We start from the raw sequence: 101801 nt of genomic DNA, 5'->3' as shown, positions 1-101801 counted from the left end.
TGCTTCTGGGTGTCCCCGGAACAAACTCTTTTCAGACGGGGGTCCGTGGCCAAATACATATCAATTTGGGTGGGGGTCCTTGACACGAAAAAGTTTGAGAACTACTGCATTAGAATTTCTATATATCTATATATATATAGGCCTAAAACGGACTGGTCAAAGACCTGATTTAAGAACACCTTACAATGAAACCATGTTTCCTTCACCTGCAGACCACGTTGTTAAGCGAGCCTAACCGCGTGACATTAATTCAATTAAAAAGGTTTTATACATTTCTCATTCATTCACATCCTGGGACCATCTAACCTTGATGTGGGAAACGCCTGGGCGTAAATTGGTGTCACTTTCATTTACATACTACCATGCGTTAAGGTCCAGTTTGACATTCAATTAAAACGTTTACATTTCAGCTTAATTAATTCGGCGGATGGCGGAAGGAAAGACGAATGGACGACCCGCTTTGACAGGAGCCCGATAACGGATCCCAACAAGCTCTCCGCATGCCCCCTTCAGCCATGGTGTGTGTGTGTGTGTGTGTATGTGTGTGTGTGCGTGTGTGTGCGTGTGTGCGTGCGCGTGCGTGTGTGTGCGCACGCGCGTGCGTGTGTGTCCCGGGCTCCTGGCCATGGCGTTAAGGTCACGGCATGCTGACTATTATAATTCATTTCTATAGACATGTATTCATCAGGGAACACGAAGGGGCTTCAGACGCCGCGCGCCTGCCTTCTCTTTTTCAACTTATTCTAAAAAGCCAAAGTGGGTTTTCAAAATGCATGCAGCCAGAAAAACGTTGGTGTGTGTAATAAATGACTGTTTAATAAAGGATATGGGCTTAATTATCCGGCGGTTATTGTAAATGCACGGGCTGTATTGATCGGCGCGTTATAGCATGGTGGAAAACACATTTGTTTGTCAATCAAGAAAAATACACAGACCTCATTAGCCACCATAGCCGGGTTGGGATTATTATTTATTTTTTCGCGTTGTGAGCTCTGACAAGGAGCCTCATGGAGACTTGCGAAGGGAAACGGATATGATATAGACTTTATATAGTCTTTAAGTTCATGTGACACGTTTAATTTTAGGCAAATAGATAGGATATTGTTCTCATACAGAATGGGATATAGAAAATGATACGATTAGTGTGAACTGCAGCCAGGCATGGCAACCCTGCAGCGTTGGGGGGGGGGGACATTCTGTTGAAATTTTAACCTAAAAAGGCGAATACCAAAACGCTCGCCCCAAAACACAGTCGCCCCGGGGCAAATCCGGCGGTATTCACCTGGTATTCGTAACGTAACCTCAGCAAACTGCCTATACTAAACCTAACCTTATTCCTAAACGTAACCTCAGTAAAACTGTGCCTAATGTAACCCTAAACTTATTTCTAACCTTATCCTCAGTAAACCAAATACAAGAATAAAAGAACCGCTGGTCCGTGTTTTGGGGCGAGTTTTCCGGTTACCAAACAGAAACAGGAATAGGGAATCAGACCTGTCAACCCCCCTGAGTTAAATTTGGACAAATGGTCCAATAAAAGGTGTAAATTCAGGGAAAACGGAGCGTCCAGTCCAGGTCAGGGGGGTGGGGTTGAGCCACTATAAAGGCAAACGGCAACTACATAATGCGTGTTTGGACAGGTCAAAGGTTAGTTAGGGGTGAGGTTTCGATGTTTATCCGATGAAATAGGCCCTGGCCTATAGAATAAATAATTGCACTGTAGGGTAGGGTTCTGTACCAACAACAATATTATTTTGCTGCTCTTCTTCTTCGGCAATAGGCTACTGTAGCTACTGATGATGTTTGGCTTTGCAGGACATCAGAGGAACTGTTGGAGCGCAGCTGGGGCAGTCACGGTGAGTGAGATGTAGTGCAGTTGACTTCAGTGTTGACAGAGGGAGCTGTTGTTCAAAAACAGTTGTCACAAAAACATGAAGCACAGCGCAACACCCATCAATATTATATGATATAAACCTGTGCTACATAGCATCAATACACTTCTGTGGAAGATCTAGCGTTCTTTAACCTTCATTCATCAAGATAGTGTACTCTAATTAGCTTTAATAGCAGGTAAAACTGACCCAATCAATAGTGGGGAAAGACTGATTGGCTGATGATGCTCTGATGTATTGACCATACCAAATTAGTAGGGAAAAAACGGTGATCTTTCTCTTCAAGGAAGGAATCAGTGGTTTACTACAGTTTGGACTATTTGTCAAACAGAGCTTAACAAGTCATCATGTGTTGCTTTCTACATTATGTTATCAGCCTGTAGGCCCACTGACATCACTGCAGAAAAAAATAAAGTAACAGTTTAAAGGCACATGTGTGTATGCTAGTACACACATGTGCCTTTAAATTGTTAATTGCACAGTGCTGCATGTCATAGCCTACATAATGTCATACAAAGTTTATCTCAAAAACAGTTTGGTTTGCAGGTTTTCTGGGTGTGAAATTCCAGTCAGTCAACTAATCTGAATCTAGTATCTTAATTATTTGTTGTGTTAATTCAAATTTAATAATGTGATGTAGTAGGCTAGGTGAATAATAACGGCATCTCTAGTCCCAGTGAGCCTACTAGTATAATTGGCTATTGTTTTGGGGGGACCTAAACATTGGCAAGTGTTTACTGAGGAGATATTTTTCAGCATGCACAACCCTCAAACCCTGCTTCACAGCCATATGTGTCATGTCACCTCCTGTACCGCACAGTCTTCTGGTCCACAACTGATCATCAGCTCTGGAACAGTTGAAGATGAAGTGCCTTGCTTAAGGGCACTATACAAGTAGGCCTAGTTTTTTAAGGATGTAAAGTGTGTTATCAACTTTAATTAAGACTGAGTCTGCAAGCCTGCTTCTTCTATTCACATTCATTGGCATATCAACTACAGTTGATTATGCTTTTGTGGTTGCCGTGTCAAGGGATGCATAATTTATAATCTATTACAAAATTAGACTTGTCATGACTAAATAATACAAATTGAACATGACAGATGTCTTGGGGCATGCACCTGGAACTGTCTATTTACATATTTTTTATTCATGAATATAAAAAATTACTAATTTCAAATCTTAAAAACATATTGCCTTCAGTCTGACGAATGAATGTGTTGTGTTACACAGTACACTCACATGATCTCTCTTGGTTGTTTTGTTTTGTTTTGCTTGTTGTGCCTGTTTTTAATAATTTGTGTCTGTATTGTGGAGAGAGATAGGCCCATAAATAAAAAATACCCATAGTTTGCAATGCTTTCCAATTTCCTGCCCTTTTCATGTTTTTGTTGTTTTGAGGTGAGAAGTTTTTATCAGCCGTTTATTTATCTCCATGCACTTCACAAACTTTCAACAGCTTATGTTTCTTATATGATTCTCATATTTATTTTATAGTCACCGCAGTTTTTGTGTGACTTTACTTCTTTGATTTATTAATGTGCAAACTGCAAACTAAACTGCCTATAAAACGTGAACAAACCAAAGCAACCATGCAGCCAACAGCACTCATTTAGAAAATCTACCTTTAATAAATAATCCAGACCCCCACCCACTGTGTGCAATATAACAGCATCTTCTCTCCTCTCTCCTCCTCTCCTCTCGGAGGCAGGGCTTGGTATCCAGACTCTGCCCATGGGGGGAGGGTCTATGATGTAGGCTAGTTGGGATCAGTGTTGCCAAGTCTGCTTATTATAAGCGACTTTGGGCTTGTTTTTCTGTAAAGTTGCTTGTAAATATTGGTTTCTTAAGTGTAGTTGCTTATTTGGGCTTGTTTCCCAATGTTGCGTAAAACCACTGGTTCTCAAACATTTTCAAAACAAGGACCCCAAATGAATGTCTTATTCGTCCACGGACCCCCTATCTGAAAATATTTTGTAAGATTTGTGTTAAAATATTTCAAAAAAATATTCAAAATATTTAACCTTTTTTCCAAGATTTTTTTTTGGGGGAAATAGCAGATCTACAAGCTCACAACGTGTTGCATGATCTCGCATCGTGAGTCTCGCCACGCGTAGAGCTTGTAGATCTATATTTTCGAAATATCCGATGAATAGGCCTATAGGTTTAAAGTGCTCATGTGGCCTATAGTCGCTTATTTTGGGCTCCATCAATCTGGGAAGCCATCGGCAAAAATAAGGGGGGAAAATAATAAAAATTCAGTTGTGGAGCTCGGAATCTGTTCTTGAGAGATTAGGGCTTCATAGATCTGGTTGCTTATTTCTCTCAATCTGGCAACACTGGTCGGGACGCCAGATCGCTTCCCCGCTCCGCACAGCTGTGCCTTGCCGTGATTTCCCCTCCACTACAGAAGGGTGTCTGCGGGGAATAGTATTGCTGCGTAAAGATGATGGCGCTCCAAACATTACTGTCCGCTTTCGTTCTCCTAGCTGTGGTGTCTCCGCAGAACGTGGCGTGTTCGAAAGGCCGAACGGGACCCAAAGTGACCGAGAAGGTTGGTTGTCTATCGGATCATCTTGACGGCTGTGCTGATTTGTACGTACAGCTCTCTGGAGCGTAGATAGCCCTGAAACATGACTGTCATATATTATGTGACAGTCATGGATGAACTTCAACCTGGTGTTTGCACTTTCTCCCTTTTTGGCCCGTACATCTACGTAAAAGTTCAGCTTTCAAATATAAAGTGCTTACCCCATGGCCATGGATGTTACAATTATGTTCGGGCCCTCAGAAGTACCCGTATCTTCCGTATTGTTCAATAAAAAGCATTTTAATCCGACTGGTGGCCATTTTATCCGTATTTTCTCCATATGCTTTCAACTACGCGACCCTATCGGTTGGGAAGTATATTGCACTCTGATACATTATAACTCTATGAGAAAATGGCCACCGATTGGATTAAATGCTTTTTATTGAACAATACGGAAGATACGGGTACTTCTGAGGGCCCGAACATAATTTGACCATCCTTGGTCATGGAGTAAGAACTTTATATTTGAAATCTGAACCTTTATGTAGATGTACGGACCAAAAGGGGAGACAGTGCAAACACCAGGTTGACGTTCATCCATGACGGTCGTGACAGACGACCGTCGTGTGATCCATGTCTAGAGCGTATATTGACTCTCACACGTCTCTTGGGCACATGCTGGAATCTTCCAGAACATCTGGGGAGAAAAACCCACATTCGCCGCGGCGCATTTAGCCTATATTTAAGCAGGGAGGCACGGATGGAGCTTATATTATTAGCGCAATGCGTTTTCTGCAGCCCAAATATAAACAGTAGTTACAAACTCAGTGGGTCAGACGTGTATCAGCGGGTGAAAGAAATGTAATATTACAATGGAAATTATATCAGGTCACCACAAATAGGTCTAGTCTTCATACAATTTTGGGATTAGCCAATCCATGCAGCAACTGTATTTTTAGTAAATTAAATTATGTATTGTGTGAGTGAGTGTGTGTGTTGACGTTTTTACAGTTCTTAATGATTCTATAATGACATAAAGGAATGTGTTTCTCTCTGTGTGTTTACAGACACGTGTACAGGCTGGCTGACACATACCCACATATTATAGAAGCCTATTCAAGAGCCATAAGATTGCAAAAGTGCAAGGGTAGCAGCAAATTGTAAACTAATTAAACATCATCTATTATTATAATAATTATTATTATTATTATATTACTGGGTTTAACTCCACAGGCCAGGCAGTCAAACAAATAATGTCAATGAAGAAATACCACAATAAAGTGTTAAAAAATAAAAGCCCTGCTTTGTTTGGTGCACAGAGCAGAGCTTCTTTAGCCTGGCTCCAGTCCCTGAAAGCCTGGCATGTGAAACGAAATGAAAATTCAGTGTCAGGCTAGAGCTTCTTGTGTGCCAGAGTTCAAATCTGTCTTGTCTTGCATGTCTCTCTTCTCTTTATTCTAAGCCCTTGATTTCCTGTCTCTCTACACTGAATAAAGCAAACAATTAAAAGCCATGTGTTCATTATATGTGGGATATACACGTTTTTTGTGCAGATGGCACTCTTACTAGCTAAATGGCCTTGTGGTTAGAGTGTCCGCCCTGAGATTGGGAGGTGTAGGGTTCAATCCCCTGGCTGGGTCATACCGAAGACTATTAAAATGGGACACTCCCTGCTTGGTTCCCAAGGCCATTACATAGCACTGTGTTTCTGTTTCAAATATTTTTATTGTGAAGCACAGGGTAGGATATACATTTTTTCTAGCACTGTGTGTGTGTGTGTGTGTGTGTGTGTGTGTGTGTGTGTGTGTGTGTGTGTGTGTGTGTGTGTGTGTGTGTGTGTGTGTGTTTTATTTAATTACAACTGTGTGTACTTTATGTTTAGGTGTTCTTCGACATTACCGTAGCAGGTCATGAGGTTGGAAGAATAGTCATCGGCCTGTTTGGAGAAGTGGTCCCTCTCACTGTCAACAACTTTGTTGCCCTAGCAACTGGAGAGGTATTGCAAAATTTGTCACACATAATCACAAACAGTCACAATTGCATGCAAAACCATATCATTGAAGAATATGTCACAAGCACGCATGCACGCACGCACCTACCAATACATGCAAAGTAGCACAGATATAAATACACTTGCAAATACATGTATACACACAAATATTTAGCATTTATGGATGTGCACAAGCACATACTGTACAGTGTACACATATACATGCACACAGCACGACCCAAAACAGAATTGCAAATAGATATAAAGTGTGAATTTACCTACTACAGTATGTCTCCACAGAAAGGCTATGGCTATAAAGGCAGTAAGTTCCACAGGGTGATCAAAGACTTCATGATCCAAGGAGGAGATTTCACAGCTGGGGATGGAACTGGAGGTAGGAGACAACCTTAATTAATATATTAATTTAAAGGTCATGGCTCCTGAATCGGTACCCAATTTCTTTTTTTGATATTTGATCTTGGCCATGTTGCCCAGCCCTATTTTATGATCAGTTGATTGGTGATCTGCTAAATTCCTGATCTGCTAAATGCCTAAATTGTGATTTAGGAACGGACCTTGCATTACAGTGGATAACAGTTGAAACATAACTCACACATGCACCTCCTCAGTCCTCCTGTAATGCAGAAGGCATTAACAACAACCCCCCCCCCCTCCACATTTCTGTTGTTTACTGCCCTCTACCCTCCTACCCTCATTCTACTCAACCAGGTCGCAGTATCTATGGGACCACATTTGCTGACGAAAACTTTAAGTTGAAACACCTGGGGGCAGGATGGGTGAGCACGCACGCGCGCAAACGCACACTACTACTGACGCCACTCTCTATTGTACGACTCTTCTCTACTACCATAGGTGTAATATATTGCTTAACTGACTGATGTCTGATGTATAATGCTGGTGAGCATGGCTAAAGCTTAATTCTTACTCCATCACATGATGGTGTCGCTTGCTGATAACAGATAGTCAAGCAAACCAACGTGTCACATCAGTAGGCTTTGTTAGCTTGAAAATCTTTTATTGTAAGCAAGCAACACCATCATACTACAGAGTATAAATGAGGCTTAACTCTGGCCATCAACACTAGCAGACAAGCAAACATACACAACAGACTCATGTATTATATGCTAGTAATTAAGTGACTGTAGTGTGGTTGTGTATGCTAGGTCAGCATGGCTAATGCTGGGCCAGATACCAATGGTTCTCAGTTCTTCATCACCGCAACCAAGGCTCCCTGGCTGGATGGAAAACATGTGGTGTTTGGCAAGATTCTGGATGGCATGGTGGGTGGAGACACACACTCATACACACACACACACGCACACGCACAGGCAACCATACACGCATCTCACGTACAGGGGTCATCGCAATGCTGTTTTGTGGTGGACGTTTTTGTCAAAATTAAATTTTTGCCAGATGGAGTGTTCAAATGGAACCAAATGGACCCGTAGGGTCATTTGTACACCATTGGTACACTCTCAGAGTTAAGGGGGTCTTTGCAAATAAAACATTTTAGAACTACTAGTAATAGTCGACTCCTAATGTGCCATACCATAGTGTCGTAGTAAATCATATTCTGAAGAAAACATGGAGACTTGTCATTCAGTAATTGGGTATGATGATCAAAATAAGAACATTATAATGATGTGTTCAAAATGAAATCAAAAATTTGCCACGGACAAGGCCAAGTCTGGTGGTTCGAATCCACCACGGTGCATCAAGCTGTGTCGAGCGTCTATACGAATGCAATTGGCCCGTGTTCGGGGAAGGGAAGCCGGACAGGGAGGATGATATTTGTCACTGCACGTATTCCTACAGACACCCCTGTAAGCAGGGCGTGTTGGGCGGGAGGAGTAGGACGAAGGCTCTAGGTCCTCCCGGTGGGGGCTCCTCACTGGCAGGTCATCAGGAAGGTTTCAAGAGCACGGACAACACACAGAAATATATGTGGGGAGGAATCGATTGGTTTAACGACAAGAACACACATATAAGCATACATTAATTTTATCCATCCATAAAAATCTAATCACATTTTTTTCTAGGCCTTTCACAGTTAACTTCTCAGTGTTCTTTTATCCATTTGTAACTACCTTATTGGTCCATGTAGTTATATATGACTAGTATGACTGTAATTATGTGATATGCCTATTTCCTGTTTCCCAGGCGGTGGTCCACACCATCGAGCTTCAGGACACCAATGACAGAAACCTTCCTTACACGGAGTGTGTGATTGTCAACAGTGGAAGGATTCCTGTAAAGGAGCCCTTCGTTGTGGAGGTAGAGGGATGGTAGACAGTCTTTTACATCTTTATATCATAGTTATTCATCTCAGCACTATCTGAACTGAGGCAAACACAATTTGGAATTCTGATGGTTTGTTTGACCTATTTGAGAGACCAGTTGGGGTGAGGTTTGCTGTATTTTGACAGTTCAGGAAAAGTCATGAAGGTGTTGGTCACAAAAACATATACTAAGTTCATTTTTATATCCTTACATTATTACATTTTCGAGGTATTGTCCTTGCATGCAAAACCCCACACATCTGGCACCAGTAGGTTAAACCAACCAGATTTCGAAATTGTATTTTGTCTAGGGTCTAACTAATTGGGAAAATGGGACACCGTCAGTGCACTGCAGAAAGCTTTTAATGAATATCTACATTTTCAAATGAGTCACGTCAACTGTTTTCATTGGCCCTCGTGTCATGAAACTCTCCAAACTTCTCTCAAAATCTGGGACAATGTTAGCTAACAATTACAAGTTGAATACAAGTTTATATAAGCTTGACAGAATATTTTGCAGGACACTGACACTGACTGTATTATGTTATATACATGATCATTCAGAAGTCCCACTTGAAATGAGCAAAATATGCCTTGACGCATGGGAAGGACATGGTTCTAAAACTCAAGGCTACAGTTGGTATTTTTCAGTCCAAGCTAGTGTGTTTTATATTACATATCTGGCAGTTATCCAGAGTGAATGGTGTCTATAAGGAAAATAAGAGAATAACTCCCAAACAGTAGTACAAGGAAAGTACCTGAAATCCATTTCCATGGCTGATGCCAGTGATCAAGTATATACTGTACCGTATGCTATCAACAATGTTACTTCTGAATGATGTTTACTATGTGCAGAGTTTATTTAATACAGATTGTTTATTAATTTATTAAGAGAGCATATCAGCCCCACACATATTGCTAGCTCACTAACAAGGGTCCATCCATGCCAAGAGTGTGATTTATAGACTACTAGAAACAAAAATAAACTAGAAACAATGTTTCACAGAAACTGTCTGTAAGGATACGATATAACAGGGTTTATTTCTTTCTCAAGTTAACTGGTCTGTGGAACACACATTAATAAGAAAAAGTAGTTTTGAATTTGCCTGTTCTCCTGTAGCAATAATATGTGAGAAGGCCTTATCTACTGTGATTAAGTACAACAGGATCATCAAAGTACCCATAACCACCTTAAAGAAAATCGTCACGCGTGTTATATATATAATAATAGTTAATAATATGTGTACTGACAGAAAAGTGTTATTGAAATAAGTAGGCTCATACATTAACCAAGAGAAAGCTATAAATTATGGCTTACATGCTCCCTGGTTTATAAATTACCATAGCAACAGTTAACAATGCTTTGTGGGAGTTAACAGCATGGTTGTAATACAACTTTGACCAAAAAGATTGCTTGTATGAAGCTACCTATCGCTATTGAATAAAATGACATCCGTTTGAACTTAAAGTTCAAAGTCGTATAAACGGTGAACAAACTTTTAAGCAATGGCCTCTATTTACTAGTCTAATTGTTGCAACATTTAAGGACTAGTGTTGTCCAGAGTATAGGTCATATTTTTAAGAATATCATATCACTTACTGTAAATTATTTGATTATGCAATCTCTATTTAATGTGCAATATGTCTATCAAGTTACATTTGTCAGTTTTAGGGTGAAAAGTTCACTATAAAACTTGATGCTCATAAAATGACAAAATAACAGTTTTCTAATGACAGGTTGACTTCTTTATGTCCAGTATGGTAAGTTTAGTGGATAGCTACCACCAGCTACCTTCATCGCATATTGTAAACACTAACACTAAAAATACCTCATATACCATCACACACAGTAGCAGTAAGCTGGTCAAATAGTTAAGTGCCAAATGATGTGTATTTTGTATGAAAACCTATGCTGTAGACCTAAACATGACAGAAATATGAGTATAACCTGTTTATCGTAATGTAGCAAATCAAACTCTAATTGCCAAATTACTAAACCTACTACTGCCAATTCACTTCTATGCATTCACTTCTGTCCATCCAGGTAGCACTATCATGAATATGCAGCCAAAAGCCACATATACTGTGATTCAAGTTTACAAAGTGTTATGCATGTGTCATTGTTACTATATAAGTTATGTTTAAAATGCAATGGTCTTCTTACAGCATTGATCATGAACCTGTATGCATTTCATGTCGTTTTTTTTTAATGATTTGTCTTCCTGATGTGTTATGTGTCTTTAAATTTTTAAAGAGCTCAACATTCAGACAATGAAAGAAATGTATTGTTTGTCCTAGACCTAGACTAGTGTGTAAATGAGCAGCTGTCAAATCTAATGTCATGTGAGTCAGTCTTTGTTCAAAATATTCTAGGTATATAGAAAGTCATTTTCCTGTGGGTTATTACAATCTTAAAAGTGATATTGTAACAACTTTACATTTCTTTGCTGTTCAACTGTTACATTTGGGGGGGGTATTTTGCAGTGGTTCTTAACTCTGGTCCGCACAACTATTAGTTTACTACCCTACCAGATTAATTGCATTCCCCATTCCAAAATGGTCCCCGATTCCACTGCTAGAATGAAAACTACCAGTCTTCATGATTGGAGATGACCACTACTCTATTAGCGCCACAGTTAACACCATCATTCTAACATTGTTAGCATTTTTCATTCAAACTAATGTGAACTGCTGCCTGGACAATGCAGTACCCAGATAACAACTTAAAGCCCTAGTTGTGCGTCTGTTGTGTCGCACACCTAAAATAGTCTATATACAAGCTCACAGCGCGTCGTATCATGACGTGTTGTGAGCTTGTAGATCTGCTATTTTAGGTCTGCAACGGTGCGCAACCAAGTATAAATCAGGCATTAGCCTCTGGGCTGGCCATTGATTTACCATGAAGAATGCTGATGGTGTGAACAAGCTGTTGCTGTTGTTGTTTTTGTATGATGATTAATTGCCAATTTTAGAGCTTTTTTTGTCTAAAGTGATGTTTGGTGTAGAAAAGAGACCCAAAATGTTAATCTGCCATTGTGTTCATGTTCAGTTAAAAGTTTACTTGTCTAATAAACATATCACAACAAACGTTTTCTTTCTTTGCAATAATAGCAGTATAGAAGAAGTGCCAAGCAAGTGTATTTTCTACAATAAATGCTATTGCAAAAGACTCGAGGAGTGATTTGTTTTAATTAGTTGGTGATCTTCCTCTCACTGTCTTTGTTAATCTATTTTTTTTAAAGAAGAAGCAGAGCTTATGTTTTTCTTATGTCCCACTCAGTGCATCAGGGAATTTTCCTATCTTACTAATGTGCTTTGAAGTGAATTCAATGATGCAGCTATCACAATTTGACCCTAAAAGATGTACCTACAGTACGATGTGATGTTTTGAGTAAAGATACATTTTAATCTCTGATATTCAATATAAAAAGACACGATGACATACTGTACAGTACTACAAGGGTTTTAAAACATCACAGGAGGATGCAAATAGGTGTTTACTCCCGGTGGGGCTCTAAGGATAGTGATGTCGGTGGGTGGTCCTTATTTTTTCTATCTGAAATAATATCTGTATTGATCGGTGTGTGTCCTATAACTCCCATATAAAACAACACCTTTTTCACCTACGCAACATTCCTTCGTTTTTGCCTCCTTTTTTGTGTAGAGACAGGAACTTGGTTTGGCTCTCCTTTCTTAATCCACTTCCTCCCAGGTGCTTCTGTGTTTATTCATTACTAACAACAACACTACATGTTTAGGGCAGTGGTGCTGACAGATTCTGCTGTTAGCAGAATCTGTCTTGAGAGCTTACCTCCAGGTTGGATTATGGCAATTGCTTAATATCAGGCTGCCACAAGTCTGAGATCAGTTGATCAAGAATTCTGCTGTGCATGTACTGACAAGAACTACAGTAGGAAAATAGATCATATCTCTCCCTTGTTGGATTCTTCACACTGGCTCCCTGTAAAATCCACATCAGAATGTGGATTCTGTGTATTTTGTGTGGGCTATAAAGCCATATAGTGAGGCATCATCATCACGTATCCAAAGAGCTCATTGTACCTTATTACCCCACAAGAACACTGTGCTCCCAGAAGAACGCAGGGTCACTTGGTGTTCCTAGAATCTCCTAAAGTAGAATGGAAGGCAGAACATTCGGCTATCAGGCTCCTGTCCTGTGAAACCATCTTCCAATTTCAGTCCGGTACGCAGACAATAAATAAACAATTATTCCAATCCCATGGTTGATTTATCGGGATATTGCTAGGTTCATCTTTATAATAGGTAACCAATGATGGGAGGCAAAAAATAGTGTAAAGTGCTCTGCTCTTTTGGTTTTATTTAACAGTCTGGCTGTTGAGTTCTGAACTAATTGGAGAGGAGATACATTTTTATGGATTTGCAGTAATCTAGATGGGAGGAGATAAACATGTGGATTACTTTCTCTAGATCAGCAGGAGTTGCAAATGACTTTTAGAGATGTTTCTTAGCTGGTAAAAACTAGATCACCGTGTTTACTTGTGTTAAAACTAAAACTGTTGTCAAAAATCACTCCTAAAGTTCTGGCTGTAGGCTTTACATTGGCATCAAAATCACCAGGATTATGTTGAATCACTGCAGTGCAACATCTTAAAGCGTAGATGTATCTCTTTACCGCTATCTGTATCTGTCCTGTGTTTCTACTTTCAACGTGTGGGATTCATTCAGGCCATATTTTCATCTTCCTACGACTGGACCCACCTTTGTGTCCCCCTGCCAGAGGGTGAGAACTCCTGGCGTTTAGTGTTGTGATTATGCGCAGTAAAAGGTGAGTTCTCCAGTGGAGGGCTGCACTGTTGACAGCTGATCTCTAAGCTCTGACACAAAACTGCTGCTAATGAGAAGTACACACAGTCATTTGTTTTCCCCTGATGTACTACTACTACTGCAGCACACACACACACACAGCACAAAAACAGACACAGACACACACTTTTCAAAGCTACACACACACACACACACACACAGACACACACACACACACACACACACACACACACACACACACACACACACACACACACACACACACACACACACACACACACACACACACACACACACACACACACACACACACACACACACACACACACACACACACACACGGGGGAGGAAAACATCTCGGAAGACAAAGGTCAGAGAGAGAGGAGAATTCTCCTGAGGTTGACAGCTGGTTGACAGGAAACAGTGAAACAAATCAACACAGCACCTCTCCAAAAAGTCACCTTACACAAATGAACAAAGTAAGCCTTAGTTTTACAATTGAGGTTCACACATTCAAATAAGACAGGATCTAATAACGGCATGGCTTCCATGTGGATCTTGGTGGATCTTGGTGGCCCGTCAAGCACGTATAACCCCAAAAGGTTTCAACGCAATCCGATCCTCATTCACTCAAAAACAAGCATAAAAGTATACCTCTTTGGCCTACTGGCAGCGTGCACAAGAAATTTGGTGCTGATCAGTCTAGCAGTTTGCGAACTTCCAAGGTGAGTCGGCTGCACCAATCTCTGATTTATTCTCACTTGGTTGCACGGTATGTTGTGCACCAAAAACAGACAATAAATGGTAAATGGTGCATTTATATAGCACTTTTATTCAAAGCGCTTTACATAGATTGTGCATTACATTCATCCATTCACACAAACCATGCAAGGCACCAACCTGCTCATCGGGAGCAATTAGGGGTTCAGCGTCTTGCTCAAGGACACTTCAACACTAACTCTGGGGGAGCCCGGGATCGAACTGGGAACCTTGCAGTTCCCATCCGGCCGCTCTACCGGCCACTCTCCTGAGCCACTGCCGACAATCTACCAGAGCTTGTCGATCTGCTATTTGCGGTGCACGACAACAGCGCACAACTAAGTATAAATCACGCTTTACAGAGCCACTCTATAACAGGAAAGGTGGGCACCAAAACATTATGGGCACTAGGGAAAACTGGGCACCTTGGAAGAGTGGGCACTAGGGAAATGTGGGCACCAGGAAGACTGGGCACCGGGAAAACTGGGCACTAAGAAGAGTGGGCGCTAGGGAACTGTGGGCATCCGGAAGAGTGGGCACTTTGGGGGGAGAAGAGTGGGCAACAGGAAGAGTGGGCACCTGAAGTTTTAGGATTCGAGCTGTCCACAGAAAGTGTTTTGCATGTGATAAAGACGGTATTTTTTTTTAATGTATTTTAAATGTTTTAATTTGTAAAAACTTTGGCAGTTTCTGGAGTGCTTTTATTCACGACCTGGAGTTCACCGTTGTTTCAGCACACGCCTGCACATCAAACACTGAGTTGTTTCACATGCACTGGTGCGTGCCTGTGAGACTGCATTCCCTTGTGACTGTCACACACTCAGTAGTCCGCTGTAGTAGTAACATAGCATGCTGCTTTGTTGTTGTTGGTAAGTGATATTTAACCCACTGTTCTTTGAAACATAACAATGAGGTCAAAAGTACAAGTTAGTTAAATACAAGTTATTTTCCAAAATAGCCTAGTACTGAGGTCAAAAGTACAATAAAACAGAGTTTCAAAAGTGCAATATGAGAGTTTATTTGCCAAAATAGGAGTACTGCAAAAAAAAATAACTTGAGAAAATAGTCAAATACCTCAACATTTTAAGGATTCCCCAAAATTGGTCAAATGTTCAATGTTAGGATATGGAAAACATAGCTAAGCAGTACACTATAAAATTCCTAGTGCCCAGTTTTTCCGGAGCCCAATCTTCCTGGTGCCCACTCTTCTCTAGTGCCCACTCTTCTACCCCCAAAGTGCACACTCTTCCGGGGTGCCCACATTTCCCTAGTGCCAACTCTTCCTAGTGCCCAGTTTTCTCGGTCTCAAAAAGATGGTGCCCAGATTTCCCTAGTGCCCACCTTTCCTGTATACAAAAGAATGACGAAAGGTGGCTACGGTAGGTTCACAAGGCACATACAGTAGAGGTTCTTAGGATGGCAAGATCAGTATACTGTAATCCTTTACATTACTTCTAAAAGTTAAAATACATTTTACAGACAGACTTTAAGATAATGTTGATCTATTTTACACTTCCTGGACCTCATTTATAAATCATGCGTGACACTGAAACAGATTGCACATGAAACTGAAACCTGAAACCAAGTTTCGATCTGGGCCACAAAGAGCTAAAAGCATGGTCTCCTGACCCAGTGTATTTGCGGTCTCAGTCTGTATGAAGGATCTCAGGTGAGTCTATTTTCTCTGGTCATTTTTCACCCAGACCAGCAGACCACCTTAAAACCCCTCAGAGAGGAACTGCGGTCGGCCGCTCTGTTTGTTGGCCTTCTAACAAGACAGTCTGAACCATTACAGCCACTGGGGAGAAGGAGCTGGGGAGCTAGGTACAGAGAGAGAGAGAGCACAGCAGAGAGAAAGAAGGTGGAAGAGCTAGAAGTATAAGGAATGACCCAAGTGGAGGGAAAGACGGAGAAAGAGGTGGTAAAATGGTCCGGGGAGGGGGGGGGGGGGTATGCATCGAGAGGAGAGGAGAGGAGAGCTGCTGTTAGTTGTTGTATTGGGGATCTGTTAGAAGATCAATGAAAAGAGAGAGAGAGAGAAAGAAAGAGAGAGCGGGAGAGACAGAGAGAGGTTGTGTGGAAGGATGACAGGCCTCATTACCAGCAACCTCAGACAGTGATATGTGTGTGTGTGTGTGCGTGTGTGTGTGTGTGTGTGTGTGTGTGTGTGTGTGTGTGTGTGTGTGTGTGTGTGTGTGTTATAGAGTGTACTTCATATGTCTACACTCTTTATATGTCTACACTCTGCAGTGTGTGTTGTGTGTATGCAGTATGTGCATTTACATGTATGCATGTTTATAACTGTGTATCGTATGCACTTTGAGTGTATCATGGTCATCCATGTATCTGTCTGTGTGTACACTTACATATGTATCAATGCCAGGGTGTGTGCGTGTGTGTGTGTGTGTGTGTGTGTGTGTGTGTGTGTGTGTGTGTGTGTGTGTGTGTGTGTGTGTGTGTGTGTGTGTGTGTGTGTGGGTGGGTGTGTGTGTGGGTGCATGTGTGTGTGTATGTGTGGGTGGGTGCGTGTCTGTGTGTGCTCTCTCCCTGTGGGGTTCTCTAAAAGAAGCAGAGGCTGATGGGACGGCGTGGCGTAAAGGTCAATCGCAGACACATTATCAGACAGACACCAGCTTCAACTGACCTGACAACATTCAACTAGGTTCAACCTGCTAATAACTCACTGCAATTTAACCACATGAACCCTAGCATCCCTATTCTGGGCATGTCATGATAGGCGAACATTTGGCGAAAATAGCAGATCTACAAGCTATTTTCGGTGAAGAGATTTGGTGTATGGTGTATGGTGTATTTACCACTATTTCAGCTGCGTGGCATTTGTTTACAGTGTTTGGTGACAAAGTACAGTGTGAACGCAAATCGAACCAAATGGAAAATGCAACATTATTGCTTCAGCCCCATATCGTACCGAGTCTGAACTATAGGTGTGAAAACACCATGCCAGCCTGGGTACAAGCATTCTACTGTTGGGCTGTGCAACTAGAGACCACTGTTTCCATGTCTGCTTATCATAAGCGATTTTGGGCTTGTTTTTCTGTAAAGTTGGTTGTAAATATTGGCAGTTGTGGGTTGAGGTATTTTTGGGCTTGTTTCCTAATGTCGTTAAAATCAGTGGTTCTCAAACATTTCCATGTCAAGCACCCCCAAATAGATATGTATTTGTACACGGACAAATACATATCCCCCCCCCGCATCTAAAAATACCCCCATACCAGATTTGAGTTGTTAAAATGATATTTTTTTTTAAATGTTTCACTTTTTTCCAAGACTTTCTTCTGAAAATGGCAGATATACAAGCTCACAACGCGTTGCATCGCGGCGCGTTGTGAGCTTGTAGATCGGCTATTTTCAAATAGCCAATGTATATGTTTAAAGTGCTCATGTGGCCTAGTCACCTCTTTTGGGCTTGTTTTCATAGACCTGGTTGCTTGTTTCTCTCGCAAAATCTGGCAACGCTCTTAGAGACTCTTTTTTAGTGTTGGGCATTCTTTAGTGGGCATTCTTTAGAGTGTTGTGGGCATTCTGTTTACTTAGCCTGGTTACAACTACCACAGTGATTTGAACTACCACTGAGCCAGACCACAACCATTACACATTTTCACCCTGGCATGTCATTATTGGCACAATTCTTCAAAAAATATTCAATGATTTTCACAATTATTCCAGAATTTTCCAAGATTTTCTAAATTAGTTGTATTCTATTAATTTTAGAATATAACAAAAATAGCTTTAAATGGGGTTTATGTGGTTAAAACTACAGTACCATATAACCTGAATGGCGTAGGCTTTGAATCAATGAGAAACACACTTTCCTTCCCTTTAGAACTATCTATATGTGCTCTTGAGCAAGGCATTTCCCCCCTCGCTCTCCTCTCCTCCCATCTCCAACGTACAGCAGATGACACCGAGATCATTTGCAGATCAGCTCTCCTCGCCTGTGTGCAACGGTGGCCATATTGACCTGACAGTAACGACCAACCACTCTTGCTCTCCCTCCACTTTGACAATTATCACCTCCTCCTCACTCCTTCTTCCCTTCCTAACACTCCTCCTTTGCTCTGCTCTGCACTGGCAGCAATTAGAGGCAGGAATAATCATATTGACAGGGAGTGACAGCCAAGGGCTGAGAGAGAGAGAGAGAGAGAGAGAGAGAGAGAGAGAGAGAGAGAGAGAACATGCTGTATGTCATATGAAAAGGGGGAGAGAAAAAGCAGTCAAATGTGTCAGTGTCTTTTATTGTAGCTTTGATATTATGACAATGGCCTCGGTCAATGTTATAGCAGTCGCCTATCCTTTATAATGGCACACATCTCAGTTGGCTAAAGACATTATTTCATTAACTGTCACACATGTCAAAGGCAGGGCCAATAGAACAGGGACAGGGTTAGTTCAGTTACAGGTACTGTGCCAGTGACTTCCATTGTCATTTTTTTATGTTAGGTTTTAATGACACTGCCGAAGGCTGGATAGCCGAAACGTTTGTCCTTTGTAGCCCAAAGACGTGGAGAAGAAATAACAATAAAAAAGTTAACTCACTCTTGCCATTCTGAGTGCGACCCATCACTTTTGTAATACGATATTGTTCTAGGTCTATAGGATATCGCACCAGAGGAGTCAGAGCATGGTGGTAACAAAAAGTTGATCTAGGTTTTAATGACAACAATTTATTTTCCCTGTCTTAAAATTACAGATTTCTCAGTTGGTTTTTTGTGTGTGTGTTTTTGGACATTTTATTTAGGCCTATAGTTGTTTTGCATACAGTAAAATAACTGACAACATAACTGAACCAGGCAGACAGGTACAACACTCAAAAAGGACCAAACAGATTTCTCAGTTATTAAACATGTGATTTCATGAATATAGTGAAATGGGCAGTTTCTCACACAGTACAATCTGTGTTGTTAATTAAACACTGACGGTGTAAAAATGGACCTGGTCTACTTTTACACTACAAGTAATGTGAAAAGTACAGTATTATAGTTAAAATGGAACCCTTTCATGTGAAGTTCTTAACTGCTCATTGTATCGAGACTGTAGACAATGGTGGACAAAGTACTCAGTACTGGGGTTGTAAGGTATACTGTAGATACTCCAGGTCAAATGTTACTACTAGAAAAAGTTAAAATGCAATTCCTCTAGGGTTTCTACATTAAAAGTTTGCTTTGGTGCTCTCTTTTTCTAATTCCCTGCATGTCTGTAATTCACCCTAATTAAGGTCATTTCTTTCTAACTACTGTAAATGCATTATCATTTTTCTACCTTTTCGTTTCTCTTGCTATTGGCATTCCTTTATTAAAAACTATGTTTGCACCATTGCTTTCCTCTTTTTATGCATTTCACTATTAAAGCCAACAGTCTTTTACTGAACCGCTGCATTTACATTCCAGCATGAAAGACCTAATTGTCCTGTCATTCCATTCAAGCCAATTTTCCAACGGCCTCTTTCCTATCTGTATGCATTTCTGCATTAGGAGCTAATTTGTCTACCGTCCCTTCACTAAACATATGCATATAACCATTAAAGCTCATTTTCTTTCCCTGGCTCTCGTGAATACATGCATTTCCATCCTGCTTTTTTTCTACCGTCTAGTTATCCTCTGCATGGAACCCCCCGCAGTGGAAGCTCATTTTTTCTACTTTCTCTGTGGCCTCCTGCCTCTCCTCTCCTCTTCACCCGGCCTGCATGAAGGGGAGGAGGAGGTGGAGGAGGAGAGGAAATCATTACTGCTCCTTCTCTTTAAATTGGGGAGGTGGACGGCAGGTGAACACTGCATTGATCGGCCCTCTCAACCCCACAACACATCCACCCCCCCCCCCCACCCCCCACCCAGCCCTGGTACATCACTACCAATTGTATGGCCTTTCCTCTCTCTCGCTTCTCTCTGTCTCTTTCCACTTCTTTCTCGTCCTCTCTCTCTCTTCGCCTTTCCTCCTTTCTCCTGCTTCCCCATGCATCATCACCAATTGTCTTCCTCTCCTTCCGTCTGTTTTTCTAAGTTAAAATGGCATCGGCCCCAGATTAATAAGAAGAGGGGATGCTGCTTGTTTCTGTCCCCCCCGAGTGTCCGATATCCCCCCCCCACACACACACACACACACACAATGGTGTGGGAAGCTACATCACAAGGAGGAAAACAGGAGGTGTGTGTGTGTGGGGCAGTTACATGGGGTGGCGAGGTGAGGTATGTGTGCGGGGGGGACACAGTGTAAACATAGTGATGATTTCCCCTGAGTTTCGTTTGTCCCGAGCTTAAAGAGGGAGAGACAGAGGAGAGAGAGAATGAGGAAAAGACAGAGAGAGAAAGAGAGAAGGAGAGAAAGAGAGAGAGAGAGAGACAAGGGGGGGAGAGCAGCCGCTGTCCTGTCACTGTCTATGACTATAACCATGGTGACACATTCTCCTCCTCAAACCAAGAGAGGGATGGTGGGGGAAAATCGAAATGCTGACACACACACACACACACACACACACACACACACACACACACACACACACACACACACACACACACACACACACACACACACACACACACACACACACACACACACACACACACACACACACACACACACACACACACACACACAGCTGACCCCCCATATATGCCTCTCATCATCCAATTAGGGCCCAAAGTGAGGAGCACAGGGAATGGAGACTTTGGCGTAGAGGGGAGAGGACAGGGGGAGAGAGGAGAGAGGAGAGGTAGACAGAAGAGAGAGGAGAAGTAGAGGAGAATAAAAGAGGTGAGGAAAAGAGAGGAGGGAGAGAGAGAGATAAATAGGAAGAGAAATTGTACTCTTCAGAGATTAGGCTTGTTCCTTCTGGTCAAACTGCTCTGGCTGCTAGAAAACAAACAGACCACACGCACGCACGCAGGATTTTATATTTATGTTTGTGGGGAGATTTTTGTGGTCTTGAATACAGTGTGGTCATAACTGCTAATGTCATATCCATGTATTCTATCTGCTACTAACTCATGTGGAAGTCCTGCCACCCATCTTTGAAAACACGACAGCCAACAGTTCATTTTCAAAAAAATAATTCTCTCCTTTTCATGCTTTCTTTCCTCTCTCTTTCACTCTTCACTCGTTCCGCACTCACTATGTGGCCTCCTCTCCTCTCCTCTCCTCTCTCTTTGCCTATCATTTCTCTCTGCCCTCTCTTCTCCATGTCCTCCACTCTCACTTTTACACACTTTTCTCTCCTCCCCTCATCTCTGCTCCTCTTCTCCCTCGGAAACTAATTACCAGTGAAGGCGGGAGCAGAGGGAGATGAGAGGGAGACATGAAGAACGAGGGGAGAGCTGAGAAACGAGAGGAGGGAGAGAGGGAGGAGAGAGAGAGAGAGAGAAAGAGAGAGAGAGAGAGAAGAGGGAAAAGGTAGACTAAATGGATGTTAGTAAAAGTATCTATTGTAGAAAAGAAGAAGCTCTTCCAGATGCACTCAGACCAAGTCAAGTCCCTCAGGTATATTCTGTTGAAAACAGCGGTACTGGGACATTTTTCTCCCACTCTGCCTCTTACTCAAAACAAAACTGCTTCTTTTTAAAACAACAAAAGCAGCTGTTTGTGTGCGTGTACGTGTACGTGTACGTGTGTGTGTGTGTGTGTGTGTGTGTGTGTGTGTGTGTGTGTGTGTGCGTGCGTGTGTGCGATGGCCAACAAATATGCTGTAGTCCAAAAGTCCACTAAGTAAAAATGACTCAAAATATACAAATAGAGACTTAAGACCAAAGCACTATTTATACTTCTTCTTATGACGATGTCTCAAGCCCAAAATAGTCAATCTACAAGCTCAAAACATGTCTCACGACACGTCATACGGCGGAGCATAACTTAAAGAATAGAATATTGTGGAGAACATTTTAATTTAATTGAATTACGTCTCACCATGGCCTTCCTGTCCAATCTTTGGCTATAATAAACAGCAAATGCCTAAAGGCGTGCAGCGTGTGAACGAAGGTGCACATTTCACAATGTGATGCTCAGTAGCAAAGCCCAACTACGCACAGAACATCTAGATGACATTGTCCTCACATTGATCAAATGGCTGCTTGTGGTCATCATGTCGACTAGTGTGGTGATGGTCGACGTCTCCTGTGGTCAAACGGAAACAGCGATCTTTATAAATACTTCACCTATAAGTATAAAACTGCTGCAGAAGAACAATGTTGGCGTAAGAGATTTGCTGGGAATTTATTTTTTTACATGCATGCATGGATGGATATTATTAACTACGGAACTACTTCAAACAAGCTTTGGATTGTCCTTGTTGTACAGTGTTCAGGTTTGTGATGTCATGCACATACAGTAGATGTCCGGGCACCTGTGCTCCTATGTAGCCTGGCAGTGCATTGCGTGTTCAAGTCCCGTTCCTGACGATCTTTATTGCATGTCTCTCCCCATCTCTCTCTCCCTGTTTCCTGTCAATTTCCAATATCCACTATTAAAAAAATGATATATGGCATAAAATCCCCAAAAATATATTTAAAAAAAAGTAGATCTAGTAGATAGAGCTGTGACACACACACACACACACACACACACACACACACACACACACACACACACACACACACACACACACACACACACACACACACACACACACACACACACACACACACGACTGACCCCCCATATATGCCTCTCATCATCCAATTAGGGCCCAAAGTGAGGAGCACAGGGAATGGAGACTTTGGCGTAGAGGGGAGAGGACAGGGGGAGAGAGGAGAGGTAGGCCTACATACTGTACATACATACATACATACACACATGCATACCATACAACACATACAAAGCAAACCCTGGACTCCAACAAATGTGGGAAGATATTCTGTGTGTCAGCATTGAAATGTTAGGCACAGCTAACACGCAAAAATAAAGGTAGAACAGAACAGAAGATGGCCCAGCATGAATGAAAGCTCAAGCTTAGCTTTATTTTTAGCCTAGCGAGCTAGCAGCTCTGTGTCCAGGTAACTGTCACAGGTTTGAGACCTCTACCTCCCCTCGCCATGCCAGATCGATCCCAACTGAGTGCCATGTGCTTGGGCCAGCAGAAAGCCGGCGTCAGCCTCCCTCCATGCATCTTCCACTATTGAAAGGCTTATTTTTTTATGTCAGTAAACAACTCACGGTCCTGCCGCCACGTCCCATGCTCCTTTACCACACAAACGATCAATGGCATTATGCAAAACACGGCCGATGGTCAGGGGAGGGGAAAAAAAAGAAAACACAGGCGAGGAGGAGAGGGGAAAGAGGAGGGATAGGGGAGGAGAGAAGAAAAGGTAAGAGGAAAGGAGAGAAGGGGAGAGAACAGGTGAGAGGAAATCGATGGACGCGCCCCGAAGCCACACTGTAATGTGCGTGTTAGTGTGTGTGTGTGTGTGTGTGTGTGTTTGTGCAACAGTATCTAAATGCTGCACTCACTGTAAATGTAATGCAAATGAAACTCAAATCTCTCTCTCTCATTTCCTCTCTTTCATCCCATTGCTCCATCTTTCTCTCTCTTCATTAACGCATGTTTAGGCACTTTGTCACTAACTATCAAGGGACGGAGGAGTAAAATCCTGGAACAGAAACACAAATACATAACATTTGAGAAGGGGCATGAGAGAGACAGAGAGACAAAGAGAGAGAAGAGAGAGAAAGCATTTGACCTATTGGTCAAACGATCGTACATACTGTAGCAACAATGATGCATTCTCAACTGGAAAAAGTTGAGTGTCGACGCACAACTTTTCTCAGTTGAGAATACATCATTTTTGTCGTAAAACACAATTGTTCAACAAAATATAAATTAGGCTTTATTCTCCCGGCCCCTCCTCCTGCCTCTTATATGTTTGTTTGTTTGTTTGTTTGTTCCTTCTTTCTCTCACTATCCCTTCATCATTTTTCTTTTATTAATCTCCCCTTTTCTTCCTCAATCTGTCTTTTTCTCTTTCCCCCTCATTATGCTCTGTTCTTTTTTGTCTTCCTCAGATTTTTTTCTCCTCCTCCTCCTCCTCCTCCTCCTCCTCCTCTCTCTCTCTGCAGGGAGGGAGGGATGGATTTTTCAGCCTGCTCTATCTCTCTTATTGTCTTCAGTTTCCACTAAGGAGAGCTGCTTCACTGCCTCACCCCTTACACCCCCTGGATCTGTGTGTGTGTGTGTGTGTGTGTGTGTGTGTGTGTGTGTGTGTGTGTGTGTGTGTGTGTGTGTGTGTGTTGTGTTTTGTTTGGATGTTTGAGAGTGGGTGGCCAGTCAACCGAATGTGTGAGAGAATATATGTGAGGAGATGTTTAGTGTGTGTGGCCTGTTTGCATACATAGCCTACACGTGCGTGTGTGCGTTTGTGTATGCATGTGCATGTGTGCGTGCGTGCGTGTGTGTGTAGGTAGGACCTCCTCTCTGACTGACCCCTGACTAACACCAGGTGTTCTGAGGGTCGCCCGTTTCTCCTCCAACACATGCTCTGAGACACACACACATACACACAAGCAACTCTTCACATTATATTCACCACACTTGGTTGACCAGCCACACATGTGCGCACCCCATGGATACCCCAATGGTTGCACACACACACACACACACACACAGACCATCCTTCCCTCCCTCCCTGTGGGGGCTAGCTGTGTTGCTATTAGGTTTTCTGTGTGGTGTCCATTAGTGATAAATGTACTGCTGCATCCACTGGCAGCCAATCAATGCTGCCAAAGTTTGGTTGACCTAACAGCAATCCATAAACAACACTACCACACTCTCTCTCTCTCTCTCTCTCGTCTCTCTCTCTCTCTCTCTCTCTCATCTCTCTCTCTCTCTCTCTCTCTCTCTCTCTCTCTCTCTCTCTCTCTCTCTCTCTCTCTCTCTCTCTCTCTCTCTCTCTCTCTCTCTCTCTCTCTCTCTCTCTCCCCATCTTCCTATCTCGTTTTATAATTTCTCTCTTACACACACCTTTCATCTCCATCTCTGTCTCTCCATTGTTTTCTCTTTTATTACACTCACACTCTTTTTTGTCTTTCTCTCATTCCCCTTCATCTCACTCTCAATCCTTCTCTCTCTCTCTCTCTCTGTGTTCTCTTCCTCCCATTTTCCGCCATGACAACTCTGTCTATCCTGGAAGTAAACAAGCTTGATGGTAGTTCAAAGGATCTGTCTCTCTCCTCTCCTCTTCAAAGCCAGCATTCTGTCTTGTCTGAAATTGAAATACTGTCTTTAAGGCCCCCCCACCATCTCTCCCTCCTCCTCTCTGTGCCGCTTGGCCTGTCCGACAGAAATTGTTTAAAAACCAGAGTCGCTCAAACGAGCTCCAGTTTGATGGTTAAAACGCTGGCAAATCGATAACTTCACACATGATAGAACGCCGTCAAACACATGGACAGCAAGGAAGGGAGGAGGGGAGGGATGGAGTGAGAGAGAGAGAGAGAGAGAGAGAGAGAGAGAGAACGGAGGTGAAAAAATAACAGACGAGTGCCGTTGACAACAAGGGGCCCTTATTTCCACACACTGAGACAGATAGATGGGGGGTCCTCTCTTTCGCTCTCTCTCTTTTTCTTCATGCCTATCTCTCTCTTCTTTCTTTTCTTATCTTTCTCCTCTTTTTGCCCCTCTTTTTTCTCTTTCCACCCTATTTCTTCATGTCTCTTGCTCTTTTCTCCCTATCTCTTTCTCTCATTCGCTCATTTTTCTCCCTCTTCCTATACCCAGAGATTTCTTTCATCCTTTTTATCCCGCCCCTCTCTCTCTCTCTCTCCGCCACCTCTACTGGAACTTTGTCCCTCTCTCATCACTCTTTCACTCCTCTAGCTCTCTCTCCCTCCCTCTCTCTCTCTCTCCATCACCCTCTCTTTCTGTTGGTGGTTATACTGAAGCATCATCAGCTCACTGCCGCTCAGGACAAACGACCATGACAGACTTTCAGAAGCAATTACAAAGCGATGAAATATGAATCTTCATTGATTTATCCTTTCTCTCTCTCTCGCTCTGTCTCTCTTGCTTTCTCCCTGGTGGTCATCCCACCACAATGCACCGACTGGAAAAACCCTTCGCATGATGATGGAGGGAGGGGGGGGGGGGCTGAGGGAAGGGAATGAGGAAGTGAGGAAGGGAAGAAAGAAGGGCTGAAGCGAAGGAGAGAAAATAGGGGGTCGGTTTCCACTTGCTTTTCTCTGGTTCATTACAAGCAGCAACGTATTCACTTTCAGAGGGAATTCAGAGCTGTTGTTCGACTACGACTGGGAATATACTTGTTTTTAAATGTAAGTTCAGCAAATTCTGGCGTTTTGCCACACAAACACAGGGATTATCAGACATAATTATACGTACTCCGGTTGGTTGGCATCTTATACATAGTAAATTATAAATATAATTATTATGAATAATTAGGCAGAAAGCAGAGGGGCAGGCGATGTCAAGAGAGGGGTCCTGAAAGAGTCAAAAGGAAGAGACAGACAGACAGACAGAAGAGATATAAAATGACAGATGCAATGAGAAACAATAAGCAGAGAAAATTGCTAACAACATAGAGAGAAACTAAATAGAAACAAGAACAAGCAGAAACAGTAGAAAGGAGAAAGCAAACAGCTAGAGACAGAGAGACAGACAGACAGACAGATAGACAGGCAGACAGAGAGAGAAGGAGAGCAAGAGAGGCTAAGAAGGAGGGCTGGTGGGTGTTGGGGCTGATTAACCCTTTCTGCTGCTGGTGACAAATGAACAAAATCAACAGTAACCACACTACATCTATCACTGCTGCTATACACTTAACCCTACACACACACACACACACACACACACACACACACACACACACACACACACACACACACACACACACACACACACACACACACACACACACACACACACACACACACACACACACACACACACTAATACACATGCACGTAGACACACATGCATGCGCACATATACATCCACACCCCCACACACAAGCGCGCGCACACACACACACACACACACACACACACACAGGGGGAGCTGTGAAATAACTAGTTTCTGCTAATAAACCCAACTAGTATGCCAGGACACATTACGCTGTCATAGGCCACACACACACACATCCATCTTTTAGAGAGGAGGCAGAGAGAGAGAGAGAGAGAGAGAGAGAGAGAGAGAGAGAGAGAGAGAGAGAGAAAATGAAAGAGAGAAACTGTGACTTAATAGAGAGAAAGCAATAGAGAGGGGGAAGAAAAAAATAAACAAGGAAGTTGAGAGAGTGACAAATGTAGACAATGAGAGAAACGGAGAGAGAATAGAGCGAGAGAGAGGAGGGGGAGAGAGACAGAGAGAGGGGAGAGGAGAGAGAGAGAGAGAGAGAGAGAGAGAGAGAGAGAGAGAGAGAGAGAGAGAGAGAGAGAGAGAGAGAGAGAGAGAGAGAGTAGAGTGTTAGTGTGATGGAGCTATTTCTCTGGTTCCATGCAGGCTGAGTGATGGGGACATTTGTTAAGGAAGCGGTCCATTCAATAGCAGTCACAGACCACCGGCGTCATTTTAAAGCCTCATTCATCTCAACTGGTCCACCTTAATTTTTCACACAAAAAAAAAGCCTTTGTGAGGAAATATGACTGCCCATTTTTATCATTTCATCATTTGTAAAAAGGCTTGCAGGCTGTTGGGTGGGAATTTATGGAATAAATCATGACAGCCAAGTCATCCATAACTACATGGTAGATTTATGTGGCATCAGCAAGGTGGCGAGTCCTTGTTCAATGATTAAATCTCTCCTGTTTGGTGACTACATGTCAGAGGACATAGGTCCTGACTCCTGACCTCTCTGGATGAGGGAGTCCTTACACAGTCACAGACTAACACTACACTGACAGGAAAACCTTTTATTTATTTATTTGATTTGAACTTATCCTTTATTTCAATAACGACAGTGACAGATAGACAGGAAAGGTGGACAGAAAGCAGGGGAACACAGGCGGCCGGGAATCAAACAGGGATACACTGGCTATCGGGTCGCCCCAGGAAAAAAAAAGATTAATGGAAATGGGTCCTGAACTTTCGTGTGTGAGTCAGTCTTTGCAATACTGATGTACGATGGGCTTTAACATGTGTCATGATGTAACTCCAAAGGATGGACAAGAAATCAAAAATATTTGCTCCAGTGATTAGAAATTGATAATTCAAAATATGCTCCTCATTGACTTACATTGTATGCTGAAACAGCTCTCAAAGTCACTCTTTTAGCACATAAACAAACGCAAACAAAGTTGATTCAGACAATGTAGAACATTACCAAACCCAGTACTGTTATTTTTTGTATTTATAAAAATGATAACTTCCTGTTGACTCTGCCATTTTTATTAGGAACGGATCCGGATATTCAAAAAGTTAAATCAACAGGAAGTTAACATTTTTATATTAAAAAAAAAACAGTACTGGGTTTGGTGATGTTCTATATGGTCTTAATCAATTTTGTTTGCGTATGTTTATGTGCTAAAAGAGTGACTTTGAAAGCTGTTTCAACGTGCAATGTAAGTCAATGAGGAGCATATTTTGAATGATCAATTTCTCATCAATGGAGCAATTATTTTAGATTTATTGTCCACCTTTGGAGTTACATCATGGCAAGGTAAATAGTTACACAACCCAAACCTCTACCAAAGTGGTCTTGCCCTTTAAGATGTGTGACAGAAGTGTTTTTATTTGGTCAAATAATGCAATCTGATTCTAAATTACACTGCTCCTATCTCTGCAGTCAGTCAACTCTTTCACAATCTTTGAATGTTACAGAGAGTCTGTAATTCCACCTAGTGAAAGTTCTATACACCATTGATTGATTGATTGATTAATTGATTACTAAAAATAGATTAAAAAATATCTTCAAAATATATTTTAATATATATAGAATTTAAACTAAGCAGTTAGAAAGACTTTGACTATTTTGGTTTCCGTAGGAAAATCTATTCAACTGCAAAGGTGAAATGGAAGAGTACAGACTGTTAAAGGAGAATTTTGGACTAAGGTTTTCTTACCTTTTCTATGATGTTATGATATCTTAGGATGAATGGTACATTAGAAAAATTTCATAACTCCATCCCGGGTCCGCCACAGCTTAAAACGTGCGCGGATAGGCCTTGCGTTAGATCACGTATTTTAATAGTTTTTTTTTTTTTTTTTTTTTTTTTTTTTAGATCCGACGTTCATAGTGACAGAACACTGTAAAAAAAAAAATCTCGTCTAACGAGACTTTGGTTTTTTTTTTTTTTCTAAAAAAAACGCTTAAAATATGCGATCTAGCGCAAGGCCTATACGCGCACGTTTTAAACTGTGGCGGACCCGGGATGGAGTTATGATTTTTTTCTACTGTACCATTCATCCTAAGATATCATCATAGAAAAGGTGAGAAAACCTTAGTCCAAAATTCTCCTTTAAGGTGGCACAGACCACAGCTGAGGTTTGTTCGGCTAGGTAGACAAAAACTACAAAATCATTCAGAATTTCACCGGGGCATCTCAAAATCACTCACTACTCTATAAACAGTAATAATAGCCAAACAGTAGTAGTAATACTGTAATTGGGATTTTGTAATGCTGATCAAATGTATAGTCTGAATTATGTGTGTACGTGTGTGTGCGTGCGTGCGTGCAGGCATGCATGTGTGCTTACAAGCGTGTGTGCGTTCTTGCGTGTATGCATTCATGTGTGCTTGCACGTGTGTGTGCGTGTTTGGTGGAACTATTAGTAGGGCAAGGTAAGAGCAAACCGTAATACCACAAGGTCAATTATCCTGACCTACGTAGCTAATTACATACACATTCACCTGACAACCTCACATACGCCCCCCCCCTCACTCACACACACAGAATATAACATACCCAATGTAAGATGAACAAAAACACACATGCTTACGTACACTCTCTCTCTCTCCCTCTCTCTCTCTCACACTCTCACACACACACACACACTTCCATTAACAGTGTGTATTGGTCTAAATGAAGACCAATGGCAGGGTAGCTTTAATCTGCTGTTTCTAATGAGGAAACACAGCAAATAAAGCCTGGCTAAATGATGATACAACTCTCCCCCTACACTCTGTGTGTGTGTGTGTGTGTGTGTGTGTGTGTGTGTGTGTGTGTGTGTGTGTGTGTGTGTGTGTGTGTGTGTGTGTGAGAGAGAGACTGTGTCTCTGTGCGTGCGTGCGTGCGTGCGTGCGTGCGTGCGTGCGTGCGTGCGTGCGTGCGTGCGTGCGTGCGTGCGTGCGTGCGTGCGTGCGTGCGTGCGTGCGTGCGTGCGTGTACGTGCATGCATGTATGCGTCTGCGTTTTTTTTATCTGATCTGCTACGGGTCTACTGAAACGCTGCAGTATTTCAACTGTGGTGCTCATTTTACATTGTAGGCATTTAGTGTAGGGCTGCAACAGTTAATCAAAGTAATTGATTTAATTGAATGTAAAAAATGTAATCGATCATTAGTGATATTTTTGGGTTAAAACAAAACATGTTTTGTTAAAAGGTTAAAGCACTATATTATGAGAGTAATCATTGCTATAGAGTCACTTGGGTCTCCCTGTCTCTCCAGCTCTTTAATAAAAAGAACATATTTTTTTTAGAAATGTGACAACATTTCAGCCTATCAGGAGAGAGTACCGATTTATCAGCTTAATTTTTTTTATAGTGTTCCATCCAATTTCTTTGTGTCATCACTTCCAATTTCAATCTATATCCTGACTGAGTTCTCTATCCTGATTGGATAAAATTGGTATCCCAATAAATAAAGAGCTGGAGAGACAGGTAGACTCCTGTTACTGAACAAACACTCTATAGCAATGAGTAGTCAGAATATAGAGCTATTTAACGCTTATTCCATCCAAAGAAAATCACTTACCCTACCTTTAATGAAATAATCGATTAATAATGGATTCCTAATTTGGTCTTCTCATTATAGGCAAAACGTTTAAGACATTTTTAAAATATTTCAACAATATTTAAAATAGCCGATCTGAGCTTCTAGATCTGCTATTTTCAACAATTTAAGTATAAAATAATACTTGAGTGGTTCATCGATTAGTTAAATAAAATAAACACACTGCTCTTTTTTCTCTCCAAGTCGTCATGCCAATTAATTCCTCCCCGCACACATTTCTGTGTTGTCACTGCTGTTGTACCCTACTGACTCCAGTGAGGAGCCCCCACCAGGATTCGAACCCACAACCTCTGCGGTGGTGGACAGATACTTTACCAGTGGTAACCACACTTCTCGTTTCTTCGATTAATCGTAAAAGTAATCTATAGAATAAACGATAAGATTATTCCAAGTATAGACCCCCAGGGGAGGCCGGTCAACAATGTACACTAGGGTTTAAGTGGATGAGCCTGATGTCATGAGTATGAATTGAGCGTTATTTCTTGTATTTGCCAATGCATGGCTACATTCATGGGTGGGTTCCTCATACTGACCACTACAGCACTGTGCCTTAATATCTGTGTCACAGCTGCAGAACAGTATCTCTTTTCTCTGTCTCTGTTTTTCAAAGCTGTAAAGAAATAAATGTCATTTGTAAGCTATGATTTAGCTCTGAAAGTGTGACAATGTTTACACTCAGAGTAATATTCTCACCTTTAGGATTTTAATGTGTGCCTCAGTGTCAAAATGGTGGCTCATGAAATGAAGGCTTTGAAAGTACAGAATATTTTCAGATGGGAGTCCGCAAAATGCATGAAAAAGGTTTAAAAACCGCTGCTCTGAATGGTGTTCAGCTGTCGTGCAGCACCGCTCTCTCTGAAATCCTTCCAGAGGACGGAGGGAAAGAGGAGGAGAGGAAGGAGGGAAAGAGGAGGAGAGGAAGGAGGGAGGAATTATTTTTCTTTATTAAGTGACCTGGCTCCCGCTGGGACAACAAACACAACAAACTATTAATCTTTTCCTGCTTCTGTACTACTGGTACTGCTAGGGGGAGGGCTGTGTGTGTGTGTGTGTGTGTGTGTGTGTGTGTGTGTGTGTGTGTGTGTGTGTGTGCGTGGGTGCGTGCTTGTGTGTACTTGAGAAATGCTACATTTTTTGTGTACAGTTGGGTCACTCCATTTATTAATCCACAGTTTTATTCAGTCTATGCACCATTATAGAGTTTCTGCGCATGCATTTGTTTGTTTGTGTGTGTGTGCGTGCGTGTGTGTGCATGTGTGTATGTATGTGTGGTTTGCAAGTGTATATGTGATTTGTGTATTTTTGTTTCTCGCAGTGTGTGTGTTTTTCTGAGTGTTTGTTGGTTCAGCTGCGATTGTGTGTGTGTGTGTGTGTGTGTGTGTGTGTGTGTGTGTGTGTGTGTGTGTGTGTGTGTGTGTGTGTGTGTGTGTCACTCTGAGTAATTAGTCATTGGTCTGAGCAGAGAGTAAATAGAGTCTGTTTCAACACCACCACAACTCTAGAGACCAACCATCACACACGCATACACGTGCGTGTGTGTGCCACGCGCGCGCGCAGCGCGCGCGCGCGCGCGCGCACGCACGCACGCACGCACGCACACACACACACACACACACACACACACACACACACACACACACACACACACACACACACACACACACACACACACACACACACACACACACACACACACACACACACACACACACACACACACACACACACACACACACACACACACACACACACACACACACACACACACACACACACACACACACCCCCCTTTGTTTGTCAGCCTTGCTGCAGCCGGTCAACAGGTGTAGAGGTATTATAGGAGCAGTAAGCTGTGGACAAATAGGAACAACAGAGAACATGAGTTGGGACTTAATTGGTTACAAGTGGTTAATCAGCTCTGATGAGAGAGAATTGTGTGTGTGTGTGTGTGTGTGTGTGTGTGTGTGTGTGTGTGTGTGTGTGTGTGTGTGTGTGTGTGTGTGTGTGTGTGATGCTTGCGTGTGCATGTTTGCGGGTGTATTTAAAGGTGCACAATTATCTTAGCATGTATATGCTTTTCTAGTGAGTGTGTGTCTGGCCCCTCATGTACTTCTGTGCATGTGAGTGAGAGCATGCATGGCATAGCATATTTGTGTGTCTGTGTCTGTGTCTGTGTGTGTGTGTGTGTGTGTGTGTGTGTGTGTGTGTGTGTGTGTGTGTGTGTGTGTGTGTGTGTGTGTGTGTGTGTGTGTGCCGTGTACTTCACAGTTGACTGGGTAAGCCAGGCCCTCCCTAGGTGTTGAACAAAGAGCCGTTGTCTTGAATGACCCTAGATATCAATAGAGGGCTGGGCCAGACAGCAGCAAATGGACATGTGGTTACTACTGCAATCAATACACCATGCACTGCAACGGTGGGCCGTGTAGCAATACGCTCTTTAGTTCTTTCTTTCTTTCATTTGATCGCCCTTTCCTTCCTTTTTTGTCTCACTTGATCTTTTTCTATCTTTCTTCCCCTCTGTGGCCTGCCCGCTTGCATTCAAATGTCAGCTTTGTATTGGCTGCTACATTCTGCTATCTTCAGCTCTGTAGTTGTGTTTCTGAGTGTGTTCGTTCAGTCGTTCATTCTTCCTTCCTTTCCTACTTCCTTTCTCTAAACCCCTCAACAAATGTTTTCCTTCCTACTTTATTTTAACAAGGTAACTGGCTCTTTGCTTGAGAAAGAGGCGATACACACGTGTGTGTGTGTGTGTGTGTGTGTGTGTGTGTGTGTGTGTGTGTGTGTGTGTGTGTGTGTGTGTGTGTGTGTGTGTGTGTGTGTGTGTGTGCGCGCTCGCGCAAGTGTGTAGGTTATGTTACTGTAAGTACAGTATGTCCAAGCTGTCCCATATACCAGGCTGTTTGTAAAAATGTGAGTGAGAAAAGGGGAGCTGAGGGTAAGAGACAGACAGAGAGAGAGAGAGCGAGAGAGAGAGAGAATGATTGAGAAAGAGAAAAAGGAGGAGAGAGGAAAGGATCAGAGACTGCACCAAAGCACGAGATAAAGGGAAGAGTCAAAAAAAGAAGAGAAGAAAGGAGCAAAAGAGGTTGCAGAACAAGGATGAGGGGGAAAAAAGTGGAAACTCAGGGAGAAAGAGAGGGAAAAAGCACAAGAGAGCAAAAGAGAGAGGAGAGGGTAATGAGAACAGGAATAAGAGAGTGAGGAGAAACGAATGAGAGCAGAGGGAGAGAGCAAAAATGCGAGAAAGAGAAAGACAAGTACAGGGGAGAAGAGAAGAGAGAGAGAGAGAGAGAGAGCAGCCCTCCCCAAGATAGAAACAGAAACAGTGATGGATTTCAGTTATTAGCCAATCAGAAAGATGGATGGCGCTGCGCTCCCTCCAATCAACATCATCATCTAGATCCTGTTAGCAGATAGCGTCGCACCGCTAATCAACTTATTAAAGTTCCTGATAATATCGGGCCGAATAATCTCACCGCAAACACAGCAGCAAGGGCGGCCTGTGCATGCGTGCGAGTGAGCGCGCATGTGCACACACACACACACATTCATACACACACGAACACTCACACATGGTTTATGCACGCACACATGCCCATATGAACATGCACAGACTCACATACACACAGACACACACACACAGGGCCCGGGGTCGATAAAATCACTTGAGCCAGGGCCAAGTGGAGAGGTAAGTAATGGCGTTGGAGGTCATTAATATTATTTAACACTCCCAGGCACAAACACTAATGAAGAAGAAAAACTATCCCACAGGCTTGCAGGTTCCTCTTCTTGGACGTGCTCTGTGTGTGTGTGCGTGTGCGTGTGCGTGTGTGTGTGTGCGTGTGTGTGTGTCACAACGTAGACAACAGATACATACTCAAGTGCAGAACTTGAGCCTATAATATACTGTATGTGCGTACGAGTGTCTATTACAGTCAGACACACTCTTACGTACAGAGTTGCTTCCCCACTAATAATCATTATTATTTCATGGGTAATTAAATTGTAAGCTACATATTTCACCAGAGGGGGTTCGAGTGGAAACAGGGCGATAGCTACTATCGTTAGACTTTTTTCCTTGGAGGCCCGTCCCCTTCTTCAATCTGACAAAAGCTGAGACCAACATGTGCATTTCAGACATGTTGACCACACTAGCCCTGCATACTTCTTGTACGGCACCACGCTTTGTGAGCTTGTAGATTGCTTATTTTTGTTTTCATTTAAACCTTTTGTAAAAAAAAAATTCTGTGTGACAATTTGGACTGATATCACAATGAGAACATACAGGCAGACAGAGGACGAAGAGAGCAAGTTGTAATTTTGTGCAAAATGTTTCAAATGTTGGACTAGCTGCCGGGTATAGACCGCCGAAGTCTGACGTCATTTACACATCCTTTGTTTGTCTACCTGGTTCGCAGTTTTCCACCCCCGTTCTGAATCCCATAGACGTATTTAATATCGCGTCAAATAAGAACTGTGTTCCAAAAATAAACAAATGACCCCGGCGTGTTGACTCTTATGGATATGAAGCATCAACTGACGGTGAAAAAACGCTAATGTTACTTCCGCCAAATTAGTTACATTTTCGCCAGAAACAGACTGTATCAAATATAAGTGACTGACTATCATAAACGATACAGAACCCCCTCCCTGACAATAACGCCGACACGCGGTGTTTATTTTTGGACCACAATTCTTATATGAGACGATTCTAAGATGACCCAATGTTATTCTCCATAGAGAAATTACTTCCGCAAACCTGGGGATGAACGAGTCACGTCAGGACTTCGGTGCTCTATAGTCCCCAGTTTGGGAAACAATTGTGTTAGACCAGTGGTTCTCAAACAGTGGGTCGGGACCCATGACTGGGTCGCGGACCAATTTGTATGGGTCGCGAGTAAATATCCCCCTTTTTTTGTTTCCTACAAAAAATATATATATATGATTTAAAAAGAAAAAGTTTAAACAAAAGAAATTACATCTTTTCATCAATTAAAAACAATTCCACCATTATTCCATAAATATATATATATTTTAATTAAGCAGTGAAAATAGCAGATCTACAAGCTCACAACGTGTTGCAAGCTTGTAAATCTGCTATTTTCACTAGTTTGGGTCCCGGGCAAACGTCAAATGTATCTTTTGCGTTTTGAGCTAAAAAGTTTGGCAACCACTGTGTTAGACGGCCTGTCCAGTGACACTGATACATACGTATGTGTCTGGGCTCAAAGGACGCACTCCTAAAAAAAACTTGTTGTTTCCAACTGTACTGTCTAGTCTAGGACATTACAGTATTGTGTTAATATTTAAATCAACATGGAACGTTGAACGTTTAAGTTGAAAACAAACTAAAATATGTGCCATTCTAAAATAACCTATGCCCAGTATGTGTTAAGACTATCCATGACCCTGACAGGAAATACAGTAATACTGTTGACACTTACGATTTAGTAACTTAATATCCAGGTGTAATCAGATATATGAACAAGAGAAAACCTGAGAATTCGTTTTTGCATTGTACAAATAACCCTTGTACAAATAGTTGCCGCATATACAAGTATCTGCTATTATTATTATTTTTGCACTATTTTGTATAATAGTATAGATTCATATATTTGGCCTGCAGACCTACAATGACGGAAATTATGCTGTTCAATCAATGTGAGGAAAATCTTATACTATCAGCCTAGAATTCATTATATATTTGTATATTGCAAATGGTATTACATTCTGCTTTTCCTTTTTTACATATCAAGTAAGTTTAGACACAAATACAGTACAGTATAGTACGCAAGCATGCACACGCACGCACGCACGCACGCACGCACGCACGCACGCACGCAGCCACGCACGCACGCACGCACGCACGCACACACGTGCAGAGCGCGTGTCCCTGCCTGCAGTATAGGTTTGAAAGAGGTAAGTGATAAAGATTAGGACAGTCTGCTGCAGGCTGACAGTGACATAGCTCACACCTCCAACACCATACAGACACTGTCACATTGCTGTCACTGTATCCGTTTCCGTGTGAGTGTGTTTTTCTATTTGTACACATGTGTAACTGCATGCTTGTATCTTCATGTGTGCACGTCAATGTGACTGTGTTTCTGTGTGTGTGTGTGCGTGTGTGCGTGCACACACGTGCATGTGTGTGTGTCAGGCAGTGACATGGGGTCAGGGCCCATGGTGACCTCAGGGTTGGATCGATCTGTTCAGACCTGACAGATGGCAAAGCTGACTCGGAGTCTCCAGCAGAGAATTTCTACATTATCCACACAGTGACAGACAGCAAGACGCACTCAGTGAGGACAACTGACAATCTGCAAATCTAACAGTCAAATTTGAATTCTTGAATCGGCAAGACAAAATCTTTCAGCTTGTCAGCTGCGTGTTGCCGATAGTCATAAGCATTATACTTCAAACAGCTACATGCCAAGCTAGCTGAGTGTCAGTCATTATCATAACAGTAAACAGTAAGTAAAGCCATATACTATCTAGTTATGTGACTAGAGATAGAAGATGTTGGGTTTGTTTTAAGTTGGTATGAAACTGAAGAAGTTTCAAGAGCAAAGACAACCACAAACGTGACCATTCACACCGTCAAGCCTGACTTAGACTGATTAAGATTTACATCGTACGATGGATGGTGTCCTATGGCAAGAAAAGAATCGACAAGCTGCAAGCTCACAACGCATCACATCGAGTAGAAATTGGGCATTATATTCAGCCCCTGACCTACTACACCACATACCTGTAAAAGCACCCCCCCCCCCAACACACACACACACACACACACACACACACACACACACACACACACACACACACACACACACACACACACACACACACACACACACACACACACACACACACACACACACACACACACACACACACACACACAAACTAGAAAAGAAAGGAGCTGACTGCACACGCACGAACATACACATGAGAGAGTGTGCTGCAGTTGATATGTGAGGCTCATTAACACCATTGTCTCAGTAAGCAAAGTTGGACACAAACAACAACAACATTAAAAACATCATCTATTACCTCTGAGAATTGGTGTGTGTGGATGTGGGGGTGGGTTCCCTTTTGGAATCTGAAATGTCCAGAAACATTTCAGGTCAAAACAATGCCATTGAGCTTTGTCTTTTTCATTGTATCGCTTTTAATGTTAGATCAACAAATGCGTTCCGTTTGCACATGGAAGGTCCTGGCTAAATAAGAATTAAAACATAGACGGCATCCTGTACCGCAATTCAACCTAAGGGACCTTGGCTCCGAACCTTGCACTACTACTATTGCTGATTTGGGATCTGAAGCTTACTCTGAGGTTGCACTCATTACAAGTTGCTTTGAAAAAGAGGATCAGGTAAATCAGCCATAATAAACATGGGATTAATCCTGTTAATAGACTCTGGGTAGTTTTGTAGGCACAGTCTGCTAGTGCCTTTTGTGCCTAGTATTTATCATATGTTGGTCTAATAGACAAGCCTATAGGATGGGTGGCCTAGCATCCAATTACAGTACATCTAGCAGAGAGAGAGAGAGAGAGAGAGAGAGAGAGAGAGAGAGAGAGAGAGAGAGAGGAGGGAGAGAGAGAGAGACAGACACGTAGGTGTGCTAAGGGAGTTAGGTGGCTCCCGACCAGCCTAATGATGACCCTCAACACACTCTAGTGTGAGGTCAGGGAGCAGAGGTCAACATCAGAGGGAGAGGGAAGGCATATAATGGTGCCTGTGTCATAATGTTTCATATCATTTCAATAACATACACAGTCTCAATAGTAAATACTGTACCCAGTAATAACCATGATGTATTGTATACCAAGAAAACACTCTCTCTTCCTTATATCCATGAAAAAGACACCAGTATCTAAATACACAAATCTATAATGAATCCCACCACCCAACTGATTTTACAGTTACTCTACTGCACAACAAAACTTTTTTATATTCCTTTCTAACCTCTTAGCATCCCCCTCTTCTTTCTAAGATGTGTTCTGAAAAGTACTCTCTGGCACACGCACTCCCTCAGACCTGAGGATGTTGAGAATCTCTCTCTTTTTTTCTTTTACCTTCTACTCAACTCCCTGTCCTCCCGTTCTCCCAGACTTCAGGGTCTAAAAATAAGCACAGGCCTTTCTTGGCCTCTGCATCCCTCCACCTGCCCGCCCCCCCACCCACCCTCCACAGCAGCTGATGCACCTCTGCTCGGACCCTCTCAGGTACGATGCACCAGGGGCTTGTGAGGTGGGCGGAGGAGCACATTTGTAGGGGGGCTAGCCGGACGGGTGGGCGGGTGGAGTGGGTGAGGCGGGGGGCCGGGGGGGGGCCGAGCGAGGCATGTATCACTGTCAAGTCTAAATGTAGGATCAGCATTTCCCGAGTCCAGAGGCCCCAGGCCCTGGGCCCCCGCAGCCGTAGCCTTACCCGGTCAGTCCAACAGAGAGAGAGAGAGAGAGAGAAACCGAAGGGCCCCCGACCACAACCGACACGGGCTCCACGTATTGATTTTCTCCCAGCAGAAACAAAGAGACTTTCTCCATTACATGATACATCATAATCACATCATTTGTTGTAGCTTTGGTTTCCGCAGACGCGCAGAAGGAGGGAGGAAAGAAGCGGGTCAGGTTGAAAGAAAAAGAGAAGGTGAGAACATTCTTTCACCTGAGACGCAAAGACCTAGATATGGAAGTTCACCAACTGTCCTGCCTTTGTTAAACTGGAGGTGAAACCATGCAGTGCACCCGCTGTATTTCGGCTCTCTTTGTCAATTCTAGTTGAATTAACAGATATATTATGGACACCTGTAGACACACACTGTCTGTCTGTCTCTCTCTTTCTCTTACATCAAGTAGTTTACATCAAGTAGTTTACATCAAGAACCCATAGTAACTTCCTCAAGAAATAATACCCTACTGCTCTGGCTCAAGCCATGTCCTGATGAAATTGTACGCAAGAATCTGCAGAGTAATATCTGGAGAACATTTTTACTCCAGTAATACTCCAGATTGTATTGTGACTTTGAACAATGCTATTTCCTTTGCAGACCCATCTTTGTGTTTCTCTCTCTCTCTCTCCATCTCTCTCTCTCTCTCTTCACTTGTATAAGAACAGAAATTACTAAAACAACACTGGCAGAAAAGAGAAATATCAGTGAATTAATTTCACAAAGTGAAAGAGTCTCTCGCCCCCGCACAATGTTCATTAAAGAAGAAATGGAGGGGGGGGGGGGACATAAAAAAAGTAAATACTAGTAAATTCATGTCGCAGAGCGAGCAGAAAGAACACGTTTTGTTGTGGAGCAGCGGAGCTCCGAGCTCCGACTCACCTTCTCTAATCAATATCAGAGAAAACAAAAGGCCCTCCTCGCTCTCAGAGGAACCAAAAAAATTTACATTTTGATTCAGCTTCTGTTTCTGGAGGAAGAGGAGGGTGGAGGTGACGAGGAGGAGAGAGGGAGAGGAGGTGGGGGGGCAGAGTCATCAAACAAAAGGTTAACTGTGGCCTTTCAACACCCCTCCTTCCATCCCTCCCTCCTTTCTCCTCTCCTCTCTACAATCTCGTTCCTGAGATGAAACCAGGTTTGGCCGTGCGTGGCTGTAGGTACACCCCCCCCCCCCCACCCCCACCTCTCTCCACTGTGATCTCTCTCTCTTTCACTTATCGCTCTCTCTCTCTTTCTTTCTTCCTCTGTGATCTCTCGCTCTCGTCTACGATCCTTTGCAGTGGGCTGAGAGGGAGACAGAGAGAGAGCGAGAGAGGGGGATGAAAAGGAGGAGAGAGAAGATGCCAGGGAAGATCAGAGCCAGTTTGCCGCCGTCCCGTCCGACAAGTCCCAAACACTTTTCCTGATCTGTGGGTCACTGATGGATTGTCAATATATGGATTGTGCCTCTGCTCTAATTCAGTGAAAAAATCTCGTTTTCCATTAGGCTCTGCCTCTCTAATTTTAGCCCCAGCTTTTCCACCTGTAATTATTAAAGGCAGATTCCCTGAAAGCAATCAGCCTGGTTCGGTTTGTATCTTTGAAATCTTAATAAGCCGAGGAGAGAGGATAGGCGAGAGAAGGAGATGGTACAATTCCACATACACACAGCCCTTGCAACTTCTCTTGATATCACCTGACTGGTTCCATTTGTGTTGCTGTGAGTTGGCAGAGAGGGAGCAATGTCCAAAGCCTAATTCACACTTCGATGTAAGGCCATGCCACATTGCAAAGATAAGTGATTTCCAACTGAAAAAGGCGATGCATTTTTCAGTTCTAAATCATATTGATATTCTGGATGAATAACACATTTTTGTGTGACAGGGGGGACAAAAAAAAATCCAAGAAAATTCAAAGTCTGAAATTGGAATACTTGCAAGCTCTCAAAATGTGGAACGGTCAATAGATACTGATGAGACAATCAGCTAAAAATTGTTTTGAAAGCCTCTCATTACATCAAATTACATGGAATGCTTTCTAAAAGAAAAAGTTTAATATGTTACACAATTTTGGATATGGGTAGGGTCAGCACCAGATTCGGAACGGTGACAGACCGTTCGGGTTGCACTCAGCAGGGATAAGTGTGTTCCCATTCCCAAGGTCCTCATACTCACATATTAGACACAGACTGCTTTGGTGAGACTACAGCTCTAACTTCAAGTTAATTGTCAGAAGTAAAAAATTAAATAGAAATAAAGACAGAGAACCTCAGTCTCTTGTGTAAGTAGGAACGGATGTTAAATATGTATCAAATGGTTGTTCATTATGTCCCAACCTGGTATTCTTCCTCCATACATAATAAGCCAAAATAATACCCAAACATTGTGTGTCAACTCAAGCAACAGCAACAGAGCTCACTGCCATCGGTCAGCAGTAGAGCAGTTACATTAACCACTGTCCCCCAGGTGTCTAACTAGGTGCTATCCTTTGTTAGGCACTACCCTTTGCGCTAAATCTCTGTGCCGATTATAGCCAATCTACAAGCTCACAACGCATCGCGTTATGACATGTTGTGAGCTGGTAGATCTGCTTTTCCAGAGTAGGTCAGCTAGGTTTCAAATAGTTAATATTACTATTATTATTAGTAGTAGTACTGTCAGATTAGATATAAAATAATGATGTGTCAGCGATAATGTGACTGGAGACATCCTCTCAGGTGAGGCCAGTGTTTTGAACAGGGCGACACGGCAGCAACACAATCATCTCTTGTCCTGAAGTATCAGAAAAAGTGAAGAATTTAACACGTCTTTCTCTTTCACTCTTAACATTGCTGCCTCTCAGACTCTGCTGTCAACAGAGAGGGTTGAACTTTACAAAGCGTCCTTTCACACATTTATTCTGTCAGGATGGACAGAGAAAACTTTTATGGAAAAGGTCTCTCTCTCTATCTTTACTCTCTACCCCCACCTCCCCCCTACATCACTCTGCTTCTCACTCTCTATTCCTCACCCTATTCTCTCTTACATTCCCTTCCCCTCCATCTCTCCATCTCTCGCTGTCTCTCCTGGCCTTCATGAGCTATGCATTTATTGCTGAGCTTCAGTAATTTCCCGCATGTGGGCGAAAGGAAAAGTGTCAGGCTAGTTTCTGACATGGATTTGCATCCCTCAATGACGGGTGACAGCACAGAAAGGCCAGGAGAAAACTGCTGCATCGATCGGCGTGCAAACTATTCAAAGAAACAGATGAGCTGATTGTTAGAAGAACAGAGATGTTAGCCTCCCTCTCCTCCCTCCCCGCCCCTCTCTCTATCCCTCCACAGTGCCACTTGCTTTAAGGAGCAGAACTTCATTAAATTGTGCCACTTAGTGTTTGTATCACAGCGGTGCGAGCAGCCGGCTGCAGGTATGGCTGTTGAAGGGATCAGGGCTCTGCGATGGAGGAGCTATTAACTGGACGCTCGTTGCTGTGGCGGTCTCTTGCATACTAAAAAGCTCCAGGTGTCAACGTGCATTCCCACAGCACAACATGACCCGGGGAACAGTGCTGGACACACACACACACACACACACACACACACACACACACACACACACACACACACACACACAGAAACATACACACACAGAAACATACACACACGCACACACACACACACACACACACACACACACACAGTGCATGCTGAAATGTAATGACGTACTGTAAATTGTTGTTTTATGGATTTGAATGGTTACAGGGTTAGACTGAATTTAAATGGTACCGTGTAATTCAGTTATAACCATAGAGTCCTGAGGGGCCATTTCACTTAGAAACCTATAAACCTCTCAAATTAATAGCCGTCTTAAGAAAGAAATAACTTCCTTGATGATATGAGGTTTTCATTTAACAGCAGTCGTTCACACACACACACACACACAGTCTTGGATAAGGTGACAGTAGCAGCTGCATGCTCTCGGTCTTCAATTAAATCCCAGTGCTGCTCTGACCTTTTCCTCTGAAACAAAGAAACCAGAAGTCTCACTGTTTCATTCACACACACACACACACACACACACACACACACACACACACACACACACACACACACACACACACACACACACACACACACACACACACACACACACACACACACACACACACACACACACACACACACACACACACACACACACACACACACGTGGATAGTGAAACTTTAATCATTTAACTTGGTTCATAACTAACTATGAGGCTGAGAAAGATTTTGTGCAAAGGGTCTTGTAAAAGTAATAATAGTACCCTTCCATGCACAACCACATCACATAGATTACAAGTACTTTATATCTATCTATCTATCTATCTATAATTTATATGCAGTATCTATATACCATATGGTTTCTTCTTTCTGGACAATTTTTTATTATTGTTTAAGTACAATAATTTCACTGCCTGCAATGTTGCTGTTATACTGATTGTGCATGTGACAAAAAAAGCACATTGATCACCGGACCTTGGGGGAAAAAAGGAAAACTAGAGAAAGTGCTCCTCGGAGCACAGGTCTCCGCCAGGTCAGGTAAGTTATTGTGGCCTCCTGGTGGCGCTATAATAGGCCAATGTGAAAAGGGTGGCATTTCTTCCTCGGCCTAGTGGGAATATGCGTGCAAATTTTCACGGAAATCGCACGCCGCGTTCATGATTTCAGACATTTTGTTCAAAACGGACCAATCCTGCAAACTTTGGAAGTCAACCTTATCAATGAGGATGGAATATGAAATATCGGACAGATGCATCTTGATCACATGACTATAGAGATACTGTGTACCGATTTGTGTGATGTTTGGATAAAATCTGAAGGATTAATATCCAAAAATGTATTTGACATAAGTCGGCCTCCTGGTGGCGCTGTAAAAAGCAGATGTGAAAAATGCAGTGCAGATGTTTTTCCTTGGCCTCTAGGGAGTAGGCGTGCAAAGTTTCACGCAGATCGGTGCAGTTATAGTTAAAAATGCAAATCGGCCTGTTATAGCGCCACCATGAGGCTGATGTGAAAAGTTTTAAGTGCCATTTCTTCCTCGGCCTAGTGGGAATGTGCGTGTGCAATTCTATGCAAATGGCAAGCTGCGTTCATGATTTGAGGCAGTTTGTTCAAAACGGACCAATCCTGCAAACTTTGGATGGTAACCTTAGCCAATGAGGATGGAATATGGGAAATCAGACAGATCAGGGTTGATCACATGACTATAGAGATACTGTGTACCGATTTGCATGAGGTTTGGTTAAAAACTGTAGGAGTAATGGGAAAAAATGGGTTTTGCACAAATCGACCTCCTGGTGGCGCTATAACAGGCCCATGTGAAAGATTTGAGGCAGAGGTTCTGAATTGGCATCCAGGGAGTGTGTGTGCACAGTTTCGCAGCGACCGGGCCAACGGTGCCAGAGATTTGGTGCTAACACACAGACAGGACACACACACGGACGGACGGACACACGGACGGACGGACGGACAGGGGCGAAAACATACTCTCTCGCCATGCCTTTCGGCCTGGCGGAGACAATAACCATCTCTGTCACACATAAGACAGACAGACAGCCAGTCAACCAACCAACCAACCAATCAGTACAGTCAACCAGCCACCCAGTACAGTCAACCAGACTCTCATGTAGTGCAGTCAGTCAACCAGTCATCCAGCAGCCCAGTAAATAAGTCATTGTGGGACTAAGGCTGTGGTGTCACAGCCAACCAGCCAGCTAGTTACCAAGTCCCACAGTCAGAAACTAAGCCATTTCATCCAGAAGTGTCAGGCAGCCAGCCAACCGAGCCAACTAGTAAAACATCCATCCACATAATCAGCCAGCTAACCAGTGAATCAGCCAGTCAGTCAAGGTCCTGGGCTGTACTGTGACAGTCAACAAGCCCAGTAAGCCGTCCAACCAACCAGTGAAACTGCGATCCAGTGACTCAGTCAGTCAATAATCCAGTCAGCAAACCAGTCACCCAGCCATCCAGCGAGCCACCAATCCAGCCAGCCAGTCATCCAGTTCAGGTCGTGCTCTGCGCTGTCACACTTCATCAAAGGCCCATCACCAATGATAATGTGAGCCGGCCGAGTCAGCAACGTGCCTCCAGGCTGGAGGAAATATTGGCAAGTGTCAGATAGCCAATAGATTTATGTATGCAAATCAGCTGGATCAATACGTCTGCCACCACCAAGATCTACAACCACAGCAGCACAGCGCAGGAATATTTTCTGTCAAATAAAATCAAGACACAGAAAAAAAACTTAATATGAGAGGAAAAACGGTTTTGGAGAGGAGGAGAAGAGGAGATATTACTTAGAAGACCACTGTCAATAGAAGCAGTTGACCAATCTTCACAGAAAATGAATGAAGATGGACTGTGATTGGAGGGGGAGGTAGCGGACACTCTTATGGTACCGTATTTCTACTGTCACTTCACATCCTGATATACTGATATGTGTTCCTCTCCTTACAGAAATGCTTTAGGTGTCTCTCTCTCTCTCAAACACACACACAGACACACGCACAAGAATACTGCCGATATAAAAAGGTTATAGAAGAAAAACATTCTATCCCATGTTACTAGAATGATTGTGTGATAGAGGTGGCACGCATGCAAGCAACACACACACACACACACACACACACACACACAATGCACAACGAAAGACCAGACTAAACGGGAAAAGTGGGGGGTGGGGGGGAGGCGGCGACACATCCATGTCCTGTCGGCGTGGCAACAAACATGGTGTCACCGCCGCCGCCGCACCACCGCCCACCCACCCATGGGAGCCGCCCGTCAAATGGAAAGGTTGTGCCACATCTGCATAATCATTACCACCACGACAGAAAGTCATTCGGGGAAACAATCAATGTTGTTTTAAGGAATCTTAAAAAAAGAGAGAGAAAAGAAAAGAAAAAAAAGAAAAGAAAAGAAAAGAGTGAGCAAAGGGGGGGGGGGGGGGGGGGGCTGAATTGAGAGAACCCTGAAGATCTACTGGCTCTGCTAGATGGCTGAATCGGCTGGACATTTTTGCCGCAAGCAATTAAGATTAAGAGGCTTGTTTCTGTTTAGAGATAAAGAATAAACAAGACACACTGTAATTTTAGACTGCTGGACCCCTAGAGATGTGGAATACAGAGTGTCACCACTGATGGCTGACAGACAGGCTGGGAGACCCAGGGAGTTCTAACTTTTACACTGTTTGATACGTAGAGGAAATCTACTCTCAAAGTACTATTTTATTATTCTATTCGATTCACCTAATGTCTAACAGTCAGTGGCCTTAAAATTAACAATTCACCATTCTATTGCAAAACTGTCTGGGCTGCTTTTGCGAACCAATGAGCATTCTTGTTTTGCCGGCCTGTGGCTTAAACACTGCGGCTGGCTGTGCTTCCAGGGTTTAAGCTGAACACTGCAGCTGTGCTTCCAGGCAAAGGCAGTGGCTCAGCTCCATTGACCTTCTCATTTAGCAGAGCTCTGGATCACTTTAACAGTCACCTGAATGGAGATTATCACACATTCTGCATTTAAGCACAAGTCTGAGGAAGCACACTGGTGTGCGTTTGTGTGTGCGCGTTGGCTATCGCTTTTCATCTCTCCTGACTTGCGCGACCTTACCACTGGCAGCCGAGACACTCGGTGGTGCAAGCCTATAGAATTAGGGTTGTAAGACACAACACAGAACACACACACACACACACACACACACACACACACACACACACACACACACACACACACACACACACACACACACACACACACACACACACACACACACACACACACACACACACACACACACACACACACACACACACACACACACACACACACACACACACACACACCAAATGAAAGCGAGTGCAAAGGGAGTCATTTCTCTTGCAGGAGGAGTATCATCTAGGTGAGGAGAGGGGAGAAGCCTAGTTCAGAAGAATAAAGGGGAGGAGAGCATAAAGGAGAGGAGAGGGTAGGAGAGTAATGGAGCAATGAGGAGAAGTGGGGAGAGGAGAGAAAAAAAAGAACAGAGGAGAAAAGAGGAAATCAGAAGAGAGGACAGGAAAAAGTATAGAGCAGGGGAGGGAGGGAGGGAGCAGAGGAAAGGAAAGAGGAGGAGGAGAGGAGACGCTCCTTCCCTATCAGCAGATAAGGAGGAGAAATGAATGAATCCCATTGGCCGCTGAGCCACTTTCAGCCTCTTATCTCAGTGGCTACATGAACTCAGGACACATTTCATAGAAATTTGCGAAATCAGGAAACCTCCGTATCATGTAATCTATCACCCAGCCAGCCGGGCCCATACAGACCCATACATCCTCCCTGCTTCACAATAAAAGTCACGATTGACATGTTTTTTTCTTTGCTTTTCTTTTTTATACACAATTATTGCTGCAGCAGCTACCCAGCTCGCTTCTACTTTGTGTTGGGCTGCATGATGCTGCTTCCAAGGTCAAACTAAACTAAACTATACTACACACAGTAAAATTCACAGCGTTTATATAACTCTGAGAGGTTAAAATGGACTCAAATGGTTACAGATCCGTTTGGGTCCATTTGTACAATCTCAGAGTTAAACAAACACTGAAGACTTTGCTGTGTATGGTGGAATTCTTCTCTTTGTAGTTTCAAAGTCCCATCAGTTTAGAATCGAGCAAAGTGGTTCATAGATTAACATTACCCAGTGAGCAGCTGAGAAAACATTTAGCTTCATTCCTTTTTCAGAATAATTACATGTTGGCTGTCTGGAGCGTCGCAATTGTTTCTGATGGAGCTTCTATGAAATATGAAGTTCTAAACAGAGCAGATGAACGGTATGTAAAATCCATGGGAATCAAGCCTGAGAAGCATTCTCGAATCCAGCTTCAATTCACATTCAATCACCGTCAGCTCCTCTGAGTCAAGACTTCCATCATCTTCAACTCAGGAGGAGAAAAATCAGAAACTTTGAGAGAGGAAGAGACAAAAAGAAAAAGTGGAGGACGGTGAAGGACGAACAGAAATTTGAGGGGAAAAGGAGGGGAGAGAGACCCAACTTTTTCAAATGAATACTTTTGCAAATCTTTTGTGTCTGTGTGAAATCCTGAGCAAACCCAAATATAATATTTTATGCCTGCCAGCAGTCATATTTTACAATATGTCCATGAGTGTGTGTGTGTGTGTGTGTGTGTGTGTGTGTGTGTGTGTGTGTGTGTGTGTGTGTGTGTGTGTGTGTGTGTGTGTGTGTGTGTGTGTGTGTGTGTGTGTGGATGCTTTCCTGCAGGACCATAGGGGGTGTGCGTGTCGAATTTGTGCGCGTGCCTGGCCTTGGCAGCCGTGTGCATGACAAACTGGTCCAATTTCAGGCGTGTCGCGGCGGCCGGCTGATATTTGTCTCACGGTGGTGATGGTGGTGGTGTTGTAGCACCGCTGCCCACTTACCCCCACCCGCCCACCCAGCCCTCCCATCCCATCCCATCCCCGCGCCACACACCACACCACCGTGCCTCATGCTGCACCGCGCCGTGAAGCAGCTGAGATTTGAATCGGCGTAGAGGTCCAGAGTCCGTTGCCTTGACAGCGGAGAAATAATTACAGTACAACCCCTCTCTCTGTTCTCTATTATATTGGTCCTCTTATCAGACTGCTAGGGGGGTAGTTGATCAACTAAGGTCACTGTATCCTGACCAGCGCACAGCACAGCACAGCCATTTGGAGATATGATAAATAAAGAGAGAGGTTAGCTACAACAACATTGTTATCTGCTATAGCAGCGCCTTTTGCTTTCATTCCCTTCTCCCCCCCCCCCCCCCTGTTCCTCTCCACACCTTGTCTGAGAGTGTGTCATCCCTATGTGTGTATGTGTGTGTGTCTAGGGACACGAGTGAATGCTAAACTAGCCACAGGAGAATATGGAGACTGCGTCTGTGTTTTAGTGTAATTGATGAGCTGTAATAAATGTACCTGCATGTATTCTGACCCTAAAACGGCAGCGAGATGGAAATGCTAGTTTCAGCTGCGTGCGGCCATTATTTCCAGGCCCGGACTGATAGTGAGAGGCTGTGGTGAGTCCCGGGTTATAAATGTAGGTGCATTATACTAAACCTGACTGAGACAGGGAGGGCTGGAGTGAGTTGAAATAATACATGTGCCTACATTATTCTCATGTCACAGTGAAAATGAGAGGTTATCTAGGTCAGTGGTTCCCACAAATGTCATGCCAAGGAACCCCCAAATTAATATGTATTTGGCCGTGGACCCCTATCTGAGAATATCTTGTGCCAGGGACCCCCATTCAAGATCTGTGTTGTTAAAATTATTCAAGATTCAAAACATTTCAAGATTTTTTTTAAATAGCAGACCTACAAGCTCACGTGGTGAACTTGTAGATCGCCTATGTTCAAATAGCCAATGTAGAGAGGTAAAACTTTCATACTATATTAACTCATTTTGCTGGGGGCTGCCTGGAAGCCCCCAAGGACCCCTGGCCCTGGGGGTCCCCGGACCGCCCTTTTAGAAGCACTGATTTAGGTGAAATAAAACATTTAACAATACCATGCTACAGCATCCCAACCAAAGTTGAGGGATAAGGATAGTATTGAAAGTGTAATCTTATTTTAATATCAGTATTAATTATTTATACTATTTTTACTACTATAATTATTTTCACTCAAAGTGAATAAAATATTTACTGAACTGATTCTGAAGGCAAAAGGATAATGACAACCATTGGTTAGTAAAAATAGATCATTAAGGAAATGTAATTCCAAAGAGTACTGATGGAATGAAACTCATTCATTGAAAGACATCCACCATTATCAAAAAAATAAAATACTCAATACACTGTGACTGTTAGCATCAATGTTAACCACGTTAATCTAAATAAAAAAGTGACATTTGAAGGAAATAGCTAGTTGTGCTTTTGAGGCGGAAAAATCTGTGTTTTTGGAATAACGATCAATTACCTTTTTTCCCCTCTCTTCAAAACAGAAATACAGAAACGTGTCATGTTGTTAGCTTGAAAACGTGTTATGAGTGTGAAGTGTAAACCCTGTGTGATGAGGATAAATTTAAGTTAAAACTAACTAAACAGAACTTTATTGTCAAGTGAAAGTTAGACGTTAGAGAGAGATAAAACCATGTATTTACTATGTGTGGCTGTGCGTAGAAATAACATATTTCAGCTATCCATTAATATACAGGTATTTAATCCAGGCACACATAAATGTTTTATGCTATTCTAAATATAAATGAGTGAAACAAAGATACATTTTCTAAGTAATTTTTGGTTAGAATTACCATAATAATAAAAAAGGTTCTTAAACCTTTTACCACCTAGTAAAATCTGAGTAAACTTTTTTTCAGTGGGGCTACCAGGCTATTTCAAATACACTGTAGTAGGGCTGTAACTTTCAATTAATTTCTTAGTGATTATTCTATTGATTGCTTTTCTGATTAATATTTTTTTTTTTTTATAAAATTGTGTTTTGTATACAACAACAAAATGACGCAAAACATTTCCAACAGATTTTTCATAATCGACTTTAGATCGATTAGTCTGATTAACCACGTAAGCCCTATTTTATACCTTGTCATACAATGGTATCTTGCCATCTTGACAAAAGTACAGAAAATAGCAGATCTACAAGTTCACAATGTGAAGCATCGCAACCTGTATTTTCAGTATTTAACAAAACAAACAAAATAAGATTAAAATAATTAAAATGTTCTACCAATGTTGATTATTTTATTCAAATTGAAACATATATAATTTTTACAATTGATTGAATTGATTAGTTTCATTAACTGTTGCAGCCCTCGTCATGTTGGGACCCACCGGAGGTGAGTCTGCCCCCCGTATTGAAAGGATAAGAAGCCAGGATCAGAGACAGCTGCTTAAATCCCCATCAGAGACTGTCTGCAACAACTCTATGGATATTTACCGCCAGCAAACACATAGATATTCTAATATACAGTATATGCATGCAGCACATTTTGGGGGGAAAGTGATCATCTCTCAGAAACATCCATGCTTATAGGCACATAAAGTTCAGCATCCAGTCTCTCTCTCTCTCTCACACACACACACACACACACACACACACGAGCTGCCATCAGTGCCTGTTAATAAACTCAGATCAGATTTTTTTCCTGTTCCACAGACACCCTGAGCCAGGGTCTAAATATGACAGCTACTCAATACTGTCACCCCTGCAATGCAAAGTAATGTACAGCCCACTTTCTGACAGCACTGTGTATAGGTCCTGTGTGAATGTGTGCATGTGCATTTGTATGAGCACATGCATGTGTGTTTAAATGTGAGAGGTTGGGCGTAAGTGTTTGCCTGTGAGTGTGAGCACATTGTGTGTGCTTGCCTGTCAGTGTGTATGTGAATGTGTTAGATGGATCTGTGTCTACAGTATGTATATCGTCGCGGTCGTGCAGAAACCTTGCATCTCCATATTTCAACTTTTTATGTTTTTTCGTAGATTAATGCCCTACTTCATCAAACTACAGTATCAAGAGTAGCAAAAAAAAAGGCTCACATGTCGCATCGCAATGCATTTTGAGTTTGTAGATCGGCTATTTTTTCTACACATTTTATTTATTTATTGAACTTTTTAAGTGAAAGTGGATAAGTGTGTGTGTGTGTGTGTGTGTTTATGTGTTGGTTTTTATACATTTTGAACCAATGAAAAGTATCAACATGAGTAATTAACTACATTGGATCCATTGGAATATAGATATTTCTTTCCATTTCTTGAAAAGTAACGGTTTTGGACATACAAGGTTTCCTTCCGGCAGCAATGATATGTAGAAGTGATGCAGAGTCTCCTGACAGTGTGTGTGTGTGTGTGTGTGTGTGTGTGTGTGTGTGTGTGTGTGTGACAGAGCAGAGGCCTGCTAAAGGCTCGGTCTGAGTGTTTTACAGCCCAAGGCTCTGCGATCAGGATGAGATTATGACAAGCACACCAGTCCACTGACACCCAGGCCAAAACAGAGAGGAAAAGGCTGTCGGTTCACACCGGCTAAATGGAAATTCACAATAATGGAATACAGGTGATCAAAGTAGCCCGGTGGGTGGAGGTGCCCGTCATGTACTACAGATAATCAGAGGTGGAAGTGTATCGTATGCCTCCAATGTTCTCTCTCTGCTTTGTACAGCTTTACCATATTACCAGACAATTTCCTTTACTCATATTTAATTCACTACATACAATCACAGGCGGCAGAATCACACTGTACCATCAAAATACTGGGTCTTGACACCTACAAATGCTGAGCAATAATTTTAAGAAATAATAATATATTATGTGAGTGAACGCTGCAAATATTGTGCTTTTTAGCAATACAAGGTTTTTGTTTTTTGTTTTCGCTGCATTAAGCAGAACACATCACTGTACTTCTGTTTTATTACTGTACAAAGTCAACGAAAACAAACTGTCAGAGTATCACTATCTAACTATCGAGTGTACCAATGCCTGCAGTAGAGGAGGGAAATGTTTAGTCAGCAATGACTTCGGTCCTGAGTCAAAGGTTATCAATTTAGATTTAGACTTAAAAAATCATGGCAGCAATATTTGACATACATTCCTTTATTTGTAATTGAAGTTGTCCGACCCCAGCGGTGATGAAGCAGGAACATACAGTCAAAATCAAAGATAAACAATCCAAAAAAATCTGCTTACACAAAGCTTTATAATATCCATCTAAATAAAAAAGAAACACAAATCAACTGAAATCTCTCAATCATTGCACATCATTAGGTAAGAAAAAAAAACAACAAAAGAAAACATGGCATAAAAGACAGAAAAATGCTAATCGAGATGAATGAGGACTGGGTACCGAAGATCATTGTGGTTTCAATATCACTATGATTTCAAACTGGCAAAATATGCAAAAAGCTTCTGAATATCTGATTCTCGCCATGATCTATATGTTATCCTATTGATTTTGGTGTATTGATATAAAAAGGGAAAATAATTATGGAATACGATGAGATCAGAAATCAGATCAGAAATCTGTCTAGAATCTGCATGTAAAAAGGACAAAAACATTTGATGTACTTTCACTGAATATTAAAAACGTATGAAAATATTATAAAGATTAACTAATTATAATTTCAAATCCGTTTTCAATGTGGAAATTTTGGAAGCACTTGTACTGAAACAATTCTGTAGATACCCAATCCAAGTGTTGAACAAAAGTTTGAAAACTATAAACATATTCTGTAGAAGGATGGACGGACGGACTGAAAACGGACGGACGGACGCTCTGTCACCATGACAACCACTCACTTTTACATTTTAGCCATTTACCCGTTACTCTTATTTGGAGCAACTTTCAGTGATTGAGGAAGGAGGGTGTTGTGTCTTACTCAAGGACACTTAAAACGGACAAGCTGCCCTTTGAACCTACAATAGGAATTTCCAGTTACAGGACTCTCTCTTAACGCTAAAAGTCTCCTACACGCTATAACTAATATTAATAATACTATTAATGGGATACTTTGTCTTCTTGAATTTCAGTCTGTTATTCCTCCTAAACAAACCCCCTTTTCACACAAATAACATTTCAGTGTTTACACTTCATTTATCTTCAAAACAGCATGTTAGCATTTGTCAGCATTAGATATTTATCGAAACAGAGCAGGAAGCGAGCAAGGAATGTGCTGTAGCAGTGCTAACAAACTGATTTGGAGTTTTCTTCACAAAATAATCAAGAACCTGCTCATTCTAGCGGTAACTACCTCTGGCTGAATATTTAGAGCATCAAATTCAAAATGTCAAGATATCCCTTTAAGGAATGTTTTAAAATAAGTACAAAAAAACCCAGATAGGCCTCTTGTTGTATGTGCTGAATAAACTCAATGATTTGGATCTGCAACAAAAAAAAAACATTAAAAAACAAAAACAAACATTTGGTCATTTTATAAAATACACACCTATCATATCGCCTTGGGGGGGGGGGGGGGGTGATGTTGCTTCCTCCTCTCTCCTTGGCTCAAAAAAGACAGGGAAAAAAACAAATGTTGCCTTCCCTAATGATCATACAGCAACACATCAGTTCACCATTGTCAGATGCCTGGTGAGAGATTAACCAGGTGACAAAATGTACAGCAGGAATCAAAAGGTGTACCACCCATCTACGGGTGGTCTTTTTCACTGCCAGGCAACTGTTACATAATGGGGGAAGAAGACTACATTTCCTCTACATTTATTACTGATAACCACATTAGTAGTGTTTACAATAGCCAGGTTTCCAAGTTTTATGCTCATTATGAAGTATCACATTAGAAAATCGGAACGAAAAAGGGCCAATGTCAATAAAATGTGAATAATAACTGAACCAAACATTACACTAGTTCCCACTTTTTGAGTGTGAGGTTATTCTCTTCTCAGGTAGCCCTTTTTGGTTTTGACAGAACAAATGGAAAAACAATTGCCATTGTACATTTCAAAAGTTTGCTTACATTTATTTGACAGCTCGATGGAAACAGCTATTGAAGCCAATGGTGATTGAGGAATGTCAATAATGCTAACAAGGTATTAGTTAGCTAAGTGCCAAGACCATAGCTTTTCTCCCACCATGCAATAAGTACTGTACCTGGTGGAGAAAAAAATAACACACCCTGAAATTCACCCTGAAATTCAAAATATCAAAGTATTGTTACAATCACTAGTTGGTGGAAAATATGAAAGACACCATCAGGGGCTGTATACAAGAGATAAACGCTGTCCTCTTTTGATGACATCACAGGTATATATAGTAGCTCAGAATTTGAGGGGGATTGGGGGGGTGAGTATACAAGACGGGTGTGAGCTATTGAGTGAAATTAACAGTAAAATTAAAACAGTGGTATTTAATAACGGCAGCCATGAAAAGGTAATAGATGATTCACTTCCTCGCTGCTTCTTTCCTCTGAGCGTAAACAGAGGAAAGGGAGATATGGGGAAGAGAGGTGCCTTCTGGGTAGTGTAATTTGACTTGAGCTCGTCAGCAGTCTATGAGATAGCCTTTGCTTCAGGTAAGAAGGCCTCCCAGTACTTTATCAGCTGTGGAAATAGAGAGAAAGAACAATTATAAGGACAGTGAAGGGAACACTTCCTGGATAGGAAGGTAATACTGTGTTTTTGTTTTGTTTCTCTACACTGTACCTGTTGTTGTGTCTGGACGAGTGACTCCAGGTATTTAATGATGACCGTTTTAAAGTCCCTCACTCTTTCTTTCTGCAGAAAAAAAATAAAGACACATTAATAAAGAAATGTTTTTTTCTTTGATGTTCAAGTACCACCGTCTCTGGCTTAAATGACGCCATAATGGAAATACATTCATTCATCAGTCAATCCAGTCAACTAACCTCAAACCTGCTGACTTCCTTGCGGATGGTTTTGGAAATTACATCAAAATCTCTCTCCCCCTGCTGGACCTTCCCCTCCAACTGGAACATGAAGACACAGAGAAGGAGACAGAAAGACAGACAGCCAGATAGATGCTTTAAATACCATAGAAGTTCAAAAGTACCACAGCAACAATTCAATGGTTGCTTTTAGTTGCACCATTCTGCATCCCCAACAGAAGTATTTCAGATAGATAACTACATTATGTTTTGTTTGTTCGTTTTAAACTCATCTTTAGATAAGTATCAAAACTTAAGGCAGACTTAGATGATTCTTCAAGTGTAGGATTGTCGAATTAAGCTGACTTAGATATACTTATAGATATGAGGGATACAGAATGGCTTACAGATGAGAGCTGAGGCGTCCATTTTAAAGGCAATGGTTAACAACAGGAAGTTGTCTCAGCACCACAATCAGAGTTTCTTCACTTTCAGTATAGCCAATACAGATAAAGGTTTTCTCTCCAAACATCAACATAATGGTTAGCTAGATGTGATAATAGCATGCTACAAGCCAGAATACTAGCAAATAGTACATTTAATTATGAAGTTATTATGAAACATAAAACCTCCTTCGGAGATTAATTGGTCTACAACTCACACAGCTCTGTATGTTTCTATTTGAGTATTATGTAAGCTCACTGTCTCAAGACTTAACTTCGGCTTTTTGCTTTTTAAATTGAATATACTGAATATTCAGTATTGGCTTGAAAGTGAATTGACCCCAAGCATACATAAAGTATAAACTGTTACTAGAGATTCTCAGCTGAACAGGAGTACCGGTGAGTAGGGATGGGAAATTATACCAACTTCACTGAAAACAAAATGTATGGATGTTTGCTTAACTTTTCTCCACTATATTAATTTAAAACCCAGATGAATTGAATTTGTATTCAAACTGCTAAGCCTGGAAAATCAGTACTTTGCTCACACAACCCTGTATATTGTATTTATATAATATTTAGTCATTCCCATCCGTACCAGTAATTGGTTGTACACACTGAGACGCACATTTTGTAGTTTAGATGATGTGTATTAACATTATTAAAACTAACTGAATGATGCTGGCCACCACAATCTAGCTACATGGGTTTTAAAAGGCTCATAAAATGAGCACCTTTTTTAGTCCAGTTATTTGGGTGATGTTATGCAGAAAGACAATGATGTACAAATTAGAATGATATTATCCTATAACAATCCAATAATTTAAGCTACTGTATTAAAATTAAAATAAGCTTGTATTAGGCTAGATGAATAATTTGTCACATGAAGGGGTTTGCATGTAAAATAAATTATAAAAAGTAGCGGATGCTTAAAATTTGTGAAAAGGTATTAGATAATCGTGTTCACCAAGATCCTAGACAGTTCATTATGACAAACAAATTCATGTGACTTTGGACTCTTGAGCAGTGAGAACGCAAAACAACTAATGAAAGTAACAGATGGTAGCATGATAGTGGCAGGAAATTACAAAACAATTTCTAAACGGGTAAATGCCAGCAAACAAAGGTGTGTAGATGGACAGACAGACAGACAAACAAACAAACAGGGGCAGGTCCTACCTCCTCAATCTCCTGGTTGAAGGCATGGCAGGGAAAATGCAACAAATGTTTAAAGGCAGGGAGAAAAAACGCTTTGTGCTTCAAAATCATAAAGAGAGGAATCTCCAGATAGTACTAAGGCAGGCAGTTAGCTGGTTAGGAGCGGTTAGAAAGAAAAGGTTCATTGTGTGGAGGCACTGCTTCCACAGACTCAGCCAAGCAGTGAGAGAGAGAGAGAGAGAGAGGAGAGAGAGAAGAGCGAGAGAGCGAGAGAGAGAGAGAGAGAGAGAGAGAGAGAGAGAGAGAGAAAGAGAGAGAGAGAGAAGCTGGCAGCAACCTAGGTAGGTGCGATGTGATGTTTAGCCAGCAAAAATGAGGTACAGGCTAAAATTAATTTAATTTAGGAAAAAGATGAAAGTGATTGAAACAACAATTTTGAAATGTCAATTATGAGGGTTGTATTTTGATTGATGATGACAAAATGATATATTGATAGTATATAACGGTTGAAAGATTTAATTGTGGAAACGCGCAGAGTACGATCAGGAATCTGAATCTACACAAAAGTAGGTAAAAGTAACTCTGCGTGCAGTTACTTATCACTGCCTACAGGGGGCAGTGTGGGTTAATGATCTGACAGAGGAGATGAGAGAAAATCCAAGCAGCGAGATACATGAAAACTACAAAAACACACACACACCTAAGTTATTTAAAAAATAGAATTGTTTAAAATTAGTTATTAGGACCAACACACATTTGTGTTTTATTAAATATTTTGTTGGTGATGAACATTACCAAGTTAGGTCTATTGTTTAATAGTTAGTTGTTTTTCTCTTTCTATATATATATTTTTTTAAACTATTTTCTTACTTAAGATAAAAGCATGGAACACTTTGACTTGACCCGTAGTAACACAGAGTTTACTGGAACTGTCGTTTCATCCGAGTTCTGAGTTTGTTCAAGGCAGCAACACCAAAAACACCACATCTTCAATTCTGACACGGTTGTGTTTCTATTCAGGCCAAACACAGATTGCACTTTAGGAATTCCACCAGGTAGCTGGTCTGTAGCAGCACCAGAGAGAAGGGGGGTGGGGGGTTGTTGTTTTCTCTTTGGCTGTTGTCAAGGCACCAAACCAAAACACTGTCTCTTGACAACCCCTCAAAACTCTCATTTTCTCAAAATAAATGTTGGTTGTAACTCTACTGGCCTGTCCTCTACAGACACTATCTGACAGGCTCTCTCTCCCTGTACATTGCCTCTGACAGTTTTTCTCTTTTAATACCAGACCCCCTGCCAAGGTAGTTCCCCTTCTCCTCCGCCGTTTACTGTGTGTGTGTGTGTGTGTGTGTGTGTGTGTGTGTGTGTGTGTGTGTGTGTGTGTGTGTGTGTGTGTGTGTGTGTGTGTGTGTGTGTGTGTGTGTGTGTTTACTGTATAGGGAGTGTGTGTGTGTGTGTGTGTGTGTGTGTGTGTGTGTGTGTGTGAGAGAGAGAGAGAGAGTACGTGGTATATCTTGACAAAGCATGATAGAGGATGAATTTGTTTAGTGACAGCTACAGCAGTAAATTATACTCTCCTATCCTCTGCTCTATCTTGTTTGACTGAAAACTGAATTCTGCTCCAGTTCACAGGCCAAAGGGAAATTGTACTATACATTTTATTATGAATTTTAATCCTTAGCCACATGAAGCCTAGCGTCCCTATTCTGGGGCATAGATATTTAGTTTTGAGGGGAAAAGAGAGGGCCTAGTATAGAACCCTGGGGCACTCCGGTCAACTAAGTATGTATGGTTTAAGTGGTTAGGTGCACTTCATTCATTTTACTAACAACATGCCGGCCTGAATGTGTTATTGCTGCCACAATATTATATTATTATGTACATCCATGCATCTCATTATTATTATCTGTAGTAGTAGAAATACTACTCACACATTCTAGTGTAAAGTTTCTAGGCCTTTTATTTCCATTTCTATCACTCCACTTTCTTTTCCATTTTTCCTTTCTCTACATTCTGTCTGCTTATTATTCTCCTTGTGCCTGTCTGCTGTCTCTGGGTCTCTCTCCTACCTCTTTGATCTCATCCTTGGCTTGCTGCAGTTTGTCGGGCTTGTTGGTGTACTGCAGTTTGGCCTCGGCCTCCCGTTTCTTCTGCAGGAGCAGCTGGGTGTCTTGCCACTTCTGCCACGTCTTCATGCGGTGGTCAAACACTCCCTGGAAATGAGCCAAAACACACTTTAAAATACAGACAATGTCTGGAAGCATAAACACATGCACACTAACAAAATGATTTTAGTGAGAGTGGTGGTAAAAAAAAAAAAAACTTCCAAGTACGGCTGCAACTATCAATAATTTTCTTAGCAATTGTTCTATCCATTATTTTTTGTATTAATCAAATAATCGAGAAGCGTGTTTAATATATCTTCTTATTTTTTATAATTTTGTATAAAATGTATACATTTTTATAATTAACTAAATAGATTAGTCAAGAACTTGAGCACTTTTTTATACTTAGGTGCCCAAGAAAACGATGCCCAACAAAATACCAAAAATAGCATGTCTAGACTAGATTTCTACTATTTTCTGTATTTAAAAAAACCTTAAAATAAAAATATTTAATCGAATAAATCGATAAGTTTGATTAACTGTTCCACCTCTACTTCAAAGCTCATCTTCCGTCCCACCTGAAGAACTGTTGGTACAGAAGTTTCGTGTTTAGTAGGAGTTTTGGATGTAACTTTGGTCATAAAAATGTATTGATTTAAAATGGGCTGTTAACTGTAAACACCAGGGGGAAAAAAAGAGTATGAGCAGTGGGCCTTTTTATAACAGAAGCGGCGCAAGTCACCTTATTTGATCAGAGAGACGCTGAGAGGTTAAATTAGTGTTTTAGAGAGAATATCACTAAAAAGGGCACTTTCATGTTCATTAACTACTTTCATCCTGGCGTCCACATTTTGTGCATGTCATAAGCAAAAAAAAGTCTAAATGTTTCAAAAACAGCAGATCTACAAGTTCACAAGCTTGTAGTTGTATCTATTTGCGCTATTTATCGTGCGACTAAGTATAAACTGTAGGCCTCAAGTGGGTAACACTAAAGATCCAATTCAATTATAGCTGCAAGCAGCAATGACACAGGGCCGGGTAAGGAGAAGAGAGAGAGGGAAGTTCCATATCAGAAAGGCTCCAGATGGGGTTGAACCCTGCAACTTCTTACTGTGAGGCAATGATTCTAACCACTGAGCCACTGTGTCACAAGGTAGACAATTAATGCCATGGGAAATTCAGTTGCAGCTTTACACAGCTGGTGGCTGCTCAGAAGCACTCAGTGGGAGCAGTTAGGGGTCCCGCCCAGCATATTTCAACATGCTGGGCGAGCCGGGAGGCTTACTGGTAACCTCCTGATTATGAGACTGCCTCTCTTACAGTTACCACTAGGCTGCGGCCTTAGTAGGCCATATAGGTAAACAGTATAACCAATAGGAGTGAGATGAAGAGGAATAAGAAACAGATATTTTGCATACAGTATTTATGAGGTGTATTTAAATGCTTTAAGACATATTTATAGAAATGAATTGTTGTGCATTTCCCTAGATAAGGCTGACTTAGGCCTTGTAACATGCAGAAATATAATAACAATTAGCATTTTATTGCGCAAACCTCAAGGTTCCTCATTGGTATTGAGAAACAATTTAGTTCAGTTAAAACAATACAGGCAATAGAACATTCCATAGCCACCTGGCATTTGCTTCTCAGTCAAATCTACAAAGTACCACTAAGGGCTTGAACTCACAACCTTCAACACTACAGGCTGGTAGGTCCTGAACAGGTCGTGTCAACAGAGCCGTTTTGATGACATGGAGTTTTTGCACATTTGTGGGGGGAAATAGATGAGGAGAAATTAGGAAAATGTGTTTGATAAACAAAAGCAACACATAAGGGTGAAGATTTTATGAATGTAATTTTTGTGTAAGTAAGTTTGTGTGTTTGATTGATACTGAAAACAAAAACAGCTAAATATGCTCTTTTTTCTATGGAGCACCGTGTACTCCATGGAAAACCAGCTTTCACGATAATCGTGAAATTTGGCACACTAAGCAAACTTATTTTCAATTTTGTTATTTATTTTCAAGATGATTGGACAGTATACAAGAATTTACAGTAAATGTTTACAGTAGCCTTTTCAGTCAGATATGTTTCCTGTATGTGCTGTTGCCATTTGCTGAAAATACATAAGACTAGTAGTATTTAATCCGTTTTAAAATTTAGGAGAAAATCAGTGATGGACTTCATAATCATTTCCATTAGGCTGAACGTTTCTTCTGATTTGAGCTGCTGATTTTTAGCAAACACATATTTATTTATTTTTGATTGTTGCTATGGCGCCATCATCGGGAGAATAGGCCCCATATTTGAGTACACTGTACATGGTTTGGGACTGGAGCTACGTGCAAAATTGTCTGCATTTTCATTCATGGGAAGGCAGTTTTATTGAGAAAAATAATATGGATACTGCCAATAACAATAAGGGATCAGCAGCAGAGCTATCCAGCCTCTAATAGTGCAAGGGTGTAAGCAGTTGAGGGATACTGTATTATAGTTAGGATATGTTATCATTGTTACTCTACTCTGGTCCATTTGCTCAGCCTGGTCTTGTACTCAGCCCTGTCCTCTATCTTTCAGTGAGTCAATCCTACCTGGACTTTGGTGTTAGAGATCCAGCAGCTTAAACAAGAGGGGTGGTAGATGGGTAAGTCAGCAGTACAGGGGCAATTATTCTGCTCTATATAATGCAACTAACCTAACCTAACCTAGCTCTAAAGGGGCAAATGCAACAACGGAGCCAATAGAATAGAGACTACTAGACAATGGTGTTATGGTGTAGTGAAAGGTGTTATAATGTGGCATGAATGGGACCAGGTGTGGCTCTGCAAGAGGGCAGCCGTCAATGAGGAGCGTGTCCAGAGCTAATCTTGCAAACCACTGGACAGATCAGCACTCCTTATGTTTTATACTTTTTGAAATACTAGATTTTCAGGATGTGAAGCGGCCTGAAAATCCAGTTTCAAGTGGTCTCCAAATGGGCATGTTACGTTGTTACGTTGGTGATGGATCACCGTTAGCTTTACAAATGTATTAATTGAAGTAGTTAGTAGTAGGGACTCGGGATGCAACCTGAGACACCACAGGCCAGAGAGCATCTCCAGCCACAGGGCACGCTTTTTAACAGTTTTTTTCCTGCCACTGTGCGATTAGTAGCCGAAGACATTAACTCTGCTCTGTTTTTGAGTAGAATGAACTAGCGTTCATTTTACCTTGACAGCAATGATAAGGCGTACGTAGTCCCCCAAAAGTTCAGAAAAGAGGTGGAAGTCTGCATTGGCCTGTTCCTGATGGAGCTGGTCTATCTTTTCCTCTACCTCCGCCAGCTGGGATAGCGCCCGCGACAGAGCTGTGTGGTCCTCACTGTTACCCAACATGGCCGCCGACTTGGCAAACAGCGCTGTGTTCACCGACAGCTCTGGAGAGGAGAGGACAATATTGTGAGATTGTTAGATTGCAAGCATGCATATCTTTGCATGAATGTGTGCAGGACTATCAGGTGATAGCCGCCTGCATTTTCTGTCACCACACTGGTAACAGGACATCCACAGATGAACATCCGGGGAGTCCTGGTGGGTATAAAACAGGAACACACACACAATACCTTTACGGTGACAGACCAGTGACTCTACACTGGCATGAAGCTTCCTCAGTTGGATGTCCAAATTCTCAAACTGCTGCTGCTTCTCTTCAAACCACTACCACACACACACACACACACACACACACACACACACACACACACACACACAGAGAGAGAGAAAGAGGTAAACATCATGGTTTCTCAAGGCACAGATGTAAACATAAATCCATTTGATGAACCCCTCACACCCTTTATCATTCTCTCTTGCCTCTCTCTCCTCCCTCTATCCTCCTCTCCTTCTCGTCTCCACCTCCATCAATCCCTTCATCCACCCCTCCTCTCTCTATCTCTCCTTCCACCAGGTTTCTCCACCTTCTCCTCTCCTCATATCTCCATCACCTCCACACCTCCGACATATACCCCATCTCTTCCTCCCCTCAATCATTCATTCACTCATTCTTCGCTCCCCCCCATCTTTCTTACGGCATCTGATTTGTTCCTCTTGATTCCATCTTGTTAATTCATTCATTCATTCATTCATTCATTCATTCGTTTGTTCTTCTCTTACAGCATCTTATTCATTAATCTTAGGGATCATGCTGTCCTTAATTCATTCATTCATATATCTTACGGCGTCTGATTCATTCATCTTGATGGTCATCTTGTTGACAGCATCAGCAGCTTTGTTGACCATACGAAGGAGTCCCGCTCCACTCAGTGCCTGGGTGCTAACGGCCCGCGGCAGCTTGGAAACCAAGACAAATAGGGGCCAACAAACGGGTTAGCAGGTACAAACAAACTGGTTAGTAGGCAAAAAAGAGAGAAAAAAAAAACAGGCCCATGACCCCAGGAGTGTATCCCACGATGCAACGCACCCCACATTTCTCTTTTCACATCTCATTTTGTTTTTCTCCATTTCTCTTTTGTTCTATTTTGCGGTTTCTCTCACATAGTTTTCTCAAGTCTCTGTCTGGTTCTCTCTGTCGCTGTCCTTTTCCCCACATTTTTCTTTGTCTTTAAGCTTTTGTTTGTTTTTCTCTGTCTTGCAATCTTTAACTCAGTTTCTCACTAATTATGTGTCTGTCTTGCTCTAATTCTGTTATACTCTCTGATTGTCTTTGTCTCTCTGTTCCCGTCATCCAGGTCTTACAATGTTTCTTAATCCAGCTCCTGTTAACCGTTTATCTTTTCTATCTTTCCTTTGTGTCTTTGTAGCTGCTGCTCGTAACACTAAGCCACAGCTAGCCTTTAAGGTGTTGTCGGGTTTTCTCACCTCTCATATTTCATACAAATGCTTTAATGTTAAAACCGTGTAACTCTATAACTCACCAGCACCCACATCCCACAAAAGACAACCTTCAGCTCCAAAACAGGATGCCAATCTGAAAACAAGTCTGCCTTTCCTCCATTCTAGTTAAGTTTACTTAAGTGGAGATACTAGGTTTTTCCTCCAAGCTGACAGTAGTAAATTCCCTCCAAAGACCAGTACAATCTCATTTAATAGAGCAGGCAGCAGCCTGGGGAAAACCACAGCCCTGGGACCCTCAGGAGAGGTGACAGAGGGGGGGAGGAGGGAGGAGGGCAAAAATAGCTTTCAATTGAGAGTGGTCCCATTTGTCCCCTCCTAGGTTCTCTAGTTGCATTTCATTAAGAGGGGATAGACAGACGGACAGATGGATGAAGGGACACGCTCGGTCAGGCGGCCAACCGATACATCTGTTTAAAGCTGTGACACCGGGCCATTTATTCTGGGACCCAAATGACACCGGGCTAGCTCTAAACCTAATCCCCCCAACATGGTTTAAATGGAGAAAGGAGGCCTGATAACAAAGAATTAGAGAGGGTTTGTTGAAACGATGGCCGGCAATAAAATGAGGCAGAAAATAGCTGGGAAGCCAATAAAACCAGTTAGTTTCTAGCCATTAACAGGGGCCCTTGTTTGTTTGTTTGCCCCTGTTGGAAAGTTTGCGGCTCCCAGTTACGGGTAAAGGAAGTGAGGGTTCAAGCCGACTGAAAAACTGAAACAGATTCTTCTTCTAGTGTTTTCCTTTCCCAAACCAGGACTATTCTGTGAATGTTTCCTTATGTTTGGGGCGTTTTTACCTTTACAGTACAAAAGGACAGTAGAATCAAGAATAATGAGGGGTTTATTTGTCACACACTAAACCCTAAAGTCTGCAAAGACTGTGCTGATACAACAACACAAAATAGCAAGAAGATAATGATAATAATAAGCATAGTTTAAAATAAGCACAAAGGGGCATAGCGTGCAACTTGCTTGTTAGATTTCTGTATTTGTATCTCCACTAGCTGCAGCGCTATAAGGATGGTGATGGTGAGGATCGTTCAGTCCATACTCTGTATAACACGCTATGAAATGGGCTATAGAGTTAGCAGTGTGGTAGAATTTATTTTCTGACTATCAGTATAACAGGTTTGTGAGCAACTCCAGGAGGTCACGGGTTTAATTCTCCTTTAACCACTTTAATCCTTGCATCCCTAATTTTGAACATTATTATATAGGCGCAAAGTTTCCCAAAAAATATAATACATTTCTGAAATTTGCGTCAATAGCAGATTTCCAAGTGAGTAGTTAGTAGATCGGCTATTTTCATTATTCATCATACAGCAGATTATATAAGGCTTAAGTGGTTAACAACTCCTGACTATTTCAAGTAGTTTCTTGTAGTGGAAAGTATATATATATATTCACTTGTCAGTGTCAGCATAACCAGCACAGAGGCTTTTCTGAGTAAAACATCTGGTTTCTACCTCTGAACTCTCCAGAAACTGCAGAACATCTGGGTCCTTCAGCAGGACAGGGTGCTTCACTGTTCTCATCAGATATCTGGTAGACAGGACACAAGATGGAGACAATATTCATGTTTTCTATTCATCCAGAACAAAATCTTGGCAACCAAATACAATCACTTTAAACCTAATCTCTTATCTGACACTCACTTTCCGCTTATCTGACCTTCTAGCTTGACATGAATGTTGAGTTGTGCAGTATATCTCGTACCCTTGTAAGACATACTACTGGTTGCTTGTAATGTTTGTGATGAAGGACAAAGCACTTGTATGAGAATCACGGTAACTCTTGTTAACTCGCTATAGTTATATTTACTGAAGTTGACAGAGAGAGTTCCCATAGTCTACACGGTTCCGTGGTTGGATAGTTGGCAGATTGTCATGGAGACAGGCAACTAATCAGCATTCCAAACTTCAAAACATGTTTTAGATGAGGCAGCAAAAAAAACAAGTGAGCTAATAATTAGTTCTAAGGATTCTGTTCTAATGATACTCATCTGAAATGAATGTAAGATTATCTTTACTCTTTGCAATAAGTCTTTTTAGCATCCTAGACTCCCAGCCATTCTGAATGATTCGACTCGGCAGAGGCTATATTTCTGGTTCAATGCATATCCATTCACCTATGGGAGATATTTAAAATGTAAATGTATAAACAATAAAAGATAGAACATTAAAAGGTAGGGTAAGTGATATTTTTGGGTATTTTCTTTTTTCTTTTGTTAAAAAGGATAAAGTACTATATTCTGAAAGTAATCATTGCTACAGAGCGTTTGTTCAGTCACAGGAGTCTCTCCAGCTCTTTAGCAAACAGAATATAGTACATTTTCAGGTAGGTGACAAAATTTAAGCCAATCAGGAGAGAGCACTGAAAATAAATGTTCTGTTCAATAAAGAGCTGGAGAGACATGGGAGACTCCTTTTACAGAACAAACACTCTATAGCAATGAGAACTATCAGAATATAGAGCTATTTAACACTTATTTATTTTTAACCAAAGTAAATCACTTACCCTACCTTTAAAATGTACCTCTAGACCTTTATTGTACGTAAGTACCAAAGTTGGAAGTAAGGAAGCTTGTACGAAGAAGAGTTTCACCCACTCTTTTACATCCTTACTCGTGTGGTGGTGATGTGACAATAAAGTTGATTCGGACGCGCTCCATCAACATCACAACTATAATACCTGAGCAGCAATTCAGCGCTAACACCAGAGAGGAAGACTTTAACATTGATCACAATAGACTGCAATATTTGACATCACAGTTGGTGATATTTTTTACGATGTGTATCTGTGAGCCAGCAGCATCCATCAGGCTGCAGTTCTCCAGCTCTGAGCCCCATCAGCTGTCACTGGGCTCAGGAGACTGGCTGACCTTCCTGTCAATCACTGCTGGCGTAGAAAAGGGCAGCAGAATGTCAGCCCCGCCCTCTTTAGCCCTCACCTCATCTTTATTCAATCCATCAGGAGGGCAAAAGCTGGACACACACACACACGTACGCACGCTCACATGAACCCTTGGACACACACTCACGGATAAATGCACACACCAAGGACTCGGACACACAAAGGTGGGCGTGCCGTGTACATGTACAAGCATATCAACACACACAACAAACACTTAAACAACATGCCTCTGTTGTAGCTGTGCGTGTGTCTTTATGTGTATACATGGATTATTGTGTGTGTGTGTGTGTGTGTGTGTGTGTGTGTGTGTGTGTGTGTGTGTGTGTGTGTGTGTGTGTGTGTGTGTGTGTGTGTGTGTGTGTGTGTGTGTGTGTGTGTGTGTGTGTCAGTATATCGCTGACAGCCTTGCGGTGGCAGTGTGTGTGTTGTGATAATGATGTACCTAATATTTGTGGTTTAACCTTTGAAGCAGTAAAGATCTGAACAGGTCTGATCTTTCCAGTGCTGAGGATCTCACCTCCTACTTTATTGCTGACAACCTGACAACGCAGCACTCTAACTAGCCATCTAACACCAAGATGGGGAGAGGGAAGGTGTGCTAGTGAAAGGAAGCCTGAGAGGGGAGAAAGAGAGACTGCATGTATCCGAGAAAAAGAGCTGGATCAGTGAATAGATAAGTATTTGCATGATAGAATGTGTGTCTTGCCCTCATAACTGTATAAACCCAGTTAAGGGACTTTAGCTTAGTTGTCCCTCTATTTGAGATGTCTAGTAGGGTTAAGGTTGAAGTAGCAATACTAATGAAGTTATCGTCGCTCTCAGAGCTACAGACTACAATTATCTGCCATCGGCCTGGGCCGTAGCGTGACGGTCCAGGCACCCTAGGCTGCAATGCCAGACTGAGAGCGTGTCGCGGGTTCGACTCCCGTTCCCGACGACCTTTGCTGCGTGTCACCCCCCCACCCCCATCTCTCTCCCCATTTCCTGTCAGCCTACTTTCCGTATCCCTCTCTAAAATAAAGGCATAAAAAAGCCCCCCAAAAAATCTTTAAAAAATATATATCTGCATTAATCTGCTATTTTTTTTTTTTTTAAGAACCTTGAAGTGTGAGAACTACTGGTTTAGAAGAATCGCCCGGTCTTAATGGGTTAAGGACCCCTTGGGTCCCCGGACCCCATGTTGAGAACCAGTGGCCTAACCAACGCATTTTCATATTCCCATATCGAAGAAACACGTCACAGAGACCCCTATGAAGTGATTACTTCCTCTTCCGTGTTTGACATGGAAAAGTACATCATATGGTCACTTTCAATTTGCTATTTGACATTTACTCTAACTTAACTTATCAGCCAGAGATTCCACACAACATCCATTTTTGTCCATCTGGAGCGCCCCTTCGCCTCTGATGAAAAATCTTACCCTATTGCAGCTGGAGAATTACCAGCACTCAATATTGTGACTTAATTACCTTTCTAAGGCAGATCTTCTTTTCTCCACAAAGTCATTAGAAGACTGGTCTTCCTTCCCGACTTTCACCTTGGTCATTCCTAGAGACAAATTAACATAAGGAATTAACATAAGGCAGAGAAGCATGTCTAATTAAAATGCATATTAAGCATGTACGCTGTCCATCTGCAGGGTCAATTAAGCTGCAACATAGGACCTTCCCCCTTGGTATTTTCATCCAATGAATACGTTTTTTCACAATATAGACATTGCCACTGACTATCCCTCTAACAAATTGCCTACAATGTTGCACATTGCCGAATGCCGATACATGGTACAGCCATATGATAGGTTTCACTTACTAGCCTTGTTTTCTTTCTGTTTTTCTTATCTTTACACATTTCTTTTTAGCATTTATCAAGTAAACTACAGCCAAAATGAACAATGTTGCAAAATACAAAAAATCTCATGACATTTTGATGATGTTTACGGAGGAGATAGTAGATTTGAGGCATTAGCTGATCTATAAACTCACAACGCGTCGCAGCCGGATGTGTTGCGAGCTTGTAGATCTGCTATGTTCGGTGCGCGACATGCTGGCATGCTGGCTTCTATGAAATCGTGACGACTGAGAACTTTAATCCATGATGTTGACTTACCCACAATGCTTTTCTCTGGGGCAGGAGGGACTATGTATCCTATGTGCAGGTATTTGGATGCCAGTTTGCTGTGAAGGCCTAGAAAGTCACTGAAACGTCTCTTCACTGAGAACTCATTTGTCTTGAACATAGACATAGAAGTCTGAGCAACAGCGGGAGAGAGAGATAGCAACGGAGAGATGCACACAAAGAGACAGAGGGGAAAAGGTTACATTTAAAATCTTAATTACATAAAAGATTTGATTCAATTTACTATATTATCATACAATGTCAGGTAGATACGGTTATGTGACAAAAAACAAGATGTATGGAGTTTATTTTTTCTGCTATGAATAGTTTCATTATATCAAGTCATTATAGAATTGCTAGAGTGGTTTTTGCTCCGACATCCTACACAGGACACTACAATCAAGCGTTAGCTTACCCTGGTAGATACTTTGTAGGCCATGTAAGCATTCATCCCGTCACCTGGAAGATACACACACATAAACCACCCCCATTTTTTAATTTTCATCGAAACAATATTGACACTACAACTTGTTTATCTTACTCTTGTGTAAACACACACACACTCACAGTCTATGATAGGTAGGCAACCTTAGGCACGGGTGCCAACATTGGCACGGGGAGGGTGATCACTGGCACACTGGCATAAGTTTGAGAGAGAGGTTTTTTCTTTTAAAAATTAAATATTCATAAAAAGTTTAGTCAGTTAAAGGTAGGGTAAGTGATTTTCTTTGGTTAAAATAAGTGTTAAATAGCTCTATATTCTGATAGTACTCATTGCTATAGAGTGTTTGTTCAGTAAAAGGAGTCTCCTTGTCTCTCCAGCTCTTTATAAAACAGAAAATGCATTTTCGTTTCAGTTTCAGTTTCATTTCCAATTTTATCCAATCAGGATAGAGAACTCAATCAGGATATAGATTAAACAAGTGAAATTGGAAGTGATGACACTAAGAAATGAGCAGGCAAAATTGGAACTGGAACACTATCAAAATGAAGCTTAAAAATGGGTACTTTCTCCTGATTGGCTGAGATTTTGACACCTACCGGAAAATGTATTTTCTGTTTATTAAAGAGCTGGAGAGACGGGGAGACTGCTGTTACTGAACAAACACTGAGTCTGAGAGATAGGTGGGGTTATCGCTCTGAGTCTAATGATCATCAAAGGAAATATTTCTGAAGAAGAAAAAATAAAGGTTCTTATGTATAGCCTATGGACAATCAAAATCAGTTGGAAATATTTAATTTGGATGTGGCGTGACTGGTGTCATAATTAAACTTAATGTTGATATGGCACACTGACTATCAAGAAAATGAAAACTTGGCACTTCATGTCAAAAAGGTTACCAACACCTGATATAGCTTATGAACATACATAAATGTATGTACGTATGTAGGGGGGCTAAATAGGATGTAAGAGTCAGTATTATCTAGTGTACTCACCAACTTTCTCTGGATCAGACACTGCTATTTGCATGTCAATCAAGTCTCCAATTTCTTCCTCTTCAATCTACACAGAACAATAACAGCATTTTACTTTGAATTATTAATTAATGGATAACAAACCTAAGCTTAGCACGAGACACAAGGTTCCTAAACCTTCAAAATAAATGCTATATCCCTGGGTGAGCTGGGTTACTAAGTCCATACCCGGGGATTGTGCGCACCCAAACTATATGCAGGCTTTTGGGTTATGCACTCCTTTTGCTACTATGCATAGTTACACTTTTGGAGAGATGCTCATTTCATCCTGTTGGCGTGTGGTCAGTGGTGTGGTGTGTTTACGACCCGGTGTCGTAGCTAGTGCTATGGACATGATATCCAAAGCGGCCCTCAGCCTATAAAAGGATGTCCTTTAAATATTTGTAGCGCTGTCTGTTGCCGTTGAGTGAGTGGCATTGTGTGTGTGTGTGTGTGTGTGTGTGTGGGTGGGTGTGTGTATACTGTCAGCCCCAAAGCTCCATGCTACTCCTACTAGTCCTACTGATCCCATAGGCTGCGGGGACCGTAACCATGGAAAGGATATTAAGCCTTTTCTACTGAACATTGCTCACCTTTTCTGAGGTAAAAAAGATGATGCTGGAATCCAGGGCATACTGGAACGCTGCTATCCATAGATTATAGACCAGAGCTTTATTGATTACTGAGGGGAAATCTGTTTTTTGGATTAACATATCCTATCCACCTATGTCGGAATGGGGAATGGATCTGGACACAGCTAGATTTCATCCATACTGTATCCTCATCAGATGGTAAGACTTATTAGGCTACTGTGTGGTGTTCATGTGATCAATATATTATCATTTAATGGCGACAAACATGGAGGTGAGTCTGTTGGCTCCTGTGACATTAAGGCATAATAGTCTATTTTCATCATTGGATAAATAAATACAAATCGGTTTGAATTTGTATCATGTCTAGCCTATAATATGCATTCAATCAATAGATCGTTTGACATATTTTTTCTTTTCTTTTATATGTGATGACAAATATTTTATTTGAGGTTTGGCACTATTGTGATTGATTTTGCATGAATTATAAGGCATTTTAATGACAGGTACGCAAGCTTTAGTCCCATATGTCTGCTCCCAGGCAGACGTGAGTTTGAGTGTATGTCTGTCCAAATCCACGCACAAAAAAAAAAGATTGATGAATCAGAGTCTGAACGTAGAAAGTTGCAGATATCCGTATAAGTACAACTACAAATGATGTGCGAACTCGAGCTTAGTGAATGAGGCCCACTGTCTTTGTGAAAAGAAGTGTATGTGAGCAGGTCAAAGTGTGTTTGTATGTGTACCTCATCAAAGGACGTGTGTGTGAACAGGTCATCGTGGTCCAGCGTAAGGCGGGGCGTGATCACAGAAATGGGCGGGGTTATAGGAGTAATAGCAGGGGAGGGGCCATCAGACAGGAGGACGTCCCTCTCTGGACTGTCCAATGATACTTCTTCTGTTGCTTCTAAAACACACCACACACACAAAATAAGTTAGGTCACAGTACGTGTGTGTTCATGCGCCAGGGACGCAAGTGTACAGTATTCATCTCTGCTGCTTCTTTTGCACACAAAAACTACAGAAGGAAACGAAGAAAATGAGAATGAGAGTGTGAGTGTGAGTGTGAGTGTGAGTGTGAGTGTGAGTGCGAGTGTGTGTGTGTGTGTGTGTGTGTGTGTGTGTGTGTGTGGTCTAGTTGAGTCTGTGAGGGAATGAGGAAGTTACAAACTTAAGTGTACACATGGCATTCCACAAACAGATAGGATGACTAACTAGTCAAAATACTTTGAGAAAAAGCAGTGTTAGACTATACATATTTTAAATCACTTCTGAAAACATATCTAATTTCTCATTTTACTTTTGGCATCATCAAGTTTGGTCTTTTAATGTTTGTAATAGTTGAGTGTGAAACTATTGTAATGAGGAGTATGTCCCTCTGTCTGCCTGAATGTAAGTCATGTATGAATGTTTGTCCACTGGATGGTGCTGAAGATGCCAAACGTAGTTCAACTTCAACTATGCACAATTCTAGGCTGCCTTGTTGTTGCTATGTATTTTATGTACAGTATATGTACTATTTTATGAATTTTACCAGGACTTCTAGTTTGTTTTTCTAACCTGTGGTGTAGAACTTCTTCAAATTGGGATGTCAATAAGCTATGCGTGCGTGCGTGCGTGGACGCGAGCGTGCATGTGTGTGTACCTGCAAACAGGTCTTCAGGGTCATCATCAAAGAGTGCGTCCTGTTTGGGTCCATTAGAGTTGCTACTGACATCCTCCGCTGGCAGACTGGCAGGCTCTGACTGCTAACACACGCGCACACAAACACACATTACTGTAGGTCTTGGGACAGACCTGAGTGACCTACACCAAATTCAAGATTCATAGATATTTTTCTGAGCAACTTCAAATATGGACATCTCATAAAAAAAACTGCTATAAACCTTCTTGATCCAAGAATAGTTTTGGACTTAATCTGCGTTTGAGGAAAAGGCTTAGCTCAGGACTCATTCTAGATAGTAACTTTAAAATAATTAATTTCCTCCTCCTGGTTAGTCAAACCAAGGTTATAGAATTCCACCAACTTGTATAAAGATTAATGAGTGTTGAAAACACACATTCTACTGCAGCACCAGCAACAAAATAGTAAAGAATACAAAGGTCAGGACCATCGTTAGGAATTAAAGAGAGAAGTGGCAGGAAATATGACTTGTTAGAAGATTTTTTATTATTACTTTTACTATTTTTCTTTGACTGTTCAGTGCAGGCAGGTCACACAATAAAAAAGCAGAAGTTGCACAACAACCACATCTGTATGTGTGCATATTCCAGTGAAACGCTCTCCCTACGGGCCATGTCTCATCGTTCTGACTTAACCACAGATCATGGCACAAGCCCTGCTCTCTTCCTGACAGCTAATAGATACAGGAAACACAATCAGCCCCTCTGATCTGCTCTTCCACAGAACGTCCCTGAATGCAGACCACAGTTGAAACACCACAAGAGAAACATACACTGTACAATTCTGAGCGTCAAGTTTATCTACTTAGTTAACCCATTGAGACCGGGAAAGAATCTGTGTAGTTTTTTTATTTATTTGGGCTATTCAAAAATAGCAGAGCTACAGGCTCATATCGCTGCACCGAGTGCAGCACTACGAGCTTGTAGATATGCTATTTTTGAAAAAAGCGTGAAAGTTTGTGCGAATCTTTTGAATACATTTTTTTTTATCAAATTTTTTTACTCATATCTTTGTTTCTGGGGGATTGTACAAATGTCTTCTAAATCCTACAGTTTTTTTGAAAAACATATGTTTCTATATCAGTGATTCTCAAGCTTTTTCATGTCAAGGACCCCCAAAATTATATGTATTTGACCGCGGCCCCCCATCTCAAAATATTTTGAAATAGCAAAGATTTGAGTCAAAAATGTTCCCTTTAAAAAAAAAAATGTAAAGATTTGCACACATTTTCACGATTTTTCAAAAATAGCGCTATGAGCTTGTAGATCTGCTATGTTTGAATAGCCAAAGAAATCAAAAGATGCCACAGATGCATCCCCGGATTGAACGGGTTAAAATGACAAATGATTTTGCAGTGTAGAAGCGGACCCGTAGAAAGTAGGGTTGGGCGAAATGACTTAAAATCATAACGATTATTTCAAACCTTTGCCTCGATTACTATTAATGAACAATTACCAAAAGCAAAGAAAATTGTGAAAATAGATCTACAAGCTCACAATGTGACTTGTAGATCTGCTATTTTAAGATATTATATAACGAAATTCCTTGCTTCAGTTTCCTTGCTTCTTTGTTGTGAATACCTATGACCAAATACTTGTTGGGTTCACATAAGGATTCCAGTACTCAAGATAGGGTTGAACTGTCCTGGGGTTAAGAGTTAGGAAGGAAGACGTGGTGCTGTGGAGAGGAAAGGACAGAAGAATTAGCTGAGAGGACAGAATAAAAGAAAAGGATGAATGGAGGATGTGAGGAGTTGAGGAATGAGCGGACAGGAAAGGAGAGGATGTGAGTGATGATAAAGAGTCGCTTCCTTCTTCCTTACTCAGCAAAAGTGTGTGTGTGCGACTGTGCGTGTGCGTGTGTGTGTGTGTGTGCGTGTGTGTGGCGGTTTATCCTACATTAGTGATTTATTGTTGATGACTGATTATCCAACATGATAATCATGTGCAAGATATTGTGATCACAGACAAATCAAATCATGAATGCATTTCAAAACGTGGGCATTTTAAAGCGCAGAAGCCATGGTCATTTAAAAGTTCAGATAATGCAGGCAAAATGATATTCCATGATCATACATTTTCTTATTACACGTAATGAATTGTGCATCCCTCGTTCTGCAAGCATGAATTTCCAGTAAATCTCATCTCTCATATCAGATAACCAGGAAGTGGCCAACCTATCCATTTTTAGCTCTGTCTGACCATTTTACAAAGACATTTACCAGAGCCATTGTACTCAGAAATATTCCTGTGATCCAAGCAAAACCATGTAAGAGAGAGGCGATAGGAGGAGAAACGTGAGATTCCACGGGTATGCTAGAGCAAGAAAGGGACACCACAGGCCTTTGGACGCACTCTCTCAGGTCAGTCTATTGGTATCATTGGTCAGCTAGCAGTAGACGGGACAGCTTAAGAGAGCCTCAGTCAGTTAACATTAAGACCTGAGGCCGCGTCTACAAAATTCTAAGTCTTAACAATTCTTCGGAAAAAATATATTTAAAAAATATTTTCACGATTTTTCAAAAATAGCAGATCTACAAGCTCGTAGCGCGGCACTCGGTGCCGCGCTATGAGCTTGTAGATCTGCTATTTTTGAATAGCCAAAGAAATCTAAAGTGACACAGATGCGTTCCAGTTCTCAATGGGTTAATACTATTTGTACTACACTGTAATCAAATCAAATCCAGCTTTATTTATATATCACATTTACAACAATCAAAGGCATAGATTTAGGGATGCACAATTAATCGTTCATCATATCGGTATTGGACAATATTTACTAAATAAAATGCAATATCAGTGAAATCAGCATTGGCAAAATAATCCAGACAGCCGAAAGCTGAAAAAGCCTTTTGTGATGATTGAAGGCTGCAACAATCAGTGTTTTCCAGGGAAGCTTTCAAAATGGTCTGTCTGAACAAATAAAACTTATAAAAGCAAACAAGTTGGAAACATTTTAAGTAAAGATAAAGGTTACATCTTTACTACATGCCAAGTTGCTTCAACTAAAATGTGCATTAGGCCTAAAGAATCAGGTAATAAGAAGGCACTGTCTTTTTTAGAAGTCTCTATTTTTTTCACCTAGAAACAGAGTTACTGTATAACAGGTGTAAGGTAAATGCAATATGGGTATTGGTTATCGGTATCGATCATCGGGTATCAGACAAAATTGCAATATCATGCATCCCTAGATTGTGATGTCCTCGGTTCAACACCAGCTTGTTGTGACCAGTGTCACATGTTTTTTTTTAACATAAACTCAATTATCTGTATTCTGTAACACTATTGTGAACACAATCCACAGAAAAACAGAAAGGTGAATGGCTTGGTGGTGAGTAGACGAATGGTCCTAAAAACTGAAATCCAAAAAAAAACATCTGTCCCTGAGTGCTGCCAATGAATGAACCTCCATCACTTTAGTTGCCTAACTGACATAGCAGACTGTCTGAAATTCCATTTATCTGCCAAAATCGCTGCACAGGCTGCAGACCATGGAGGAAAAAGTGGCAGGTTAAAGCCAGAGACTGAAATCTGTGCTGTTAATTTAACCGTGGCGATAAATTAACGCTACAGATCTGTGTAGGCAAAACTCCACTTAACACAGTGGTCCGCCATAAAGCTTTTGTATGTATGTAGGCTATGTGTATATAAGGTCATAGGAGTTCACGTGCAGGTCCAATGTATTCTGTGTTTATTGGACACAGTCAAGGGAGCGTCCTAACTATAAAAGCCCAGACTCACTCCGCTGATCACAAGGAAGGAGGATGACAGACCCAATGACTCTAACAGGGACACCACTGACAAACGACAGCAGAGATGCAAACACTCATACACACTCACAGAAAGTGTGCACACACACACTCTCACCTGTGCATGCATGCATGCACAAGTATGAATACACACACACAGTGCACCAGAGAAAGAGAGCTATGACAGTGCAGGAACAGAGCTCAGGCAGTGGGGATAGTGAAGACAGAAAATTGTGACGTGTTCTAAAAACAAGGCTTTCTGTGTACAGTATGTGTTTGTGTGTGCGCAAGTGAGAGACAGATGTTGAGTAACTCACATCCCTGTCTTGAGGTCATAAACAATAACTCTTCTTACCAGAATAGGGCCAGCCTTTCCCTAACTACTAAAGATGCACTTATTAAGACTTTTATTTTGTGTTTTCTATGTGCAGTATCTGTTATGGCGATATTGGACTATATATATTATTTGTATTAATGCATCCCATTGCAAAAAGTTCAACCACGGCCCATCCACAACCCTACACTGAGCAGGTTGCACGATGACATCCAAACATGGGTATGGATATGGCCTTTTCAAGCTTGCCTGTCTCACGATCGCAGTGAGCATCACCACATACCTGTCAGTGTGTGTGTGTGCGCGTGTGCGTGTGCGCGTGCGTGCGTGCGTGCGTGCGTGCGTGCGTGCGTGCGTGCGTGCGTGGAAGAGGGGGAAAGAGTTACGATTGCAAAGTTGTACAGAAGAGGATATGCCAGTGCCACTACAAATATTTCCACATCTTGACCACGGCATGATTGCAGACTTGGCATTCACCTTTTGCGTGGACAATATATGATTATTTTTCATAACATATCTGCACAGTGCACTTGTAAAAAGGAGGAAAAATAGAGTGGGTAGTAAGGAAGGGAAGAGAATGGAAAAGGCAGTACAAGAATCTTCATTGCCACAATACCCAGGCCAGTACTGGTGGAAAGTGCTTCCGGCATAATAAGAATGACAAATCCCTGATAGATGCAACCGCATAAAGTAGTAATTAGCCACTGAGCAACACAGTACTGCACTGGATACAATGATAGAAGCCCAAAGTGTGACCATGACTAGGCAGCAACTATACATGAAATGTAGCATGCTATATACGATAAAACGTGTCTAAACTGCTTTTGATCGTTTATTACAGGGTGTGTTACCATTAGCAACAGCTACACTATTAGATTTATGTCCGTTGTCTCCCTCTCCCGGTGGATAACGGTCATTACAATGATGTCCAAACTACAACAAAAGATGGCGGCACATCTAGGGTGCGTTCGGAAATGCGCATTATTAGGGAGCGCACTCACGTATTAGTTTGTATTGGCCAGTGTACTCAGTGCTATTTATCCGAACGCACCTTTAGTGTCCGGTGTGCTTCGAATAATAATTGACTGAATTTGTCAACCAGTGGGTGTCCTACCTGACAACAACAGGGTCAAAATCTCTCAATTGAAGAGTAAAGGGAGACCACCTCCAACCACTGCTGTAGATCTGCTAATTATATTAATTACAGATTGATTGAAATAATGCCTGTATTGTAGCTTTAAATCTTAATTAAAAAGACTGTCTCTCTTCAGTGTATAGACAGGGTGGTGACAGTACAATGCCTACAATGGCCGCTAATGAACAGCCTACAGAGAAAGACAAACTACAAACCGCTAACTACTCTGTAGGCAGCCCAGCCTATGTTTTAATGTAATGTCATACTGTAGGTCAAGATTAGACTATGCCATAGGCTTATGTACTATCAAAGATGACCTGAAATGGTACTTAAAGAGTATTTAATTTCTGTATTGTGAAGTAATTCCTAGTGAAAAGGGAGTTATGCAGGTCTCAGCTACACAGCAATGGGCTTGGGGTTGAACCACACAGAGCTTTGAACCTCCAGACCAGACTAGAGTTTGCAATTTCAGCCTGGCCCCAGGGTTCCGGACAACAATTTATGCAAGTTGGTCGGGTCGAGTTCGGGTTGCACAATCATTGCGAGGTTTATTTTGAAGTTCCGCTGCCAGCTCCAGGAAGTCTAGTTACTGAAGACTGCCATGACGCTGTTGGGGAAGATGAACTGGGCATGAACGGGCTCGGGCTCATAAATGTACGTTATGATCATGCTCTGGTCGGGCGCAGGCTTCAACTCATTCGGGCCTGGCTGGGCTTTACTTTTACGGCCCGTTGAGAACTCTAGACAAGACACACCCAACCTGGCGGAGATATGTGCTCTGCAGAGCACCAGTTTTTAGTAACTTTGTCCCAATCATGACTGCAGATATTTTCGGCTGTACTTTAAAAAGGGGCATGAAACCCTATAGGCGGGTGCAGTTATGAAAAAAAAGCACCTTACCCAAAACAAATTGCAACAAAACGTTTTTCAACAGTTTTTTGTAGTATTAGGTGTCCTTAATAACATACTAAAAGTTTACCAAAGTTTGATCACTGGAAAGGTGTTATTTTCAAGATGGCGTCCAAAATGGCCAAAAAATCTTTAAAATAACCTAACTCCTTCATTATTTATCCTAGACAAGTACTTTTTGTGTCTAACCCTATGTTTTGGGGGCATAGAAATCCACAGGACTTGTCCAAATTGCAGAGATACATTTAGATAATTGTGAAATCCAATATTTTGTTTTTGACTCTATTAAAACCCTCTGAAATGTTCACCCGTTTCAACTAGTTATATTTGTTTTACTGGAACAAGGCTTCAAGATATCCTCAAAACACAACAAAACAATAGTCAAAATTTTCAGTCATTCAGAAGGTTGCAGAGAAAGAGAATATTGTCAGTTGATATAGTATTGCTTGCAATATTGAAACATTTTGGATAGCTCTGCGGATCAAATGTGAATCAAACTGTCATCTTGTAGACAACATTTTGAAAAACTTTTTTAACACATTAGGAAGGCAATCAGTGTGAGTGTGTAAAGAGGGGTGGCTACAGAGGTTAGTGCAGAGCTGTCAGAACCCATTTCTCTACTGGGTGCCTAGGCAGAGGGGAGTATGAGGGTGGGGTTGTGTGAGGAGGTAAAATGGGGTCTGGTGTAGAGTTTAGTGGGCCTAGGGTTCCCCTCAGGTGGGTACAGGGGAGTATGGGAGTGGGGGTCACTGGATTGCTCCCTGGGCACTTGGAGCACAGAAGAGCAAAGTTATAGGAGCTAAGGAGACCCTGAGCTTCTCCTCTACCCCATGTCCGAGGTGCAAAACCTTCAACAGTTGGCTCAGACATGTCCCATTAAAGCTATAGTGGGCACTTGGGAGCTCAGGACGAGTGCTCATAGGCAGCTAAAGAGAATGGGGCTTGTCAGCCCCTGATGCACGTTGTGCATCGCGATAGCCAAATTCCAATTTTCAAGTGTCCATCCTCAAGTCCTCCACTCCTGCCTAAGCCCTGCCTCCGAGCGAGGAGGTGAGGAGGCAAGGAGCGTCATTTTGAAGTGACAGCAATTATGACGTGTCACACAGTTGGATTGCTGGACTATTCCAGAGCTCGGAGGGTTGTCATGTGGAGGAGGAGAAATTATACGCCACGCATTTCAACGAAGACAGTTCCCCAAACGATACATGAAAGATACAATTGTATCTTGCCAGATTTCACTCCAAGTGGCTTAGGGAGCCTGCGCTCACCTCACGCTGGAGGACAGAGTGAGGAGGAGGCAGAAATGAAGCTTATGCGTTAGGCTGAGAGGAGTATCCCTATGTCGCCTGGCTCACTGGATAGTCCCACTGGTCCCAAGTGGACCTCCATGCTGGCTCCTATGCCCGAGATGGGCACTCGTGAGTGGGCATAGTTAGTGAGGAGGGACCCCCCCCCCACATAGTTGTGGTTGTAAGACCTCCACGTGGTGCATGACTGTGTGTCAGGCAGTCAGGGGTGTCCCTATGTCTGACTGGCTCACAGGAGAGTCGGTGTCTGGTTGGTGGCTGACCATTAATATTCCCAGGGGCCCCCAGTGACTTATCATTATGGCTCAGAGCGTCCTCTCCCCTCAAATCAAATTTTAAAGTTAAAATTATCCAGAAAAAAAGATCAAAGTTCAAGGTTATTGCCAGCAGTACCAATCACAAAATAAAAGACATGTGAAATTAATTTTGCACTTAAACCCCACACAACTACTACAATCTCAGGAATAAGATGTCTGTGACACGCAAATCTGAACCCTATCCGGCCACACTCCTCTACCACCCCTACCCAAGACAGTAGACACTAAATGTTGTGATAGCTCTGTGCTGACTTACAATGTTTACAAATGTCACAGTACCACCCAGTAATAATGAATGTATTCCTTTTTGGTATGAAAAGAAATCTCCTGAAAGCTTCAACAGAATGTGAATTACCAATTCACCAATCCTGGGCATTATGTAGAAAAGGGAGAAATGTCAAATTACATTGTTATATATATATATATATATATATATATATGTGCTTATAACCATGCTTATAACCAATTCCTTTATAATTGAACTTGTAATCACTTGACTATAATTTATATATGCTAATTAGATTTCAAGATTACCAAAACATGGGGTTAGGCACCAACATTACTTGTCTAGGATGAATAATGAAGGAGTAATGGTCTTTTTAAGGAACTGGCGGCGGCCATCTTGAAAATGTTACCTTTCTAGTGGTCCGATTTTGGTAAACTTTTAATATGTTATTAAGTACACCTAATACTACAATAATCCATTGAAAAACCTTTTGTTGCAATTTGTTTTGGGTCAAACCATAACTGCACCCGCCTACTAGGCTGAGCTGATGTTGTAGTTTGTTTTCCTACACAGGTGAAAAACAGCAGAAGGATAAAACATGACAGGCTAGTAAGCAACGCAGGAGCAGTCTGGTCACACTGATGTGTTAGCCTGATAAGGTTAGCCTTATGCTATAGTTTTGAACTAGCCTGGAATCCACACTGATTCGCTATGTTCGGCTATTTTTTTTTTTCTTCCCTCTCTTCTAAAAAAAACGCTGAACGAGCACCTCCATCTGGATTCCAGGCTAGTTTTTAACATGAAATGGAAAACAAACTACAAAATCAGCCTAGAGTTTCATGCCCCTTTAAAAGTAAAATTAACTAAGTATGCACTTGTGCACAAACAATACTTATGTCAGGACAGAAGTTTACTTTTTTCTTCTTTATTTGCTATGCCACGTATTTGTATAACCAGAGAGCTGCTTGTGTATTTGTTTCCACTCTTATGACCAAAATATGATTTTGAGGTGTTCTGTAAGCTAATTTAGGTTTTAGGTTCATACCATTCAAACCCTTTTCTCTGCCTATGTTTAACTCATTCTTGGAGAGGCTTAGTTTTTGATTGATTGGATACTTTATTAGACAGAAATGTACAGTAAACAGCACGAGGTACAGTAAGACTTTTGGGTAAAAAGGCATATTTGTTTCCATTGTGGTCCTATGTATTCAATTCATCAACAGCAAGGTACACATAGCATGTATTTGTTTCAAGCTAGAACTTGTGGACGAGAAGAATTTGGGGAGGGTCCCTCTCCTTCTGAGATAATCAGGGGTCTTGAGTCAGGGCCCAGACAGATTGTTGACTTTAAAAGCAGTTCACAGGAGGTGAGAGACTGCCAGCCTGGCTGGCCCTCTGCCTGGCTACCTGTGACTGACTGTCACCTGACCTGACTGACACAGTGCAACCCGGAAGAGGGCAAATATATACACATTCTGCGTTTTAATGCGCAAGTATGCACTTCATGAAAACACTGAGCTAGTCTTAGCTAGAATTACAGTGCACACAGTAACATCCCCAGTGTTATTTTATCCATTTGTAACTCTGAGGGTGTACACATGTAACTAAATGGACCCATTGCGTGTCCATTTGGTTTGTATTATGTGTAAACTCTCAGAGTTAAAAAGGATTCCAGTGTTTATGTGTCAGATGGAAGCATCACGCCCAGTGGAGTGGTCCCCTCCTCGGCCTCGCATCACCCACCCACACCACCCCCTCCTCACCTCCTGTGTTGTGGCCGGCTCTGGGAAAAGATCTTCCCCGTCTTCCAGTTCCTGGAAGTCGGTCTGGTCCGGTGGAGGATCCCTGGCCGTGTCCGCCATCTTCACTCCCTGGGCTTTAATAACAATAATATCCCCGATCGACAAAACAGTCGATAGACACCAGAGAGAGAAGAGAGGAGAGGAGAGGAGAGGAGAGGGAGTCAGGAGGTTCTCCCACTGCTGTCATGTGACTTCTCACAGGAAAGAGGTTAAAGTGTAGATCCCAGTGTCCGAAGGGACAGCCACACTGTGAGAGAACTTGGTTAAAATTGTATATTATAATAGTTTTGTTTTTGTAAGGCGTATTTGAGTACCTAGAAAAGCACTATATAAGTTCGATGTATGTATTATTATTGTTGGTATTGTTGTTATTATTGTTGTTGTTATTATTATTATTATTATTATTATTATTATTATTTATCTGGCATTGTACTTTTCTACAGAATATATTCTGTATAATAAATGTGTGGTGATCAAAGTAATTTATAAATATGATCCCATTGTTCTGTCATTTTCTGTTTCCACTCGGCTAGACGTGACAGTCAGCTAGCGAATGACAGCGCAGACGTCACTCTGGGCCATGGGATGTAAACAGTTGCGTTGAGCTGTGATTGGAGGGTTTCATGAGGATCGTGTTCCGCCTGTTTCAATCATCGTTGCCATGTCCGCGTATTATAAGCGTTTTTGGGCTTGTTTTTCTGTGAAGTTGCTTGTAAATATTGGTAGTTAGTTGCGGGTTGCGGTTTCTAAAGTGTAGTTGCTTATTTGGGTTTGTTTCATGTTGTTTAAACCAGTCGTTCTCAAACATTTGCATGTCAAGGACCCCCAAATTCATATGTATTTGTGCCAGGGACCCCTCCATACAAGATTTGTGTTGTTAAAATGTTCCAAACATATTCCACTTTTCTTTCAAGATTTCTTTTTTAAATAGAAGATCTACAAGCTCACAACGCGTCGCAGATCGGCTATTTTCAATTAGCCCAGTGGCATCTTTTGGGCTTGTTTTCATAGACCTGGTTGCTTGTTTCTCTCTCAAAAGCTGGCAACACTGGTTTCAATCATTTCCGTGTCAAAGCCCATGTTCGTGCTAGCCGCACACAGTTGATATTGTTACTTGCGTAGTAATAGTAGTTATTATAAGACGACGACCAAATAATAACGTTACGTGGAAGAACGCTGAAGCCTTATTCGTGTTTGCTCGTGAACTTATAACTTTGGTGAGGCGCGTGAGTGATTTAAAACTTTACACCAGGGTAACGTCAACTCACCACTGCAGTGAGTGTGTTGATATTAAGTTTACTTCTCGTTTCGTTTCAGTTCAACCAGGCTGGTATGGACGTCGTTGGACAGCTGCGCGCAGCGATGCCTTCTTCAGGAGATCATGGAAACGATGCCCATTCAAACCTGGTGAATCGACTAGAACGAGGTAATCAAAAGTGAATAAGGAATTTAGTTTGTCATGGCCGCCATGTTGGCTCCAGAACACTGCTTCCCGTGCTGCATTTGGACCAGATGTGACGGGTTGGTTTAATGGTCTGCATGCACGTCACCGTTCTGCGTTTTGTTTCATGGGGAGGCCCTTTGGTTCACTTTGACGCAACGTTGCATACTGCAGAAGAGATGTGGAACTTATTAGTGTTAATGTATAGCATTGGTCCAGGCTAGCAGCTACTTCAGAATCAGCTTTATTGTCACATCACAGGTTTACAGAAGTAAAAAAAAGGAGGGTGATATTCGTTTTCTTGCAAGTTCTATCGTGTTGTGATCAATCAAAGAAATAGTACCTGAGATAAGATATAAAGGTAGATGTATATGTGCATGATATACTATGGACTTCAGTTGAGGTGCTAGAATACACCAACAAAGACAAGTCGGTGCATTGTACATGACTAGATGCTATCTGCATCTAAGTTGCAACACCCTCCATTGAGAGCCCATCCATGAAACAGACAGACCCTCAGGCGTTGGCTGTAAACATTAACCATTGTAGCATCACTATACTAAGTTTTGCCATATTCACTACATATTGTCACATCCTTATGTTTTCCATAGGTTTTATAGTTGCTCCACCAACGTTTTGAACAATATCTTTCTATGGTGCTTAATTAAATCAACTGTGTGCAACTGTATTTGTCCAATAATTTGCACTTTATATGCAGAAGTCTTCATAGGGTTACAATGAGTCCATATGACTTGTTAGTGACATCTAGGTAAAGAAAATTGACATTTAAGTGTCATCTGAAAACATTATATAAAAATAATGTTGCTACAAGTCTACTCTATAGTATATACTGTATATCACCACAGTTGTGGACATTGTTCCTCTGCTGCTAGTGTGAAGTTTAGACATTCATCTCCCTTAGCAGATGATGTGGGAATGGCTTTCAATTATTTGTGACAATTTAGCCTAGTTTGATTTTGCTCTCCTTGTTTTCCCCACCTAGAGCTTTGTTCTGAGGGTGGCCATGTCAACAGCCTAATGTCAGAGATAGGCATAAACACAGACGAGGACTGGGAGGCCCAGATTAAAGCCATGGAGGAGTACGGGGTCGGCCTGGAGAAACAGCACAGTGCACTGCTCACACAACAGGAGCAGGAGGAGGCAGAGCACCAGAAAACAAAACATCAACTTGAGCAGAAGAAGGTGGAGGGAAAACGGCAGCAACATGTATGGATGCACTGCATTTTACACACACACACACACACACACACACACACACACACACACACACACACACACACACTCATGTGCATGTCCATACATGCTGTGGCAAGTTAACATTCAGAGAAAACACTAACAACTAACAACACTTGCAACTCTGTTCCAAGGTCCTGATGGATAAACTAGACTCTGTACGTGTTAAGCTCCAGCTTAATAACTCCAAGGCCAGCCGGAAGAACTTCTTAGCCAAGAAAGAGGAGTTAAACACAGAGAAGACCAGAGCAGAGGAGGAGAGGAACAGGTAAACACTCCTTCAATGCTAGGTCAAAGTTGTTGTTTTCTCTTTTTCTTTAGATACATTTCCATGATTTGGGTACTTGTTCGTTCATCTAAGAAGTGGACATTACTTCTCTAGTGCACCCAGTGTTGTTAAGATATGTGAGCATTTTCTCATTATAAGCTGCAAGCTTCTCTGGCGAACGGGCAAAAATAACGGGCGGACTGACCATTCAGAGCTCCGCAGCTGAATCTGTCGGCAACTCCCATTACAACGTGTAAAGTTGTTATTAGGAATGAAAACAAAGGAGCACCACCGGAAGAAGAGGGCTGAAGGAGTGTAAATGGGATGACATCCGGTCTCTACACATGAATTGGGCGGTGCCCCCATTTCCCCCCGGTGCCCCCATTCAATGGATTTTTTTTATAAAAATGTGTTTGCCGATGGGTTCCCAGATTGCCTCCCTTGACTGTATATCTGTCTCGACACGTCATAGTACTAACGTCATGCATCACTGACGTCAAAGACTGCCCTCCATGTACCCTGATAACAGGTTCTGCAAAAGTTCACTTATCGAATTGCGTCGCTCAAAATAAAAACTGCCAGACTCATGCCCATTGTGAATGTACCTCAACCAGGAAATGCATAGATAGTCGAGAATGTGGAACTCCTTGATTTCCACATTCTCACATTCCACATTCCTATGTAATCCACGCATGTAAAAAGCTATTTTTTGCAGCTAATGTCTAAGTTACTGTACATCAGCATTGTTTTTGTGAAGTCGTTACTTGATGAATAGATTAGATTAACTTTATTGATCGAAGTGTAAAAAATATTGCTATTTGGCAAAGGAGACAGATGGGTAGGGAGAAAAGTGCTTTGGTGACTACAAGTGGACAGTGGAAAGTCAAATCCAGTAATGAGCTGTTGGATGTGTCCACAGAAATACCGCTTTTTAACACTTAAATGACAGTTTTTGGAAGAAAAGAAATGGGCATGTATCAGTAATACCCACTGAACATTGTTTAGGAGGAAATGGGTCTGTTGTACTCCAACTTAAATAAATCATTGCCAGAAATGTATGACATTAGTAACAGCAGCGTATGGTGAATTTTAACATTGACCGGGACAGAATCGCGCAACAATGGCTGATAAGTCTATTGAGAACCGGTTTGACGGCGAAACTGGTTTTCTGATGGCCACTCATTAACAATTCGGCCGAATGCAAATGAGCCCCATTTGAAAACAAAGACGACTTATAGGGTGAGGGCTGCTAATGTTATGTTGATATTTAGTTTTTTTTCTCCTGGCGGATCTTGCCCCACAGACCGGGCCATGGCCTCGTTGGCCCCAATGACCGTACGCCTCTGATTAGTAAAAGTATTCAGATTAGTACTTAATTTTTTCAAGTTAAGTTAGAACTTTAACCACTTAAACCCTAGTATACTTAGTTGACCGTGGTCCCCCAGGGGTCTATACTTGGTCTCCTCCTTTTTCCCTCTACACCAAATCTCTTCGAGAAAATACCTGATCTGTAAGTTACAAAGCGTTGTGAGCTTGTAAATCATCTATTTTTGCCGAATGTTCGCCTAAATGCCAAGTATAGGTACACTGGTTCATCTGGTTAAATTACTTAAAGGGCAAGACCACTTTGGTCAAATCAGCAAGAAGTTAAAAATGTTATTAAAAAAACAAACAGTACTGCGTTTGGTGATGTTCTATATTGTCTGAATCAGCTTTGTTTGTGTTCGTTTATGTGCTAAAAGAGTGACTTTGAGATCTGTTTTACCGTACAATGTAAGTCAATGAGGAGCATATTTTTAATCAATAGAGCAATTATTTTTGATTTCTTGTCCACCTTTTTGGAGTTACATCATGGCAAGGTAACTACACAACCCAAACCTCTACCGAAGTGGTCTTGCCCTTTAACATTTTAGTCAGTGAAGCAGGATGACACTGCAAGCTCTTATCTTCCAGGCAATGTTTTCTGTAAGTTCTGTTGCGTAGCCAGCTTGTTTGTTAGTTAATCTATTCAGATCTGCAATTATTATTGGTATCGGTGTGCCATAAAATGAAGTACTCGTAAAATCAGTGCACCTCTGCCTGACAGGCTTAACCCGTTGCCTCCTCTCCTCCCCCTCTCCCCTCTTGTCTCCTCTCCCTTCCTCTGCTCACCCCTCCTCCGTTCTCTTCTCCTGCTGCCAGGCTGTCTAAGGAGCTAGAAGAGAGTGAGAAAAGGCTGGTGCTCCTCGAGGACGAGCAGGCTGAGGAGAAGCAGTCATGGGAGCAGGAGTTGGAGGAGCTGAGGAAGGAGATGGAGAGGGTGCAGAAGGACGCAAAGGATGCCGAGGTCCTTGCCCTGCAGGACGAGATCACTGCCGTGGAAAAACACAGAGAGGTGACCATGGCTCGCATCGATGCCTGGCTCAAAGAGGTGCGATTCAACGCCGAACAGGCTAATAAGTTAACACAGGGGTCTTCAACGTTTTCAGGCCAAGGACCCCCTAGCTGAGAGAGATGAAGCAGGGACCCCCTCTATATTGTATAAAATTGTGTTTCAGATAAACTTTTGCTGCTCTTTTTTCCCTCTACACATCTATAACTCTTTGTCAAAAATAGCAGATCTACAAGCTCACAACGCCTTGCAGCGCGAGGCGTTGTGAGCTTGTAGATCTGCTATTTTTGGCTGGAGCTTATAGATCTGCTATTTTTGGCTGGTTCAAGTGGTTAATGTAAAAAAAGAAATAATTTCACACAAAGATTTGGCGGACCCCCTGTAGTAACTCTGAGGACCCCCCAGGGGTCCCGGACCCCCTGTTGAAGACCCCTGAGTTAACATTATCTTAAATGTATTCAAACCCATCACTGTTCATGTTTCCATCCAATTGGCAATCAAAGTCAAATTTAAAACCTAAAGATGTGGCTGATACTGTGTTATTGTTGCATCTTCCTGTGTTGCAGGTGGGTCAGTATCTGAACGTTCTGAGGATGGACCCCTCGCCACAGCAGCGCCATTTGAGACAGGAATGGGAGAAACACGAGAGCCTGGTCAGGAGCAGTCGGGGCCAGCTCCAAGTCACCTTCCAGGAAGTCCTGCAGCAGCTCCGAAAGGGCAACGAGGTTGAATCCAGGATTAACGTACCCACTCTGCCGCAGACTCCCATGGTAACTTGCATGATTGTCTGCCTGTCTCTGTAGATTAACAGAGTGATATAATACAACAAATAAGTTCAACATTTTTGACTGCAATCTCCTACAACAGGGATTATCAATCAAGGGTTCGCAAACCCCCAGGGGTACTTGCCACTGCCAGTACTGTAGGGGGTTTGCAAAATTGTGAGGAAAGTTGTGGTTGTAGACAATGAATGTTAATTGTGATACAAGTGTGAGACTGAGTCTAAAGTGAGACTGAGAGTTGTAATGTGTAGCCTACCTTATTAAACTGCAATTACAACATGTATTCCTATTGAGCAATCATCATAGGGAGTCCTTCAGTTGAACCTTTGAGACGGAAGGGGTTCAGTGCTCAGAAAAGTTTGAGAACTCCTGTCCAACACCATAGAAATAAGATATATTATTAATCAGAATTCTTCCAGCGCTGAATGAAAGCATTTTTTTATTTTATGGTGTATGTCGGTAGACTTGGATCTAATGGCTCCTCTCCTCTACTCTCATAGGTGGATCTGATAATCAGTCAGATGCGGCCGCAGCCAATGCCCCGCCCCCCATTCCTGCCCTATCAAATGGGGCCTCCGCCTCCTAATATGGCTAATATGGCTAATATGGCTAACATGGGGTTCATGCCCCGGCAACGTCCCCCCTTCCCACACCAACCTTATCCATTCCAACCTTATCCCTTTCCACACCCCACCCAGCGCTACCCACACCCGAACCAGCAGCCCCACCCACACATGAACCAGCCCCACCCACACATGAACCAGCAGCCCCACCCACACCAGAACCAGCCCCAGCTACATCCAAACCAGCCACACCCAAACCAGCCCCAGCCACACCCGAACCAGCCCCAGCCACACCAGAACCAGCTCCACACACACCCGAACCAGCCCCACCCGCAACCAAACCAACCACAACCAAACCAGCCCCACCCACAACCAAACCAGGCCCACTCATACCAACAGCAACAACATCTACAATTCAGACCCCCGATGAGAGTGACCCCACCACCCAAACTCTCTTCCTCTCCTGTCCAGACCCGCCACCCTGCTACTCCATCCCCCACACTTCCATCTACCCAGTCCCCCACCCAAACCCTCCACCCCGCGCCCACCGCCACATCCTCCTCCTCCACCGTCCCACCCGCCTCGGCTGGAAAACTGGACAAGCTCCTGGAGAAGCTGGGGGTGAAGTTCCCACAGTACACCCGGGCCCAGCTCATGTCTGCGCTCCAGCAGATCAAGAGCTCTCGTGGCACCATGGCCGGTCTCTCCATGGACGAGGTCGTTGAGCAGGTGGGGCTCAAACTGGCCGACAAACCGGCACCGGGCCCCATCAGCAGGCCTACCGCCGGTGCCACCGCGGCAGTCAGGGGCTTCTCTGGACCCCAGCACCCCCCAGGGCCCATTCAGAGGCCCCCGCACCCACCTCAGACCCTCCACAACAAGCCTGCGTACGCCCCCTCTCCGCCCCCCTCCCCTCAGCAAGCCGCCACCACTAGCAGAAAGCTGTGTCTGGTGTGCCAGAACCACGTGGAGGCGGAGGGCCAGCATCCACTGAGTTGCTCTCACACTGTCCACAGGGACTGCATCAGCGTTTGGCTCCAGACCAGTAAAAGCCAGGCCTGCCCCTTCTGTCCTTGCAAGTGATTCAGGGATGAGGATGATGTTCTATATCAACAACATGATGCTGGTCTTTAACGAGACGCCACAGTTCGCCAGAGGGCTGCGGTTAGTCGTGCAGGGTTGGAAATCGGGAACTAGTTCATACTATTGATCAGCATTGAATATTTGCTTATCAGTATTGTTGAATCATGTAGTTTAGAATGCCAGATGTGAAGACATTGATGTAACACAAAAACACAGTTATACAATATTAATAGCCTTTAATCAACATTGAAATGGACTCGGGTTGAATTACTTTAACATTATTTTTTAATTTAAATGTTTCATGTTCTAAAGTTATATAATGTTGTATAGTGTTGGGATAGTCTATCCCAACGCTATACAACTTACTTCGCTGTCCATCCGATAGACAGTGAACTGAAGCCAGACCTTTTGGGGTTTTTGTGTAAACGAGTTTAAAACTGTGACAATGACATACAATAAAGTTCTTTTAAAGTAAAGATTGGTAATATCTAGTTTTGTCTGCAGCAGTGCACAAGTAATCACATGTCATGAGCTTTTTATGGGGAGACGGAGGATGAAAAAGCACAGATGGAGAATTTGAGAGTTAGAGAGAGGTCAGTGAAGACACAAATGTTGTCATCGGTGTCAGCCACAACAAATGGATCTATGATGGCCTATGTGTGCTGTGTGGACTGTGAAGACATACATTGGAGGCAGATGAAGCGCAGCACTTCAGTAAATGGCTGACCAGAGAAAACTGCCTCAACATCTGTCTCCCCTCTAACTCACTGTCACCGCTAACAGGTATTCACCACCAGGGGGCCATGTGTGCGTGACAGCGAAAGAGTGCGTACATTCATAGAGGTGGAGGTGAGGTGTGTCTCTGCCTTGTGTGTTCCCATAGCTGGAGTGTGTGTGCAACCAAACATTTTACATCCTCAAACCTAAGTGTCCCTTTGAACTCCTGTCAGGTTGATGGGACCCCCTGAGACACGCTCCCACCCCCCCCCCTCCCCCCAGTCACTGAGGCATGTGCCAGTGCTGCACTTGTCTGCTGAGCAGTAATGAGCTGCTATTTACACCAAATAAAAGGGCCCAAGCCAGCAGGGCCCTGGAAGACACTCTGCTAGAAGTGATGTGGTCCCTCGAGGGCCACAACAGGGACACAGAGACATATACTTGCAGAACATGGATACACACATGAACGAGAAGTTGAGCACGCACGGACACACACATATTGTACAGACATCGAGTGACGAGCACAAATGAAGCACACACAAACTTAGAAACAGACGTATATACATACATAGACCTTTTCGAACACGGCACACGTATAAACACTCAAGGCTCTCATCCTAAAACATGTCTACACATACACACACAGTGCCCTCTCCAACACGAGAAGACGCACAAGCACCCTAAGAAACACAAGAGACAGGGCCCCTAAAGATTTCCTTCGATAAACACATACGCACACTGCCTATACACATGCAGGCAGTGAGGGACTGACTGCATGTCCCTGGGGATGTCCCAGCCTGCCTTAATGGGAGCCACTCAGTGGTCGATGGAATAGGTTAAAGGAGCCATTGCATTCCAATAAATATCCACAGAGGGAGGCTGGCTCTGCAAGTGTCTCAGAGCTGAGAGCAGTCGGGAACAGACACAGTCTAACAGTGTGACATATACAGTAACAGATAGACACAAAGAGCATGGACTAGAAATGGTATCGTTATCAGTCGAAAAGGGAAAAGAGTCAATTCAGGGCACACTATGTGCAGAGAGAGAGTGTGTGTGTTTGTGAGATATTTGCTGATCAATGTCGGTGTTTGTGTGTGTGTTTATGCCTGCATGTGTGTGCTGTGTGCTCATTTTTGTGTGTCGGTGCGCGCTGGTTATGTGTGTTGAGTGTGTGAAAGTGAAATAATGGCAGTGTGCTGAGATGACAAAGCTGTGGTGTGTTTCTGGACTGCTCGGCTGCCTCCTGTTTACTGTCTGAAGTCCAATATCTCGCTCCTCTAACAAACTACTCTCTCCCCTCTCCGTCTCTCTGTTTCTCTCTCTTGGTCTTCAAAGGTTAGTCTCTGCCCTGCGCTGACAGTTACTGATTTTACAGCTGGCCATGCCAATAAAGCAGCACATTTCGCACAGCGCCCAAGGAATGGATAATGGTCAGGAAAATAAAAACTTTTGATGGTAAAGGTTCAGTTACTAAAATCAGCACTGTATTCTTCCAAGCAGAATTTCAAATTAAGGTGGATATTTTGCAATAGATGTCAATAAGCAACATTACAAACATTTGATACAATATTGTTTGTTTTACATTCTATAAACCATGCCAAATGGAAGTACTTAGGCTACAGCATGATGTTAAAAAAAGGAAGTTCAGTGTTTCAGTTAAGTTGTGTTAATTATTTGGGGGGTTACAGGTATTAAGCATAATGAACTAATTAGTGTTGTGGTGAATTGTGTCGATAAATACTTTCCCCTCAGTTTCTCAATCCGCCAACCACTTCGCTGCTAATGTAGTGGGGTCAAAGGTTCAGTGTGGTTGAAGTCAAGACTGGCCCTATCAGAACAAACTTCTATCACAAGTTCACGTCACACACATTTACTGATTGACAAGTTCAAATGTCTGGCTGTCTGACAAAGCCACAGACTGTAGATTGTAGACCAACCTATACCTTCTGGTTAAGTTTTTTCAATGGTAATGTCAATAATCCAGGATTTGACTCTTATGCTACTCTTGACTCTTGTAGCGTAGATCACTCTAGGAAAGAGAAACAACTAAATGCTTGACATGGTAACATGAAATTTAAAATGATCCATGGTAGCTGAAATCAGGAAACACTTAAACCTGAATTGTGTGATATTTCTGATCATCAATCAATAATAGTTGAAGGTTTCATTGAGACGTAAACAACAAATATGTGCACAGCACCACCCATCCATGTTGTTGCTTCTAAGGCATGTCGTCAAAAATAGCAAAACGCAGCTTTACATGTTTTTAAAGTCTAGAATAATTACTTCTTTGCAGGCCCAGTTTTCAGTCCTCTCTCCACTTGGTGTTAAATATTATTCTGTATTTGTTTAAAACTATTGCACAGACACTAGCTGTCCAGTATTATAGATCCTTAGTCTTCTACCTCCAGGGGTTGGGATTAGTGATGACCCGCCATGTCTCCTGTGGTTGCCATAACAGCAGTAATGTTGGTTTGATTTACAGGCTGCCAGACAACCAGCATCATTACTGGACACTGTAAACCTGCATGGCCAGGAAAACATGGTTCTCGACATGGGAGACAGGGATCCGTACATGGTCATTTGGAGAGATAGCAAAATGAGGACATACCGTATAAGAATTACAATTTCTTATTTAATGTAAGTACTGTGAAAGAAAGAATAACAATTATTATTTGATAGGTTTCACCCGAACCCTCTGGTATCATCCCACCATCGGTATAGGCCTTATGTGGGATAATTATTTCACTTAATGTTATTAAATGACAGTACGTGATTGCTGAGTCATCGGTTTACATAGTATTAGTTTGACTGTTTGTAAACTCACAGTAATATAGACTGTTATTTTGGATTATGGGACTAAATTAAAATAGTGCACAGACATCCACTTCAATACCCAGGTGCAGGACAAACAACAGTTGTACAGCCCAGCTTAGTGATGCCAGGGGCCACGTTGTACAACCCAGCTTACTGCTACCAGGGCGCCCCAGGGGCCACACGTCGTCTGAGGCGTACCGTTGCTCCAATCCGCACCAACCAAACTTGGCACAAACACTGTTCAGGGGTCTGGCATGAGAATAGTCACACCGAAAAATCTAAATTGCACACATATGGGGCGCCACAGCAGTGTTTAACACTTCAAATGGCCATAACTCAGTGACCAGTGCTCTGCTCAGCACACAATGTAGGACTAGATTTGAAAGCTGCGTAGCGGCCTGAAAATCTAGTTTTCTCAAATAAAAGAAATAGCAGATCTACAATCTCACAAGGTGACACTATGCAATGCTCTGTGAGCTAATACTCTAGTGTAGATCTGCTATTTTATAGTCAGGGGATATTTAAAAAATCTTGGAATAAATTCCTTACCAAAAATTGCAAGCATTTGTTTTGCACCAAAACCACTCCTTGGGCTAAAAACGTCCCTATCTCAATGGGCTTTTTACACAAAAAGTATACCTGGAAAAGGATGGCTATGGCCGTTTTTAGCTCAAGGAGTGGTTTTGGTGCAAAACAAATGCTTGCAATGGATTCAGAATCATAAAAACACCCTAGTTTGACCCCTCACATGCTACTTAAAACAGAGTTAAATTTAGATTTTCTTTTTTGGATTTTTTTTAACCAAGGTTATGGTGGGTACCCCAACTTTAAGGAGCTGTCAAAAATTCTCCTAGGGGGACTGCATTTCAGTCTTTGTGAGATGTGTTACTAGACACCTTTACAAACACATTGGCGAAGATTTTTTTTGGTAAGGAATTTATTCCAAGATTGGAAAATATTCTGCTAATATCCCCTGACTATTAGGAAAGTTTTGAAAGTATAAAAAATATATATACTTCAAGAATAACATAGCAGTTATATATTATGTTGAGCGACTCGATGAAATATAAATAAGCCTTTACAATTAATCTGTGTGTTTCTGGGACTAAAGGAGCACTGTTGTGGGGATCACATGAGACTTTGTAGTTACAGCAGGGCCTCTCTAACCACTAGGCCATTCTGACATTCTGGCAACACTAACCATAATCTAGTCAAAGGCTTCATTATAATCTTATGTTGTTGGTGCTGCTGTCACTTGGGCTTCTTGACTAAAGTTTTGTACCCAAATGCACACTTACACAGTATACAACAGCCTTTATTGGTTAAAGGGTCTACACCATGAAAATCACTTTTTTCTTGTTTTTTTTTTTTTTTTTGGGGTCCCCAGTGTCTCTTGTACCCCAAAAAATGTTTTTTTTTTAATTCAGTCATTCCTTCTCATTTCATGGATTTCCAGAAATGTTTATGAGGTCACAAACATTATTGATGGCAAACCCAATGTTAAATGAAAAGTGCCCGAATCGCTCCGAAACTTTTTCTACCCCCCCTAAGTGGGGGTCTACGAACAAATACTTCGGGCTCTGATTTTGGCTCCGCCCCCCGGAAGTGGGTGAAACAGGCACCTCAAACACTTGGTGGAATTGTTCAAAAATGTTCAAAGTGTTTTTTTTTCGATTTTGTATTTTTCTTAGATGCTTCTTTTTATGCAGAATTTTTCCATTTTTTTTAAATATTTTTTTTAAATATTTTTTTTTTATTAACAGACACAATTGACTTGGGATGAGTATATCTGAGTGATGATTTAGGCTCAAACCTTTTGAAAAAGGTTTGAGGGACATACACCATATGATATTAAAAAAAAAAAAAAAATCTTTAAAGTTTTTATTTTTTAGCAAAACTAAACAATAAAAGCCTGGAGATCGAGGCTACTGGCTGAGTAACGCGGTGCAGAAATATTATTGCTGTGTTTAATGTAGCCCTTTAAAATGTCATTTTAACATTGTTTATATTCTGCCAAACCTCTGGTGGCTAGTTAAACCCATTTGATGCATACTCGCCCATAGTAGCATGAAAAGAATTCATGTCAATATTTTTGCCCACATGGTTGAAGCCCACGCTGGGTAAATACAGGCTGAAGTGTGGTATGTATGACTGTAGATGAATACAAATAACACCATAAAAAACACATACCAGGCCTAATAGGGAGTCTGATCTATACTGGTTCCCTCAGAGGACCGATTCTTTCCTTCACATTTTGTTTCTTTCCCTTTTGTTCTTTTTTCGACACAGGGGGGAAAGATGAAAATAGATATTCAGAACCAAAACATTAACAAGCTTCACAGTAAAATCCTGAGAGTTAATTTTTAAACACCCTCAGAATTCAATTAACACTCAAGATTTTGCCTTTTAATAGGCTAATTTAAAAGACCATACTGGCATCAATAAATGACATTGTCTATTCACAACTTCGGCCATATTAAAGACCATTGTTCTGTTAATTGTCTTTTATGTCATTTTAGATTTTACATTTGTTTATATTTTCTCCAAAGTCATTAAAATGCAACCGAATTTACCTGAATAATTGACTCAATGTTGGCTAAACATCTTTGATAAATCAATCTTTCCTCCAGGGACAATTTTCAGCTCGACTTTCAAAAATAAATCTGTGCTTTACCATACGTTTAAAACAGTTTGAAGTTGCTGTTCAAGTTGATTTCCATACCGTACCTTTGGAAATCAAATGTAACAAGCTTCGGAAAATGGTCAGAATGAGTGCCAAGTAAACCATGAGTCATAGTCAATGGGCTAAACATGCCATCAGGTATATGGTCCTTGAACCACATGAACCCTGGCGTCCCTATTCTGGGCATGTCATAAAAGTCAAACAATTAGCACATTTTGTGTAGATGGAAAATGAAGGGGTACAGAACCTTGGGTACAGACCCCTATATATGAAGTGTCCTGTGTTACATGGCTGCTAGACCTTTTCTCGATATAGTAACCTATTTTATTCTATTAACTCTATACTGTATTTCAGACTAGTCCCTGTTGTAGAAGACTACCGTACAGTGTATGCATATACAGTGTTATATTCAGCGTGCAGGGACAAGAAACTTCGGTAATGGAACCTAACAGTAGCTTTCTCTACCAATTTTTCCAGAACATTTTAGGGTCCAATTTCCTGTGACTTAGCCAGACTGGATTTTTTTTGTTTGAAAAATAACATACTGTATCATCGTGTTAATGTGAACAACCTGTCAAGCTATCAGTCTTGCTCCCTCTCATGCCACTAGTGTTTGCACTAACAATGTTAGCATTTCTCTTTCTCCTTCACTCTCAGTCTCTAATGAATATGTACAAATGCCACCTTCAGCGAATATCTTGGTGTGGGAGTCATAACTGGATTGCCAGATTCTGCCCCATAACAACCATCAGCAGCACACCGTGGGCCAGAGCTGTTCCCAGATGAAGTAAGGAGTGAGCTCATGAGTGTCATGAAATTGTGCTCAAATGTTAAATGAAACAATCTGTGTCAAAGTAAAATGATTAATTGGGTGTCCCTTTGGAGGTTTATGTTTGGCTACAGTGCACTGAGAATGGCTGTTGTACTCTGTAAATGGCTTCTTTTCCCTGGTCAAGATTAAGGATGGCTGAAGCCCAGAATACTCTTAGAAGACTGAGACCCATGTAGCATTCTCCTCTTTGTCTTAGAAGCAAAATCCATGGATTACACTTGTCATTATTATTGTGCTCTCAATAACACAATGATCCAAAACTTTAAATTAAAATGTTCAATCGGGACAGGCAGGCAAAAAACCGAAAAGGTGTCCTAAAAGGAAAGAAAAGAAAAAATATTGTGAAAATAGTAGATCTACAACGCGTTGCGAGGCGTTTTGACTCTGAGCTTGTAGATCGGCTATTTTTAAAATGTTTGTCTCTTTATTATATTATTTGACAATTTAGCCAATGTTTGACTAGTATAGTTTGTTGATTGCTTTTGATGCAGTAATGGTCTTTTTCTTTCTTTCTTTCTTTTTTATATTACAAGTCCTTAAATTATCACTTCACTGTCAACTGGGGACCCCCTCAAAATCATGTGAGGACCGACCCACAGGTTAAGCCCAGTGTTTTAGGACACCTTTATTTCTCTCTCTCTCTCTGTCTCTCTCTCTCTCACACACACACACACACACACACACACACACACACACACACACACACACACACACACACACACACACACACACACACACACACACACACACACACACACACACACACACACACACACACACACACACACACACACACACACACACACACACACACACACACACACTATAGGAGTACAGAATACAGAACCAACCAGACTGTTTTAGAGTTTTCCTGTGACATTTTGACATCAGAACAGTAGACTACTATGATAAAGCAATACTATTTCACATCTTGCTGAGTGACAGATCCTGATTTGTCTAATATGTACCAGTGTTTCCCCTACCTGCATTAAGCAGTGGCGGGCCGCCACCCCTTAAATCCGACCGCCACAGTATTATTTTTTTAATTTTTTTTAATCATGGACATATCTGTGATTGGCAGGTGTGTTAAGTAAGAAGTGTGAGTACTTCTTCCACCACTATCTTTTTTGTTATGTATGACAGACAGTTTGTCTATACTACTTGGTCTAATAAAAGTATATTTTCCTAAATCTGGAGACAATTTATATGTAAACTATACAGATATTTTCCTGCTCGTTACTGTGCACATGTACTATTATATATAAGTCTTAATGTTTGAGCACAGATATGCATTTTGAGAACCCCCCCCCCCAAAAAAGCGCGCATCCTCCCCCACACCTACACCTTCTGGCTAGGGGAAACACTACCATGTTTTGACCATTTGACTGCACTTCAATGCCACCGTGAAGAGACTTCATATATGGTTGACCTGACTTGAAGTTAAGCCTATTAAAACTGAGCAAATCTTTCTTCTTTGAACCAAAAGAGCTCATCTGATTACATGTGTACTTTCACAGTGGGGGTAAATGAGAACAGCAATGCTGCCCTCTTCTGGCACAACAGGGAATGGACAGTCCTCATTTGTACCAGTGTTGGTGCTACTGCTGAAATGTGGGCTCACTCCGCTCACCAGCAACTTCTTGCACTAGAACACTACCAACCTGTGCTCACTTGTGAGAAATCATCACCATTTATAGCCATGTGTTGGTACCATATAGTAGGACCTATATTTATATAACTACTATCATCATGGCACGGTTATCTTGACGTTCCAAGTAGTGGGCTGGCTCTGGGACAATGGGTTCTAACTACAAATCTTATACAAGCTACATCCACACTTTGGTGGGTGATGGTAGCCCATACAAGAGTAAAGTTTTTTGTGGGTTTTCTCTAAAATGTATTAGCAAGCAGTTCATTATTTGTGACCACACTAGCCATGGTTCACATGACGCTTGTATACAAGCGTCATGGAGCCGAGAGTTCCTGGTTTAGAGTGGTGTTCGATTTTTTACATTGCCAACTCTCACATGTACATAAACGTTCAGATTTCAAATATAAAGTGCTTACCCCCGAGCCACGGATGTTACAAGTTGATCGGTTCTGTGATAAGTACCCGTATCTCCCGTATTGTTCAATAAAAAGCATTTTAATCCGATCGCCAGCCATTTTCTCCAAATTTTCTATGATGCTTTCAACCATGCGACACTAATGGTTGGGAGGTGTATTGCACTCTGATGATCGGATTAAAATGCGTTTTTATTGAACAATACGGGAGATACGGGTACTTATCGCGGAACGGATCAACTTGTAACATCCGTGGCTCAGGGGTAAGCACTTTATATTTGAAATCTGAACGTGTGAGAGTTGGCAATGTAAAAAAATCGAACACCACCCTAAACCAGGAACTCTCGGCACCATGACTGTCATGGTATGACAGTCATGTTTCAGGACTATGACCACACTATACTCACTGCCCTTGGGCCACATTGCGCATGTGCTCCTCTCCTCCGTACGCACACGCACACGCACACGCACACACACACACACACACACACACACACACACACACACACACACACACACACACACACACACACACACACACACACACACACACACACACACACACACACAGACAGACAGAGGTCATCATGGGTCACGACTTGACATCAAAGGCAGAGCACCAGAACAATGGTTGGTTTTGATTTCCATGTAAATACTTACTGTTCCATATCTCAATATCAGACAGTCAGTCAAACCATTTAGCCAATTATCACTAAACACTCCTTGACTATAGGCCGAGGGCGGTTTTTGCACTAGTCAAGGTTAGGCAGCTTGGGGCCTCAACAGGGGCGTAGCACCAAATTCTGGGCCCTGGGGACAAAGACCCCCTGTGACGCCCCTGGGCCTCAACAGTCAGGGGGCCTCATGAGATTTACCTTTAGTGGCCTAGTCTAGGCCACTATAGGCCTACACAGAGGAATGCTTCACAATGCAAACCTAACATTTGATTTAATAACACCTTATGCTTATTGAGAATGAGAATTCAGTCTATGAGTTTAGCCTAGTACACAGACAGGACCAGAGAACGGCCTCCACATAAGAAGACAAATGGTGTTTATCATGGAAGCCCTCCGGCCCCAGTGTGTCTGCGGTGGCATGCACAGGAGGCGATCTAATTAGCTTTTTCTTAAAGGTTGTGTTTATTAGTATCCATCATCGCTGTCGTTACATCAATTAATGCCGTTGACGGCGGAGGAGGAATTGTCACTGGGGCGGGCACGGCCAGAACACCCCCCCTACCCCTTCAGGAGAAGAAGAACCTCCTCTCTTTGGCATTAAAAGACCTGTCATCCCCGCCGCGCGCCCCCGCCCCAGCCCAGCGGTGTCAATTAAATTTGATTGACTGAGTAAAAGAAGCACACAAATAAGCCAAAACAACAGACACAAAAATCTATACACGACTCCCCCAACTGTCAAATCAAGCGCTCGTCTCGTCCGTTTTAGTGGCGTGCGCTGCCCGCCAGCACCACCACGCGCCCCGCTCGCCTCGCACCCTAAACGCTTCCTTCCCCTCACAGCATGCACCAATTAGCCGGCTCCCCGCGCCTTCCTTCCAAGGTGTGGACGAGAGGCACCCTGGGTATTGACTCAGACTGTTGTCCAATAAATGAGGTCTAATTTATCAGTTTAACTTCACCCCCCCCTCTCTCGCTCCTCTCCCACCAAGGAAAGGAAAGGAGGAAGAGGAAGAGAGTGGAGAAGAGAGAAAAAGAATAGGTCTTGTTTTTTGTTACATGAACTGGGGGAGTGGATGTTGCTGTGGTGGTGGTGGGTGGAAAATGTCTGCGGGGTGACTATAGCAGAAGTGTGTGTGTGTGTGTGTGTGTGTGTGTGTGTGTGTGTGTGTGTGTGTGTGTGTG

The 101801-nt window shown here is 42.1% G+C and overlaps 3 protein-coding genes across 7 annotated transcripts; 2 read left to right on the top strand and 1 right to left on the bottom strand.

The window, feature by feature from the left end:
- Window positions 1-4290: 4290 nt before the first annotated feature.
- On the top strand, window positions 4291-11800 carry ppic (peptidylprolyl isomerase C). Of its 2 annotated transcripts, none has more exons than XM_080432886.1 (6): window positions 4291-4444; window positions 6303-6416; window positions 6711-6804; window positions 7140-7207; window positions 7595-7711; window positions 8592-11800. In XM_080432886.1, exons 1-6 carry the CDS (start codon window positions 4337-4339, stop codon window positions 8718-8720), a joined length of 630 nt encoding a protein of 209 aa, XP_080289012.1. In that variant the 5' UTR covers window positions 4291-4336; the 3' UTR covers window positions 8721-11800. The 2 variants fall into 2 exon arrangements, with proteins under 2 accessions (XP_080289012.1, XP_080289011.1); XM_080432885.1 differs by having other exon boundaries at window positions 7140-7258.
- Window positions 11801-55400: 43600 nt separating this feature from the next.
- On the bottom strand, window positions 55401-83253 carry snx2 (sorting nexin 2). Of its 2 annotated transcripts, none has more exons than XM_080434471.1 (15): window positions 83029-83253; window positions 73251-73353; window positions 72352-72512; window positions 70998-71064; window positions 69976-70019; window positions 69552-69693; window positions 68915-68993; window positions 65999-66074; window positions 63858-63971; window positions 63248-63341; window positions 62856-63061; window positions 59611-59754; window positions 55962-56042; window positions 55759-55830; window positions 55401-55656 (listed from the first exon to the last, which is right to left on the bottom strand). In XM_080434471.1, exons 1-15 carry the CDS (start codon window positions 83125-83127, stop codon window positions 55606-55608), a joined length of 1533 nt encoding a protein of 510 aa, XP_080290597.1. In that variant the 5' UTR covers window positions 83128-83253; the 3' UTR covers window positions 55401-55605. The 2 variants fall into 2 exon arrangements, with proteins under 2 accessions (XP_080290597.1, XP_080290598.1); XM_080434472.1 differs by having other exon boundaries at window positions 73251-73350.
- Window positions 83254-84105: 852 nt separating this feature from the next.
- Window positions 84106-91313, top strand: LOC308089584 (uncharacterized protein). Of its 3 annotated transcripts, none has more exons than XM_080434392.1 (7): window positions 84106-84284; window positions 84385-84493; window positions 85512-85735; window positions 85897-86030; window positions 88212-88440; window positions 88968-89171; window positions 89684-91313. In XM_080434392.1, the coding sequence occupies exons 2-7, from the start codon at window positions 84400-84402 to the stop codon at window positions 90827-90829; spliced, it is 2031 nt and encodes a 676-aa protein (XP_080290518.1). In that variant the 5' UTR covers window positions 84106-84284; window positions 84385-84399; the 3' UTR covers window positions 90830-91313. The 3 variants fall into 3 exon arrangements, with proteins under 3 accessions (XP_080290518.1, XP_080290519.1, XP_080290520.1); XM_080434393.1 differs by having other exon boundaries at window positions 84363-84493; XM_080434394.1 differs by having other exon boundaries at window positions 84106-84293.
- The last annotated feature ends 10488 nt before the right edge of the window (window positions 91314-101801 follow it).

This window comes from Gymnoscopelus braueri (assembly GCF_963280865.1).
Source record: "Gymnoscopelus braueri genome assembly, chromosome: 7".
NCBI lineage: Eukaryota > Metazoa > Chordata > Actinopteri > Myctophiformes > Myctophidae > Gymnoscopelus > Gymnoscopelus braueri.
The sequence above is the reverse complement of the archived record's forward strand: the minus strand, read 5'-3'. Positions and strand labels throughout refer to the sequence as shown.

What these genes read in the sequence shown, in the direction of transcription:
- LOC308089584 (XM_080434392.1), top strand. Translation starts at nt 84,400, where the DNA reads ATGGACGTCGTTGGACAGCTGCGCGCAGCGATGCCTTCTTCAGGAGAT. An exon ending in AGGGAAAACGGCAGCAACAT is followed by an intron (nt 85,736 to 85,896) that starts GTATGGATGCAC and finishes CTCTGTTCCAAG; the next exon opens with GTCCTGATGGATAAACTAGA. An exon ending in CTCTGCCGCAGACTCCCATG is followed by an intron (nt 89,172 to 89,683) that starts GTAACTTGCATG and finishes CTACTCTCATAG; the next exon opens with GTGGATCTGATAATCAGTCA.
- snx2 (XM_080434471.1), bottom strand. Translation starts at nt 83,127, where the DNA reads ATGGCGGACACGGCCAGGGATCCTCCACCGGACCAGACCGACTTCCAG. An exon ending in CCTACAAAGTATCTACCAGG is followed by an intron (nt 69,694 to 69,975) that starts GTAAGCTAACGC and finishes GCTGTTGCTCAG; the next exon opens with ACTTCTATGTCTATGTTCAA. An exon ending in AGAAGATCTGCCTTAGAAAG is followed by an intron (nt 66,075 to 68,914) that starts GTAATTAAGTCA and finishes CCTGTCTACCAG; the next exon opens with ATATCTGATGAGAACAGTGA.
- ppic (XM_080432885.1), top strand. Translation starts at nt 4,337, where the DNA reads ATGATGGCGCTCCAAACATTACTGTCCGCTTTCGTTCTCCTAGCTGTG. An exon ending in GACCCAAAGTGACCGAGAAG is followed by an intron (nt 4,445 to 6,302) that starts GTTGGTTGTCTA and finishes CTTTATGTTTAG; the next exon opens with GTGTTCTTCGACATTACCGT. An exon ending in TACTGACGCCACTCTCTATT is followed by an intron (nt 7,259 to 7,594) that starts GTACGACTCTTC and finishes TGTGTATGCTAG; the next exon opens with GTCAGCATGGCTAATGCTGG.